This window comes from Nothobranchius furzeri, chromosome 7 (assembly GCF_043380555.1).
Source record: "Nothobranchius furzeri strain GRZ-AD chromosome 7, NfurGRZ-RIMD1, whole genome shotgun sequence".
NCBI classification, from domain to species: Eukaryota; Metazoa; Chordata; class Actinopteri; order Cyprinodontiformes; family Nothobranchiidae; genus Nothobranchius; species Nothobranchius furzeri.
Genome location: NC_091747.1, coordinates 35,583,700 through 35,705,595, shown reverse-complemented (window position 1 = coordinate 35,705,595; position 121,896 = coordinate 35,583,700). Strand labels below are relative to the sequence as shown.

General features: G+C 43.7%; 1 protein-coding gene and 1 long non-coding RNA gene across 2 annotated transcripts; one reads left to right on the top strand and one right to left on the bottom strand.

The window, feature by feature from the left end:
- Positions 1 to 626: 626 nt before the first annotated feature.
- Positions 627 to 25,925, bottom strand: snx7 (sorting nexin 7). Its single transcript, XM_015954815.3, has 9 exons — positions 25,655 to 25,925; positions 22,451 to 22,639; positions 21,649 to 21,759; positions 21,198 to 21,356; positions 12,369 to 12,567; positions 11,536 to 11,735; positions 4,967 to 5,053; positions 3,163 to 3,315; positions 627 to 1,290 (listed from the first exon to the last, which is right to left on the bottom strand). Exons 1-9 carry the CDS (start codon positions 25,736 to 25,738, stop codon positions 1,210 to 1,212), a joined length of 1,263 nt encoding a protein of 420 aa, XP_015810301.3. The 5' UTR covers positions 25,739 to 25,925; the 3' UTR covers positions 627 to 1,209.
- Positions 25,926 to 55,818: 29,893 nt separating this feature from the next.
- LOC107382607 (uncharacterized) lies at positions 55,819 to 65,592 on the top strand. Its single transcript, XR_008561159.2, has 4 exons — positions 55,819 to 58,085; positions 63,943 to 64,038; positions 64,129 to 64,218; positions 64,697 to 65,592. It is a non-coding gene; the product is annotated as an uncharacterized lncRNA (long non-coding RNA).
- The last annotated feature ends 56,304 nt before the right edge of the window (positions 65,593 to 121,896 follow it).

Below are 121,896 nucleotides of genomic sequence, written 5' to 3'. Positions count from 1 at the left end.
CGGAGGAACTGGTTGAACTGGCTGAGGACAGGGGAGTCTGGGCCTGCTGCCCCTGCGACCCAACCCCAGATAAGCAGAGGAAGATGGATGATTGCATATTCTCTAACCTTTACCCTGACATTTAGTAGGACACATCCAAAGTCCTCATTCATTCTAGGTCAGTGAATGTGTAAAGTCCTAGCAACTTTTCAACGACTTCCCAATAGCTTGGAGACCTTATTTCAGACAATAATCTCCCAGCTGGTGTGTACTATCCTGTTGGAAAGCCTGATTAGCCACCTTTACTACCAGCTAGGACGTATCGGTGGGATGAGCAGAGCCTGTTGGGTTCCTGTTCTTCAGCATCATCCCACAGGAGCAGTCTGAAATGCTCCCTGTAGCAGTGAGGAGACTACAGTAGGACAGACTTGAGAAACCTCTCCTCTCCAAGCCCCGCTTCCAAATAATCTGACCAATCAGCAGATTGAATGGCCTCACCTGGTTATTAGTGAAGCCTTGCTTCATTTGTACATTTTCATGTGAAAAGAAACCAAATCAGAGAAAAAACAAAAAAAAACTAAAGAAAATAAAACTCTGAGCTGATTCAGACCAGAGCCAGCTGGTCTAGTCTCCACACGTCTCTGCAGTCATGCTCAAGTCTCTTTATTACATAATCCTGAATTTGACCCAGCTGACATTAATATACACTGCAGGTATGGTTAGTTATGTGATCAGAAACGCCAGCTTGTTACAACTCCAAATGTTTCTCAGAACAAATGATTAAATAGAACAGAGAAGTCACGATGAGGGTAGAGAAGATCAGAACATCCATGATGAAAACACATTCCACAGTTTTAGTGTTTACATTTGATCAGCTTGACATGAGGAGAGGCTGAACCAGATCAGGTGTAGATCACACCTGACTGACAGCCAGAGGGTCTAACTCCTCCGTCAGAACTGATCAGATAAATAAAAACAACATTTTCTGAAACGTTCCAGCCATAAAGACCAGAGTACTGCATACAGGACAGCACAGCGCTGAATAATTAGATCAGGAATGACGATCAGAGGAATGATTCAGAGTCAGAAACAAACATCTTTGGTCAAAGAAAAGAAAAACACACAAAGTGTCCTTTTCTGTAACGGGACAGTGGTTCGGCCTCCAGGTCCCACGTGGACAGACCACAGGTTGACCCTGGTGTGGTTCTGAGAACCGGTCTTCTCCAGAGTTTAAGAGCCATGTTCCCAGTCCGTCTGCTCCACAGACTCTCCTCTCTGAGACAAGAGGAAGGACTCCCATACAGCCAGACACTGGAAGACACAAACGCACCATCATTATCGTCCCAGTCGTCCCAATTAAACCATCAAGATCATCGTCTCTAAACAACCCAGACCTGGGGCTGGTCAGTATCCTCTGCTTTCTCTTGAAAAAATGCCTCGTTACTATGGTTACACATCACAACAACGTAGCCGTTGAGAACCACCTCCAAACCAGAACTCACACATTAAGGCAACGACTTCAATCTGAGCAAAGAGGAGATCTCTCCAAACCAAAACGGCTTCTGCATCTTGTGCAGCTTAATTCTAGAAGATTAATTAGAAATGAGATTATTTCTTGAGTGAAACAAGGACGAACAACGGTGTTTATAGTGATGTACCCGTCTCCAGGAAACACACAAACTCATCAGCCTCTCCAGCTGTTGCTGTTTAGACTCAAATATGTACAGTGTGTGTGTGTGTGTGTGTGTGTGTGTGTGTGTGTACTGCTACAGACAAAACAAATCACTTCCTCATGGTGCAGGAGTGTTCTTGACAGAGAGGCAGTAAAAGAGTGTATCTGACAGATCTTGGTGTGTGAGTTCGGCTCGTTTCTGTCAGAACTCATCGAATACGTCTGACTTGCACCGAGCTAGCAGGGTTTAGAAGTAAAGCAGAGTCACGGCCTGCGAGGTCTCAGTTCAACAACAGATTGTTCTGATCTGATTCCTACCCTTCTCAGAAGGGTAGGAATCAGATCAGGATAGAGAAGAGGTCTCAGTGGTCCAGGAAACCAATCTGAGTCAGAACACACACTCCAGTTTAAACGAGGGAACCAGGAAGAAACACTCAAATGCTTCTGCTCCCGTTGCATGGTTCTGACTCAGGTCCAGTCTGTGGCGTTAGTGGACTGGTTCTCAGTCCTGGACATGAGGGGGTCTGGGTTAGAACCCTCTATGTCTCATCTCTGCTGTTGGAGGATGAAGTGGTTCTGTTCTTCAGCCCAGACCAGGAGGTCCTGGTTCTGACCCAGGGTCTGGTTCTGGAGCAGGTCACAGAATCTTCATTAAACTGCTTTAATGGATCCATTTAGCTCTGATGAACCTCCCTGTGAACGATTTTAATCAGGAACAGTTTATGAAAAGACATCAAATAAAAAAAAAAGATAATTGTATTTAATGCAAACAGCTGCGGCTCTGAGGAGAGCCCAGTGACCGTAACACACCAGCTGCTGCAGGAACCAGCTGATGATCCTGCAGGGTTCTGGGGACCGGTCCCTGAGAAGCTGAAGTCCTGCTCTCACACACACACACACACACACACACACACACACACACACACACACACACACACACACACACACACACACACACACACACACACACACACACACACACGTCCAACCCAACCAGGTGTCCCACACAGCATCCATTTATATCCAATGAAACAAGATCAAGTCCTATTACTAATATTACTGTCATCAGACTTTCATCTGCTTCCACAGGAGCAGCAGAAGAACCACCCTGAACCAGAACCGCAGTCAGATCATTTAACCTAAAGCTCTGCTGCCCTCTGCTGGCAGATCTAACGAAGAACAAATGTAGAAACACGTCTCTATTATATAACGGTACCCCCCCCCCCCCCCACACACACACACACACACACGGCTGCAGCTGGGATTCACACCTGCAACCTCTGCCAGGCACAATAAAGTAATCATTACTACAAGGTTTAACCTCCTATAGTTCCAAAGCTATGGCAGAGCCAAAGTCCATCTCACCACGACTGGGCCCAGAACCAGAACCACCTCCAGACTCTAAACTCAAACAGATTCACACTCATCTGTTTTTTTTTTCTGCTTATTGGTTGGTTTTCCACGATCACCTGACCTCTGAAGCCTTTCCTTGGTCGGAATCTCGTGCTTACCTTCTCATAGTATTCCACATTCCTGTCAGCTGCAGAGACGAAGGCTGACTTGAGGTCAGTTCTCATAACGTTCCTCCAGAGGGTCCAGTCCCCCCTCAGGGCGCTGTTGGCCTGCTCCACTCGGCCTGCCAGATCCTCCACCTCCTCCTGCAGCTGAGACACACACGCACACGCACGCACGCACGGACACACACACACACACACACACACACACACACACACACGCACGCACACACACACACACACACACGCACACACACATTAATATCTGAGAAGTGTATAGGATTTACAGAAAGTGTGCAATAATAGTTGAAAGTAAATCAGGCAGGTGCATAAATTTGGGCAACAAAAAAAGAAATGAACTCAACATTTAGTAGATCCTCCTTTTGCAGAATTCACAGCCTCTGAATCAGCAGAGTTGTATTTAAACAGTTATTGCACATTTTCTGTAAATCCCATGAACTTGTCAAACAGCACTGTGTGCGTCTTCTTTGTGATGTATTCAACAGTAATCTTTCATCCTAACAACAACAGTTTATACAGGAAAATCATGAAGAGTAACACAGCTGCCCAAAGTGTCACCTCCCGCTGTGCCTCACTAACATAAGACGACCAGACCCGGGGGGCTTGTTTGCTGATCATTAAGTAAAGTTCATGTTTTCAGGTGTGAAGGTAGAACGTTTGAGTCTTACAACACAACTAACCTGAAAAACACAAACAACAACAACACAGTGTTGGAACCGTGGGGTTCTTAGGAAAGAGAAATCTAATCTAGATGAGGTCTTCCTGCACCAGGATGTACAAGAGAAGGACCAACAGACACAAACTTCTTCTAATGAGGACGCTGATCTGGTCTGCACAGGGGCTGAGCTGAAAGAAAAATCTCGGCTTGATTACTGCAACAGCTCGTCTCTGAGTCGGGTCTGTCTGCAGCTGGAACTGGAAATGGTTCAGGAAAAAGAGAAACACTAACTCTGGCTTCCCTTAACTGGCTTTCATCCACTCGTGATTTAAATCTGGGTGTTTTTCTGCTGACCTGCAGCTCCCTCTCCCAGGTCAGCAGACCAGATGCTCTTTATGGGTCCACAGACACGATGATAGAAGGTCTAAACTCTGGAATGGTTCCTTCACTTCCTGTTTCTAAATCTTGATAACACAGATTTTACGCCCAGCCTTCCCAGTGCCTGCCTGTTTCATCCTTTGCTCTGAGCTCGTTCTCGTCTTGGCTTTTATGTACAGCTCCTTGGTCAGCTTGTTGTTCCAGTAGTGCTTTAGAAATAGACCGGAAATGGAACCCAACTCTTCTACTGGCCAAGACCAAAACCAGAACTTCCTTCCTCTTTAGAAAGTTTGTTCACATTAAAAACAAAGAAAGGAACAGAGATTTCTAATCATCTGGAAGGTCCAACACCTCCTCGCAACTACCTCCACGTCTTCAGATTCACGCTCCCGGTTCGGTTTGATCTTTCATTTTATCATTTGAACACTTCCTCTCCAGTTAAACATTTGGTCTGTTTGCTTTCAACACTATAAGCAAACTAAGATGCACATTTTCCGCCTGACGTTGGGTCCATGGTTCACACCAGCCCAAAGAAAACGGATTATCACATCAATAAAAACGGAGCTGATTGTTTCTCAGACAATCATCTGCTGATGTTTTAGACTAGCTCTTATCAGCGCGCTCAAGACAGGCAGAACAAAGGTATGCTTTGTCCTGCCTTTACCCCGATATAGAGCATCGGTATGTCTGATGTGTGTGTGAGCGTGTGTGAGTGTGTGTGTGTGTGTGTGTGTGCGAGCTCACTCCTTCTTGTTCGACTCTCCTCGACACCAAGGCCTCGTTCTTCACCTCATACTCGGCCTGGATGTTGTCTCTGCGTCTCATCACAGCCTAAAACCAACGAGTGAAATGGACGTTGTTTCATCAGAACAATCAGAGGATGCTCACTCAGATGCTGTAAAACCTCATTAATTACTGATTATGAATTACTAATTACTAATTATGAATTAGTAAAAACTATCCATAAAAATCTGAACATTTTAGTCCAACTACTCTGAGATCAGATGAGTTCTGATAAATATGTGGGGCGGTTGCTGTTCTCACACAGCGGACGTTTTAATCTTCTGGTGTTTGTTTGAAATTTCTTCCATGGAGGCGCCCCTCTTTACTTAGCGGCGCTTCTGAAACGATATGTCCCATCACGCTCTCTGTGCTCCTCTGATCAGGGCCTGCTAGTTGTCCCTTGTACTAGGTGTCAGACTCGTAGAGACCGGCCTTTATCATTTCTAGCGCTGTCACTCTGGAACCAGCTCCCACAGTCAGTTAAGGTTGGTTTATGCTTGACGCGTCCGCGAGGTCCGCACGGCTCTGCGCGGCAAAATTTCGTCATTTTAACAACCACGCCCCTCCACCGCGCGGTCCAAAAATTTCCGCAACGCGCACCTAGGAAAATTTCTAAGCACGCGGACGGTCGGACGCGGAAAAATATGGCGGACCGGCAAGAACTAGTATGGCAGAGGTTCGTAAACACAGACATTTGTATGATTCAGCTCTCAGAGATCACCGTGATCAACATGTTGTTAATAATTCTTGGAGAGAAATAGCTCGCACTGTCGGAAAAGTCGAGGACGCTGTTAAAAATGCTGGAATGCCATATTGTAAACAACAGTCATTTTTACTTCTACTATGGTGTAGTGTTGGATGCATGCTGTAGAGCTCCATGCTGCCCCCTACAGTTTGGGAGAATATTGGCTCACCGCAGAGACGAACCGCACGAACCATAAACGCTACAAGTTGTGAAGCGCGTTCCAGCCGCGAGCCACATCACCAAGCGGAAAGTAAATGCGTCAAGCATAAACCAAGCTTCAGGCAGTCTACTTCTTTGTTTGTCTTTAAGAGTCACCTGGAAACCCTTTTTTTCATTTAGCATTTCCTGAACATGCTTGAAGTTGGCTTACTTTTATGTAGTTTCGATTTTTTGCTTTTAAGTCTGTTGTTTCATGTTCAATGTTTTAATCTCTTGTATCATGATTGTATTTTATTCTTCAGCACATTGGCCTCCCGTAATGGGTGAGGAAGGCGCTATATGAATAAAGCCTTGATTGATTGGCACAGCAAAGCACCTGTGGACCTAACGCCGATAGGAGGAACAGGTTTAGTGTGTTGTGGATAAGGGGGAAGAAAGAGGTGGAGGCTTTGGTGGCCGAATCCCTGGAACCTTAAACAGGCATTAGGGACACTGACCGTCTCCTCTCTGGTGGAAGGAGCTGGAGCGTGTGGACCAACTAGATGTAGTAGGACTCAGCTCTACACATAGCATCAGCTCTGAGAGTCAGAACCCAACCTTTGTCAAGGACTTGGGTTGGACTTGAAGGGCGTGCTCTGAGAAGGAGACAGAGGGCCAGGATAGGCTTCCCCCTAAGACTCTACCCACTCAATCACACTGTTTACCGCAGGAACAGGGAGGGATCTGCCAACGTCCACTCCTGATGTTGCTGGGCAATGTTTAGAAGCTCTTTAATCCCACTGACACGTATTCCAATGAGGAACCAGAGCCGGGGGATCTAGGAATGGATCAACCTATCTCTATGCAAGCACCCACACCAGGGCTATTCAACTCCGGGCCTTGAGGGCCAGTACCCAGAACGTTTTAATGGTTTCTCTAGTCCAACACACTAGATTCAGTGGTTGAATCACCTGTGCAGCAACTCATCAGGCTCTGTAGAAGCCTGCTGATGTAACCTGGTGACTGAAATCAGGTGTGTTGAAGCAGGGTTAAAACCAAAATGTGCTGGATACCGGCCCTCGAGGCCCAAAATTGAATAGCCCTGATCTACAAAATGGTGGATCTCTGGAGGTTGACAAGGTCCATCCTGTGTGGGCAGCTATGGATGTCATCTGTCTTGACAGATACGTCTCTAACATTGCATGGACATCAGGGGTGGTGGTCCCTATTTTTAAGAAAGGGGGGAAGAGGGTAGGGCTGAACATTCAATCACTTTTGGACCAGGTAAGGTGTGGTTTTTGTAGCACTGATCCAGGGTCTGTTGTGTCAACTTTTCTAGACATCCAGAGTTCCCCCGAGTCACAGTGGAAGCAGCGAGGGGGAGGGGGGCACCGGAGCTGAGCCCAATAGTTGAGCTGACAGAGCTGCACGTTTTGGTTATTTTTCCTTACATGGCTCTACAAGAGCCATAATGATGGCTGTGGCTGTTGTCCCTCTCAGCGCCGTGGGTGAGCAGGGGACAGAGAGACGTCTCCAGCGGCGGATTAGAGTTTACCACGATAACACTAAAGGCTGATGTATACTTCTCAATCAGCTCGAGTCGCGGACTTTATTGGACTTGAAAGTCCAACTTATCTTCTTTTAAAAATGGTTTGAATATTTATGAGGGCACACTGTAATTCCAACAAGCATGTAAAACATGTCAGAGTTGGGTGTTAAGAGTGTCAGACGGCCCAGAAAACCACCCATGCAGCCAGCCTTGGTAAATAATGCAGGGAACACTCTGTATGCATTTTTGTTATTTAATACATCTGAAAGCTATTTTTACCTTCAGTTTTCCTTGCATTATTAGAGTAGAACAAGAAGAACATGTTTTTTTATAAAGTACCTCTAGATAAAAATCACAAGTTGCTTCACAAGCCCCTTGAAATAAATAAAGATTAAAAAAAGGTAATACTGCTTTTAAAGTTTTTATGTATTATTATTTTGTATTTTTAAATATTATATATATATATATATATATATATATATATATATATATATTATAGGGATGTAAGAAAATATTGATATGGCAGTGTATCGTGATATATTTTCCAGCAATATTATATCGATATTTAAAAGCCATGTATCTAATTTTTAGAAGAATTTACATTTGCATTTTTTTCTTTTGGTGCAATTCGAATGCTGACTGCTAGTTGGCAGCAGTGTGCATTGGGTTTTGTTTCCACCATTGTAATGTAAATCCCTTTGTTATGGTTCAGATACCTCACGTTAAACATGTTACGTATCAGTTTGGACTGTTTATTGAAATTCCCTACGATAAATTCAGTCAAAATAAAATTGCTAAGACTGTCTGACTGAATAAGGAGCCTAAGACTCCTCCCCTTCCGGTCGGCTCATGGGTCCCCGGAAGAATGAAAAAATGAATGCAAGTCAACGGGGCTAAAAACGACATTTTCTATTCCGCTTTGCCTTACTCCCTGGATCACATAAATGTTGTACTGCAATTTAAATGAAAACTACTGATAGGTGTTTTGACGGCACCAGTCACCTACTTTGACATTTATCAGCTTGTAAAAGTTCGTAATTAGCATGACTACGCACCAAAAATCGGCACATCGCATTTGTGACGTCACCACATAATCTCCTCTCCCCTAGCGTAGCTGCTACTTACCACATGACCAGATTTATGGTGGTTCTTTCCTCCTGTGGGACATTTGCTGACCTTACAGCCCTTTTGCCTCAGTTTTCTCTGTGTCTGGTTCAATGATGTCATTTTTGTGAAGCACATTTGTAGTCCTGGACTTATTTTCACACAAAACCTAAAATAGCGTTCCCACTGGTCGTAAATAAGCACGTTCTTGGTATCAAAATGCGTCTTTAAAATTAACGGACATCATATGTGAAACCCATGGCACAAAACAAGCGGAATTAGAAAATAGTGTTTTTAGCCCCGATGATTTGCATTCATTTTTTTCGTTCTTCCGGGGACCCGTGGTGCAGAAATAGATGGGCGTGACTTAGGTTCCCTATGAATCGCAATATATCACGATCTATTGCATCATCTCCCATTTATCATGACACGAACCGTATCGCCAGAATTTCACAATACACACCCCCTAGTATATTATTATTCTATTTTGTGAATATTGTTTACTCTAGAACCTTGATTTGAAATAAATTGTAAATTGAACTGAAATCACAATTTCTCCTAGAGAAATTGTGACTTAATCTTTTCCTAAACTCGTTCAGCCCTACCAGAGGGTGTTTCCTAACTACAGGGGATCACACACACCTCAGACTCCATAGAAAGTTCTCCTCCAAGGTACTAGAGAAGAGGTTCTGGTTGACAGGTGATGAAAGTGGGGCATGGAAGTTTGACCAACCAGTCTACAAATGTTTATGAATCTGGAGAAAGAGCATGACCACGCTTGCAGGAGAAACCTGTGGGGAACACTCGAGGAGTATGAGGTGGATGGCCCTCTGCTAGCAGCCATTTACTCCCTCTACCAAGAGAATCCAAATGTTTGCACAAATCACTGATGACTCAAAAACAATTATGCTTTATCCTAACAAAAATGACACTTTTAGATTTTCTGGAAAAATAACAAAACTGGTGATGCCAACATTCCCAAATTAAAAGCTCATCAGTGTCTGCTGAACATGTTGAGATTGCTGAACATGTTGAGATTTATGGTCCAAGTACTGAGGATAGACCTGACCTTAGAGAGACGAAATTAATCCAGCTCTTTTGGTATATTTATCTTTTAGGAGCAGGTATAAAATATTAAACAGGAGGAAGACATCATTTTGTGTTGAAAGAAACCAAACATCACAGCTATTGCTTACCTTCCATTAAAAGTCTAAAGTCAGAATTGTTACAGTGTGATAAGGTGATTCTTAAAAGTGCCATATTTTTATGACAGGATGTCATATTAAGAAGTGAACCCTGTAGATAATAAAGACTAGTAAGTTCCTGGAGAAACTCAGAGGTTTGTACCAAGTAGTGCGGAATATCCAACGACCACTTTACTGGTTCAGGCCTTTCTTAAACACATAAAAGACCAATATGTTAAAGCAGGGATTCCCAAAGTGTGGAGCGCGCACCCCCGGGGGAGCGCAAGCTGCCGCTAGGGGTGCGCGAGGTGAAAAGTGTAATGGCTACCATTAGCGTAGCCAGAAACTCATTTGTCGGTGGGCCTAAGAAAAAGTAAGTGGGCCCAATAAACGTAATTGAAAACAAGTATATTTTTGCGCGTGTGTGTCCTCCGCATGTGCCCTAGCTTCATAATAACAATGCGCCGAGCTTCAGCACTCTGGCCTGCGTGTATCATTCATCCATTCACACAACTGATGGTGATGAGCTACGTGTGGCAGGGGTGAGGAGTGAGCACCACCTCACCCCTGCCACGTGGACCTCAAGGGATAAACCATCAATCCTGCTCAATGGTCAACTTTCCTCGCGGGGTCACCCATAAAGACAGTGGGAGGGTTATATGAAGTTAGAATTTGGTCAAATCGGAACCTGACCAGAATCCCAATCTGTAATGCCCTGCTTTCTGGTCTTCCCAAAAAGAGCATCTCAGGTTTACAACTCCTACAAAATTCGGCAGCACGTGTCCTGATGAAGACCAGGAGACGGGAACACATTACACCGGTTTTAGAATCATTGCATTGGCTCCCTGTATGTTTCAGGATCAATTTTAAGGTTTTTCTAATGGTTTTTAAGTGTCTTAATGGTCTTGGGCCTTCTTATCTCTCAGAACTGCTTTTACCATATAAACCCTCATGGCCTCTGTGCTCCTCTGGAAGGAGTCTCCTGGTCATCCCTAAAGTCAGGACACACACTCACAGCGAGGCATTCTTCCAGTATTTTGGCCCTCGCCTCTGGAACGAGCTGCCAGAGGACCTCAGGGCCGCAGAGAATGTTCATGTTTTTAAGTCCAGGCTCAAGACCCATCTATTTAGGTTAGCTTTTATCTAATTATTTACTACAGTTTTATTTCTCGTTTTACATGATTATATTTTATTGCTTGCTTTGCATATTTCATATGATTATATTTTAGCACAGTTTCATTATTATTTTGCTGTCTATATGATTTTATTGATTGCTTATTTTCTTCCATTTGTCATTTATATTAGCTCTTTTATTTTCACATTTTTACTCATTTTAATCCAGTGTTTTCTCTGTGGGGGCCCTCTGCCCCGGGGGCGGTGGTCAACTTTAGCTTCCTGGGCGCTCTATAGGTAGTGTTTAAGTGGAGGTGGGAGTCTATGCTCCCCCTCCTCTGAGCGCCCTGACTTAGTTGCTGTGGAAGACCTGATGCTGCCGGGACAGACGGCTCCTCTGATGGCGTTTCTTTGCCTTACCTTACTTGGCTCATCTGGACTCAGGCGAATATAAATTTTTACGAGTGTGTGTGTGTGTGCATATGTCTGTTAATGTTTTTAAACTGTTATGGGAATTTGGGGTCATTTTGTAAAGCACTTTGAGTAGTACTTTGTTTGAAAAGCGCTTTATAAATAAAACCTGATAGATTGATTGAATCAGCAATCTGGACACATCTGTGGAGTGGTATCAGAGGTTCTGCTGCATCTTTTAACCTTCCTGAATAAACCCTGTCAGACTGGTGCCACCTGGACTCACCTTCAAAGTGTCGGCACAGAGGACATACTCATGCAGGGTGGGGAGCAGGACTTCAGACAGGTGCTGGATCTGATCCTCAGTTTCCTTACTGCATCGCTCTATGCAGTTGCCTACACCTTTCAATGGTTCTGCCAGCTCTTCTTCCAATTCTGCCCACTGGAGGTAGGAGGGGCTGTACTGCTTCAGTTCGTCCATATACTCTAGATGAGCAGATAGGCAGAGTGAACTGAGCCATGGGATGTTGTTGGATGTAGGAATTAAAAGCACATGTCAGCCAGTTCAACAGAAAACGTCTGGAGGTAGGCTAAAATGCTAGAATTCGCTAGAAGACCATCTCATAAATTTTCTCTGACTTTCAGAGTTTGAACTCAGTCTCCAGGTAAAGTTCAGGTTGAGTTACCAAACTCCTAATTCAGAAATGTTAACTTCCGAGAACAAATTGAACACACCATCTGTCTGTCCCTGTTTATTCACCACAACAGCCCAACTCCACCACACACCCTCTATACCAGAAAACTGGAGCTATAGAACTGTGTTGCTGTTCAAGATAAAGTAAAACATTCTTAAGGTATTCTTTCAAGATCTATAATACAAGGATGAAAACTGGTGAAGTGAACCTAATTCTTATTGAGCTCAGATGCTCTTATTTTGATGAGCTTTACTCCAGTGTGGTGCGTTTTAGTCTGAAGAGGAGAAATAAAATGTTTCCTCTTGAATAGTGTTCAATAACAGTAATCAAGAATAGTTTTAGAATCAAGCCACAAGAAAACATGACTCAGTTAAACAAGTGAAGACGTCTAGGAGAATGAGATCTCTGAGTTAGTTGCGTATACCTTTTTGTTCCTTGATGATCCTTTGGGTGACTTTGTCCACAGAGCAAATTTTAGTACTGAAGTGGTCGATGTACTCCTGCATGACAGTGAACTCCTCTGGCTTAGTCCTCAGTCCTCGCACCGAGATGGCCACAGCCCTCATCGTCTCCCCCATCCGGCTCAGAAAGCCTGGACCCTGTTTCTTGTAGGGACCTAAATCCTGCATGACAGCAGAAGAGCATCAACGCTAACCTGCCTCCAAAACATCAAACCTCTCAAAACGTACATTGGATAAAGGCAATGAATCAACTGGACGATGATGCTTCGTAAGGTACTTGGTCTGGGGATTCAATGGACATGTTTGGAAAGGGTTGAGTTAGAGTTTAAGGCTTCAACGTTGTCTTGTTTGGAATGGGCAGAGTCAGTGGCAGGTCCACTTGACCTCTTGTTTTTGATCATTGTCGTGTTGGAATATTAAAAATTACCCAATAAAATGATCTAAAATGTGACTAAATCTATTAGTTAAAGACAGAAGTAAAGAAAAATAAGTTCATTCTACTTACTTTATCTAAATAACACATAGAACCAGATTATAATGAGTAGAACATACTCAAAGCTACTAGTTTAGTACTGCTGGATTACCAAGTATATGTAATTAACAAACTGAACAATTGTACATGTTGGCCAGAGTGTCCGTTTACAGTTCTGTGCTGTGTTGGCTGCCATCTCTCACTCATTGCGCGTGAGAAACACATTTGAGCCTCTTCACATGCTCTCGCGTAACACCTCCAATTCGATGAAGAATCACCCACCACGCCTTATGGAGGCGACATGGTTAGAGTTAGGTTCTATAGGTAGCTTTTCACAGTGTACCGCTGCAGACAGGTACACATAATCAGTACGGTGGGAATTTATCTTTCATTTGTAGAGTTTAGTCATTTACCACCATCGTGGTTTTTCCGAACCTCACTTGATTATGAGTGTGCTACGTGCTAGCCTTTGGCATTAGATAATCTCGTAGTTTAACTCTCGATCCTAAACCATAATAGACCATTTCTACCTTTTATAATGGTTTTTGTCTTTGCTGGTTTCTCTATTTTCCACCACATCACCTAAATCACCATGTTGAGCACCAGTAGATTGTGTTCAGACTGTGGTGCAAATTTAACAAAGCCTCAAATCAGTCCACAAAGGATTAGAGGAATTTATTGAATCACACCATTCGAGGATCAGAGTCCAACCTTTTTGCACAACTATAAGTGCCCACCCCATATCTGGAAGGTTGCGGGTTTGAGCCCTGCACAATCTTTGGCAGCCGTGTCCTTGGGCGAGACAATTCTCCCTCCTCGTCTTCTGGTGGTGGTCGGAGGGAGCGGTGGTGCCTGTGCTCAGCAGGTTGGCCGGTGTCAGAGCACTTCAGGGCAGCTGTGGCTGCCATGTAGTTTATCAATACCAGTGTGTGAATGTGTGTGAATCAGTGAATGACTGTTAAGTTGTAAAGCACCTTGGGGGGTTGTAGGACTCTAAAAGGTGCTTGATATATAAAGTCCATTTATCATGTATTTAGAAAACAACTTTGTTTTCTACTTTATGCAACTCTGAATGAAAAATCCCCACGGTAAAGTAATCGGAGTTAATGAACATTAGGCTGAAGTGCACATTACCTCATTTAAACATGAGGTAAGTATTAATGTTTCCACTTCTACTGGTGCTCTAAGCTGTCAAAGGAATTCAAAGCCCCGGAAAAAGCATTTTAATCTTCTCGTGACCCTCCACTAGCCGAAGCAATTTGTTAAAGTAAGTATTCACAAAGTACTTCACATAGATTGAAACAAAATAAAACAAAGTCATAAAATCATAAATAGATTAACACCATAAAATCAAAATGCTCTCAAAAAAGAATTAGAGTTGCATCAGAAAAAAATAGTCATAAAATTATAAATTTTCATAAACAGATGAAAGATAAAAAAATTGAGCTAAAAATAAGAAAATAAAAGGGTTAGGTAAAAGCAGCTTTAAATAAAAGGGTAGCTGTTTTTTAAAAGTGTCCAGACTGTCAATGCTACATGAAGATAAAGGAAGATCACTCCAGAGTCGGGGTGCAACAGTCTGGAAGAAGCGATCACTGCGACTTTTGTATCTGGTCTTTGGAACTTCTACAAGGTTCTAGTGTGTAGACCTGAGGGCTCGGGTTGGAGCATAAGGCTTTAACAGTTCAGTAATATAGGGAGGACAGTGTTTCCCCTAGGAGTTGTTCCAGCTGTGGTGGTGGCGGTGGCGGGGGGGGGGGGGGGGGGGGGGGGGTGTAATTATGACATGTCTCATCTTTATGTTAATATTGTTTTATTTGATGCACTCCACTTTGAACTGCACAATCCAGCAACTGCTGCATTTTAATAACTAGTATTAAAGGTGAATACACCAATATTTGCACAAGAATAATTTCTGTTTTAAACTCTCAGTGACACACTTTGCAGGGGGGATTTGGCATTTAATTTTTCTTGGCGTCTAGAAAAACATCTCCTTCTGCCCCCCTTTATTGAAATTCCCTACGATAAATTCAGTCAAAATAAAATTGCTAAGCCCCCCTTTAACTTTCTGCCCCCTTTATTTTGGTCCAAGATCATTACTGGGCTGGCCCTGTTAAACACGTTCTACACCCCTGCTTAGTAGACTTAATGAAGTATTTTAAGCCAGTATAAAAATGACTGAAACACAAATTTACATATTTGGCATTATTGACCAATATCTTTGATTTATTTGTTAAGAACATCAAGATGCATTGCAGTGAACATTATAATTTTTATAGAACATTTTTCTAGTGCAGAGAGGAGACAACCCATAGAAGCACTGCTTTGATATCATTTCAGAGAAAAATAGAACAGGTCAGATGCACCTAATAAATAAAATTACTAACAAACTCAGGAATCTGTTTCTTTGCTTCATTGTTCTGGTGCTGAAAATATCACTAATGCGGATCAAAGGAGATACACAGATGAATGCACCTCTTATTTATTATTTGGAAATTAGTGGGTGTGGTTTACATCAATACATTATTTTAAATCTGAAATTGATATGGACTGATCAGAAGTTGTTTATTTATAAACAATTGTTTATTTGAAAACTATTTACAGAGCAGCCTCAGAACTGAGATTAAATATTTTTGATCACAATAGTAAAGGAACTATTACAGAACAAGTTTTTCAGTAAAATCAGAACATTAATATTTAAGGGCATGAATTAATGCATCTGAACTCATGCAGTAGGAACTAGGAAATATGAAATACTAGAACCAGACACAACTTTTTATTTTATTTTAATTTGATTAAACAGATTTTTTCCTAACGTTGTTGGCATTTTTCCCCACACAGAGTTAAACAAAACAATGTTGGTTAAGGTGTGTGTGTCTGAGAGAGAGAGAGGGAGAGAGAGTTAAAATCATTTTAAAAAACCCGACTGGAGCGGAGGCAGTGACCGACGCAGCACGAGCCGTTTTCAGCTCTGTCTTTTCAAATGCACCATGTATGTTGCAAAAAAAAATTACTTTAAATATTGAACTGAAAAAGAGGCGAGCTGAAGAAAACGTAGGGAGTACTGAAGAAACGTAAGAGACAGTGAAGCAAGCAGAGAGAGATACGTTACTCTGTGTGTGGGCGTGGATGCCTGGGCCGAGCTGACTGAGCTCCCGGCTGCAGAGTTTTGTGTGTAGGGAGGGGAGGGCGCTCTATGTGACTGGCCAATCACAGAGCATGAAGACAGTCAGTTACCCAAAGAGGATTTTCCTTCAGCACGATTACAAATATTCACGAGTTTTACACTCGTTTCATGCTCGTATTCATCAAAAATGCTTTATCCGTACGCTCATCCCTAGCTGCAACCACCCTGCCCTGCCTCCTCCTCCTTGCTGCCTGCCGGCTGTGATCACAAGCAACAACAGAGTAGTTACCGCTGCTTCTTTGGGAAACGGTGCAAAAAATAACAATAAAAAATATATTTAAAAAAATCAATAAAACTTGGGATCTTGTAGGCGTGACGGTGAGATTTCAGCCGTGGCAGGCCGCCACGGCTACGCCTATGTAAGGGAAGCACTGGAGGAGCTTGACCATGTAGAGCATTGAAAGTTGTAATCAGGATTCTAAAATGAACTCTAAAGTTAACGGGTAACCAGTGGAGAGACAAGTAATGTGTGCTCTTCTGTTTGCTCCAGTTAGGAGCCTCACTGCAGAGTTCTGGACCAACTGAAGGCGGTCAAGGGCTTTTTTGTTAAAACATGTGAAAAGTGTGTTACAGTGATCTAGACGGGAGGAGATAAAGGCATGGATAACCAATTCATGTTTTGAAACCAACCTTCGCAGGTTGGAGATATTTCTTAAATAATAAAAAGAGTTTCGGACCAAAGTTTTTGAGTGGCCTTCAAGAGACATTGATTGGTCAAAAGTAACACCCAAATTTCTTAAGTTCATCTTGACGGCAGAAGAAAAACGACCAGTGTTGGGAGTAATGCGGTACAGAAGTAATTAATTACTGTAATGCATTGCTTTTTGCTGTAATGTGGTAATGTAAGGCATTACAGGGAAAGAAAATGGTAATATTTACTCGGTACAATTGTCAGTAACGCAGTAATTACAATGTATTTTAAACCCAGAATCAAGATATGTTTCTTAAAAATTCAAATTGCGGGAAACCCGAAGAAAGATCCAGTATATGCATATATTACGTCATTTATGGACTCAGCTTTGCGGGCAGAGAGGACACCGCGGTAACGGCTCAACTACTCCAGCTGCGTCCTCCACGCGGCCGCTGCAACATTCACAAAATCGCTCCACTAAAACAAAATAGTTCACCTGCGATCGTTCATATCAGCGCATATTCTCTGTTATTCTGTACTTTTCTGACGTGCTTTGCCTCATCTGAGTTAATCTGGGCCCCGGTGATTTTAACTCATTACTGCTGGAGCGCCGCGCATGTGAAGATCCCTCTGGCTGATCGTTAGAAAGTAGGAAATCTAGGAAACAGTTTTTTCTGGAAGATGGAGAAAACATGCAGCATGCAGGAAGGTTAGAGAGAGAAAGGGCAGGAAATTATTCAAATAAAATCAAGAAATCAAACAAAGTGCTTGAAAAGAAAAAAAGTAGGTAGATTTATCCCCAATACCCATTTTTACCAGTGAAAAGCAATAATATATAAGCATTTAATATTTATACATGTGATAGAATCAGATCACCCCAGAAGCCAGTCCCACATCCAGGGCCGTATCAAGGCATTTGGGGACCAAGGCAAATATAGGCTTGGAGCCCCCACCACCTTACTCTCTGCTCAGTTAATCTAAGATGGCAGCGTGCTGAGAGTACAGATTGTTGTTTCATTTATGTCATAAACAATCCTTCTAAAGAACTGTTTTTAACAGCAATCCTAGCTCAGACACAACATCACCTTCCACCGGATGTGTCATGAGTTCACCAGGCATCAGATTACCAAACTCATATTGAAGTTGTTTTGTTGAAAGTAACTTAGAGTAATGCAAAAGTAGTGTAATACCTTACATTTTAAAATCAGTAATATTGTAATGTAATGAATTACTTTAAAATGAGGGTAACAAGTAATAAATAATGTATTACAGTTTTGAAGTAACTTGCCCAACACTGAAAACGACCAAGTTTTAGACTAATCAGGGGAACCATGCTCTGAGGGGCAATGATCAGACATTCAATCTTTTCAAAGTTTAACTGAAGGAAGTTTTCTTCTAGCCAGCTGGTGATAGCTGATAGACACTCTTGTAATTCAGACAGTTTGTAGAACTCAGAATCCTTAAAGGAGCAGTACAGCTGAATATCATCTGCATATAGGCGATAAGAGACATTATGAAAAGAATCAAGTATCTGTCCAAGAGGGTGTATGTACAGTAGAAACAACAGTGGACTCAAAACAGAGCCTTGAGGTACCCACAGTGATGTCACTGGAAACTTTAAGCAAAGCTGTTTCTGTTGAATGCTTTTTACGAAAACTGTTGTGTAGTTCCAGAAAAGTAATCAATTGATCTGCCACAACCTTTTCCAATATTTTAGAGATAAAGGGTAATTTAGAAATGGGTCTGTAATTTTTAGGCTGAGATGAGTCCAAACTTGTTTTTTTAAGGATAGGTTCATTAACTGCATGTTTGAAAACAGATGGTAAAGAACCAGATTGTAGGGATAAATTAATGAAATCTACAATGCATGGGCCAGTTTGGTCAAACATCCTGATTAACAAGGTAGTAGGAATAAAATCAGCAGGGCATGAGGTTGGGTTCATGTGTTTCTGAATGAGGCAAATGTCCTGGAAATCTACAGGAGTAAAGACAGACCATGATTGAGAGGGACAGGGTTGGATGGGGGGTAGGAAGTAGATGGGGGTGAAAAACTTGCCCTGATATTTCTGATTTTATTCTCAAAGAATGCTAGAAAGTTGTTACAGTCAGACCTTGAGTAAACTGGCATAAGAGGGGCGTGAGGTGAAACAATCTGGTTTATGGTGTCAAACTGGACTTTAGAGTTATTTTTGTTTACAGCAATCAGGTGAACAAAGTAAGTGGCCCTGGAAGTTTTCACCATCTCATTCAGAGATAATATCAGTTCTTGTGCAGCCTGTGACTTTCTAATCTAGTTTACTTCCAACGTCTCTCGGCTCTGCGGCATGTCCTTCTGAGACTGTAAATATTTTGATTAATCCAGGGACGTTTTCTCTTGCTAGAAAAAGTAACATGCTTAACAGGAGCTACTTTATCTAAGATGCTGCAGCATTGTTTATCCAATGACTGGATGAACAAGCTTGGATCATCACCCTGAACTGAGCTGCTGTCAAATAATCTAGAAAACCCATCCACTGCTGACTGACTAATGATACGTCTCTTTGATTTTAGGTCGTGAGGGACAGATTCAACATTAGATAAGACATTAAAAAAAATGCTGCGGTTATGAGTGTGCTATTTGGCTTGGTGTGGCTTGCTTGAACACATTTTATTTGGTTAAAATAGTTTTAAGTCTACTTGAAAATGAAGACAAATCCAACATCTGGGGACTTCCTGATCCAGGTTCTCTTGAATTTAAAAACTACAATCTGGAGTTTTCCGCCTTTCAGAATTTATGTAAAACAGATTTTCTTACCCTGTACTGCGGTATAACCCCAAAATTCCACTACCTCCACTCCGGCACGAGCTCCGCAGCAAAATCGGTCCCGTTGTAGTCAATCAGATCTGTTCCACTACTGCGGCAGTGCGCCACAGTGCGCCGCCCGCCGTTCCCCCATCCGGCAAAAATAGGATTGATTCTATTTTTGCCGGACGCCGGAGCACCTCCGCAGTCAATGGGCAGAAATCACAACCGCCCAACAGGAACGGGAGCAAGCACAGCTTCCGTTTTTCACAATAAATCGATAAACAAAAAGCGCTTTTTGTTTCATATGCACAGGTTTAACAACTTTTAACAACTATCAATGGCAGCTGAGCTTTAAATGCACAAAAATAAGCCATAAATACAGTTTCCACTATCAAAGTAGTCACACTTTGTTGATCCAAACACTGCTGATCTCTCAACACAAATGATGGGCAGATTGAACAGTTCATTTCGATGCTCCTCCCACACAACGGGTGTTTGGATCTAACTTCTGCGTTTATTGCTCGGACTGTATTGCAAGATCTCGAAAATCCCGCGCATGCTTGTTTGCCCACCTCAGGTCTCCGCACCGGTACCAGTAAAAATCAAGTTTGGAAGAGAGCGGCTGCGGAAGGCGGGGGCGGACTGGAGCGGAGGTAGTGGAATTTAGGGGTAACGTAGGTAATAGGTCAATTTTATTCATTTTGTTGTTAAGCCCATCTCGCAGAGCCCCATGCAATTTGAACAGCGCACCACTCAGCATTAGCCAATAGCGTTAGACATCCGCTTATGTCACAGAGTGGGCAATAACACTTGTGGGCGTACCAAGACATATGCAGGGTTGGCGACCTGCAAGCAAGTCTTTAACATTTTTAAATAAATAAATAAATAAATATTTATTAATTAGTTATTATAATGATATGAATAACAACATGAGAAAAATAATTGTTAAACAGTGTGTTTTAACAATAAAAAACGGTGTGGGAAACGGTGGCACAGGAGTTAAGTGCTCGCCCTGTAATCGGAAGGTTGCAGGCTCGAGCCCCACTCAGTCAGTCGCTGTGTCCTTGGGCAAGACACTTAACCCACGTTGCCTGCTGGTGGTGGTCAGAGGGACCGGTGGCGCCAGTGCTTGGCAGCCTCGCCTCAGTCAGTGCGCCCCAGGGCAGCTGTGGCTACATCGTAGCTCATCCCCACCAGTGTGTGAATGTGTGAATGACTGATTGTGTTGTAAAGCACCTTGGGGGGTTCCAGGACTCTAGAAGGCACTATATCAAATACAGACCATAGACCATTTAGTTCTGTTGGCTGGCTAGAGATGCTTGGACTGTAAATATGGAAGTGGGGGGAACAGCTGGTTCACACGCTGGTGGGGATGAGCTACCATGTAGCCACAGCTGTCCTGGGGCGACTGACAGAGGCGAGGCTGCCAAGTACAGGTGCCACCAGTCCCTCCAACCATCAGCAGGCAACGTGTGTTAAGTGTCTTGCCCAAGGACACAACAGCAGCATTCTCTATCTGGAGCTAGGATTTAACCTACAACCTTCTGAGTGGACAACCCACTCTCCCTCCTGAGCTACTGCTGCGGTTCTCCCCATTTTACCCCCACTGCACTGGCTGCCTGTTCAGCTTTCTCAGTCTGCTGAGCTTTTAGAACTAAAATATTTCAAAGTAAAACCTAAAAAAAAAAAGATTAAACCTAGACATGAGAACACACACCTGAGCGGTGAGGAAAGCTTTGAAGTGCTGGCTGTAGGACAGGACAGGATGCTCACAGATCTTGTTGAGGAAGCGGTGCAGGGCTTTCCTCCGGGTCTCGATGAAGTCATCGTTGAAACGCTCCACCATGCCTTTCATCACAAACTTCTCTGGGAGAGGCTGAAGCCAAACAAACACTTCAGTACAAAGCATCTAATGTTATTGTTTTACAGGAAGTGCTGGTCCCCAACATGAGACTCCTCTGACTGAAAAAGCTTGGTGTTCAGGTCTGGCCTGTTCTGACGAACATGTACTTATGCTACATATGCACATTTACACACGGCAGATCCTCCCAGGCTCAGAGGATCAGACCTTTGGTCTCCTGAAGCTTTACTTCCAGTGCCCTCTCTGATTTTACGCTGCCAAGTCATGACACTTGTTCTGCGGTGTGGTGCAGATGTGTGGTACCTACATGAACAATCAGTGTTGGGTAGTTCTCCTCCAGCCGGCTTCGGAGCCACACAAAGTCCTGGTAGCGCCGATGTACTTCATATTCGCTGGAGTCAAATTCACTCCGGCTAGTCTGGAGAAACATCAAACACCTGTTTCACTTCTTAGTGTTCATCCACCCTGAACCATCCAGGTGCTTCACTGGCAGGAGATTCCATCAGCCGGTGTGTTTTTAGAGGGCAGTTCTAGGATCTGACCTTTAGGGCGGCTTAGTCCCCAGTGAGCAGCCATCAGCAGCTCTTGGAAGGAACAAGGGGTGGCCATGTTTATTCCAGCTTTAGATCTTTTCAAACAGGCTAAAGTTTTCATACCATAGCTGGTTCAATACAGAGTGATGGGATGATGAAGACTCAAAAACAGACCAAACGCATTAACTCAACCATGTCAAAGTACCCCGGTCCTGCAGAACTGAGAGCAAATTCAGTAAAATCATTAAATGTTGTGTCTACTGCTGCTAATTAGGATGTTTTCATGTAAAATAGGATCTGGTGTACAGAACTGAGTCTGCACAAGCCACAGAATTACTAAACATTCAAAAATAAAAACAGCATGGCCACCTTGTGTTTAGTCTGAACTCTGAACTGATTTCACGTTCAATGGTAATAGAAAACTAAAATGCTTTTGCTGTTTAATGCTGACGTTTCAGCGTCTGACGCTTGGTAAAGCAGGTGATCATCTGAGGATCACTTCGCCTCAGATGTCAGAAAACCAAAACAAGTCAAGGAAGTGCTGAAGCACCACTGGTTGGTTCTGCTCAGACTGACCTTGGTCACCACTCTGTACGTGATGAAGGTCTCGATAGCAGTGATGTGGCTCTCTGGGTTGTCGACACAGACAAAGATGTCTTTAGTTTTGACATCCTGGTGATCCTCCTCATCCTCTTCCAGTTGGTACTGGTTGACCATTGATCCAGGAGAGTTGGGCATGGTGCCTCCATCAGCCAGGGTGGTGTTCTGGATGGAAATGAAAGTAGAAGCTACTGTAGAGCAGGAGAAGCCACAGAATCTGGTAAAATCCAGAGATGACCCAACAAAACGGAGTTACTGAACAAGACGGACATATTTCACACTTTAGAATGAAAGGTGTGTGTGTGTGTGTGTGTGTGTGTGTGTGTGTGTGTGTGTGTGTGTGTGTGTGTGTGTGTGTGTGTGTGTGTGTGTGTGTGTGTGTGTGTGTGTGTGTGTGTGTGTGTGTGTGTGTGTGTGTGTGTGTGTGTGTGTGTGTGTGTGTGTGTGTGTGTGTGTGATGACACGTTGGTACAGTGAGTTGAGGTGAAGGTCTGCTACGGACTTCCATCATGAAACCCTTTACAATTAAAACCAGAATTTCCATCTTTGGTTTGATAGAACAACTTCTCAGTAAGTTTTCTCTGAGTGAAACCTACCAGAACCACAAGAACACGTGTTTGGACCTTAGACAACTGGTTTGGACTTGGAAAACTACTATCTGACTGGAACAAAGAGGCTAGCATTAGCCTCAGTTAACAGTTTCACATGAAAACCCATCAGCAGAAGAGACGTGGACGTGGGTTTATTAAAGACTTTAGCAGAAGGAAATGTGTGTGTATGCGCACGCGCACACACACACACACACACACACACACACACACACACACACACACACACACACACACACACACACACACACACACACACTCAGAACTTCCTGAACTGGACATTAAAGCAAACGGACTCATCAAAAACCCTGTAGATGTGTTGTTGTCATATTCAAATTATAATGCTTATGCAAACATCAGAGCTGAAAACCTGCTGAGTTCACAGATATTCGACACTCGTCCTCTTCATCGTGAGGCTGTAAACACAGCTATGTCTGCAGCGTTAGCACAGAATCACCGTGACCGGAGCCAAACTTGACCAAAACCAGACACCTTTACACCAAGTGTTTTGGTCAGGGCTGAAGCAACAGGAATGTTTACCTACCAGAGCAGCCAGGGGCAGCAGATTAAGCTGGAGTTCAGGTTTCAACACCCAGCTTCTGCAGCTAAAGGTCTGACTGCAACACAAGTCCAAACCCAGCTCCTCTGTTCCACTGAGCAAGAGGAAAGAATTCCACCATCATTAGCTGCAGCTGCCTTCTGACACACCAGCGAAGACTGAACATGAGGCGAAAAACCTTAAACAGTTCAGTTTACTCTGAAGACTCTTTATCAGCTAAATAAGAACAGAGTGTGTGGATCAGACCAACAAGCTGTAAAGTAAACAGATCCTCAAACCCAGGTCCTCCAGGGCCAACATCCAGCATGTTCTGGAGGTGTCTGTGGTCCACCACAGCTGTTCGACAGCACCTCAGCTACAGAAACCATCTAGCTAGCCTGCTAGATGGTGCCTGATCTCCTTTCTCCTCTCGCTCTCACGCCCTTGTTCACATTAATGCACACAGTTGATAGAGCTGCAATCAGACCTGTAGCTTCTGTTGTAAAAATGTGTTTTGTTCTCATATTATGTGATTATAATGCTAGCCTGGTAAGCCATCTGATTTTAGCGACTGCAACGAGTCTTCTACATTTATACGCTGGTTTAAAACACGATATCCAATAAAATATCTATGTCGTGTTAGTGCCACCTACTGGTGGTGCTGAGTAAAGTGCTCTGGGGTTCGCATGCCTTGTTTGAGCAGATGACTGAGACACAGAGGCTGCTGGAGACCGAAAGCTGGAAAACCATCTAAGGACAAAATAAAGTGTGAATAACAAGAAAAACGGAACATGTTGCCTGCGGTTGCTCTGAAAGGCTCACATTTAGGCTTGTGTACTTATTAGAGTATTATTATTTTTCTACTTTATTTTTAAATTTCAAAATTGACTATCTTCTGTAAAACTTGGAGAAGGTACTGAATGATTGTTTTGGAATAATGGTCATTTTTCAACTGTTCATATTTAAGTATTTTTTTCCACCAGCTGCCATTGGGCTACTCCTTTAAATGGGAAATTGTGGCTTCCCTTTTTACCAATAGGACGAGGCAGAAACGCTAGTCCATTTCTGTTTATGCTAATGTTTCGGTATGCTGGTGTGTTTTCATATTGTTCTATACTTGAGTTGTCTCTGCGGATGAGCATTTGATTGATTCCATCTTTGTTCTGTCAGGATTGTGTTTTATAGCAATCCTGTAAACACACACACACACACACACACACACACACACACACAAGATAAAAGAAAGGAAACCCCGTGTGTGTGTAAAGTTAAAGGCTGTTTAAATCTGGACTTTAATCCAGAAAACCACCTGACATTTTGATTTGATCAATCTGCGTTAACAGATCACCGCTGAGGATAAAAGCAGAGGAAAACATTAAACATCACCTGCCTAAGTACTCTACAGCAGGTTAGATGTGAACACAAACCTCCTGCAAATGTTTTATTCACTGCATCTGTAAATTCTCACAACCAGTTCTTCAATTATTTGCGCTTTTAGTCAGAAATGCTGCCATAACCTCTGTAATCAGTTTAAAATGTGAGGAATGGAGCTGTAACCATCCATCAGCTGTAGGACACACCGGTCCCGGTTCGGTTCTGAAGGCCTCAACACCATCTCCCATTCATCTCCGCCCCTCGTTATAAATGTAGATTCACTCACTTTAAAAAGCAAGCCAACATCTTCGGACAGAACTGACGAAATCAGCTCACCAGGGTGAGCCGAACTGACGACAGAACCACTTGTTTTAGTATAAATAAAGAATCTGATTAAAGTTTTTAGGTCCTGCCAACTGATCCCCCAATCACTCCGAATCTGAACGGAGTTTGGCGGAAAGCTGAATACTCTGGAGTCAGCACGGACAAGACTTTTATTTTGAAGAGTCGCCTGATTCTAGACGTTCTGAGGGAATGCTAAGTTTCTGTTTTTTAAGTCGTTATGTGTTAAGTTAAAAGTTACAGAGAGATGAGGCTAAAGAGCAACCAGAGCAAACCAGACTGAGGGAGTTTATTCGGTTTAAAGGAGCTCCGCTTTACCTTACTGTAAACCTCCAGGTCTTCGTCCTCGTCCAAGTCCAACATGTGGTCTGAGATGTCCGCAGGGACCGTGTGTCCACTCATAACACTGTCCAACTTTTACAAATCAGCTGTCTACTCCGAGTCAAACTTCCTGCACAAGTTTTGTGAGACAAACACAAGAGGTTTGGTGGAACAGCACTTCCTGCAGGGTCTTTCAAAATAAAAACATCTGGTCTGCCTAAGGAGTTTCCTCAGATCTCAAACTGCTAAACGCTCACGAACACTGATCTGAAATATAGTATTATATTATAATGTATTTGAAACAAGAAACTCGCTGATAGCTGAATATGACATATCTGATGTTTGGAATTAGTTCTTTTTCACTAGGTGCTCATTTTCATTAGACCACTCATCATCATCATCATCATCATCATCATCATCATCATCATCATCATCATCATCACCACTGATGGGGGGGGGGGGGGGCACACTTGCCTGATGACAAGTGGTAGACCATTCCACACTCTAGGGCAACTAGGTTGAAACCGGGTCCAACTAACAAACACTGATCAGCCAATCACAAAGGCAGCATGGGAAGATGATGGCACCGAAGCCCCTGTAGATGAAGAGATCACCTACTGACAAAGTATGGAAAACAAACAAGAGAACCTTGAAATCTATCCTAAAACAAACATGAAGACAAGGAAGGTCAGTCAAGATGGTGTGACCTGTTTAGTTCCAGTCCAAAATTTCACTGCCAAGTGAAGCACCTGTTGCTTATCTGCAGGTGTCACACACAGTAGTCCTGGTGTGATGTTATGAAGTATGGACTCCATCTGATTACCTTTAGCAAGGTGATGGGAGGTGAAAAAAAAACATGACACATATTGAGCCTGTCAGACAGGTAGTGTTTTCTTTAACATTTAGGTCAACTTGGTCATTTTAATTGAATAAAGTTAGGTCGCAAACCAGTTATTCCTGGGGCCAATGAACAGGGATTTTATATTTTCTGACAATTAGTTTTGGGCTTTTTTCAGGGATTTAGTAAAGAAGAGAAAACACGAGCAGCCATTTCTGTTCTCATGTGACTTATTACAGGGAAAATAACATGAAATCTCTAATGCAGATTTGACTGGTTGCTAGAAACTAGTCAGTAATAAAACAAATTTCAGTGATTCGCCAACCCAGTATCCGAAATTATTTATGCTTTTATTTGGAAAATAAATATACCAGACTTCCGGTTACACACCATTTTTGCTTTAGATTCAGGACCGAACGGAAATGCGGAAGAGACCGATTCAACCGTCTGAGACGCACTGGCGCAAGAATCTGGCCTCAGTCTGGGACAGAGGTAAAACTGTCAGGGAGGTTTGAAATAAAAGTAAATGCAATCCCAGATGCCAGATGTTCCAATGTTAACATGATGTGTGTGGAAAGGCCTCGTATTTAAAAGCACGGATGTCGGAGGTCCAGAGTAAAACCTTAAATTTACCAGAAAAATAAGATCTTTAACTGATAGATAAATGTTTGTTTCCAAAAGTAGTGCTGCATTCAGGGACAATCAATGGGGCCATGGCTTCAAAGGAAGAATCTGAACATGAACGTGTGCAAAGATAACACGAACAACACACAATGAGGAATTATTAAGTTAATAAAGTGGGTGGCTTATTTCAAAAGTAAGAAATGTTCTTTAAAAGTTGTGTTTTATTAGAAATGTGAGTGAGTTAAACTTCACAAAAGAGTTTAACAGTGGGTCGTGTTTATCTGACAGGGACTCGTAATGTGTCTAGTTTTCAGTCCGCATCACACATTTAAAGGGTTATTCCTGGAGCCTTACCTTCAGTCCTTGGAGTGATGTGAGCAGATCTCCTTTATAATTCCATAATGGTTAAGTGCTATCCTCCAGTAGGTGATTCTATACATTTAAGTAATGCATGTTGTTACAGGATTTGTCAAACTGGTATGTGATTGGAAGCTCTGTGTGAGTAGAGCGGGCATGATTTGTGCATGAGATGAACATCAGGATGGGCATGGAAAAACGGCATTCGCTGAGGGCGGGGGAGAGTGTGAGTAGATGATAATGATAAATGACCCGCACTTGTATAGCGCTTCTCAGAGTAAGGACTCCAAAGCGCTTTACACTACAGTGTATCATTCATCCATTCACACACACATCCACACACTGATGGTAATGAGATATGATGTAGCCACAGCTGCCCTGGAGCGCACTGACAGAGGCGAGGCTGTCGAGCACAGGCGCCACCGGTCCCTCCGACCACCACCAGCAGGCAAGGTGGGTTAAGTGTCTTGCCCAGCACACAACAGCAGAATTCTCTGTCCAGAGCCGGGATCGAACCTACAACTTTCCGATTACTGGAACCACTCAACCTGTTGAGCTACTGCTGCCCCTAAAGACATAGCTAGAAGGAAGCGGTAGTGACCAGAAAACAGTTTGTAAAAGTTGGTTAATGTGCGGTTCATAAATAAACCTGAAGGCTTCAGCAAACTCCATGTGTCTCAGTATGTCACCATTCAGCAACTTGTAGAACAGAAAGGGGGGTTAACCCCGAAGAGGACAACTTTGGCCCTGGAGGTATTCTCCCCTGTGTCTTCCGACCACGGTCAGGCGACTGAAACAGGAATGGTTAACACTGGCGACCACGAAGGGACTCTTTCATGCTGAAAACTCATGGTGAGCTGTAAGGAAAAACTGTGAAGTGGCTAATAATAAAGCCGAGTGACTGTGTATTAGCTCCTTGCTAAGCTAATTATCGATGGCTGCCTCTCGCCACCCCCGTGATTATGGACTTGAAACTAATTATTCCAACCCATTTATGTCGTTGAGCATTGTCTCTGAGGACACTGAGTGCAGTAAGGAAGTTACTAAAGTTAGAACTATGGCAACATGTGGACATTCAAACCCTTTTCTGTGCGGTGAAAGTTGTGTTAGCACACAAGCTAAAGGAGAGGAGTTGCTTGCATTGCTCAGCAGCCCCGCTAAGCCACAGTTCCTCCACACAAACCCCTTTGTTGAGGTCAAATGTCAACATGACGCGCGGGAGGGGAGTACGAGCAACAATATATATGATTATTCGGCACCTACTCTGCCAATGAAAGTGCATCATCCAGACTCAAACCCATTTTCTGCTGCTCACATGGCACGTATTGTACAAAGCACTCCGGCTCCATTAAACCCAGTAGTAGGTACACTTGTGCAGCATTCACCTCCTCTTGACCTGAATGAAGCTATAAGCTATGGACTTGAATGGAGTCAGTCCTTTTCTAAACCAAGTAGAACCCACTGGATGTCTCACAAGCCCATCTGATTGTGAAGAGGAAAGTGATCATAGAGAGAGGGTCCCCACTTTACGTCCAGGGCAATATGATGGCACCACACCATGGAAGGAATTTCTGCAGAGATTTGAAAGCTGTGCTGAAGCTAACTACTGGTCAGAAAAACCTAGGACAACTCCGTTGAAATTCTGCCTGGTTGGAGCAGCAGGAGCCATTATTCACAGTAATCCTCATTCATCTAAATGGGACTACTGCTGCCAGATGGACAAACTGGAAACTGCATATGGTCCCTCTTCTGAACATGTAGCTGCAGTAGCAGTTGAACTAAGGCAGCGACTGCGCAAACCTAGTGAAGCTTTGCATGTCTTCAGAGATGACATTTATGGAAAAGTGGCTGTAGCTTATGGTGACCGAGCAGAAGCAGAACAAGACTCTATAGCTGTGGAAGTATTAACAAATGGTCTGGGTGATGCAGAAATGGTGCAAAAACTGATAGAGAAACGACCAGCCACACTTGCTCGTGCATACGAGATTGTGCACCATCATGAAACCACCAAGAGAGCTGCATTTTATGTCACAAGTGCCATGCAGCTAAGAGCCCGGAACTCCGCTGAACGTTGGCCTCGAGCTGCTGTTGTCAGAGAAAAGGATAGGAATGTGAGTTCTATGGATGATACACCTGCAGCTAATCCTCCACCTAACTGCCCTGTTCCACGCTTTCCACACCAAACAATCACAACCACACTAAGAGAGGTGGAGTTTGCTGCCACAACTGTCATGGTTGGGGCCATATACGGAGACAGTGGCCCTCTCCTCACCAGACCACCAAGGCTTTAACAGTTGGCAGCACCACCCGTGACGGCCCAGAGGCCACTATGCGACCACCTTAAGAGCCAAAGCCAAGAAATGACCATCCACATGTGCCTCTACGAGCTGGAGGTGTCTGCTGTTTTGGACAGTGGCACCCAGAGGAGTGTGCTGCCGTTACATTACTACAATGCTATTCATCCTGACATGAGACCTCCACTGCAGCCTTCAGTTGTGGAGACTTTGCTTGGCATAGGACCTGGAGATGTGCCTGTGCTCGGTGAGGCCCAGATACCTGTTAATATTAGCAGCCACGAAGTGGATTTCCTAGTAGCAGATATTGCAGGAGATGAGGTGTTGCTGGGTCACCGTTTCCTCACTGAAGCTGCAGCTCGTCTTGATTTTGGCAAACACCGCATTGTTCTCTTCGGCGAGGAAGTGCCTTGTTATCACGCTGAAGCTACACCTAAGTCACATGCGGTGAGGATGGCCAGAACTGTGGTGGTCGAACCGGGGAAGGAGTATATGGTGAGAGGCACTGTGCATTCAGGTGCAGCAGTTCACGGAGACATGATATTAAGTCCTACGAAGGGGTTTGTGGAGAGACATAAAGTGCTGGTAGCTCGAGTTCTGGTCAATGCACGGCCTTCTGGAGCTGTTCCTGTTCAACCCCAGCAGTAAAGTTGTAACTGTGAAAGAAGGGTCTATTGCGGGGCTACTCCAGCCAACTGCAGCCATACCACAACCCAAACCTCACCCGGCGGTGGATTTGCTAGCCAGTCAGCCCGTTGTTCCTGCGCACTTGCAAGAGTTCTATGACCAGAGCTCTGCTGGCCTAAATGACCATGAACAGCTCCAACTTAAATGTTTGCTTTGTGACTATGGACATGTGTTTTCTACAGGTCCTGCTGACTTGGGCTGGACAAGCCTCGTTCCGCACGACATCATAACCCATCCTGGTGCACCAGTCAAACAGCACCCACGAAGGATGGCAGGAGAAAAACAACAACATGCTGACCAGAAGATCCATGACAGCCTGCATGGAGGCCTTGCTCAACGCAGCCACAGCAGCTGGGTTTCACCCATCGTTATGGTCCGCAAGAAGGATGGAACATACCATCTTTGTATAGACTATAGGGCCCTAAATGATCTCACAATAACTGATGCCTACCCCCTACCTCACATCCAGGATACGCTGGAAACTCTCTCAGCTGCCAAGTGGTTTAGCACATTAGATCTAGCTTCAGGTTACTGGCAGGTTGAGCGGACACCCCGAGCACGCCATGCAGCCGCTTTCTGTACCAGGACAGGCCTTTTTGAGTGGAATGGCATGCCGTTTGGAAAGTGGGAAATCTGCCTGGCTTACCTGGACAATATCATTGTGCTGGCCAGGGACGTGTCGGAGATGCTGCAGCAGCTTGGCCAGGTATTTAACAAAGTTCAATAGGCTAACTTAAAGCTAAAACTATCATGTCCCTGGGAAGGTGTTTAACCCACGACATGAAGAACCATCACAGGACAAAGGCAGAAAGTTCAAACAATGATTTATTAAACCTAACTAAAAGTGTCCTGGAGATATCCAAGTCTGAAGTAGTCGGCAAGAGTCTTGAAGCCAGCAGGGAGGGCAGACGGTGTGACGCGGTGTGTCCAGGAGAGGGAGCCAGATGATGGCGGCAGAGAGCAAGTGGAGCAGGAGGAGAGGCGAACCTTGAGAGTGTAATCCAGGCGGGTTATGGTGACTTCCAGGTAGGTACATCCATCAATGGTTCAGCGATTCCAAGTATCCTGAAGATGAAACAAACTTGAGTCCAAACGCCAGAATCCAAGCACAAAAAACCAGATAAATCCAAAAACTGCGACAGCACGAATGTCTGAGCAGAGACCAAGCAAACCCTAAGAACAGAGTGGCAAGATTCTACCGTGAGTAGTTAATCATCCAGCGATGTGAAGTGGTTCCCTCTCCTCTTAAATAGAGCTCTGCTGCGGTTGATTTGAGGATCTGCAGCTGCCGCTGATCGGTAATGCTCCCCAGCTGGTGAGTGCCCTCTCCTGGAATGAAGATCTCACAAAGATGTTGTAGAGAAGAAGGAGTACTCACCCCGTCACACAACAAAAATCTGCTAAGTGCTGTTTATTTCGCCACCAGGTAGTTTATCTTGGCTACCTGGTGTCCGAGCATGGTGTTGCCACAGATCCAAGCAAAGTTCAAAAGGTCCAAATGTGGCCCACACCTGTTTCCATTCAGGAGGTCATATGCTTCATCGGCCTAGCCTCATACTATCGCAGGTTTGTGAAAGACTTTGCTTCTATTGCTGAGCCCTTACATAACTTAACCCAGAAAAAGGTCCATTTCCAGTGGCATGGGGAACACCAAGCAGCTTTTGACAAATTAAAGCAGTGCCTAACTTCAGCTTCTGTTCTTGGATACCCACTGGACCACGGTGAAATGTTGCTGGATACAGATGTGAGTGACGCAGGCATCGGCGCCGTACTATCACAGATGCAGCAGGGCATGGAACGAGTGCTGGCCTATGGCAGTCGCAAGTTGGCGAAAACAGAACAAAATTATTCCACAACAAGGCATGAATTTCTGGCCATTGTGGACTTCACTTGCCATTTTCGACAGTATCTCCTGGGGCGGCCCTTTAAGGTGAACACCGACCATGGCAGCCTGCGTTGGCTTACAAAGATGAAAGAACCCGAAGGACAGTTGGCTCGCTGGCTCGAGAAGCTTGCTGAATATGACTTTGAGATTGTTCACCGCCCAGGCCGGGTGCACACAAATGCTGATAGTCATTCCAGAAGACCTTTCCGCCTTTCCTGCCCATGCAAAGTGCAAAACACCCTTGATGCATTTGGCAGTCATGCGTCATCAGGCAGTCCAGTGTAACTTGAACTCTGACAGAATCTTTCTGTTGCTGAGGCTGGTGGGGATAGAAGGGCGACCGGCTGACACAACAGCATGTTCAGTTGGGGTAAGTCAAAGCACTCATACACCTGACATGAATATTCTAGATCAAGACACTGCCACCCATACAGACACGACACATCAGAACATTCTCACTGATTCACATGTTGAGAAGCTAACTGAAAGGATACATGTGGTTAAAACCCCTGTTACTGCTTCTTTGTTTCATGGTTGGACCATGGGGGAGCTGAGCCAAGCCCAGGACGTTGATGTAGCTATTGCACCCATACGCGCCTGGATGTCACGGTCTGCCTTTATCAGCAGGTGAGGTAACCTGGCAGTCAGCTGTTTGTGTTGCAGGTGGGCGTGGCACGAGCTCCAGCTGATCCTGATTTCGCTAATCAGAGGGCCAGGGGATTTAAGGTGCAGTGTGACACAACTCCAGCGCCGGTTGATACTCTCACCAGGGTAGCTTCTAGCCCAGTACATTACCTGATCTTCCAACGAACTTGTTCTATGAGATCCTGTATACTCTTGTTTGTAGTATCGCGCCTCACATCCTCTAACCACGCCTGGAGTTGTTTTCCTCGTCCCGTCGCTCAGGATCCTCTGGCCTCCACTCTCCATCGCTCTGCCTGCCTGCCTGCCAACCTACACCCTGGACTCACACAACCTTCTCCTGTCCACCTCCTCTACAACCATCGGACCTGCCGCCTCTCCTCCACTGAACTGCACCCAGTCCACCACCGCTAAGAACTGGTTTAAGACTGTAAGAACAATTCAAACACCAAACTTATTATTCTCTTGGTTCTCTGGTTCCGCCTCGTATTCACGATTGTTTATTCTTTCGTTTTAGATTTCCGGTCTGTTCCTGTTCCTGCTTTTTTGGAGCAGTGCCCTTAGTTTTTCCTCGGCTTCATTTAATAAAATATTTTACTGTTTTACTTACCTGGTTTTCACGTGTGGTTCTTCATGTCCTGGCTTAAGCACCTTGCCCACAACGTGACACTGGCTGGAGGCCAGTATTGAATGCCCCCCATGGACTGCTGTATCACCCTGCAGCCCAGCCACTAAAACATATTGGACTCAGTGGGAAAAAGCTCTATTTGAGAGATGGGGTGTTGCTACGCTACTTCTACTGCCTTGATGACACCCAGTTCTACCTGCAAATCATGCTGCCATGCAAGCTATGACCAGAGGTAGTGAGCCAGAGGCATGAATAGCCGGTGGGTGGACATTTTGGTGTGGAGCGGACCTTGGCCTGGTTACTAACCAGGTATTACTGCTATCACATGAGAGAGGATGTTGGTCTCTGGTGTCGCACTTGTACCAGTTGTGCGTCCAGAGCCAGACCTCCAAAGAAGCCACAAGCCCCGATGGGAACTGTCAGGGTTGGGGCCCCGATAGAGCGCATCACACTGGACATTATGGGAACACTGAATGAGACTGAGCGCAAACATCATTATGTGCTTGTAATACAAGACTAGTTTACAAAGTAGACGGAGGTGTTTCCCATACCAGATGAGCGAGCTGTGACGGTTGCCAAGGTAGTTGCATCTGAGTGGGTGTGCCGCTATGGAATATTACGGAATACCTCAAGCTCTGCACAGTGACCAGGGACTCAATTTTGAATCTGAGGTGTTCCAGGGGATGTGTAGGCTGTTTGGCATTGACAAGCCTCACACAACACCATTCAGGCTTCAATGGGATGGCCAGGTTGAGAGATTTAATGCCACCCTCCAAAAGATTTTGGCTTCCACAGCTGACCGCTGTCACTGGGACTGGGACATGACGATTCCGTATGCTGTTATGGCTTACAGAGCAACCAAGCACAGTGCTACAGGTTTTCCTCCAAACTTCATGATGTTTGGGCGAGAAGTAAGTGAACCACTGGACCTTGTTGCAGGTCTGCCTCCAGATCCAGACGACCAACCTTCAGCTCCAGAATATGTGCAACAGATGCATGAAAGGCTGGAGCTGGCTCACCAAATCACCAGAGAGGCACTGGGTGTCAGTCACACGTGCTAAAAGACAATGCAACAAAAACTGCTGTCACACACAGTTCAAGATTGGAGATCTTGTGTGGTTCCTCGTCAAAGGGACACATCATGTGAAGAACCAAGTAAAAAAGTTCCTTCCATCCTATGAAGGGCCGTTCTTCATCCTGGGGCATTTGGATGACCTAGTTTTCCGGATCCAGAAGAACCCACGGTCCAAAGTGAAAGTCATCCATCATGACCAGCTAAAGCATTACCGCTGTCAAGAACCCCTGGAAAACTCATGGATCCTGGACCAAGCTCAACAGTGGACACCCACAGAGGTCCTACCTCCAGCTTTAGAGGAAGATCCAGCTGACTGTGAGCTGGGTCTACGCAGCCTATTCGCCACAGTTATCAGTGATGGCCCAAGCATGTCTCATCTATCAGTCCCTGAGGCAGCTGACCCAAACCTGGTGGTGTCTCTTCCATCATCCCCTTTCCATGTAGACCATGACAATGGTGGGGGTGTGGTGGGTGAGCTGCACCATATGGGCCAGCAAGTACCACAGCCAAGGTGTCAGTGGAGAGCGCCAACTCGCTATGGTGAATGGGTCACCTAGTTGGTTAGTTGGTTAGTTTATTTGTTCAGCAAAACAAAAAAATAAATAAAACTTGTTGGAGAACCGATCAGTTGGTTACATGCACTTATTGGGTTGAATTTGTTGTTTTTGAAATGGTAAAGGTCCATTTTGTTATTGTCAGTTGCTACACGATAATTACCATTGTGTAATTCCTAGTGTGTTATTTCAAAAAAGGGGGGAAAAAGTGCCGTTGTAATGCTAATGTTTTTTTGTTTGTTTTTTTTTTTTTGCACATGGACATGCACTTAAAGAGCTAATTCCTCACTTTGATACTTGGTTTTGACATTGGTACCTCATTTATGCATTGATGGTTGACACTGTAACGTGAGGAAATATGGGTTTTCTGGCACAATGGTGGTGCTGGACTCAGCTGGGTCAAAGCTGGGTCATTGAGAACTTTCACCCACAGATTAAGACCTGAACGCCAGCGAGTCTGGGAGGAAACCATAACATCTGCCACCTGCGGTACCAGAAGAAGGAGTTCTCATGGACAAGTAGTCATAACAAATCAAAACATAAAGTTTAAACTTCTTTTTCTTGATTTTAATGTTAAAGTAACCATTATCAATTTGCTCATTATAAATGTGTTTAATCAAATGAATGGTTCTTATGCTTTGGGGTAATTATAATGGATTAATGAATCCACACTTAAGTAGATAATGTTGAGAATGTTTGGTACTGACCTTCACACACACCCACACACATCTTCCCACAGTAAACTCCAGACACATTTGATGACGCACATGTTTGCTTTGAGAAGAGAAAGGCTTTTGGTAAGTTTCAGTTTTTATGATATCAGTTCGTGTTGGACAACGAAAGAGAACAGACCTGAAAACCAAAGGGGGGGCAGAGCCTGTTGGCTCGTTCTTCCCCCCTTTCGCGCTGTTTCTGTCAGCCAGACAGAATAACTGAATCGCAACCTCTAACGCAGACTCATTGCCGAGTCTTTTGAGTTCTGAGTGAATTAACTTAAGAAAGCGCGTCGACAAAACGCTTTACCATCAACGTGTACCGAGGGCAACTCTGGACCGGTTCCGTTCGACACCTACGTCTTCCCTGTCAGCCATTGAGTGTCATCTGGATGAACCACAACATCCTCTACGGCCCGGATCCGAAAGAGGGTCCACAAGAGTTCGGTGAGACAGCACACGGTGTTTAGCGTTTGGATGCATTTTTTCCAACTAAACCTAAGTTTATTCAAACCATCACTTTTCACTCAGACACCTGTTTCTTCCTGAAGCAAAATCAGATGCACACACGCATCCATCTCACATCATATCACTCTCACAACTCACAACATTCTCAATCTTCATAAATTCACCAGAAGGTCTATTTGAGCAAGAACCGCATATCAACTGTTAAAGATTGTCCCACAAAGTTGCCAATGTGATTGTTATTTCCTGTTTGTCAATTTTCAAAATCATTAGTTTAATTTGAAGAATTAAAACTTTTAATCGTCAAACTGGTTTCCTCATTGAACTGAAACACAGACACTCAGATATTATCGGCAGTTTATCGATGAAAACAACCTTTGAGTCTTCTGAACAATATAAAATTTGGTTATTGATTTATTAAAATTTAATATTCCGAATTAATACGTAGCATGGTTCCTCTTTCATAAAAGAGCATAAAACACAACGCTACATTAATGGTGAGCCAAGCCAGTTTCGTCTAGATTAATGGCGAGCGTATCCAGACTTCTATATCTGCGATTTATCTGATTCCGAACATCTAAAAGCTACAAACAACGCTTTTCTCTGTGTTTCACTTTGATGTCAGAGAGGATTATAAGACACCTTTCGTCAAACATTTTGACAGGTCTATTGTTCTTTGACCTTTCATTCCTATTGTTCATTTGACCCTTGACCTTGCCCCCCCTTCCTATCATTAATCAAATGGACAGGTGTATTGTTCAATCTTTGCCCGCCCTTCCGTATCATTAATCAAATGGACATGTGTATTGTTGAGCGTCCAGATGGCTTAGACCCCCCACGCCGCATCATCAATGGCGTATTGTTGAACGTGTCCAGATGGTCTAGACCCCCCACGCCGCATCATCAATGGCGTATTGTTGAGCGTCCATGATATCCCACGTCATAGGCTAATGTGTGTAATGGTGTGTGGTTTCTTTTTTGTGATAGCCCATCGGTTCCCACAGCCCCTCCCTTCTGAGTGTAATCCTATTGTGTTTAACTCTTTAAAAGCTCAGATCTGTCCGAATGGTGAAAAGCCGAGCTCTAAGAAAAAATGATGAACCACGAGGAGCTGAATGAAGCACCAGGCCGCGCTGAAGAAGTGTCTACTACATCAGACGCTTCAACTTCAACTCAAAAAGTGAAAGAAGAGAGCGTGGATATACCGCTGTCAAAAACCATGCTTTGTGAAAAATCCATCGCTATACATCAGATGCCGGCTGGAATTGGTGCCCCCCGCAAATCTACATTTTACATCTGCAGAGTGCAGGTTCCTCCTTTCGGCGGTAAAGAGATCTTGGAGCAAATATGGCAGTTGGAACCTTATGGCTATAGCGGTAGTTTTGGATACCGGTTCAGCTACGACACTAAGGAACTGTGTTTAATCCAAGATGTGGCTGAGGGCGAACCTCTTAAATCCTATTTATCAAACTCACCAGCGGTTCTCTCCTACAACGATTGGGCTGTGCTCAGGCTGGCTGTTCCACGCAAGGTGCACAGAGATGATCCTGAGAGACCTCGTCCGCCAGTCAATCGCAGCGGGCCGCAAGCTCTTCCAACGTTGGATGAAATCCAGAACGCTGTGACAGCATTCAGCGCTTCATGGGAGGGGGAAGAGGATGCTGATGGAGAGTGGATGTTCAAGGCCTCGGTCCGTGTGAGAGGATTTGAGCTCTTTTTTGTGCTGGAGAATGTGCATTCTGTATGCGGAATTTACCGCCTTCTACAGGTTGTACCTTTCGAAGCCTGGTGTGAAAAAATAAATGAAGTGGAGGATCGTATTACTTCATTTTTTCGTACCAGCCGCTGTTGGAACGACATTCTGACAGTGCGAAAAAAGCTGGAGTTCTAAGACCTGCCTTAGGAGGAGGAGGAGGAGGTTGCATCATCATACCACGCCCCCCATCCAGCACTAGTTATAAAGAGCTTACAGTTAGAAACCATTTCATCCAGACGATCTAAGCATCAGCATGACGGGGTTCTACAATCAGACGACCCTTAAAGACCTTTGGAGCCCACCACCGAGCTGGGTACTAACGGATTCATCACCACCGAGATACAACACCAGTCCGAGGTCCAGATCGCTACCATCACCACCACCGCCGAGATACAACGGCAGTCCGAGGCCCGCATCGGCCCCATCGTGTTTTCCAGAGGATAACCTACCACGACTCCCCACCATCATGGAGGTTCCGGAGAACGTACCATTCAGGCCCTGGGTCGATGGGGCTGATCCACCTTTGGTGACATCAAACCCTGAGCCGCCGCCAGGTCATGAGGAGGAGGAGGATGTGCAACCCCTCGACATCCAGAGCACCGATGAGGAGCCTCACCGTCTGCCTGACTGGGTGTTTTCAGAAGACAAAGTAGACCGTGTGAAAATGGGTCTTCTTCACTTGGTCAACATGGCGATCAAAGCTCACTTACCAACCATCTGCCACGGATGCAAGATCGATCACCCCAGTCAACGGCAACACGAATGTCTTTACGTAGCTGAAAATGAATTATTTTACGATTTTCACTTTACGGACATTATTCGCAGGGTTTTAACACCTAAACTGATTCCGGCTCTTCAAAGTTTTCTCAGTCTGCACGGCTTCCAGCCTCTGGACACTGAGATTCTGTTCACCATGGCTGTGACGCAGCTGCACGGATTCAGGGCTGTGATGCCCATTCACAAAGACATTTTTCCAGTGTACGATCGCCTGTCCAAAGCTGACCTGGACGCGCTGTCCGGGGTGGTGATGGAGTGAGCGAGCTGCGGAGGGGCTCTTCTACAACTTTATTATTATATTTGACGACAGTATGATTAGATTTTAGCTCTGACGGTAGCGTCATTAGATTTTAGTTCTGATTAGACTGTGTGATTTTATTCATTATATTTGACGACTGTTTTTAGTTCTGACTAGTGTTTAGATTATATTTGACGGCTGTTTTTTACGGTATGATTTTATTCATTATATTTGACGACTGCTGTTTTTTACAGTATGATTAGACTGTGTGATTATATTTGATGACTGCTGTTTTTTACAGTATGATTAGATTGTGTGTACAATTTATGAAATAAAAAGAACTAATGAAAACAAATGTGCATCATTTTTGCCAACCATTCATCAGAGATGGAGGAGGTGATGAAAAAGGTTTATTTTACACCAGAACATCAGGGTAGTTACGGTGGTGTGGAAAGGTTTAGAACCGGTTTACAACAAGATATTGGGGAGAAAGTTTCATCGGATAAGGCTCGCGATTTTCTCTCAGAACAAGACGCCTATACACTTCACAAACCTGCAAGAGTTCATTTTCCGAGAAATAAGGTTTTTGTCTCAGGGCCGCTAAAACAGTTTCAAGCTGACTTATGCGACATGCAGGCCTTGTCAAAATCAAACGACGGCTTCAATTACCTATTAACCGTCATAGATGTATTTTCAAAGAAAGCCTATGTACGAGCCCTGAAAAACAAATCGGGGAAAGATGTTACAGAAGCTTTTGCTTCAGTTTTGAAAGACAGCGGTGTCCCTAAAAAATTGCAAACGGATTCCGGTAAAGAATTTTTTAATAAGAAATTTGAAGCCCTCATGAAGAAACATGAAATTGTGCATTTTGCCACAGCCAGCAGCGTAAAGGCCAGCGTTGTGGAGAGATTTAACAGGACTCTAAAAGGTAGAATGTGGAGATATTTCACAGCCAAAAACACCCATCGCTACATAGATGTAATTCAAGATTTGGTGAAAGGTTATAATCATAGCTACCACACTTCTATCAAAATGGCCCCCTTTGAAGTTAACACGGAAAATCAATGGCGAGTGTTTCGCAACCTTTACGGGACCACCGCACCGAAGCCTGCAAAGAAAATGAAGTTTAACAGGGGTGACGTTGTGAGAATTTCCAAACTCAGAGGTGTTTTTGATAAAAAATATGAGCAGAGTTTCACGCACGAGCTGTTCACAGTAGACCAGTGTCTTCATCGAGCACCGCCGGTTTATAAACTCAAAGATTTTGATGGGGAAAAAATTGAAGGGTCATTTTATGAACCCGAATTGCAGAAAGTAAACTTATCGACCGAACGATCCTTCCACGTTGAAAAAATTTTAAAGCGCAGAACTTACAGAGGCCAGAAGCAAGTGTTTGTTAAATGGCTTGGATGGCCTCAAAAATTTTCCAGTTGGATTAAAGCCTCAGACCTGCACGACGTTTAAAAAACAGATACAATAAAAAAATGGATCTGAGACAAGAGGAGGGTTTTTATATCACATTGCCCTCTAACGCCAGTAACGAGGTGTTTAAAAATAACACGATTGCCAGTTACAGAACCGATCTAGCCCGTCACATCAATCTCAATGGCAGGTGGCAAGTGGGACTGTCTGAAATCACTTACGTACACTCGTGGTTTAATTTACCGAACGATCGTGCGTTTGTTGAATGGCGACGAGTGAAAGAACCTAAGAAAATCAACAGAGCTCCGATTACTCCCGGATATTATAAAGCTATCCAAACACTTAGAATGGAATGTGAGACTGCTATGAGAAAGATTGATCCTGATTTCTATCTCATTCACAGATTCCCCGACCCCATTCTCAAATATCAGATCGGTGATGAAATAGAATTTAGATTTTTAGCGCCTCTGGCCTATCTGTTAGGTTTCAACGCGGGTGAGTGGTTGACGCCTGAAGGTACTTCAGGCTTCGATGAACCTATCAAATCGGCGCCTCACCCACCCGATTTAACAGGCGGTCTATATCAATTTTACTGCTACACGGATGTCGTGACCGAGCAGTTGGTCGGGGACGTCTTTGCGCCTTTATTACGTACGGTGAAAGTTGAAGGGACCTTCGGTCACACGGTCACTCATGTGTTTAATCCTGTGGATTACATCAGCGTTTCTACGAATCATATAGAAAGCATTCATATCGAAATAAAATCTGATCAGAATGAGCCGATTCACTTCTTATACGGAAAAACAACGGTGAGGCTTCATTTCAGGCCCGCACATCAGAGAAATACAATAATATAACGCTCGTGAAACAGGGCGAGAGAGTCAGTTACACTCGTACGTCTTGCAGACATGATTTATCACCTGCAGAGAAACGATCCCAACCGTTTTATCAATTATTACGTCACTCAGGCCGGTCATGGTTTACCAGGTTTTAGCGGTGTTCCTTATATGTACGGACGTGGCTTTGGATCGATATTTTCAAGACTGTTTCGATTCATATCACCTTTTGTTAAAAAAGGATTTGCTCTGGCTAAACCGCATCTCAAAAAGGCCGCTACAGGAATCATGTCAGATGTGTTGACGAGAGCCGTCGGTAAAATCAATGACCCTAATGCCCAAGAGGGGTCAGGCCTCATGGTTCTGTCGAGGCGTGTTCGCAAAAGACCCCCCGGCAGGCGTTTAAAGACATCTACATCACGAAGCGACCGACGCATCAAACCTCCAGTTACAAAACGCAAGCAAAAGAGGAAGAAGTCTCGCCAGACGGGCTCTGATATTTTTTAATCATGTCACTGCTCCACAGCAAATCGTCAGAATGTACGCTGAGTGAACTGGATCTCTTCACCGTACCCATGACTCAGTTGTCTATCGAAGATAAGATCTACAGCGAAATTTTACCCATAGCGGCCCTGACGGACGGCGGGCCTGTAGAATTTTTTGTCCCCGGAGATGGAGAAAAATATTTGGATTTAAACGACACTCTTCTATTTTTGCGGGTGAAAATTACAAACGATGACGGCAGCCCGCTAGATGATGGTGCTGCCACCGGTCTGATTAATTACCCGTTAAACACGATTTTCTCACAATGTGACGTGGTTCTCGGCGATCGTCTGATTTCACAGTCCAGCGCCACGCACCCCTACAGAGCGATCATCGAAACCCTGCTGAACTTTTCTGAAGCGAGTTTGAATTCCCAATTCAGCGCGGGATTGTTCTTCAAAGACACCGCAGGCGCGCACGATTCCACCGTTGTAATTAACGGACGCAATTTAGGCCTTAATCAACGAGCGACTTTTACAGAAAACTCCAGAGAAGTGGATCTGATAGGACCCCTGCATTCTGATATATTTTTCTGTGAAAGACTTCTTTTAAATTCCGTCGATCTCAGAATTAAACTGACACGCGCGTGTGATGCGTTTTGTCTGATGGGGGCGCGTGATTCCACCTACAAGCTGAAACTCCTGGGTGCATCGCTTTTTGTGAAGAAAGTTAATATTTCACCCGCCGTACGTTTGGGTCACGAGTCTGCTTTACTAAAAGCAAACGCCATGTACCCGCTCTCACGCGTGACCGTCAAAACTTATTCCATTCCACAAAATTCGAGGATATGTAATCTGGAGAACCTCTTTCTCGGCGCCATTCCTAAATATATCGTTTTAGGATTAGTGGATCACGAAGCTTACACAGGACGTCGAGATCTTTCGCCTTTTAATTTTCGCCACATGAATGTGGAATATCTGGCGTTGTCCAGAGACGGAAAACAGATTCCATCGAAAGCCTTTCAACCTACTTTTTACCAGGGAACATCGGTCAGAGAATTTTATAATCTGTTTACAGCCACTTCAAGACAATTGAAAGATTTGCCTCTATCGATTAATAGGTTGGAATATCAACAGGGGTATACACTCTTTGCCTTTAATCTGAACACAGCGGATGACTCGGAGGCGCTTTCAACCGTTTCCACCGGCAACCTGAGGATGGAGATGCGCTTTGGAGAACCTCTGAGAGCCACGGCTACACTCATTGTGTATGCGTGTTACGACTCCATTCTGGAGATAAACTCAAAGAGAGAGGTATTGGTGGATTATTATTAATGGATAATCACGAATTGGACGGGATATTATCGAACCTGCTGGGAGATTATTTTGGTGGCGTGTACGCGTCTGATCAGCTGTCTACCGTCCCAAAAAACATTCGACTACCGGCCTACTTTGTGGTAAACACTCATCCTGTCCATTTACCCGGTGAACACTGGTTGGCGCTAGCTGTGGAACAAAATGGCCTCGGGACATTTTTTGACTCTTACGGTCTATCGCCTGAATTTAAATATTACCCTGAAAACATCCTGAATTTTCTAACAGAACGTTGTTCACGAATACAATATCAGGATCGTCAGCTACAGAGTTTTGCATCCGACCGTTGTGGCCAGCATTGTGTTTTTTTCCTGTGTCATAAGGCTTGTGGACTTTCTCTGAAACAAATTATGTCTAAATATCATAAAAATGTAGATAAAAATGATGCTATGGTTTATCATTTTGTTAAAAAATTTTCAAATTGCATCAAACGTCATGATGTTTACTACACACAGGTGAATTGTACTCTTGAAATGTTTAAAGAATGTCACGGACTGTGAAATTTGTTTTGAATAAAGTTTTATTGAACAAACAAGAGAGTTAAGGTGTAAAGCTGATCCATTTCTTCAAAGTGGGGACATCGCTCCAGCTTGGTGATAAAATGATATTTCTCCTCGGTTTTTTCTTTTTTTTCTTCAAAACGTCTTCAGAATCCGGAAGTACAACCCCTCCGTTCCTGAGTTGCGTAATCTGACGTTTCGCTAGCGGATTGGACACGATAGATAAGGGTACATTTTTTTCTACTAGAGTTTTTAGGAAAGGAGTCCAACCCGTCGGTTCTGATTGTGTATGTTTTTTTAACGGGTTGCTGATGCTTTTAATCAAGTCAAGGATGTGTGATCCTTTCTGCACATCGCCTTTATATTTAAATTCCCCCGTCGGAGTCCAGTTTAATCGTGTCATTTTCAGCAGGTACTCGGCGTTTTTTCTTCCGCGTACAGGAAGATTCTGTAGCGTTTCATTAATGAGTGTGTCAGCTGCTGTTTCTACAGCTGACGTAGGCTCAGCCGTCACAGTGGGCGGTTCAGTGGGAGGTGCACTTTCGTGTAGACCGGCTCTCATCAACTTCAGATAACGCTGTAACAGCGCATTGTATTTTTTAATTTTCTCATACGGCGTTAATCCCGTCTCCTGCATAATTAATTTCATTTCAGAGTCAAGATTCTCTTCAGCCACGTCCCGTATCGTAGGTTTAACAAGCTGACGTAATTGTTGGGGGGTCACCATAAACATTTTTTGAGAAGCCATCGTTTATTTCCTTATTAAGCCACCTATCAGTTCACCGATCAGAGGCGCAGCGGCTGCTAAGAGTATGGGTAGAAATCCGCCTTTCTGACCGACTAAAAGCTTCTTTTTTTTAAAAAGGCTAGTTTTGTTATGAGTCAACTGTCTGAGCAATTCTTTGCTTTTAGACAACTTTCGAAATTGTCGCGGCGATAGACGTATATTTCCTTTGATCACGTTTAAAGCTATTTCGCATAAAGCCTTCAGAACGTCATCGGAGCACCCTTTTAAAAACTCCTGACGTTTGCGAGGTTTCATACGTGACAAAGCACGTAGAATCTTGGCGTTGCGTTTTATACGGGCTGACATGGCTCTGTTTTAGACAAATACACCGCGGTGAGTTGATCCGGAAGTAAACCCGTACGGAGACGGAAAGAGTCTGGCGTTTCCGCTTTTAAATCCACAATTAAATAACCGTACGGTTCTGACGTAGCGTCTTGAAAACTCTCCATGAAATATCTTTTTTGGTTAGGATATATTTGATTTGCTAAAACATTAATTTGCAATTTGTCTCGAGGGTTTTTAAACAAAATCAAATAATTGGTGTTTAAGCTGATGGAACGACTATGTTTTCCTTGATGAAAAACATTTTGAGTGATTAAAATGACGCTCATATTTCTGTGATGTCTCAGCTGGGTAAATAATTTTAGCACTCCAGGATGGCTGGACGTTTGAGACATCATGTCATCCAAGATCACCAAGTGGTTTTGACCCGATGGAAATAAATCATCATCCTCGAATGAAAGCGGGAGACCTTGAACGAATCGAATACTTTTATTACAAAGATCATCATACATAGGTTGATAAGATGTAAAAAACCACACAATGTTTTTTGGCATTTCAGTTAAACATTGCATACAATTTTCCAAAATACTTTTTACAAAAAAGGTTTTTCCACAGCCTGACGGACCAGCAATTTGTACACTGAATGGAGACTTTAGTCTAGCGTCAAAATCAGTTTCCATTTTTAATACCCAAATGGTTCTGTACAGCCGTCAGCAAATAACCTCCGCTTATCAAAAATCACACGAAACCTTTTCACAAATGAAACATTCGCGAGAGTGAGACCTTTTTTATCCCTCTTGATGACATCCTGTTGAGTTTGCAAAAATCTTCCCCTTTCTCCAGCCACGTACCCCTCAACCAGCAGCGCTAAGCTGTCAAAATTGATGTGATCAGATGAAATGAATGACTGTGTGATACCCTTAGCCTTTATCACCACCTGCTGGCGGTCCCGGGTTTTGTAAGCATACGTTTTTGGACCGGCTGATGAAAATTCCGTGATGGAATCACCTCCAAGTTCGTCAGTTAGATCCCCCAGCAGCGGTCCTGTTGGTAAAACACACTCATTCTCTTTGACAGAATAAATTATAGAATCTGTATCGTAATAAATGACGCGATTTCCCAGTTTGTTCAACGCATTTAATAATTTCAATCTGGCATAAGTTGTGGTGAATGCAGCTATAAAAATGTTGTTGCTTCTGCCAGGAGTCGTTAGGCATTTTTCTGCCAAACTGTGTTGCACCAGAACAGCTCCTGAAGTGAGAAAACTGAAGAATTTAACATTGTATCTCCCTGAAAACAGAATGTCAAAAAATTCATCAGGTTTTTGAACAAATGTGGTTTGTACAAGATCATCTCTTTGGCCAAACTTTCCCCAGAGTGAATTGAGACATAATTTTGAAATGGCACGCTTAGCAGGATTGTGCTGAATCTTGGACGCATCTAATAGTATTCCCTGACGAAGTTGGTAGTCCTGAATGTATTTTCTTTTCGACTCATCATCAATCAATCCTTCAGGAAAACCAGACGCTTGTTGTTTCTGCTTCAAAAACGTGTTAATGTAACCCGCGAACACATCTTTACTGCTTTTCTCAAAATCCCAGACTTCAATAATTTTCACCAGACTGTAACCTGAATCCAAAGCGTAATTGAGCTCTACACTCACCCAAACGCCCGTCAAAGCACGTTGAGACGCGCTGTGTGAACAAGAATCAGATTGATTATTCATTTCAGCGCATGTGCGACACAGTGTAAAAACGAGTTTACCTTTGGATGTTTTAAAAGGCAGAACAGGGAAAAACAGTTTTCTGGGTGGCAAAACGACAGCTTTAATCAAGCCAAAATAGTGACTCGGATCTCTGAAATTTTTAACATGAATTTTGGGATGGCCTATGGGGTAAGCCTGTGTGGCATTTACATAAGGGTACAGGCTCGTAAAATCCACATAGTGGATTTTTTCACCGCTCTGAGCAGAATGCCTCAGCCGAACCGGACAAGTTCTGCCACCATACAGGGCTTCACGAGGTAAAAGAGGAGCGGGCGGGGGGTCAAATCTTGAGACAAACTGTTTCACGTCCGGATCAGTTTTTACCATCTCCTGCCAATCATGTTCCCAAATGACATTCATTTTTAATCGATGCACAGTTTCCAACGACTGAAGCTTTTCGACGGTTTTGTCATAAATTTCACCAAAAGTGATTTTTCTCAGAGGACATATGGATGACTGTAAGAAACATTTTGGACAGCCGTGGAAAAAACAACCCATATACTCAAACCCTTGTTCGACGCCTGAAATCACAGCATATCCGTCGAGATAAAAATCTCCCACTTTATACTCCCCCAAAGGCGTTAAAGCGTGTTGAATGTCTACATTTTGACTGTGTGAAACCCATTCCAACCACACGATGCTTGAACTTGAAAATGGTTTTTGTTGCGGTCGATAACCGAGCGGACAAGGAATGGCCAATGTGTCTGGTTTTAGGAATTTTGATCTAAACACGCGCATGCAAGCTGAAGCGATCGTGACAGATTTCAGCGGGTCGATACCTGTTTCATTAAAAAACTCCTCTCTGAAAATACCGCATGCTTTACGCAGAATTTCCACATCGTTTCTACAATAAAACACGGCCTCCTTTCTGAAATCAAACAGCTGCTGTTTAGACACATCGGTGTACCATTCTAAAAATATTTTTTTATGCTCCGGAGACATTTGTTCAAACCCATAATGGTTGACATCTGGGTAAGGTCCTTTATAATTCAGATGTTCAAGCGAAGAAAATCTGTGAGGAAAATAACCTTTAGTTTTATCTGTAAAGCCCAAAGCAGCTGGAAGGTTGGCTAATTTCATCATGAGAAAACTTAAGGAATCAATGAATCTCAACCCGAAATCTGGATCGTGAAAACTCAGGATTTTACAGCCTTGCATGAGTATATTTTTGGGAACAATTTTTAATTGACACATAGCGCTCAGAATTATATAAGCATCAAATCCACGCGCATTGTGTGCAACAAATGTATAATTGCTGAATTTAGGACGACGCATCTGCATAATAAAATCTTTAATGCAATCTAAACCAAATTTCTCCCAAACGTCGCCTGAATCGGATTTTGCACAGATTAAAAAAGGTGTATGCACACCGTTCTGATCCGTAAACGTTTCAGTGTCGTAATAAATAACCTTTTCCGTTAAACCGTCATCTTTTTTTTCAAGCTGAATAAAGCAGCGATGATCGTCCGTGACCACCGACTGTTTGCAAACGATGCATTTGGTCGCTGAGCAAACGTGCTGTGAACCATTTCCACCCATGGCGATGTAATAAGTTTGTTTACAAATGGTGCATTTTTTAAACATTTCGCAAGGAGAAACTAACCTGTTTGCTTGAGGCCTGAAAACAGGTGTTTTGTGAGTTTGAAAACATATTACATTTTGGCATATTCGATTACAATCAGAACATGTGATGAGAGACGTTTCTGTTCGTTTGCATAAATCGGTATTACACACGCGACAGAACCATTTACAGTGATGTCCGTTTATGTTATTATAAGCGGAAAAGCACCATGAACAAAAATATTTGGCTCCTAAGAAACCTTTAATATTTTTTATGCCGTAATAATGTTGATTGAGTAGCAAAATGAACAACGGATTTGTTCGATCGCTAAAATCTGTTTCAAATTTAGAAATGATTCTGTCGGATCTGTAAAAAATGATTATTTTTCTTTGAACAATATTTTCAAATTGAATCACGTCGCTAAATGAAACGATTGATTGCTCCTGAAGCCCTGCCTGTTGATGAATATTTTTAGCCACATTCATTAATTCTGTATCTCTCGCTGAGGGATTTAACAGGCCGGCTATGCTTAGCGCAAAACACAACGGCTGATTGGCCTCTGGAGGACAAATGAGATGGTTTCGTTTTTTATTGACTAATTCGTGATCCAGAATGGTTTCGATTTTTCGTTTTCCGCCGCCGGACGGGTTATTTATCACTTGCAGTCTGAAATTAAATTCGTTGTCAGCCTCTAATGCTTCATTTGATTGGACTAACAGATCCAGTAAATACTGAAGCTGATTTAACATATTTGATCCGTCATAATTAAAATTAACATGGTGTGTCGTGTGTAAAGTATTAATTTCAAACTGGACTCTATCGTTGGGACGCGCGATCTGGCTTCCTCTTTCAGCAAACCTGTTTAATATTTCCATCAGATTAATATAAAACTCGGCTGGGTCGTTGATTGCTTGAAAAGACACTCTCTCTCTAATTTCACGCTGGTTAAAAGCTGCGTTTACGCTCCCTCCGATCTGCCGGTGTTCTATTTGTCTCAAAATTTCGTTTATTGCTTCTGATGAAGGCTCATCTGAATTTGCTAGAATTTGATCGATCTCGTTTACGTGCTGCTGGTGTTCTATTTGTCTCAATATTTCGTTTATTGCTTCTGATGAAGGCGAATCTGAATTTGCTAGAATTTGATCGACCTCGTTTGAAACGGCTTGGGATGCTAAGATCTCACTATCTGAAGCTAATTCATCTACTTCACTCAGTCCGCTTAAATCAAACCAGTCATTTAACACCAAATTATCGGCCTCATCTGAGGGATTTTGGCTGGCTAAAATTCGATCTAACAAATCTACATTTAATTCACCATCTACTTCAATCAAATCTGAAAGGTCGTCAAACCAATTTTCACTCATGATACAAAAGACATTAATAACCTACTAAAAATGAAGAAAAAATCTGCGTCCTCCTTTTACAGAGCCAGCACTTGTTGGACCACTTCGACCAGGCCTGAGTTGACCTGCAGCAATAAGTAGGCCATTTTCATCCTGTTTAATCTCTGAAGTGGTGAAAGACGGATGTTTTTCTTTTTCTTCAGTCGTTTTTCTGATGAAAAAAATAAATAAAAATAAATAAAATGAACGAGCTTTTAATAAATTATATATAAAATTTAACTTACTCTGTACAGGTGCAGGAGGTGGTGCGTTCTCTTCCTCTTCATCTGAAAGGATAAAAAACATCTTTTTTACTTCAAATTTAATATACTATGCGGAGCTTTTTGTGAAACAGCTTACCGGCTGGCTGCTCAGGACCACGTTCAGCAGTTTCAGAGTCGCTGTCGGATTGTTCTGAAAGAATAAAAATAATGAAAAAATATGAACGAATCATCTTTGAAGTAAATAACCACCTTTTTATATATCTCTTACCCTGTGCAGGAGAAGGGGGAGGAGGAGGAGGAGGAGGAGATGGAGGAGGTGTGGGCGGAGATATTGAAGCGGCAGTCGAATGTTGTTCTGAAAGGATAAAAAAACAACGGTAAATGTGTACGAGTCATCTTTGACTTATTAATCAGTTGTTTTTTTATCGTTACCATCCGTCCGCGCATGAGAAGGGGCTGGAGGTGGTGGGGGCTGAGATATTGGGGGTGCGTAGGCCGTCGGACGTTGCTCTGAAGAATAAAAACGATAAATATGAACGACACATCTCTGACTTATTAATCGCTATTTTGTAATCACTTACCAGCTTCGAGGATCGTCTGCGGCGTGACGGTCCTGTAACGAACAGCTTTCACGCTCGCATTCCCGTGTGATCTGACGGTATGGCTGGGCTGATACGAATGTAAGACGGTTCGGCTGGTGGATGGAGGCGTGGTTGGGTAAAAGTTATCACTTCCGGGGTAAGGTTGAACCCCCTCCTTTTCTGTAAAATGAGATATTTCTCAGTTGAAGAAAAGAACGTTACGTATATATTTATAAAATCCACTCACTCAGATTCTCGACCGCGCGATTAATTTTAGACAAATCATCCAGGGGGACCGGTACCGGAGTTTTACAAGTTAATTCCTCAATAGGAATTTCTTCCCACTCGCCGTCCGATATGACAATAGCGTCTGAAAATAAAGATGTTAAACCAGAAAGAGAAAAAAAGATTTGCGTCTTGAGTTAAAAACTTACCCGTCATCTTAGCTTGTTACACCTCAAATCACGACTCCGAAAATGCGCTTTTACATTTTATACAGCTGTTTAAAAAATCATGAATAGAAAACGGTTGCGATTGGTCGAAAAAAAATGTTTATAAACAATACAGAGTCATTTGCTTTGTTGTATAGGTAGACAAATGTATGAATGGTTGTTTAGAGTTGTGTGTGTGTGTGTGTGTGTGTGTGTGTGTGTGTGTGTGTGTGTGTGTGTGTGTGTGTGTGTGTGTGCTCGTATCCATTGCTTCATCAAAACTCCCTGGAGCAGAAATAAAGAAACCTTTACGATCCAAAAAATAATACCGGACATTTCTTCCTGAAATCTCATCATGTCTCAATTCGAACGTTGTTTTTAGCAGAGGAAGGTTATATTCAAAACACGTATCCATCGCTTCTTCTTCTTATTCTTATTCTTTGCTCATGTTTTGGTTAAAATGTAGCAGCTCTTTCAATCGTGTGTAAATCCGTTTACGGCATGCATGTGCCTTAGTTTAACTATTCTGGGAGGTATGTCATTAAAGGTTTGACCAGAGGTACGTCTGCTCTGAGACTTTACTAATCCACCCCTCCCAGAAAACAAACCTCATAAACAGCTTTTTATTTATTTCAGCTGTTATAGGTCCTACAAAATGGATCAAATCTTTTCTCTGAGGCAGGAAGCAATGTGTGTGTGTGTGTGTGTGTGTGTGTGTGTGTGTGTGTGTGTGTGTGTGTGTGTGTGTGTGTGTGTGTGTGTGTGTGTGTGTGTGTGTGTGTGTGTGTGTGTGTGTGTGTGTGTGTGTGTGTGACAGTGAAAACAAAATGTGACACTAAAGGCAGGAGGCGATGGTTAAGCTTTCACCTAAATAGCTCTTTGAAACAATAGCAAGTCATTTGCTTTTGTGAATTGTTACCATGCCGACTTGTTTAGAATGAACCAGAACTTTGTTTTTAAAACTTTCCCGCCACTCTTTCAATTCAGCCCACCTGCAAAAAAAAAGTAAGTAATTTGCTTTTTGTGTGTTGTTTCTGTGACGATTTGGTTCAGCCAGATCTTTGTTTTAAAACTTACCGCCACCTGCAGAACAAAAAGGAAGTAATTTGCTTTGTCAGAAGTCGCTGGCCGTGCAAAATTGTTTAGAATGAACTTTAAAAAAAAAGCTCAACAGATCTTAAAAAGCATCACGCTGAGGTAAGGATCAACTTTTGTTCTTATAGGCTTGAGAATGCATGGTGGTTTACAACAGGACCCTAAATGGTTTAGGATGGTAAACCATTGCTTTGTGAAGTGATAGAAATGTTTGAATGGTTTAGTCAAAGACAAATGTTTGAATGTAATCCCTTTACTTCTTAGAGAAGTGTGTGTGTGTGTGTGTGTGTGTGTGTGTGTGTGTGTGTGTGTGTGTGTGTGTGTGTGTGTATGTGTGTGTGTGTGTGTGTGTGTGTGTGTGTGTGTGTGTGTGTGTGTGTGTGTGTGTGTGTGTGTGTGTGTGTGTGTGTGTGTGCTTACAGCCATTAATTTGATGTGCTGCTGGACAGAGAGTTTTACACAATAGTTTTAGTTCTGGTCAAAAAGTGTCAGTGAGCTGCATGTAAATAACACATTTAAACACAAAGTTTAAGACTGAACATACGAAATCCAACGTGAACATCTCAAAGAGAGTATTAATGACATAGACAAATGTGTCACTCTGAAGAGTTTGTGTGTGTTCAGCAAAAGGCTGCAAAAGTTCATGCATTGACTTCAGCTTCTGCCACTCACTCAAGAGCTAGCAGACCATACCATCTTGTCTGCTACTACAAAAACAGATTCTTTAACTTTGAGGAAACGTACAACCATTTCATAGGTACTTGACAGTGTGTGGGGCTGTCATTCACAACAGTTAGGCCGCACTCATCCACTGTCAGTGAGCCATGTCTGTTGGCACCTCTTCAGCGCGGCCTGGTGCTTCATTCAGCTCCTCGTGGTTCATCATTTTTTCTTAGAGCTCGGCTTTTCACCATTCGGACAGATCTGAGCTTTTAAAGAGTTAAACACAATAGGATTACACTCAGAAGGGAGGGGCTGTGGGAACCGATGGGCTATCACAAAAAAGAAACCACACACCATTACACACATTAGCCTATGACGTGGGATATCATGGACGCTCAACAATACGCCATTGATGATGCGGCGTGGGGGGTCTAGACCATCTGGACACGTTCAACAATACGCCATTGATGATGCGGCGTGGGGGGTCTAAGCCATCTGGACGCTCAACAATACACATGTCCACTTGATTAATGATACGGAAGGGGGGGCAAAGATTGAACAATACACCTGTCCATTTGATTAATGATAGGAAGGGGGGGCAAGGTCAAGGGTCAAATGAACAATAGGAATGAAAGGTCAAAGAACAATAGACCTGTCAAAATGTTTGACGAAAGGTGTCTTATAATCCTCTCTGATGTCTTATTTTGAAAAAAACGGAAATTGTTCCGCTGAAGTCACTCTTCCGGGAGACGTCCTGGTGGAAACTTGACGGGGAAGATCTCCGATCTCAAATTGCCCGCAAATTACAGACCTAACTTTGATTTATCCCATCTTCGCCTTCGGAGCGAACGTGTGAGTTGTGCTTTTGACTAAATTCTGTCCATTTTGACGCGCCGCCGCGTCTCTAACCTCTTCAGGTCGGAAAGTGACATTTCCGCTCTGAACTTGCTGGGTGAGCTACCGTGAGCAGCTTATCCTCAGTCCTAACATTAAAACTAAATTCTCCGAACCGAAACTAAATTCTCGGACACCTTTCGTCTCAGTGTGTTGACACTGTGGGCGAGCTATTGTGGAAAATATTTCCATTGCATTGGCGACTGATCACAGCCGAATCTAAACGGAATGCTCGGTGACACCTACCGTAGCTTGGATCGCTCGGTAAACGTCGTAAGGCGAAGCATGGCCATCACGCGTTACTGCATTCAGATTGCGTACGCTTTAAATGTTCGTTTTTATAAGCGGAGCGAGATGCCTGCTTGTTAATCGGGAAAATTTAAGTCTGGTCGCTACAGACAAAGGACGCTAGACCTAGCCGGAGAGCTAAGCTAGCGAGCCACAGTTGGACAAAAAGGGAACGCGTCCCGTTAAATTGTCAAACCATTTCTGACACAGTCAGTCTGTGTCCTCACAAAACCCGCATTGGCGGTGATTCTTGTAATTCGGTACGGTGTGTAGAATCTACATTTTGCTACGTTTGTCCGTCTGATACCAACACGGCAGCGTAGGGTTTATTATTTTTTTTATTTTTGTTTTGGACCGGTAAGGGTCGGCTTTCACAGCCTCCGTTGCTCGGTTCCATGCCTTTTTCTTCCATCTTGTGAAGTTGTGTGTATTCATTTCTCTATCAACAGCTCCTTGTTTTACCCTGTGTCATAAAGTTAAGTTGAGCTACGGACGGTCCTTGAGTGTGAGATTAATTAAGGATCTGTACCGGGCTCATACGTCGACTCAGAAGGTAAAAACGCGAGTTGCTCTGAACTTAATGAGAGATGGACGAGACACGACAAAATCTTTCTTGCACTGTTACACCTGATGTAAGGTTCTCTGACGTTCTGCTTCCAGAACATGCCAAGACGCAGGAGTCTGGTTACTGGCCGAGCCACGCTGGTCCCTCCACCCGCCCGAACGGGCCCGTTTTAGGCGGGTGCCGCCGGTCGGGCACGTTGGGGACTAGTGGCAGCGGTTCGGTGCCAGCTGCACTGGGTCGGAGGTGGTTCTGGTCTGCAATTCATGACGTGAATTCAAACAACATGCTGTTTACAGTCATAACGATTTTTCTTTACTTTTATTTCTTCCAGGGGGTCAAAAACCCACCATCAATATCAAGGTTTGAAATAAACAACACTTTCTCTGCTGCTTTTAAGCTGAATAAATCTCTTGAGCCTATGGTTAACCTCTCTGACAAACAGGTTGTGCTTAACCCTTTGGTTCCTGATGCTTCTTCTCTGTCATCCATGTTAGAGGCTGACCATCTCTCCAGCATGGGTGTGAAATCTTCAGGCTGTGACCCACCGCTTCAGTCAGAGGTCTGCTTTACTCGTCAGTCCGCCTCATGCACAAACCGGCTTCTTTATCGGGGCGTGATGGAAACGTCAGCCGCCGTGAAACACTTGTGGTCTCCGGACGGAGCTACCATGCCATTTAAGGGGTTTGTGCCCGGACATCTTGACCTGTATGTGAATGACCTTGTCACTTTTCAGTTTGTGACCTCTGCTAATACGGTGGCCAATTCCTTTCTCCTTTCACAGGGGTGTGACTTAGTCTCTGGCCTCTGTGTTCTATTTCCTGTGATTTCTCTTACAGGTGACCACGACGACGCAGAAAACCCTGCGGGTTCCAGTAGTCAAGTGGTCAGCGGCGATATTGAAGGTGGCTCGGTGGTTGCTGCGCACACCTCTCTCACGGGCTCGGGAACGCCACCCGGCCCGCGAGTAGTAGGTGCGTGCAGTGATGCTCTGCTCGGGGCCCCTCCTGACAAAAGGGGGGTGCCGAGTGGCACTGAGTTTTCCGTTGCGGACTTCAACCGGTTCGGGGGAACGCCTCCTCCGAGCGGGCGGGTCATTGCAGAAATCGACACTGACCTTCCACCAATTCAGCTGACAACATTGACCTCCGATCCGGAGTTAGGTGCTGCACCTTCTACGGGGCGGAGTTCTAGTCAGTCTGTAACTACTCTGGTTAAACCGGGTTTTTCTGATTCTGTGTGGGAACCTCCATCATTCTTGGGAATAAAGTATTCTTGGCTTCAGTTTTCAGGACAGACCATGTTCCTAAAGCTAGCATCATGTCTGTATCTGATTCTAAACATGGCTAGGTTTGCTTTGACACCCGTGACACAACCATCCTTGGATCACTCCTTTTCAGAACCTCCAAGTCCAACACCTCCAGGTCTTTGGACATCTGAACACCTACTCTTTCAGCACGATTCAGGTGACACTGTGCATCTTCTTGGTAGTAGGGCTTTTAAGAGCTTAAGAACTGTTCTTTGTTATGCTTCTCCTGTCTCACAGACACGGCATAAGTTTGAGAAACAAAAGGGGGGTGGGGAGCCTCCTCCTGCTTTGCGAGCATCATTTTCGCATTTCCAGTTCACTACCATTTCTGATCACAACAAAGTCGCCTCCGTTAAGCTGCAACCCAACTTTGAGCAGGTAAAATCAGGTTCTGATCTAACAGCTAAACCATCAGCTTCACTCGAGTTCCAAACGGGACCCTCAGGTAAATTCAAACAAGTTTCCCTGTGGGTTCGTAACACAAGATACAAACAGTTTGATTACCAAATCGCTTATGAGCCTGCTCCCACAGATACGTCCAAACTCGTGTCTCTGTGGGTCCGCAATACCAGATTCAAAACGCTTACTGAACAGCTCTATTCTGACCAACTCTATTCTGACCGGATTCTTTTCCACTAACTGGTGGACCGTTACAAATTCTCTCGTTTGTGGGATGAATTTTTAACAAATGTGATATCCTTTGAGTTTTTTTTTTTCAGGTTACCTGCCTCCAGCCAGGGTCCTGTTACTAACTCACATTTTTAGGGATTACTAACCTACTGATTTACATTTTTAGAACTGATTTACACCTCTATCTTTTCATAGTGCTTTGTGTAGCATGATTATATTTGATTACAAACTTAATTTTATTTTGTTACTATTTCCCTTAAAGGGCCACAAGCCAATTTGCCCTTCATTTTCATGATTATTTCTTTTATATATGTGCCTTTAATTAGTGCAGCCTGCTGAGTTTCACATATCAGTTAGGATTTACTTTCTTTTATTTGTGTTTTCACTGCATCACGTTTTTACATGACATAGCGAGCAGGGTGCAGAACATTTCTTCTTTAGATAATTCACAAAAGGCATCCACATTTTCCCAGAGGTACCCATAGATAGGTTTTGATTGATTTCTTTGATTTGCATCAAATGCTATCTATCGTGTGGGCTGTCTCACTTTGTCTCCTTCTCCGAGCTCGTATGGACTACATCCCATCAGAGGGGTCGTCTTCACCATCCTTCAACTGGTTTCCTGTCGCATGGGGCTTCGGTCGTGGTTCGAGATGGGTCGAGGTCTGCGCTGGACTTCGCCTGAGGAACACATCACCTGCCCAGCTCCGTGTGACACACGAGCTGCTTATCCTTTGAATACCTTTGCATTATTGCTGATGAAATTAACTGCTATTGAAATAGCTCTGCTTTCAAGATTCCCTAAGTGGATTACTTTACAATGATTGCAACAGTTTTGGCCTTAATCATCTGATCAGGATATACTCCCTTCTACACGAGACCTGTGGAGACGCTTCATCGTTCCTGCCTTCATCTGGGATGTCTACATTCACGAGTACATCACGTTATTGTGGTTGTGACGTCAGGTGGCCTCTGTTGACCACCATGTCGTCACAAAAAGGGGGGGGTCTGTAACGTGAGGAAATATGGGTTTTCTGGCACAGTGGTGGTGTTGGACGCAGCTGGGTCAAAGCTGGGTCATTGAGAACTTTCACCCACAGATTAAGACCTGAACGCCAGCGAGTCTGGGAGGAAACCATAACATCTGCCACCTGCGGTACCAGAAGAAGGAGTTCTCATGGACAAGTAGTCATAACAAATCAAAACATAAAGTTTAAACTTCTTTTTCTTGATTTTAATGTTAAAGTAACCATTATCAATTTGCTCATTATAAATGTGTTTAATCAAATGAATGGTTCTTATGCTTTGGGGTAATTATAATGGATTAATGAATCTACACTTAAGTAGATAATGTTAAGAATGTTTGGTACTGACCTTCACACACACCCACACACATCTTCCCACAGTAAACTCCAGACACATTTGATGACGCACATGTTTGCTTTGAGAAGAGAAAGGCTTTTGGTAAGTTTCAGTTTTTATGATATCAGTTCGTGTTGGACAACGAAAGAGAACAGACCTGAAAACCAAAGGGGGGGCAGAGCCTGTTGGCTCGTTCTTCCCCCCTTTCGCGCTGTTTCTGTCAGCCAGACAGAATAACTGAATCGCAACCTCTAACGCAGACTCATTGCCGAGTCTTTTGAGTTCTGAGTGAATTAACTTAAGAAAGCGCGTCGACAAAACGCTTTACCATCAACGTGTACCGAGGGCAACTCTGGACCGGTTCCGTTCGACACCTACGTCTTCCCTGTCAGCCGTTGAGTGTCATCTGGATGAACCACAACATCCTCTACGGCCCGGATCCGAAAGAGGGTCCACAAGAGTTCGGTGAGACAGCACACGGTGTTTAGCGTTTGGATGCATTTTTTCCAACTAAACCTAAGTTTATTCAAACCATCACTTTTCACTCAGACACCTGTTTCTTCCTGAAGCAAAATCAGATGCACACACGCATCCATCTCACATCATATCACTCTCACAACTCACAACATTCTCAATCTTCATAAATTCACCAGAAGGTCTATTTGAGCAAGAACCGCATATAAACTGTTAAAAGATTGTCCCACAAAGTTGCCAATGTGATTGTTATTTCCTGTTTGTCAATTTTCAAAATCATTAGTTTAATTTGAAGAATTAAAACTTTTAATCGTCAAACTGGTTTCCTCATTGAACTGAAACACAGACACACAGATATTATCGGCAGTTTATCGATGAAAACAACCTTTGAGTCTTCTGAACAATATAAAATTTGGTTATTGATTTATTAAAAATTAATATTCCGAATTAATACGTAGCATGGTTCCTCTTTCATAAAAGAGCATAAAACCACAATGCTACAACACTGAGTGTCTGTGTAGCAGGAGGAATTTGTGTTCCAGTTTGTGTATGCTGATGCTGGAGTGGAATTGGTGTTAATTACCGTCCAGAGTGGGGGTAGTGTTACAGGATTTGTCAAACTGGCTAAAATGTGATTGGAAGATCTGTGTGATTAGTGCGGGCATGATTTGTGCATGAGATGAACGTCAAGATGGGCGTGGAAAAACGGCATTTGCTGAGGGCGGGTGAAAGCGCGAGAGTGCTCTGGTGAGAGTGAGCAGACGTAGCTAGAAGGAAGCGATAGCGACCAGAAAACAGTCTGTTAAAGTTGGTTAATGTGCGGTTCAAAAATAAACCTGAAGGCTTCAGCAAACTCCATGTGTGTCCTGCAGTGTGTCACCACTAATTCAGCAACTTGTGAAACAGAAAGGGGGGTAAACCCCGAAGAGGACAACTTTGGCCCTGGAGGTATTCTCCCCTGTGTCTTCCAACCACGGTCAGGCAACTGAAACAGGAATGGTTAACAATGTTAATACCTATTAAAATGGTTTCTTTTTAATCATGTTTTCATTTTAACTTTTGTAAACTGGGAGCACAAACCATCCCTGACTTTTACTAAAAATCAGACTTGTGTGCACCGCTCATAAAATATGACTAAATCCAGCAAACATGACAGAAGAAAGTGTCCTACGTCCTGATCTTGGTGATGATCATGAACTCACATTTACTTTACAGACCAAGAAGCAATCCACCCATCAGACCCAGGGAGTCAGATACTTTTATTTTAGGGCAAACAGGCCAAAAAAAATTTTACATTCCACAATAAATTCATTCTCACTTCTTTCATTAAATAATGTGTTTAGACTTTTACCCCCCAGAAGCAAGAGTGGACAAGTGGATGGATGGAAGATTGATGACAAGATAAAAGCTTAAACCAAATACATTCTGGAATTTCTGATTCTTTCAAGTCTGACTTGAAAACCAAAACCTGTTTCGGTTCTCCTGTGAGAGTTTAGTTCTGATCTGAGAGCTCGTGCTGCTCAGGCAGCTCACCTGGAGCCTGTCGGGTAGGTGGAGGATATCCTCCTTTCCAGCCTCAGCTCCAACACAACCACCAAAAGATGGCAGCATCACACAGCATAAACAGTAAGCCTGAGCCTAAACCAGGCTCAACACACTTCATCATATATCAGGGTGAGAGTGACAGGAAGCACGAAGTAGATTTCCTCTTCATTTATGCCATCAAAGGTTTGAATTGCATTTGAACACAATGCCACAGCTGCTGTAGTTTTTAACATGATCGTTGATCATGAGGTAAAAAAAAAGAATGAAAAAATACAATAATGAAAAATACAATGTGGCAGGCAAACATGGCTTCAATTAATTTATATAAAATAAAAAAAAATGTTTTTCTCTGCAGAACCATCATCAGGACTGAAGTGTGTGATGACATGTCTGTCAGAACAAACATCACTTTGTGTGTTTGCTGTAATTGTTGTCATGTTGTTGTCATGTCGATAGGTTTATAAACAAATCCGGTCAGACAGAAAGTCTGCATCTGATGTGTAAAGTAGGACATTTGCTTTCATTTCCATATATTCAACATGTTTTGTGTGTGTGTGTGTGTGTGTGTGTGTGTGTGTGTGTGTGCTTGAGCGGTGTGTGTGTGTGCTTGTGCGGTTTGTGTGTGTGTGTGTGTGTGTGTGTGTGTGTGTGTGTGTGTGTATATTAGTGTGTGTGTGTCCATGTGCAGTGTGTGTGTGTGTGTGTTTGCGGTGTGTGTGTCCATGTGCAGTGCGTGTGTGTGTGTGTGTGTGTGTGCAATGTGCGTGTGGCAGTGTGTGGCTGTGCGTGTGTGTGTGCATGTGTGTGTCCGTGTGCGGTGTGTGTGTGTGTGAGTGTGTGTGTGTGTGTGTGTGTGTGTGCATGCGTGCGTGTTTGTGTGTGTGTCTGTGTGTGTGTGCAATGTGTGTGTGTTGTGTGTGGTTAATTGTGTGCAGTGTGTGTGTGTGTGCGCGCACACATGTGTGTGTGTGTGTCTGTGATACATATGCCATCAGTGTGTGTGGCTGTCCCCACCTTTGAGATTAGAGGCTGCTGTAACGCTACTACAAAGGTCAGGGTTTTTCAGTGGTCGGGATCTAGCTGCAGTCTGTTTAAAGGTCAGCGCTACCACACCATCATATTATCTTTCTGCCATTTCATAGCAGTTTGTCTCTGATTGATTTTTAAAAATAAAGCTGCACCACCTCCATGGCTTAGTTGCTTCTGTTTCACAGGAACGCTGTGCAGATGCAGGAGAAGCAAGGGGTGCGGGGTGGTCAGCCCGAGGTAATGGTGACGGGTGGTAGACCTGCTTCATGGTTACAGGAATCAGCTCCGTTTGTGAACAATGAAGGAGACCTGTAGCTGTTCCACCAACAGGTGGAGGTGTCATCTGATTGTTCATTAGAACTTTGACCTTGGAGGTAGACCCAGAACATCAGTGCACTCTTGTTTTCTCCTTGTTTTGTTCATTCTGGTGGAGAAGTTGAAAGGCAAGGCAAGGCAAATGTATTTATAGAGCTAATGAAAGCACTGTTTGTTCAAGTTACTTATTCTTAATACTTAAGGAATAAGTGACTTAAACAGAGCGCTTCTGTTTTTTCAGGTTATACGGAGTTAAACTATTTAAACCAAAGACAAAATATCTAATCAAAGTACAGCTACTCAGCACCCATGTGTGCCAAAAGGAACAGGGAATAGTGTAGTTTTCAGCAACCAGTTAAAACATGCTACAGTTGGTGCAGATCTGAGGGCTGTTGGTTCCACATAGATCATCATTTCACCATGTTTAGTTTTAGTTCTTTCCACCACCAGCTGGCCAGACCCGGCAGATCTAAGGCACCTTCCAGGATTATATACCTCAAACATATCAGAGATGTAACCAGGGCCCAGCCTATTTAATGACTTGTACACAAGTGCTTTGAAGTCAATTTCATACTGAACCGGAAGCTTATGCAAAGTTCTGAGAATGGATGTTATACGATCCTTTTTCAAAGTTCTGGTCAGTACTCTGGCAGCTGCAGTTTGAACAAGTTGGAGCTGTCTTATCAATATTTTAGGAATTCCGGTGAAAAGTGCGTTACAGTAATCAACCCTACAGGAGATAAAGGAATGTTTACATTTTTCAAAGTCTTGATGGGACATAAAATCACAGATTTTAGATTAGCTTTTTTAGATTTCAGAATGATCAATTTAAAGGGTGATTCAAAGCATGGGTGGAGACCAACTCCACCCACACTTCCTGATGAAAGTGCCTAAAGGAGGCGTTGCATGATTGACAGGAAGGAAGTGATTAAGCACATACTAAATTTGAAGTACGTTGCACTAAACTGCCAGAGTAATGATTACACGTGTCTACTGCACTAGTAGCTACTCTACAGGTTATCAGCACAACATTTGATTTAGGTGTTACTTGCTCTTTGATATGTAATATACAATTGAGATTGCCGTCCATCGTTACACCAAGACCTTTAACTGGTGTTGCTGTTCAGGGACGGCAGCTCAGGAGGTAGAGCAGGTTATCCGGTAATCAGAAAGTTGTAGGTTCAATCCCAGCTCCCACCAGAGAATGCTGCTGCTGCGTCCCTGGGCTTAACACACCTTGCTTGCTGGTGGTGGTCAGGGGTACCAGTAGCACCAGAGTTCGGCAGTCTCACCTATGTCAGTGCAGGCCAGGGCAGCTGTGGCTACGAGGTAGCTCATCATCTCCAACATGTGAATGTGTGTGCGACTGGGTGAATGACCTTGGGGGGGGGGGGGGGGGGGGGGGTCGTAGAACCCTAAGAATATGCTATACAAAAACAGGAAGATGCATTTTGATGCCAAGAAAGAGCTTATTTTCGAAGGGGAGGGGGGTTATTTTAGGTTTTGTGTGAAAATAAGTCCAGGACTACAAATGTGCTTCATGAAAGTGACGTCATCGAACCAGACACAAAGAAAAACTGAGAGAAAATGGCTGTAAGTTCAACAAACTTAAAATCCTTCCTTCAGGAGGAAAGAACCACCAAAAATCTGGCCATCTGGTAAGTAGCAGCTACGCTAGGGGAGAGGAGATTCTGTGGTGATGTCATATATGCAACATGCCGATGTCTAAGTTGTAGTCTTGCTAATTACAAACTTGGAGTTTGTTTCTCGCTGGGAGTTCGTCCAGCTTGACCTATAGCGACCGCATGTTAGATAGCAGCAGGCTGGGGAGCGGTGGTCAGTTCTTGCGAGCCTTTAGCCTAGCATGGAGCCTGTCTCGCTTACAGTGCCGTCTCTGAGGCGCTCCCCTCAGGTCTGCATACTCACTCGGGGTCATCGATTTGGAGCCTTCCTGGGGGTGAAGGCGATGGCTCTGATCTTGAACAATGAGTTGAAGCTTGGGCGGAATATGTCCAGAAAAGTCTGCACCGTGCGCAATGTTCAATACTTGCTGATTGGCAAAGGTAAAGCACATTTTGACTAAAGAGGATTTTAAAACTGTAATCCATGCTTTTATTACAACACGTCTGGATTACTGTAACTCTTTGTATCTTGGTATGAGCCAGTCCTCATTGTCTCAACTTCAGCGTGTGCAAAATGCTGCTGCTCGACTTTTAACCGGTACAGGGAGGAGTCAACACATCACTCCTGTTTTACCTTCACTGTACTGGCTGCTTGTCCATTTTAGGGTTAATTTTAAACTTCTTTTATTTGTTTTTAAGTCTTTAAACGGTCTTGCCCCACCCTATCTCTCTGAGCTATTGCACATTCACTCCTCCTCTCAGTCGCTCAGGTCTTGTCGCTCACTGTTTACATGCTTGTGCCATCCAGCATGGTGGACCCACGTGATTAGGTGACGTCGGTGCAAAGGGTCAATAGCATTAGCATCTGACCCGCTAACGCTAGCACAATATGCTAGGAAAGTTAGCACCCAGATTAATGTGGATTTGGTCAATTTTCGTGGAATAAAACGTGATCTGGAAATTCTGATCAACACCTTTTTTTAAACCAGATGATAACCTTCCACATATTGTAGCAGCAGAGAGCCCGTGTGTTATTCTACATGAGTGTGATGTAATCTTAGCATCCAGTAAATAACGTCCCATATCAGCTAAAATGCAGCGTGACAAAGTCATTAAAGTGTGTCAACACAGTGGATTTAATAGAGTTTTAAAGAACGATCTCTGAGTGAAGTGAGGTTAGGTTTTTGTCTCACTGCAGATATAAAAACTAACTCTGCATCAGTCAGACGCAGCGAAGCTCACTGACACTGGTCTGTATGAGCGTGAGCGTCGGAAAGCTGATAAAATCACCTGTAAATTAATTAAAACAAAAGTAAAAATGTTCCTTTGCTTTTTAGAGTCCACATCCAGAAGTCTGGAGCCGTGTTTCACTGACAGGCTGTCAGACTAACGCCCTGATGAGCTCAGCTGGGACAAACTGGTCTGATGTTTAGGTAAGTGAAGATCTGCTTCTCCAAGGCCTTGAGATGCTAGTAAAAAATAATTTAGCCAGCTTGCTAATGTTACTTTTCTTCTCCTCTAAGGAACACAGAACGCTCAGATGTTGGAGGTTCACGTCACCTACTGAGGAAGGAGACCCACCAGTAAAGAGACAGCTTCTGGTTTAGACCAAAGTGAGTGATGACACACCTCAGCCACCCTCATCATTAAGAACACCTCACCCCCTGAATCACTCCGTCTGATGACAGCAGAGTGATTTATTTGATGTTTTACTTGTTTAGTCTGTTTAGAAATTATTGAATACATTATTTTCTGTAAACAACCATCTGATCTGGACATGTACAGAATAACTTTCCCCAAGTTCAGCAGCAGCTGGCCTACAAAAACGGCTGCAGCATGTAGTAAGTCTGTCTGCGCTGCTCTCTAATGAGCTTCCTTTCATAAGGAATCATTTGTATAATTTTAGTGTCACTATTTTATTACATTTGTAGGAAAATATGAAGTCACTGCAGCAAAGTGAACTTGTAAACAAAGTAAAAGATGAACCAAAACAACACAAACATGACTATAAACATGAAAGCTAAAGAAACAACTTTCCTAAAGCTGCTTGTAAACAAAATACGTCATTAAAGTTATTGTCTATCATTGCAGAATATGGCGATGACATCATGGAACTGGTCTCTGGAAAAGTTTTCCCTGAACCAACTCCGTTTCTAGATGAGGTAGAGAAGATCTGCATCTCACCAACCCTCTGGTCTCAGAGACAACGGAGGTCTCCCACTGTTATCCAGGACCGGTTTGAAGCCCACATACTGCCCCTCCCTCATCATCAGGAAACATCAATCCGTATCCTGAGGACAACAGAAGACGGCAGGAGGACAGGAACTCTGAGACACCACCAGCACCGGGACCCAAAGCACCTGTGTGCACAACACCTGTTTAACTACCAAAGCATATTTATTATATTGTTCTACTTATTTGCTGTGAGGTTAATAGAAAATTTGTATATTAATGTAAACAAATTTTAAAAAATCACTGATTGTATGTTTTCTTTTAGATGTAATGGTCCAAACTCAGCCTTGTAGACATTTATTGCATCCTGTAGGTAAATACACAGAACAGGCTCAGATCCAGGATGACCCAGCATGCACTTCTTCCATTCTGGCTGTTAGGGATTGTATCAATAACTCAATGCCTACTGATGTTTTCACCTAACGTTATTTATTTAGAATGCAGGTCAGATTTAACTATATTTGTTAGCAAAGCAGACTGATCTTGGGAATTTCACTTCAGCACTGATGTCCACCTCTGTGTACACGTTAGAGAGAATTACCACTTTACAGCTAAACGCACATTTAATAAAGACATGGGCTACACATTGCAGACAATAAAAACATAAAGTTGTAAGCATTAGAATTATAATGATCACATTAAAGAACATTTGGAGAAATGTTTTTTGTCACTAGAATTTCAAACCTTTAAATCAAAATATAACTGCTTTTATCCATTTTCAGGCATTAAGACACCCAATATAAAATAAGATTACTTATAAAATATATTATTTTAATGGCGTTTTAATGAGCTCTATCATTTTTTTAAACTATTTTTGAACAGAAATAAATAAGCAAGCAGCATTCCTTGTGTGTGTGTTTGTGCACGTGCTTGCTCTCTTGTCCCTCCGTCGGCCGTGACGGGTGTGTGTGTGTGTGTGTGTGTGTGTGTGTGTGTGTGTGTGTGTGTGTGTGTGTGTGTGTGTGTGTGTGTGTGAGACTACTGACAAACGCATGAGAGAGTTGGCAGCCTTGAAACAGCTTGATGGACAACTCTCCCCACATGTTTTAAAAATGCAAATATAACATTTCTGCTACACTACATAATGATTTCTCTATTGACCCTTTGCACCGACGTCACCTAATCACGTGGGTCCACCATGGTGGATGGCAAAAGCATGTAAACAGTGAGCAACACGAGTACTAAACAAAGGGAAAAGTAGAGCCTGAAATTGTTTTTGCAATCAAAACAAAAACAAAACTCCTCCAGCATTCCTTCACCTAGTTCGTGCCCAGTTCAGTTATCAGAAGAAGTAGCGCATCTAGTGGGGGCTCATAGAGAGCGGTATGTTAACTAGCTTACCAACGTTAGCTTCCGTTCTCTCTGCAGCTGTTCACCAATGTAAAAATGTTGCTGACTTAGCCTGAATTCACCACTCTGGATTTATAACTTTATGTTGTAAACAGCGTTTCACTTTACACCAAAGCAGATTTTTTAAAAGTCCGGATCCCTACCAGCTTCTGCTGCTGGTGGTGTTACCGGGTGCAGCTGCTGCTCTCACACCGGAATGAGAAGATCTCTGAACGCCGACGCTCAGATAAACAAATAACGTAATTTCAACACATGTAATCATACATCAGAGCTTTAATATTGTTAATAATGTCTCGCTTTACACTACAGTGGACGACGCGCAGCCTCCGTGGTGAAATACCCATCCATCAAGATTATCAATAACTAGTATAAACACATCACGTTTATCCATGTCCCTGTCTTCCTCGTGAAATAAATTATCGTTAATCTTACCCGGTAAAAACATGTTCGCTGCAAATCTGAGGGCTGCTAGTCCACTTGATTGATCGCTGCAGTTCACCTCCATACTCAGTCTCCATCTAAGTTATTAAAAGGAAAAAAACGAGTTGAGTTTACGTCCTTGTCTCTTAGTGCAGCCAACAACGCAGCAAGCTAAAACCATTTTACTTGTCGTCAAATCAACTAAATAAAAGCGATAAAAGGCTACAAACTGGCTTGTTTTGACTGCCTTCACTGGAGTTTCTATGGGTGTAAACAGTCTTTTTGCCATCCATCATGGCGAAGGGGGCGGTCACATGGGTGGCGTGCCGTCACGTGCAAAGGGTCAATAGAACTACAAAGTCCGACTGGGGGAGGAGAGTAGGTCTGCACTGTGGAGGGGGGAGGAGTTTGCAGCTCCTTTTCCAGATTTAAAGGGACAGTACCCAAAAAACAGCCATTCTCAGACTATTCTAAGAACATGGGTAGATGAGGGGGCTGTAGAGCAACAATAATGATGAAATCAGACCAAAGAACTGCAGTTCCACTGTATTTGGACCCCAACTGAATGACTTAGATGTAAAAAGGAATAATTTAAAAGCAAGTTATGTCTCCTTTAAGGCTCACTGCAGAAATAACAACGTAGAGCATCAACAGTCAAATGCAGCTACATTACTCACCAACACTCGTCTGTATGAGTGTGACAGTCAGAAGGCTGAGCCAATAACCTGTAAAATATTTAAGGTCACCATGCCTGATCACCTTGTCTCTGTGCTAGACCACAGCAGGTTCTGCCCAGCAGCCGATACATATAATAAAAAAACAATAAATATATGAAGAAACAAGTCATATAATAAATCTCACAACTGCCTTGGAAATAAGGAGAACATCTCTCTTTTATATTATTTATTATCAAAGCCATAAAAAAGCATTCGGGTCTCTTTCTGTGAAAGTCACTGAGCCCAGAACCAGGGATCGCTTTATAGTCCAACAGACACATGTAGACAAAAGTACAAGAACTGCCCCCTCTTTGGCCCTTTGACACTTGTATTTGAGTACTTCTGGTATAGAGGGTCTGAGAATAGAATAGAACTGAACAGTCGTTCAAGAACTTGTTCATTTTTTCGTGAACTGAACTTGTTTGTATTTTGCTGGACGAATGTCAAAGTGAATGCGTTCATTTCGGCACATGCGAGAGGGTTTGTGAACGCGTTTTTTCGCCGTCCAAGCTGCAGATCTCCATGGAGCTAAAGTCTAGAAGTAGAACTCGTGAATGCGGCCACCATAGGCAGTAGCGGTTGGTGCGGCATCTACTCTTCTCTGCCTATGCTGTGTGGAAGACGGACGTCATGGAAAATATACAAGTATACATAACATCGATTTTAGATGCACACTTAAAAGTTAATCGTGTAAAATAAACATGTTTTCACCACAGCTACTATTGTAATTACACAGAGTTACTATTGTAATTACACGGAGCTACTATTGTAATCACACGGAGCTGCTATTGTAATTACACAGAGCTACTATTGTAATCAAACGGAGCTGCTATTGTAATTACACGGAGCTGCTATTGTAATTACACGGAGCTACTATTGTAATTACACGGAGCTGCTTTTTTAATCGCATGGAGCTGCTATTGTAATTACACGGAGCTACTATTGTAATCACACGGAGCTGCTACTGTAATTACACGGAGCTACTATTGTAACTACACGGAGCTGCTATTTTAATCACACGGAGCTGCTTTTGTAATTACACGGAGCTACTATTTTAATCACACGGAGCTGCTTTTGTAATTACACTGAGCTACTATTGTAATTACACGGAGCTACTATTTTAATCACACGGAGCTGCTTTTGTAATTACACTGAGCTACTATTGTAATTACACGGAGCTACTATTGTAATTACACGGAGCTACTATTGTAATTACACGGAGCTGCTATTTTAATCGCATGGAGCTGCTATTGTAACTACACGGAGCTACTATTGTAATCACACGGAGCTGCTTTTGTAATTACACGGAGCTACTATTGTAATTACACCGAGCTACTATTGTAATTACATGGAGCTAGTATTGTAATTACATGGAGCTACTATTGTAATTACACAGAGCTACTATTGTAATCACACGGAGCTGCTACTGTAATCACACGGAGCTACTATTGTAATCACATAGAGCTGCTTTTGAACCTCAAGGTTGAATTAAAAATCATTGTTTCACTTTGGGGGGTGTTCCATTTCATTATTTCTACTCTGAAGTTAAACTTTCCGAGTTTGGAATTAACTGGAATGAAATGGGGGGAAAATCGGATCTGAAAATACTAGTCATAGAATCGCACCGGTAACATTTAACTATTTGTTTGTTTATTTATTTGCTTTCGTTTTTACTGAATACCTTGGGGCTGATTGTTGCTCTTCATGACTGAAGCTCTATAACTTTTTCTTTAGGCAAACAAACCAGAAAATTCACAGAATTTGAGAAGTTCCTTAATTTAAAGATATTTAAATGTTTTGCACCTTGAGGTACGTCCTTGTTTCCTACCTCAGCCTGGTTCTTCCTGTTTTAATGAAAGCCATTCAAACTGTCTTTACTCATGTAGAATACACACACACACACACACACACACACACGTATGTATTAAAAACGAATTATGAACTAGTTCGTTTTGGGAACAGTGTACTTAATTAAAAAGTGTTTTAATGATGAACTAAAAATGTACTAGTTCCTTTTAAAATGTATGAACTGAACTTTGAACTTTTTTCCTTTTTGAAACAAACTTTCCCAACACTGCCTGGGGGTCTGTCCAGCTCCTATACCCCAGATCCTCCCTTAGCGTTGCCTCAGGGTCCCACTTGTACAGGATCATGTCCCACAACTCAAAGCCTTGCCAGGGCCTTTGCCTGCCCACTGACTTGCAATCTTCTTGCTGCTTATCTTCCTGAACACCTGAATACCCTCCTCCCCAGACCTAAACTTGTTTGTTTATTTGTTTATTTAAGGATCCCTATTAGTCTTCACCATAGTGAAGACTATTCTTCCTGGGGTCCGCATCATTAAAAATCATTTACAATAGTACATGTGCAGTGTAAGAAAAAGAACATACACAACATTTAAACAAGCATATCCATTAATAAGAAAATTCAGCAAAGATGAAAACCATTCAAATAAGAAAATATACCCCCCCCCCCCCCCCCCCCCCCAAGGCCAGTTAATAACTATAGAAAACTAATTAAAAAACCCACATCGGTCATTTAGTTTTAAATTGTTATGTATGACCAAAGTCTTAAGATTTTTTTTAATCTGCCATGATCATTTATTAATGCCACTCCTGGAGGCAGGATATTCCAATATGAAACTGCTCTGTAACTGACCGTTCTCTTGAGGGCATTAGTTTTTGGCAATTGAAGGGTAAAGGCTACTTGGGAGGCTTTCCTTGTGTTAAAACCATGTCTCTTACATGTCGGTAGCTACTGTGTGAACAAACTAAAAGGTTTATGTGATATCCAAGTTTTCTGCAAAGAGAGAATCAGGCTACAGGCTAGTCTGTCATTTACCTTCATCCAGGACAACCTGTGATGCATCCAGTTGATATTGGCTCTATAAGGACAACCGAGAGCTAGCCTTGCAGCTCTATTCTGAGCTGTCTGTAGTTTATCCAAGTCCGTTTTAGCTGCACTGGACCAGACAACTGGACAGTAATCCAGATGACACAAAAACCAATGACTGTGAAACAAGTTTTCTGGTTTCTGTCGGCATATAATGAACATTGCTCCTAATTACAGAAATGTTCCCACTCACTTTATTCACAGTTTTGTCAATATGTTTAGTCCATGACGTTGCTTGATCTAGTGTTATGCCCAGCAGTTTGGTCTCTTTTACTTGTTCAATTTGTTGTCCTTCCAAAGAAATGTGCAGCTTCTGGTGTTCTTGTATAGAGTTCCTGGAGCCCAATAGCATCCACTTGGCTTTCAGCACATTCAGTTTTAGCCTGTTCCCCACCACCCACTCAGAAATGGACCATGGTTCCTTCTGCAACATAACATCGACCTGATCTAAACTAGAAGCCGAAACAGACATGGTCGTATCATCGGCATATACAGTCATATGTGCTTCACTGCTTGCAAAAGACATGTCATTGACAAAAATACTGTATAACAGAGGACCCAAACAACTCCCTTGGGGAATCCCACACAAAAGATCGACAGTGTGCGATAGGCAACCATTTTATACAACACACTGTTTCCTATTAGACAAGTAAGTACACATAAACTTAATAGCAGAGTTTTTAAAACCATTTGCTGATTATTTCATTAATAAAAGGTCATGATCCACAAGATCAAAAGCTGCACTAAAATCCAGAAACACTGCTCCTAACAATCGCGTCCTATCAATTTGTCTCAACCATTCATCAGTGTGGGCAGTCAGAGCTGTGCTGCTAGAATAGCCTTCTCTATAAGCATGCTGAACATCAGAATAAATACTATTCACATGAAAATAATGTTGAATTTGTTTAAATACAACTCCTTCCATCAATTTACCTAGAACTGGTAAGATACTAATTGGCCTACTATTTTCCCCTGTCAACGGTTCTTTTGTATTTTTAGACAAAGGTAGAACTTTTGAGATTTTCCACATATCAGGATATAGAAATTCATCAAAACATAAATTAAAAATATGGCATAGAGGCTTGACTAAAAATTTTGCTACAATCTTTAAAAGTCTTCCATCCATGTTTTCAATTCCACAAGGTTTGTTACCATTTATGTTTAGCAACAATTTTTCCATTTCATCCTCCTCTACATGTTTAAACATAAAATGGCAGTCTTTCTCATACGTTATTTTATTGTTAATTATAGATTTTGCCAGTTCACATACTCGAGGCATATCATCCTGAATTACTCTCATGAACAAACTAAACACTCCTCTCACTCAGCGCCGAGTTTACTCAGCTATTTGCCGACGTTGAAGCCCAGAAACAGAGATTTTAACCGCTCAGTAATGTGTTCATGACTGAAAGAGAAAGTTTTCCAACTAACTTCCACACAGCTGATATAACTCCAGCGAGCAGCGTCACGCTCAAATCAGCTGCTGTAGTTTTTATTTGTCCTCCCCGACACACAATGACGTGGTCAAGCTGCTCAGACATGTTCATCAGCACAAACCTATGTGAGCACCTGTTGTCATTTAATGCTGTCATTATTATGATGAAGATGAACAAAACAACAGGAGTCTCCTCCTCAGCTGAGAGCCCAACCCCATGATGCAGGTATCTGGCTGGAACAGGTGAGCATCACAGTAAACCAGTGGAACAAACTGAGCTTTAAATATGTTGGTTTTATGCTCTTTTTCTGCTCCAAAACATGAAAGTTAACAGGTGAGATGTTGCATTTTCATTTAAGATGCAATTATATTTTTATTTTGTTGTTGGCCCATGAGAAAATATTTAACCTACAGTAAACAGGAAGTGGAAAGGCTGCAGATAGATGAATAGAATAGAAAATCCCTTTATTGTTCCTCAGTGGGGAAAGCTAGATGTCACAGCAGCGATGACACTTATTACAGGAGAAAAAGGAGAATAAAAAATAAGAAAAATGAATAAACAAGAAAACATAAATCCTGAATAGATTTAAAAAATGCTGATTATACCACAAGTAATGAATACCACTGATGTGTTTTATTTAAAACTGACTTGCTCGTGTGTAATTTGGTCATTCCACATTCAGTGTTAATGCAGAAATAAGTTTGTTTCCTAATTAAAAGGTTCAAAATTGCATATATGTTGATAAAGAAAATATGCAAATTTCTTGTGAAATTTTCAAAAAATATTATGTTTGGCCCGCGACTTCGCCCCAGATTTTCATATCGGCCCAGTGTGAATTTGAGTTTGACACCCCTGCTCTAGAGGAAGTATACAGTCCTCTCTGGATGAGGACCCCTCAGGAGGAGCTGGAGTTTTTGACTCCCACATAGAAAATTCTGAATAAAAACACTAACTTCTTTTGTTCTGCGGAGATGAATAATTGCTGGTTTCACCCTGACCTTGATCTGTTGCAGTGAGACCTAAACAATAAACTGGATTACCATGGAAACAGCAGAGGTTAGACGTGATGCACAGCCACCACTAGGGGGAGATATTGTTATCCCAATGGAGGTGTCAGCTGGTTGATTGTTACAAATGCCTTTTATACTTAGAAACCTAATAAAAGTGGTTATTTCCATGTCTCTTATGGGTTTTACATGGCCACTACTGAAAGTGCATCTGCAGTGGTTTAGACTAACATCAACATGTAAATAAGCAGGGCAGAAAACCCTCAGCATGGGAGATCTCAGCTCGGTCTAAACCTGCTAAAACTCACTTATCACTGGAGAGGGGCTCAGGATGGGGAGCCCGGCTCAGCCAGCAGCAGAGACATCAGATCAGCCATTCTCCAGGCCTCCCCCAACAAGGGCCTGCGTAGATCAGTGGCAACAAACTGCACTTACACACTGTTGCAGCCATTAGCCGACGGAGGGCTGAGTGGTTTCTCGCTAAGGCAGAGGGGAGAAAAATCAAAGGAAAAAGAAAACATTTAGAGCTGCTGTTTGCCCCACTAAATCCTAAATGACTAAAGTAGAAAAGCATTACTGACAATTATGGTACAACTTGTGTGTTTGTCAGTTTCCTGCGTTGTTCCCCTCCTCTCGCCTCCATCCCTCCTCTCTCGGTAATGCCAAATGAATTGCTCTTGTTCAGGAAATTGCCACTAACAGTGGCAGGCAGCTACAAACGTATTCCACTCAGATGGAGAGAGAGGGATAGTCGCAGATGCAGCGGAGGAAAAAAATGGGAACGTGGCCACCTGGATGAATTCAGGGACTGAACAATTAAAAATCAATTTACCGTCAAAAGCTTTGCCTTCTAATTAGGACCACATGCAGGCCAGAGGGGGTTTTCTGTTAAAGGGCACTGTTCCACGCACACACACACACACACACACACACACACACACACACACACACACACACACACACACACACACACACACACACACACACACACACACACACACACACACACACACACACACACACACACACACACACACACACACACACACACACTCGTTTTTGTCCACATAATAATAATCCAAGTGTGCACGCTGTTCAGACGGAATATCACAATGGAACTAAATGGATCTGCCAACGTGTGCAAGCAATTATTTAGATTCCCAACAGGTGTGCAGTGTTTGGGCTAATCTTTGTTTCATTAGGCAGATCCCAGGCGGAACAAACAGTTTATCCAAATAATAATAAGAAATTAAGAGGAGGGGCTTACAATCGTAACATGTCACTTTTACAAATATCACTTTCATTTACCGTTTACACACAGGTAAACTTTCTAATTTACACAACACATGTTTTGTAATTATAAAAAGACAAATTCAACCTGGTCACACCAAAACATCTTCCTCGTCACTTCCTTGTCCAGACACCTTGTCTCTTTTTCTTTTTGTATTTTTCCCTGCACAAAGTGGCAAGGATCATCAAGGAAGTGTTTGTTTTTGCTGAAACAAAAATGCCTCTGTAATACTTTTTATGTTTATATCAAATAAAACCTTGTTTTTTTTTTCCTACGTGCCATTCATTCTTCTTCTGCCTCCAGCCCCATGAATCCCTGTGTGTCCTCCTAAAACTACAGAAAGCCTCAAGGACAGCAGACACCAATAACATCACAACAACCTCCTCTCCCCCTGGAGTTTCTTCTCTGGAACAGCTCCAGATTACAAGAGCTTAAACTTGAATATGAAACTTGAAATCTAAACGGAACAGATTTGGAGCTCATTTATGCTCAACATTATGAGCACACACTCTAATGGAGCCTTATTTCTGTACTCTGTGTTCTCTTCTTGCATGATTTTGTCTGTTACCAGAGAGCTTGCTGACAAAATGCAGCTCACTCAGCCATTCCAATAGATATTGTGGGGTCAGTGTGAGACCAGCAAGAAATTGAAAGACGCCAGAAATGGCAGAAGATTTTATGAGGCTGTGTAAGCGTGTATTATAAAAACTTTCATGATTTATGCTTATCTGGGGCTAATGACTCAAAGAAGAGCTGGGACGAGACCGGACACGAATTGGATATGCATTCATATATAGCAAAGGAGAACTGGAGAGTTGTAAGAGACAGTGTCCTGTCCAAGGGGGAAACTCCGCCTGCCAAAAGTGAGGGCTGGATCCAGGATGGAGCAAGTTCCCACTGACTCCCACATTAAAAATGCTAACTTCACAGCAGAAGTAAACACGTTTACAACCTGGTTAAAATAGATTTAACAGGTGAAGTTTAGTGTCACGGTGACGCATTGAGGAGCACTTCAACAACAACAGCCCACAGGTGTGGCAAGGACTAAAGGTTGTGGCTGACTGCAGGAAATCCAGCCAGCAGATCAAGGAGGGTCCCTCTCTCTCTCTGGCACCTTGAACAGGTTCTTCTCAAGATTTGACACCTCTGGTGGCAGAGGACCAGCTGCTCCCCACCAAATGGAGCAGCAGCATGAGCCTGTTTGGATCAAAGACAGCCTCCCAGCAGGTATGGATAAAACTCAGTTTGCCTACAGGAAGAACTGGTCCACTGAAGATACAGTTTCTATAATGCTGCACACAGCCCTGGAACACCTGCAGCATTCTAACACATCTAGGATGCTATTCGTGGACTTCAGCTCAGCATTTAATACAATCATCACGGACAAGCTGCTAATGAACCTCCACAACCTGGGCTTCTCAACCGCAATGTGTCGCTGGATCTCACCATGTGGTGAGACTTGGAAACTGTACATCATCCAAGCTGGTTCTGAATACTGGCACTCCTCAAGGCTATGTGCTTGGCCCAATCCTTGGGTCTCATAACAAACAATGATGAGACCCTCTGGGGTTGCCCAATCCTGGTCCGGGAGGGCTGGCATCCAGCACATTTTAGTAGTTTCTTTCCTCCAACATGCTTGATTCAGTGGTTAAATCACCTGTGCAGCATTTCACCATGCTTTACAGAAGCCTGTGAATCCCCTGCTGACTGAAATCAGGTGTGCTGAAACAGGTTAAAACTAAAAAATGCTGCCCTCCAGGACCAGGACTGGGCAACCCTGCTCTACAGAGACGAGATCCAATACCTGACTCAGTGGAGTCTGTCTAACAAACTGCTGCTCCACGTTAGCAAGTCCAAAGAGATCATCATAGACTACAGGAGGATGAACTGGACAGATCTTCCTTCTCTGATCATTCAGGGGGAGAAGTTTGAGTGTGTGGACAACATCAGGTTCCTGGGCATCCACATCACCTTGAACTTAACCTGGTCACAGCACATCTTATCTTTGGTGAAGAAGACCCAACAAAGGATGCTTTTCTTGAGGAAACTCAAGCGAGCGGGCCTCTTCCTCCAGCTTCTCCAGAACTTCTTCACAGCCAGGATTGAGAGCATTCTCTCCCTTAACACGGTTGTGTGGTGCAGAAGCTGCACTGTCCAGAACAGGAAGGACTTAGCCCGAGTAGTGAAAATCGCCCAGCGGCTCGTGGGGAGCCCACTGCCAAATCTGGACTCAATATACACTGTAAGACTGACAAGGAAAGCCAAACACCTCCTAATGCTGCAGGAGGGCTGCCACCCCAGGCCAGCTGCAACATAGCCTTTATTGCTTTTCTCCACTCACAGTTGATTATTTTATGTTCATGCTGCTACTGTAACCAACCTCATTTACGTTGAACCCTCCGAATGCAATGAGCGGAGCGCAGTTCTATCTTTACCGTGTACAACTTTCAATTATTATTATTGTTTTCATTGCTTTTTGATTTGATTTTTTATCTGGTTTTTACTTTATAATTTATTCTAGTTTTTATCTCATTTTATTCTACTGTAGTTGTATCTGCAGGCTGAGAGATGCCAACAAAATTGTATTGTGTCCACACATAATGCCAATAAAATATTCTTATTCGTGACAACTCTGAGGGGGTACATTTTTGTAACTCATGTAAGTAATTTAAGTGTAAGTAAAGGTTGAAATCATGAATCCTTAAGCTTGTGTTCTTTTATTTAATGGGTAGCAGAAGAGCAGTCAGTGCTAGCGCCTTTCTTCTGCTTGCTCCAGGGAAGGTCTCAGCCTTGGCCTCACAGTAAAAGCATTACAGCTAGAAGGCGGAGGGTAGCAAAGGTTTCTGGCTAAAAGCACCCGTCAACCTCTATTAGCTTCAGTTAGCTCAGTTAGCTCGTCGCTACATTGGCTCAGAGTTTGATTGGTGTCAATCATCTGGCCCCACCATCACAGCCTCGCTATGAGCTTCATTTTTGTATATTCCAAGAGCTATGAGACGCATGACACAGCCAAGATGGCGGTGGTGGGAACCCCATTCTGCTCCAATTCAGCTCTTCAGAAACCTACCGGTCAATGGTTCTGTCTGAACTCTACATTACCCTCTAGTGGTTTTATGGTGTAACCATCACAGCAATGTAAAGCTCTCAGGGGAGTATGTGGAAAGGTATGGTGACATAGCCGTTTCTGATTATGAAATGAGGTTAAGTTGACCATTACCAGATCACTCATCTACAGTTAGTGTGCTCCATGTAAATGCAAACATCTACATAGTTTGTTTGTCTGCAGACATGTTGGTGAAATATACTGATGCTCCGGTTGGAACAAATGACAGCAACAGCATTGGATCTTCCATTTAAATATAACTGGGAAGTTATTGTTGTTGCGCTTTAGGCAAAGTTTTAAACTTGCTTTTTTGACATTTTCAAAGTTTTTTTTTCTTGTCCCATTTTACTCAATAGGTTTGTTTCAAACTCAGCGGGTAATGTGACTCATGGATGTCCATGATGGCGTTCTCAAGCAAAATTATGCAAAGTTACAAGTTTAAGGTGGGCTCACCGACGATGGAGGAACCATCATTGCTCAGAGGACATATGTGTTTTGGATGACACATGTTGGATGATGACTATCCTGTAGCTCAGAATGGTCACCTAGGAGTTTTTGACTGAGAAATTAAAAGAGTCATAGGTTTCCTTTTTTTTTTTTTTTTACCGTGTCCTGTCTGGCTGTGAAGCAAACAGAATTGATGTCTGAATGCTGGTAACAAGCCTTACAGATTTACTCTCAGGTGGAGCATCAAAGTGTCTGCTTTTAATGTCACGCCTGATACTTAAAACTTTATTGTTATTGTATTTGAATGCTTTGTAATTCCGACCAGACATGGAGACAGAGGTGAAAGAGAAAGGAAAAGACAAAAGGTGGGGAGAGAGGGGGGAAGGGGGGGGGGGGGGGGTCCCAAAAATAAACAATAATGAACAAGAGTCTGCTTCTAGACCTGCAGAAAGAGACAAGAAAAAAAAAGCAAAAAAAAAGGGACACAACAACAATACAAGATCACGCTATCACTGCGTCAACTTGATGAAGAAATATATAATCAAAATTGTTTAACTGAACAGTCACACGATAATAAATCACAGTGCATTAAGTGCCCACCATAGTCTTAAGACCCGTGTTGAACGTGCCCAAGCCCATACTTTTGAGAGCACCTGTGTGTGTACACGCGCTTGTTTATGTAAGGTTTCTCTATAAAAGCGTCCAATAGAGAGTGTGAGGGACCACAGATCCGCCCCCCCCCAAAGATGCGTAGGAGACGGGGGGAGCTCCAAGTCCCAGAGATCCAGGCGCTGCCTCAGAACACAGGAACCCCATGGAGACTGCAACCAGAAAGGCCCCCGCCCCCCTCGAGAGGCACAGAGGATCGCCCCGGGGGGCCACAACCAGCAGTTGGCAGAGTCCCAGGAGACATCAGCGGCAAGCCCTCAGGCCCGCCCGCAGCCTCCCACCCCCTAGCCGGCCGAGCCCGGGACCCAGCGACCCGGGACCCAGGCGCGACCACCCCCGCTGGGGACCCAGCAGAGCGCAGGGACCCAGACCCCACCAGGCCGCCACCGGGATTGATCAGGCAGACGCCAAAAATCTTAAACCCCCTGACCCGGGAGCAACGAACACTCAGGCAGACCAAGGCACCACACCCCACACCAGGTGTGGCAGGGGGAGGGGAGACGAAGATCTATATCATCAAAAGAAGTCCCAGGAGAGGGGAGGAGTCAAAGGCCCCACCTGACATATACAGTCATACACAAACACAGTCACACACTCCCTCCCTCATGCTCACACATGCACATACAACCCAAGACTTACAAAATGCACGCCAGACACCCACTCATGCTCCCCATACACACCCTATTCACTCTGGTCCCAGTACTGCTGCACATTGGGGTACAACCATCACCGGTTACCAGAGTTTGACCCTTTCTGCTGGGGTGCTGATTAGCAGGCTCCCCCGCCCAACGCTGAGCACAGCAACCCACCACCCCAGACCCCAACCAGATGGCCAGATCTCCCTCCTAGCCTCCAGCCCAGGAAACCAAGTAACAACAGAGGTGTGCTAAGACCCCTATTCTCCCTCCACCTGCTCCAATATAGTGTTGTGTGTTAATGAGGTGTATTTCATGGCTGTGGTGAGTGGGCAGTGTGGGCATTGTCTGGCCTATGCCAGCTGATGCCACCGCACCACCCCACTTGCACCCACAGCCCTCAATGTCTAAGTGCAGTTTAAAATTGGATGTGGGCACCGGCACTCGGGAGGAGGCTGAGAAATCCCCCTGCCAAGTGCCGTTGAATGTGCTCACTCCCAAGGCCCTAAGTGTGTGTTTGCGTGGAATGTCGTCGGTGGAGTCATAGGTTTCCTTCCAGAAATAATACTAAACCTGATCCTGTGTCCATCAAACTGATGATGGTAGCTTCCAGACTCACATCTAAAATGCTTGAGTCTAGTTCCAAAAACTCAACATCGCAGCTTCTTTAAACATCAAAGAGTTGCACTTTTCTAGTGAAGGTGAAGACAATTGGTCTATGTTCACAGTTTATGGTCTACATGTGTGGTGGAGAGACACTGTTCTGGATGAGGGTGATGAACACTCCAGACCCAGATGCCACATGGATGTTGGGTGCTTAAGGTCCTTTGATATCAGTTTGTCCTCTCAGGGAACATGTGGCACTAGAGCATTTAACATCAAGTATGTACCTGAAAGAGCATCAACGTTCTCAGACTAAATGAAATAATGAAGCAGAATGATAGAGAACTTCTAAATCCCAGATGACTGTACATTAGAGTGCAACACAGCAGCAGGGGGTTTAGGATAGTGATTCCTCCATCATGTAATGTCCCAAAGGCCATGTATTTTATCAAAATTGATCAGAAGTTAACTTACTAACTTACAGGCCATACTCATGCGGTCAGACCACGCTGACTTCGTGGTGCAGATATGGAATCTATGATCTTGACCCATATCCATAACTAATCCTGTGTGATATCACACAGGACATCATATTTTACCGCATAAAGTCTATTTTTTACCACAATCTGACATCGGTTACAATCTGTTAAATTTGCCGCCAGTGTGTGGCAGTAATGAGCCACTGATCTACCAGTGGAGCCATAGAAGAAGAAATGAGCCAATAAGTGCCCTCGGTTTTCACGATGTAACACGTTACTGACGCGCATCTTGCTGTGAGAGATGGCAGAACAAGAAGAAATACGGAAGAAAAATAGAAGCGACAAAACTGAAGAGAAACCCCGGACAAAAACCTCACGAGTATGGGAGCACTTCACACTAGATGCCATGAAAAGACGAGTGACCTGCAAAATATGCAAAAACCATCTAGCATGGCACGGAAGCACGGCGTCCCTAAGTGAACATTTGAGACGAAAACATGTGGGGGCTGATGCAGCAGAGGAAAGTCCGGTAAATCTGGTAAGTAACAGAAAATAAACAAGCTAACGCAGATCAAATATGGGAGCTGAATTCGTTATAGTGGATGTTAAACATGTTTTTCTTGCCGCGTCAGTCTACGGTGTTCTACTTCTGATTGACTAAATGCAATCGTGAATCTCCTCCGTGTTGTGTATCATGCGCTTGCCAAATTTAGCACGTCTGTTTATAAGAATGTTCTTGTTAAGAGAAAAACGGCACAAACCCATAACTATGTTCCTCATTCAAAAAAGGACAACTCCGCGGAGAAAAATATACAGACGAGCTGTGTCCAGGTGAATATAACGCAGCGTAGTTGTACACTTTCAATTTTTAAATACAGGAGAAATTCAGAAAGTCATTTTTTTTACTATTAAAAGGCTGTTTTACTGTCTAACGCTGTAAAACGCCTCACAACACATTTTTGTCAAAATAACTGATGACTGTATATTGTTAATTAATTCAAATAATGTAATATTGATTTAGTGTTGTAGTGTGTGTGCTGCTTTATTTTATATGTGTACTTATTTCAGTCTATTTGTGTTTCTTATGCAGAAAAAAACAAGCAACGATGGACAACTACATGGGGAACAAGACACTCACCCCCCAGCAATGCATACCACTTACAAACTCTATTCTAGATTCTACATTATTTTTTATGGAATTTACCTCTTATATTTTGATGCCAAAAAATTATTCTGGACTGATATTTTGCACTGTTTAGCTCATTTTACACCACTGACTGTGTTCATGTGCAATAAAATAGACTGCAGTCAACTGCACAATTCTCTTATGTTTTCCTTTTTCTTAACTGAAATGTATTCATCACTTGTATAGGTTAAATAGCTAAACAATAACAAACCGATTAATCGATTAATCGAAAAAATAATCGACAGATTAATCGATTATGAAAATAATCGTTAGTTGCAGCCCTAGAACCAGCTTTTCCATTTATGGGAATTTTCATCTTTTTTCTGTTTTTAGTTTTGTTTATTACAAACCGTAGTTATTCTTCCTTCATATTGACAATCTTGGGGCGTTCTGTTTTTTTTAGCCTCCTGTCCACAACAGTCACTTCCATTATCTGTAAAACTTGCGTTGGGTCCCAATGACCTCATAAGACCTCAGTGCCATTGCTCTGTTGCAATCATCAAATATACTCTCAATCCTAAATACAATATTGGGACCTGGCTATGTGTAGCTGCTAGTCCTGCCCACAACAGCCTCACAACTACTCATTCCCTGAAGATTAGCATTCAGCGGGACCTCAGTCCTGATGCAAGGCTTTGGACTAAAGATGTTGTAGATCAGAGATAAAATATATCAATGCATATTAAAGATGCCTTGCTTTGTTGAACCCTGAGGTGTCTTAGTTTATATCTACACTGATACATGCCCATTTTCTATGCTTAAAAAATCCACAACAAGAGCAGATATGTCAGATTTTGGCTATTCCTACTTTGTCCTGGGAAATGTGAAAAGGAGACAGCTGGCCGATGACCTTCTGATTTCAGTACAGGTCGAAATCCCCTCTGGAAGTAATTAAGTCTGACGACTTACCACCAGCTTCTACAATCACAACAGAGTTCTGCATGAACAAATGTTGCTTGATAAGACTGCACAGCACAGCTCAGTGCTTCCAAACAAATAATCTATTTTTATTTATTCATCTGTCAAAAAAAAACAGATGACTTTAATAAAGAGGATGAGTTTACGACTATTTAATGAGTAAAAGTCATAAAGGTATAATGATTCCTAAACCCAACAATATTAAACTCACAAATGGCTCCGCAAACCTTCCATCCTTTTACTTCTTTTCTGTAATGAGTCATGTTTTTCACCTCACTGTTGAGTTTTTACCCTTTGTGTGTTCCGTCCTTTAGTCTGTATTCTGAATTCAACATTTATTTCAATGACCTCTCATTGGTGTAGCCATGTGCCATTACTGCTTAAATCTTACTGTTTTTATGATTTCCTCTAGCCAGACGTTTCATTTTAGACTCTGGTCACCGGTGTCTCCAATGCCACACTCTACTAGACCAGTTACCATAATTAGTTGCCAAGTTGTGGAGGGAAGGTGAGGGAGGAAGAGCGGATCCTTCAGGCAGGTAAATCAACCCAGGCCAGCAGCAGACATTTGGTTCCTTTTAATGGTCAGGAGTGCAGACACAACAGGGTAGACAGATGTGAACATAAACTGACATGTAACGATTACGAACCGACAAAACCACAAGCAACACACAAGGCTTATATACACACTGGGATGGGTAATCAGGTAACAAGAGGCAGGTGGACACAATTAAGGAAAAACTCAAGGCACAGGGGAGCAATAATGTGACATTAGTATCTCAACAGTTATGACACTGAGGGTTCGAAACATGAACCAGGGTGTAACCAATGTACAACATTCTGCTTTAGCCGAGGTCTGTTTCCTGCTAACCATCACCTAGTTAGCCTAAATGGCCAGTATTCGTATTGTGCCTTCTTAGGGTTGTACAACCCCCGAAGACGCTTCGCAACACAATCAGTCATTCACCCATTCACACACACATTCACACCCTGGTGAGGATGAACTACAATGTAGCTACAGCTGCCCTGGGGCACACTGACAGAGTCGAGGATGCTGAGCACTGGCGCCACCGGTCCCTCCGACCACCACAAGTTAAGTGTCTTGCCCAAGGACACAACAACAGTATTCTCTGGTCAGAGTGGGGATCTAACCTGCAACCTTCCGATTACTGGACAACCCGCTCTACCTCCTGAGCTACTGCGGTCTAAAGCCCTGACTGCTCTATTAACTGCCTTTTAAAGTCATCATGTTTATGTTTATTTATTTGGCAGACGCTTTTATACAAAGCAAGGTACACATTTTTTAAAGACTACTTTTTAAAGTAGTGAAAAAGGCCAGACTGATCCTGACAGATTTAGTTCACACAGTGAGTTCAGGTTTCTGCCACCTCGCCTGGATGCTGAGGAACTCTTTTATCCCTGCAGTGGTGAGATTTTGAAGAGCAAATCAACTTTTTTTTTGCGATAAACTATATAAATGAGTGTCTGATCATGCTGTAGACATGTGTAGTCAATAATTTGACACTTTAATGCATCTTAGTTAAAATTTAAATATTCAGTGTAAAACTGTCAATGTTGTGCCGTTGTCAGGTAAAAACTCTGCACTAAATTTGAATTTAAATCTGCCACCACTATTGGCTAAGTGGTACATAATGACGTTAGTTGGTACATTATGATGTCACAATGCTGTTGTGAGCCTGTGTGTGTGTATTTGTTAGCGGCTCCGCCGTCTCAGTCTTCCTTTTCAAACATGAAGTGGGAGGGGAGTAATTCTCTGGTAGTACACTCTTGCACTTTAAATATTTTTTGTAGACTGCATGTTGTTTTAGTGTTGAAGTGTTTATAAACAACACTTTGTGAAACCAGTTTTTCCAGGGGATAATAATTACACCTAGTGCTTCAGGAGGGCTGCTTTCTACTGATATGCAGAATTTTACCTCTCAGCATACCAGAACCTTTGTTATACTGTTATGAACCGGGGTGAGTGCTCCTCTCAACAACCTATCTTTGAATGTGTTGCGGGAGGGGGAGTTTTCCAACTGTACCTGGTCAGCAATTAGCGAGCCTCCTACATAAGGTGGATAGAGAACACAGCTCGACACTGGATGATTGCTACAGCTTGGTAGTTTCCAGCCCTCGATGTGTCTTCTAGGTTTTTGAGACTCTAGTGTTTTTGTACTCGTGATTGTGGATTTTTTTGTGATTACCTGCCTTCAGGTATTTTCCCGATGCCTCAGGATACTGCTACACCCCAGGATTCGTCACTCGTGCTCCACAGGATTCCCGTACTCTGCTCAGACACGTTCTCCGTTCACCCTGACTGACCCGCTCTCCGCTCGCCTCACGCTCCCTCTCCTAGACCCCCTCACTTGGATACACCCCGGCTCTCACCCTGCCCCCCTCACACCAGTGTTTCCCCCAACTCCCAGTAAGTCTTTTCTCTGCACCATCCTAGTTAAGACTTACCTCCCAGGACTCACCTGTGTTTGCTCTCCCCTCTCCAGATGCTGTGCTCCCGTTCCCAATCCCACTGGACTTCCCAGTGTGCCTTCAGTCGTCCCCCCCCCCCCCCCCCCTCTTTCCCCTTTAAAATAAATATATTATTTTTCCCTCATTCGGTGTTCTGTTATGATTCTGCATGTCTTGGGTTAGACTCATTCCCAAAACCATGACAACTGTGTGTATGGTGCACGTCCAGGCATTTATCAAAATCAATTCATTTCAAAGTCCTGCACTATCCCTAATCACCAACAAAGAGGTGCTTTGCTTTCCAATTTGATCAACACCCCTCCATGTAAAATGAAAGTGATGGTGTAAATGTTTATGAAATACTGTAATTACCTGAATCTCTGTGATACTTAAGAGAATAACGTTGTATGGCAGCAACTTTAGCTCCTCTCAGATTAGCTCACACTAGTTGTTAGCCTGAATTAACCTTGAGCATAGTGCAACGGTAAGGTCATCATTCTTGTGTCCCTCTCAGGGAGAACGGCTCTGGGTCAGTTGCTTTTGTCATTAAATATGCTACCACTAGGGTGTGTTTTCAGATAATATGGGATCTCGTTTCATACCTATGCGGGTGACTGGCAGATTGATACCAGTGAGTAGTGGCACTCACTCTCAGGATTTGTTAGACTACCTTAAAGATGTTCAGGCAACAAACTTTGCCAAACTGAATGAGAGGAAGACTGAGATCATTGCTTTAGGGTCATCTTCTGCACTGCTTAACCAACAAACAGCCTTGGAGGTCTTTCTTCCTAGTGTCCCACAGTTAGGAATTTGGGGGTTGTTTTTACTCAAGTAACACCTGTGCAGATCAGATCAGTGTTGATCAGTGATGTAGTAGGGTTAAGGCTTATGTTCCTCTTGACTTATTCACAACTTTTATTGATGTTATGATCTCTTCACATCTGAACCATGGACGTAATTTTTGGGGGGGACAGGGGGGACATGTCCCCCCCACTTTTTCCAAAGTCAAGTTTTGACCCCTGCAATTTTTACCATCCAAAAACAATATTACGCTATATTAAATTGACACTGGTTGAGCTCTAGGACCAAGGGGAAAACAACTGTTTGTGTTGAAGCCGGTTTCCCATTAGAGCATACTGTCAAGATCCCCCCCCCCCCCCCCCCCCGTGTCCCCCCCACTTCTAAAGTGAAAATTACGTCCTTGATCTGAACTACTGTAATGCGTTATACATTGGCTTGCCACAGTCTGCTCTAGGTCCCTTAAAGAGTGTCCAGAATGCTGCAGTTTGCCTTCTGATGGGGAGAAGAAAGTATGATCACAGTACCCCTGTAATGGCTAATATTCACTGGCTTCCTATGTTCAGGATTGATTTTAAGAAAATACTGTTGTTTTTTTTTTTTATGGGTTGGCCTTCTCATATCTGTGCAATCTTATTCAACTCAGTCCCATCTGGGACGCTGAGATCAGCTGACCCAGACCCGGCGCCAGAGGACTTCACCTGGAGGGGCAGTGGGTTTTTCGGGGGGGGGGGGGGGGGGGGGGTAGTATTTGTTTTTATCAACCCCTTTGCATGTTTATAATCTGTCCGGTGGACGTTACATACATATACTTCCGGGTCAAATCCGCCGTTTTGCGTCACCAACTTGTTCTACATAACTAACTGAACAGCTAAGATTCTTCATTGTTTAATTTTGATTATGTATGCCAATTAAAGATGCAATCAAAACTCAAGACAAAGTAACCAATTTTACTGAACCTCTTAGAAAAATACTTGCAACTCACTGTTCTTAGCTGTTCCTGCACACCACAGAATCACCATCTCAAAACAATCCTTACGTCCAGTTAATGCTCTCAATCTCCAATAACGTACTTAGTCCACAAGTCTTCTTCCAAATCCTGCCCTGTAGCTTGATACCTTAGTAAATTCTTCTTTTTGTACGTATTTCTCATAATGTTTACATCACGAATACTAGTTAGCATCAGGTTAGCATGCTACTTCTTGGCTGCGTGCTTCTTCTTCTTCTGGGTAAACATTGACTTGGTGTGTTACCGCTACCAGCTGGTAAGAAGTGTAACCTAGTCTTCTAAACAAGATTTAGAAAATCTAGAGTGTTTTCTTTCTAAAAAGAGAACAGACAACCCTGTATTTATGATGGTTCAAAAACAGTTTCAACTTTAATATGCATTTTAAAACATTTGAATCAAAAGGACAGCAGACACCCCTGAATTCAAAATGGTAACAAAGAGTTTGATGAGGAATGAGAACTAAACTGTCTGCAGGGGAAACAGTATGCTGCATCTGTTTTCACTGAATACTCCAACCATGTTCTATTTTGGTACCATGATGAAGAAAAACTGTGTTTTTTCCCAGAGAAAAGTCGAACTGGATAATTTTCCAGGCGCACCTGATTAGGCTTATCCACCCCGAGGTCATCTGAACAGCGATTTATGTTGGTGCTGCTGCCACTCGGTGGCGCATTTGCCTGCTGAGACTGTGCTGGAGACACGGAGAGAGGAGGAACAGAAGCGCTTGTAGCTGCAACTTCTGGCTGCACTGGCCTTTTTGATGATGCGTCATCCCTGCTTGTGCTAGCATTGTTTTTCTGTTTGCTAAACCAAGCTCTGATATCCATTTTAGCAAGCTACTGTACCAAAGCGTCTTCCTCTACTGCATCTAAAACTGTCGATTAGTAACCTAGTGCGCCCTCTGTTGATCGTCTTGAGCCAATACATTTGCATGAGGTGTTGTAATCTCTCCTGGGTGGGCCAGATCGGCAAATGGGCGGGCCGGGCCCGCCCAAGCCCGGCCTCGACGCCGGGCCTGAGTTGACCTCTATCTGCCCGTGACACGCAGATAAGAGTTAAAATCTAAGGGTGCTAGAGCCTTCTCTGTAATGGCACCTGTCCTGTAGAACATCTCGCCCCTTGAGGTGAAGACAGGTGATACCATGATCTCTTTCAAAGTACATCTGCATTTGTCTGCTTTGACATTTCACTGATAACCAACAGGTTGCAGGCTTGTCTTTTTCTTTAAACCTTTTTCTGTAATCTTTTATTGTTTTGTCATTTGTTTTTATGTTTTTTGTCTTATCTGCCTGTGATTTTAGTCTCTTGCAATGCTTTTGTCATGTATTGTATTATTTTCAAGGCTTGTACTTTCTCTATGTGCAGCACTTTGGGGCAACGGCCATTTAAATGTTGACCTGACTTGACTCTACCTACATTGACAAAAATGTTGTAGAACTTTATGTAAATTAGGTCTATTGACCATGAATTCCAAAAATAAGCGTAAAACTTGGATCCTTGACCCGCTCACCACTACTGAAGCCACTGGTACTCTCACCCTCCGTTTGAAGTTATTGTAATTTTCTTTTGAAACAACTCAGTGCCTATGCACTCTGTGTTGAGTTCTCCTTTGAAACACCTAAAAACCTGAGTTAATATCTTACTTCAGGTGGTTTAAGGGTCTAGCCAGTATCACATGATTGCAGCATAAGTGGATCCTGCAGCTTTCCATCTGCTCACATTAGCTTTGCACCTTTAGATCTTCAGCTGTTTTGATTGCTGTACATCAAAGTCGAATTTAAAACACCCAGATTGAAAGTCATGTAATGCTGCCTGCAGTGCAGCAGCAGCCCAGCAGAGCACTCATCAAGTGGTTAGGATAGGATACCTTTGGACTTCATTAGGTTTGTGTTTGCTTCATTGTATGAAATTGAGGAATACAGCTGTTGTTGAATGTTTTTTGTGTCATTACAGTAGAAAACATGTGTCCTCAAGGGGTGACCAGGGGTGGCCATGGCCAAGGACAACAACACTATGCTCTTTATAAGAAGGGCAAAAGTTGCCTCCACCTCCTGAGGAGGCTGAGTTCCTTCTGAGTTATTTCCCATCAGCTAAAAATCCTTTTATCACTCTGCTGTGATCTGTTGGAGTGCAGGAAGCTCTGACCGAGACAGAAAGAGATTGAACAAGCTAGTTAAAATAGGTAGCTTGGTTCTGGGCTACCCTATGGATTCTGTTGAGAAGAAGTGTGAAAGGAAGATGCTGGGGAAGATGACCTCCATCTTGGAAAACTGCTCCCACCTTTGAGATGCAAACCAGAGCACTATCATAGGAAGTAAGAGAAAGAGTGTATGCTACTGGCATTATCCTGTCACGCTAACATCAGTGCTTTATTCAGTACTTGTGCACTTGTGCAATACCCTGATGCACATTTGTATGCCTGTGACTTTTATGCTGCTTCTTCTTGGAAACTCAAACCTATATTTTCAATCATTTTTATTGCTAAAGGTTACAGTAAAAGCCTAATGCCCCTGTGCATTTACTTGTAATATTTAGTCCTCTTTCTCTAATTGTGTGATGTCTTAACAAATGCATTTACCCACATCACAATTTATTCTATTCTATTCTATTCTATTGTATTCTATTCTATTCTAAAATCCAGACTATAAATGAATACCAGAGAGATCCATGCTGGTCAGTATTTTTCCTTTTTTTCGTCCTTTTTTATGCATGTTTTATTCGACCATTTTTCAGGGCTCCTGGGACATTTTAAGCTCCACCAATTTTTTTTATGCCTTACTGAGGCTCAATCAGTTATTGAATGCTGTTTTCTGTGTGTCGTCTGCATGCGGGTCAAAAAGCATGATCCAAACAAGACACGATTATAATGAATCAAACAGACATGCATGTCACACATGAAGTGTTTTACTTCATCACAGCTCAGTAACTCTTCTGAGCTTTTTCATCTGTTCTTTGCAACATTTATATAGTAAAAGAGTAAAAGCTAAACCGTTTCGGCTTCATGGTGCAGTTCACACTCCAGATTTACCCCCAAGAGCTGCGGATGGACCTAAGGACACCTGGTCTGAGGCGAAAGCTAAAAAACCTCAAGCTGAAGCGACTCCACCGGCATGGCCAGTGATGCCGACCCATCTGAGATGATGGGATGGTCTATTAGCAGAGAAGGGAGACACAGCCCTTCCCGATAGTGGCCTCAGTGGGCCGGCACACAGGAGATAAAACAGCTTCTGAGACTGCTGGAATTTTAAGGTGAGTTTTTTCATTTGGCTCCAATGAACTGTTTGGTTCCACTTCACTGTTTCCCATGAGCTCAGTGGGCAACAGAGCAACTAGAATGACTAAATGATCCGCAGAAACTTCAGGGAGAGATAGTGGCGACTGCAACTCACCCAGACGAGGTCTCTCCCAGAAATCACTCTCGTCTGAGCTATAAGCATTTAAATAGCTCTGATAACAATGGCTGGGTTTTAATGATGGAAGTGTGCCCCACTGGAATCAAACAGGGTAGGTTAGTCCCACAGTTAAATGTTGTGATCACACTCTAATCCTACCTCCCAATCATTTATTCTTGACTTGTTGCTTGTTACAGCGTTTACTGAGAGTCAGAATGAGTCGTGATCCTGTTTGGTCCGATACTATAATTCTACAGGTCAGACACTGAAAACCTACTACTGTAAAGGTCACTCAGAACCAAGAAGACCTTTCACATTTACAACAAGAAACTACTTCAGCTGTCATGTTGGTTGTGTAGTGTTCATGAAGCGTAGTATGCAACAATTAGCCGCATTCTGGTGCATGAGTGTTTCCACCGGCAGGGGCGTGTCCAGGGAGTGGCCTGGGGTAGCACATGCCACCCTTGGAATCTGACTGGTCACTCCAGGTGCCACCTCACTGAGTCCCATTTAAATTGACATTCCATTGTCCATAAATTGCTTGGGGTTAAAAAAAAACAAAAAAAAAAAACCAAGACGGCAGTGTGCACCTTTAACACTGGTTTCTAGCTCCAGGCTACAGAACATTTCTGCAATATTGTAATAGTTATTATTTCCTTTGTTTTCTTGGCAGAATTTGACTAATTGTCTCTGTCCCAGTCCCACTCCAGAACTGGTTACCACAAAACAGCAAGAAGAAGAAGAAGAAGAAGAAGAAGGTGGCCATGGCACATTGTGGAACTCAAATTCACTACAAAGACAAGAAAAAAAAGTGTAACTATTGGTGCCACCCATGCATAAAGAAGTACCACACATGGGCCACCTCATTTTAAAATGCCTGGCCACGCCACTGTGGTCATGAAGCATCTCATCTTGGACGTGGTCCAGACGAGCAGGGAAGCATATGCTTCAAATCTGTTTTGTACTCACTAAGCTTCCAGAATACATCAAGCTCAGCAGCTGGGATCGAGCCAGACAGCAAGTCAAACATGAAAGCAGTGCAAAGCATCTGGAAACTTTCAAAATTAAAGTCACATGCAGATTTCCAGTTATTTAAATAGTAAAAAAAAAAAAAAATTTAAAAAAAGCTGTCACCTGTGAAACTTCTGTGGTAAACAGAACAGAAGAAAAAAAACGCAAAGCTTTTTGAATAAATGCTGCCGTCTTTCTCCTTGGTTGTTAGCGCATGATCTTCCAATTCTCCAGTCATTCCGTGATCTGATGGGACCTGCTGTGTGGAACGCCTTGCTGCCATTTTCCTGGTTGGAAGGGAAATTGCAGGTAAAACGTGTCTATTACGTGCCGCTCTGCTTACGCATCAGTGGAAAAGCTGGATTTGTTTTTCTTTGACTGTTTTTAGACTAAATCATCAAGACAGGTTAAAACACGATGATGGCTTTCAGCTTTAGGACGTTACCAGTTAAAGTGGGTCAGAAACCCCAGTAGAGCTGCTGGTAGTCTGTTTTCAGCTGACTTCACAAACATCATCTTCTTTAGCGTGCAATACATCCTAGTTGTGCATGTGCGATCAACATGACGCAGCCACTACTTTTGAAAAGATTTTTCTGACCCAAGAGAGAGGCAAACCATAGAAAAGTTGGGTTTGGTGTCCTTACCTAAACCTGTCCTGTAGGACAGTTTACAGGTCAGACTGGAGGAATAGAAGACACTTGCAAACAGATTCTGCCCTACTACCTTATATGAGCTGGTAATAATTCTCAGTATTAGCAAGTACTCAACAGTGAAACTTGTAAAAATGTCATATTGGTATTTGGTTATGTGATGACACACTTCCAAGTGAACAGCCTACTCTGTCCACCAGAAACCATGATTGTGAAAAAAAGTCGACCGAACAAACAAGCCTGATGCTTTTCTACTCTTGGCTATCTGTAGCCTGGCAAGCCAGACTAAATAAATGTATTATTTAAACTTACAAACTTTGCAAAGCAAGAATTTGGTCTAGTTCACTATAGGCTTTCTGGGTCTAAAAAGCATAATAAGTAGAAGCAGCTACACACACACACACACACACACACACACACACACACACACACACACACACACACACACACACACACACACACACACACACACACACACACACACACAGTAACAAGCAACCTGATCGTTCTCATGTAGCACGAGGCACTTCCTGGTCAGAAATTAGAGTGTGGACAGCAGGCTAATGATCAATAGGCAGACCCACTGAGAGACACCACTGGGGCTCATTAGAAGCTACATGTGGCCTCTCTCTCTCTCTCTCTCTCTCTCTCTCTCTCTCTCTCTCTCTCACACACACACACACACACACACACACACACACACACACACACACACACACACACACACACACACACACACACATCCCTGGGGAAACACTCAGAGAAGACTGATCCGATTTAATAAATAAAAACTGGGAGTAAACACTGATGTGGCTTTGCTGCTGGTTAAAATTCATTCAGTGGGAGTGTATTCCTGTCACGAGTGGAGGCTATGATACGCGTACTTCTAACAGCTGTAGGTAAAGGTCATATATGCGGTGGAGTAAAGCAATTTGGAAAAGAGGAGGAAGTTATTTTTGGCCAAACTCAATATTGAGTTTAACTCACAGCTTCCTTCAGTTTATTCTTCAAATATTTCTTGTCTCATGACACACACAAAGGTGGTCTATTTACACTCATGGGTGGCATTTGTGTTTTAATTTGACTTTGTTTATGTAAAGGGGTTATATGATAGAAAATCCACTTTCTATAGCTTTTTACTATTTGATATTGTCATGAGAAATACCTCTAAACCAGGGGTGTCAAACTCAAACTCACACGGGGCCGAAATGAAACTCTGGGACGGAGTCGAGGGCCAAACTTAATATTTTTTGAAAAAGTGACGGCAAATTTGCACGTTTTCTTTATCAACATGTATGCAATTTTGAACCTTTAAATTTGGAAACAAACTTATTACTGCATTAACACTGAATGTGGAATAACCAAATTACACACGAGCAAGTCAGTTACAAATAAAACACATCAGTGGTATTCATTACTTGTGGTATATTCAGCATTTTTAAAATCTATTCAGGATTTATGTTTTCTTGTTTATTCATTTTTCTTATTTTTATTCTCCTTTTTTTCTCCTGTAATACGTGTCATCGCTGCTGTGACGTCTAGCTTTCCCCACTGAGGAACAATAAAGGGATTTTCTATTCTATTCATCTATCTGCAGCCTTTCCACTTCCTGTTTACTGTAGGTTAAATCTTTTCTCACGTGCCAACAACAAAATAAAAATATCATTTTATCTTAAATGAAAATGCAACATCTCACCTGTTAACTTTCATGTTTTGGAGCAGAAAAAGAGCATAAAACCAACATATTTAAAGCTCAGTTTGCTCCACTGGTTTACTGTGATGCTCACCTGTTCCAGCCAGATACCTGCATCATGGGGTTGATCTGAGCTGAGGAGGAGACTCCTGTTGTTTTGTTCATCTTCATCATAATAATGACAGCATTAGATGACAACAGGTGCTCACATAGGTTTGTGCTGATGAACATGTCTGAGCAGCTTGACCACGTTGTTGTGTGTCGGGGAGGAAACACGACAGCAACCACAGAGTCGTGCTGGTTTGAGCGTGTGGCTGCTCGCTGGAGTTATATCAGCTCTGTCTGGAAGTTAGTTTGAAAACTTTCTCTTTCAGTCGTGAACACATTACTGAGCAGCTAGAATCTCCGTTTCTGGGCTTCAACGTCAGAAAACAGCTGAGTGAAGTTGGCGCTGAGTGAGAGGAGTGTAGTTTGTCCGAGACAGCGGAGCTGCAGACACCCAACTACAGTGTTGCCAGATCCAAAATCCCACAATATCGTACAGAGAGGCTTAAATTATCGTTTTTCAGTACAAATTATCGTACATTATAAATTTGATAATAACGTTCTATAAACGACTTCTCACTCCAATAAAATATAACAAAGAAGGTGTTTTATATTGCCCTGTTTAAATAAACATCTTTAAAACCAGTAATATAATGCTTTTAAACGTGCAGAGTGTGTCGGCACCACTCCAACCTCCACGCATTGACACAGTATGCACATTTGCGCAGTCCTATTTATTCCATTTCTACATAGGTAAAAGCACGCGACAAAACCTCACAGCAGTGGAAAAACTGACCCAATAAATGACACAGCAGCCTACTCACCTAGTTGCTGATCTCGATCTCCTCATCTGATTCACTGTCTGTCGCAGCAGAATGCCTTTAATCACCTGTACTAAGTGGTCTGTGCTTCTCATTGCAATGTTGTGCTGGGCTAAAAAGCCACATAGCTTGATTTCAGCGTTTTTCACATCATTTTCAAACTTCTCTTTTTCATTAGTTTGGAGGAGACATTTATAAACCTGTAAGCACTGAGGTGAAATCTGACTTCAGAACAGTTTAAAATTATGTAACTGACTTGGGAAAGCCACAGCAAAAGACGGTGTTACGAGATGCAATGTGAAATTATCGTACATTTGAGGATTTTTGAAACTATTGATCGTACATCGTACAGAGCCCAAAATTATGGTACAAATACGATAATTATCGTACATCTGGCAACACTGCCCAACTAGCTCTGACTGCCTCGGCTCTGAAAAAACACAAAGGAGGGGGCGCGTCTGCTCCGCGCTGGCGCCGCAAAGCATCATGGGAGTTGTAGTCTTTGCGGTAAAATCGGCCAGCGGGACAGTTTTAATATATTTTTGATATTTATCTCGCGGGCCACATAAAAATGCTCCGCGGGCCGCATCTGGCCCGCGGGCCTTGACTCTGACATATGTGCTCTAAACCCTTTGGCTGCAGTGATGCCGTTTTCTGCCTCAACTTCATTATTTTTTATTTAAGTTCTTGCGCGCATCCAAGAGAAAGTAGCCCAAGTGCATCATCAGGCATTTCTCCTCCTCCTGACGCTAGACTTGGCTCCTCTCCCTCCCCTGGAAATCACTAACTCCCACTTTCTCTGAGTTGCGGGTGTCAACGGTTGATTTGATGCTGCAGTTGAGAATGTGACCCTCATGTCACAGATGACTGATTTAAACCTCCACCGGTACCAGAGTGGACATTCTGACACGACTTCTGCATTGGGGACAAAGCACCACCATAAAAACCTTGTGTTCTGTCCCCAAAGACGCATGTAATGACCTGCACAGGATATGTGCGTTAGGCGATAATCATGACTTGTAACGGACTTGATAGCCCAGTGGTTACGGTAACTTACTGGCATGCTTTTGCGCCAGTCGCAGCAGTAACTTTTTTTCTTCTTTAGCTACACTTGCCAGTATTAACTTTCAACCCTTTATTGGTAAACTGTTAACATCCCTCCGTCCCACCCACAGGAGTTCATTTACTTCCTGTTGAGTCTGTCAGTCTAGGCCATTTCTAGACATCTGCTGGATGTGCAAACCAGGTCCATTATTTGGACGTCTGAAGATGACGTGCAGTGGCCGTCATGAAAAAGATAGATGTTCAGAAAAATCTTGGAATGGATGTCGCTGCGACGTCACCTTGCACAGTGGGATCTTACCTTCGATACACGATTTACAGAATGCAGCTATCTTGAACAAAAACAATCTTTTTTATCCAAAAGGGTCCAATAAAAGTATTCCAGTGAAATAATTTGTCCACAACAAGTCTCATGTCCACAGTCCGACATGTGCTGCTGAAAGAATCCCAATATTCCTTCAAATACAACAATTTTTCATCATGTTTTGTTCATAACGGTCGTTAGCTTCCCTGTGTTTGCTCTAAATATTTACACACCCAAACTTGATGGCTAAGCTTTTGACTGAAATCTGACTTGTTCCAGTAGGTGATGGTTTACCTTCTCCACTAATGTAAACTTTTTTACTGTTGGCCGATGACTGAAAAGTCCCTCCCTCTATGGCAATGTTTGTCTTCGACCCTATCACAAAGCAGTTTGTTGGGGAGTAAAACATCAAATAGCCAATAAAATTCTGAAAAGGACGACATCTAGCCTGTGAGGCTCGGGTCTACCAAATAAAAGTAAAGCCTGGACCTTATCTCGTAAAAACATCTGCCAAATACTCATTTTTAGGTTTATTAATGTAAATTTTGGTGTAGGACAAGGAAAGACGTCAGGCTATTGACACATAATGTTTTCCAGTCCATATTTCATTACTGATGTTATTTTAAAGGCATTTATTTAAAAAAATTAATAATATAACATTTAATATTTTTCTGTGCATTAAAGCTCATATGACTCAATGACCGTATCACTTACATACATACTTATGAGTGTTGTGGGGAAAAACACCTACCATACCATACCATACCATACCACTTTATTTGTAGAGCGCTTTCAACGCAGCATTACACCCGACCAAAGCGCTGCACATGAAAACAAATAATGAAAAACACAAGCTAAAATAGTCATGTATATCATATGAAGTAAAAAAGATAAAAGAGTTAAAACACACACACACACACACACACACACACGCACGCGCACGCGTGCACACACACGCACACACACACACACACACAAACACAAACACATGCACACGCACGCACACACACACACACACACACACACACACACACACACACACACACACACACACACACACACACACACACACACAAATTTAAAATCAAACAAACAAGGTGGAAAAACTAAGGATGAGTTAATGCTTTGGAGCGGGGGTCTGCAACCCGTGGCTTCCATCCATCTGATGCGGCTCTCTGTGCTTGTAAAATAATGAATGGATATTTAAATAAAATGCTTTATATTTTACTGCATTAATTTTAGATCTGTATGCCAATTCTATGTAAAGATTGTCTGCGTAAACCTGAACAGTTCCAACCCGGTCTTACTGTGAGACCGGGTTGACGCGTCACGCTTGTGCGTAATCATATCGGCGCATTCTGAGCTGATGAGGATGTGAGATTCTGGGATTCTCTTCAGACAGGCTCCTGGATGTGTTGCCACATTGGAGACAGGAACAAGCACCATTCAGCCAAAGTTTCATAATCAGGGAACATTTTCTAAGTGACAAGTCTCGCTTCAGTCGAAGGAATCTTCCTGCATGAGCTCTGGTTCTGCGACGTGCTCCAAGCCCCTTTCCACATCTTCAGCTCGCTGTGGACCTTATGTAGTACACGCTGACAGTGAGCTGCGCTGAGCAGTGTCCAGCTCAGATGTTCAGATGGGAATCTTTTCTTGAGCGATTTAGCTAAATCTGTGATGTGCGAAACGAATAAAGTGTCAGTTCGTCTGCATGCGTCGGGGTAATTCTTTCTATTCTTTCTCCGTCAAAATAAACGGTCAAATACGGGAACTATCCGGTCAACACAAGCCCTGCTTTTAACTGTTCTGTTTTCTTGTGAAAATTGTTGCAAAGAAATATAATTTAACTTGATTAACACCAGCGCCAGGAGCACTGTGCCGTTATCTCCGTCACTGTAAATGAGGGAAAAATAAAATGATCGGATCCTTTTCTGACCTTCCCCACCTACAAAGTTTAATTACAGCAATCAAACGTGACAGAGCCTGAATTTGTATTCTGAACAGTCGAAATATGTTTTAAAAAGAAACGTATGACAAAAGTGGGACCTGCTCAGTAAAACCACCAACAGGGTGAAAAATATCAAAATATTGTAGGCAGAGACGGGCTACAACTTCTGGATCCACTTTATATAAATCGTTTTATTGATTATCTTTTTATGAAAGATAACTTTGACGTACACGAGCGACTGGTACTGGCTGCTGTCACCTGTTGTGAGCAGCGCTCTGCTGTCTGAGGGTAGGCCCCGCCCACAACGCCGCGGCTGCTGCGGCTCCCAGTGTTTTCTTTACTGTGGAAAACGGGTAATAATGGCTCTTTGATGGGAACAGGTAGCCAACTCCTGCTTTAGAGTGTGGAAGTTGAAGGCCAGGGAGAAGTAGTGGATTTTCATGTGTGATTGATAAACGGCAATAAAGGGTGCTTGCCTAACCTGAAGTGGTAATGAGTTCCACAATTTTGGGGCACAGACAGAAAAAGCCCTTTCCCCGTGGGTCTTCAAACGTGCCTTAGGGACAGTTAGAAGGAGCTGGTCTTCAGACCTAAGAGCACGAGGAGGGTGGTAGTAATGGAGGAGTTCACACAGATATGGAGGTTGAACTGTTGGACTGTTGAAAGATTTGAATGCTAGAATCAGAATTTAGAAATTTATCCTGAACTGAACGGGCAACCACTGGAGGGATTTGAGTGGGTGTAATGTGCTGTCTTCTGTTTGCTCCAGTCAGGAACCTTGCCGCTGAATTCTGGACAAGCTGAAGTCTAAACAGAGCAGCTTTACTGATGCCGTGCAAGCAGGAGCTGGACTAATCAAGCCGAGAAGTGATGAAGGCGTGAATCACAGATTGTAGAAGATGGACGCTCAGGATGGGCTTTAGTTTAGAAATTTGCCTGAGGTGGTAAAAGCTGGACCTGACTGTGCTATGGATCTGAGCATCCATCTTCAGAACAGGGTCTATTTTAATTCCAAGGTTGGATATAGCAGAAGTGACATTAGGAGACAGATAGTGGAGGTCAGGTTGCTGGGTTGCTCTAACATTGCCAGGACCAAAAACGATTACCTCTGTTTTAGAGTCATTCAGATGGAGGAAGTTATCAGCCAGCCATTGCTTGACATCCTGAAGACAATCAAACAGAGGTTTAGTGGAGTTAGTGGGTTTAAATGAAGAATAGATTTGACTGTCGTCTGCATATACTGTAGATGGTATGAAACAGCATGCTGTCTGAAAATGGCTCCCAAGGGCAGAATATAGAGGCAGAACATTAACGGGCCGAGGATAGAGCCTTGTGGAACCCCCCAGGGAAGGGAGAGTAATTGGGGTGAATAGTCATCCAGCATGACCCTGAGGGACCTGTTCGAAAAGTAAGATCTAAACCAGTCTAGGGCCGAACATGAGATGCCAGCCCAAGTGTGTAGTCTAGAGATCAAGATGTTATGACTGATAGTATCAGCGGCTGCAGATAGATCCAGAAGTACCAGAACCACATGGAACCCTGAATCTAAGACCAGAAAGATGTCATTAAACACACAAAAAAGAGCAGTTTCAGTGCTATACTGTTGTCTAAACCCAGACTGAAAAATGTCTGTAACTTGATGGTCATTAAGATGTAGTTCTGTTTATGCATTACTTTCTCAAGTACCTTAGATAAAAATGGTAACTTGGAAATTGGTGGGAGATTAGAGAAATTAGCGGGATCAAGACCAGGGGTCTCATTTATCAACCATTGCATAGAATCCTTACTAAAACCATACTTAAGTGCAGCAAAAAATTTTTACTTATGCCAAGTAGGTTTGTGATCTATCAGGCATGGAGTACGCATAGCTGCACGCAATCTCCGCTTCATAAATCGGAAACTAACGAGAAAGTTTCTCAGCTGCATTTTAGTCACATCCCACCCTCACCACGCCCACTTACTGCCATAAATAGTCAATGTAAAGTGTGTTGTGGATCTCATGCATATACATAAGCCGCTGTTGCAGCGCTCCACCAATGACGATGGCGACCGTAGATCAAGGCAGATCAAGGAAGCGCAATTTCACAGAAGCAGATAGGTACCTGTGGGTGAGGTGGAGAAATCAAAGGAAGTGCTTTTGCAAAACAAATGAGAGAAAATCCATGGAGTGGCACAATGTTGCTGAAGCCATCAATGTTGTGAATTCTTCAGAGAGATCTGTGGCGGATATAAAAAAAATGGTCCAATCGAGATTCAAACCCCAGACTCCCGGGTGAAAGTCACGCGCGTTAACCAGTCAGCCTAACGGGGATCTCCCCTGTACAAGTAGCCAGGGCACATGTTCAATCGGGTCATAGTGACAGGACACACAATGCCACAGATGCATGACATTCTCTCTCAATCTGTACCCCTGCTGATATTCTGCATTCCATATTCTGCGCTTCAGGCTGTGTGTGTGCGCGCACATGTATGTACGCACGCGTGTGTGTGCGTGCGGGGGTTTTGTTCTGTGTGAAAACGAATCAGTACAAGTAATAATGCTGCAGGATTTCTAAGGAGCTTTGAAAGAAAAGCATCTGGACTTCTTTGAGTTGCTTGAAGACGTTTCACCTGTCATCCGAGAGGCTTCTTCAGTTCTAAGGTCAAATGGTGGAGAGTCCCAGATTCAAACCCAGTGGGAGTTTCCCCCCGAAGAGGGAACAAAAGACCCCCTGATGATCTTCTACATAAACACATGAGCCAAGGTGTGAGGGTGGGTGTGGGTCCTATTCAGCCAGAGTTTCGGGTGAGCTCATTGTGAAGCCTGGCCCCACCGTATCATGTGAATTCCCGAGGTCAGATGGCCCAGGATATGCGTGGGTGTTGAGGCATCTGGGAAGGGATCTCAAAACTGGATTATAGATGGCAGACAGTTGGTGTCGTAAACCACTGCCTCTGTTCAAAGATGATTGCTCACAGTGGACATAAATGGCTTCCTTTACTCCTCTTTCAAACCATCTGTCCTCTCTGTCCAAAATGTGAACGTTGGCATCCTCGAAAGAGTGACCTTTGTCCTTTAGATGCAAATGAACTGCTGAGTCCTGTCCCGTGGAGGTGGCTCTTCTATGTTGTGCCATGCACTTGTGAAGTGGCTGTAGAGGTCTGGGCATTCCTCGCTGCACTGTACAGCATACACCACATCATTCAGTTTGTGTTTAGGAGTTTTGTCTTTTGGGTGAACCAGTTTCTGTCTGAGTGTGTTGCTGGGTCTAGATACACTGGTATGTCGTGTTTGGAGAAAACCCTCCTGAGTTTCTCTGATACACCGGCTAAATTGGGAATGACAAGGTTGTTGCGTCTATCTTTCTTATCCTCCCTTGCTGGTGTCTGGTCTTCTTTTCTGTGCATCTTTGCTGACTTTATAAACGCCCAATTAGGATAGCCATATGTTTCAAGGGATTCCTTTATATGTGTGTGTTCCTTCTTTTTCCCTTCCGGCTTAGAGGGAACATGTTTCGCCCGGTGGTGTAGGGTCTTGATTACTCCAAGTTTGTGTTCCAGAGGGTGATGTGAGTTGAAGAGGAGATACTGGTCCGTGTGTGTGGGCTTCCGGTACACTTCAACGTTGAGGTTGCCATTTTCTTCAAAGTGCACAGCGCAGTCCAGGAAAGGCAAGCAGTTGTCCTTTATGTTTTCCCTGGTGAACTTGATGTTTTTGTCCACGGCATTGATGTGCGTAGTGAAGGATTCCACTTCTTGTGTTTTGATTTTGACCCAGGTGTCATCCACATATCTGGATGGTGTGGTGTGGGAACACACCACATCAAGAACTCCACCGACTTCACTGACAAGGTCCAGAAACTTACCCTGGATCCAGAAGAAACAATGGTGTCCTTTGACGTAGTCTCCCTCTTCACTTGCATACCCACTACGGAGGCAGTGGAGACTGTCAGAAAACGACTACAAGAAGACAGCACCTTGGAGGACAGGACCAACTTCACACCCGATCAGATTTGCACACTGTTAGACCTCTGCCTCACCACTACATATTTCAAATACAACGAAGGTTTCTACAGACAAAAACATGGCTGCGCCATGGGCTCCCCCGTGTCACCTATTGTAGCCAACCTTTACATGGAGGAAGTGGAAAGAAAGGCTCTTGGCTCTTTTAAAGGGAGAGCACCCAGCCACTGGTACAGGGTTAGAAATCTTTCAATATAAAAGTTTTATTCCCAACTGATCTGGCGTTGATCAGCATGAAGCGAGTCTGCGGGAGAGTCAGTGATGGAGAAGCGCCTTTCCAGGCGAATCTCGTTACGTGCCGTAGGTTGTCGGGGTTTTCTCCTTGTTGACGCCGATGGTAAAACGAGGAGCGGGGAGGCGATCTGGAGAAGTTCGCAGGAACAACAGGAACCAGGCACCTTCTTATAGCATCCCATAAACTCAGAAAGCGCCGCTCAATGCCCCACATGCAGAATTTGGATGTGACCAGGCGACCTCCACGTTTTCCACGCCGGCGATGACGCTTCCCTATCCGTGGAGGGCGAGGTAAGCGACACTGACAGGCTGGTATTTCAGCCAGAAATGAGCGGGTTGAATCACTTTGTTCCCAAGCAAAGAGAGATATGCTCATAGTTGATCGGATTTGTACAAGAGTATGTCTATCATAGATCAAGAGTGAGTTTATGTTAACACACAAACAGAGAAGAATCATAAATAAAAACTTTGTTACAAGAGGAGATGAACGGCATGCCTGCCATGCTGGTGCCATCTTGTCACTTCCCTCAACCATGCCTCTAATCCAAATGGTTTAAGAACAGCTTTAATTAAATTCAGGTGCTTTTTCTAAAGGCTCATGGGCTGACATGGCAGGAATGTTTTTATTTAACCTTTATTCAACTCCTCCTTGAACCGTCACCTTATCATGGTGGAGGAGTTTGAGTGCCCTAATGATCCTAGGAGCTTTGTTGTCTGGGGCACTTTGTGCCCCTGGTAGGGTCTCCCATGACAATTTGGTCTTAGGTGAAGGGTGAGACAATGAACGGTTCAGAAGATCTTTCATGGATGAACTATCAAGAAGTCTGAGTACCCGGCCCGGAGGGTTACCGGGGTCCCACCCTGGAGCCAGGCCTGGGGTTGAGGCCCGTGAGCGAGCCCCTGTTGGCCGGGCTTTCGCCCATGGGGCCCGGCCTGGCCCAGCCTGAACCGGATACATGGACTCATCCAACTGTGGACCCACCACCCGCAGGAGGAACATGAAGGGTCTGGTGCTGAGTGGATCGGATGGCAGACTGAGGTGGGGGCCTTGGCGGTCCGATCCCCAGACAAGGAAACTGGTTTTTGGGACGTGGAACGTCACCTCGCTGGCGGGGAAGGAGCAGGAGCTTGTGGCAGAGGTTGAGTGGTAACGGCTAGATATAGTCAGACTCACCTTGACACATAGCATTGGCTCTGGAACCCAAGTCCTTGAGAGGGGTTGGACACTCTCCTTTGCTGGAATTGCTCCGGGTGAGAGGCGGAGGCCTGGGGTTGGCTTTTTGTTAGCCCCAAGACTCTCTGCCTGTGTGTTGGGGTTTACCCCTGGGGACGAGAGGGTAGCTTCCCTGTGCCTTCGGGTCGGGGAACGGGTCCTGACGGTTGTTTGTGCTTATGGGCCAAATATCAGTTCAGAGTACCCACCCTTTTTGGAGTCCCTGGGACGAGTGCTAGATAGTTCTCCATCAGGGGACTCCATTTTGCTGCTGGGGGTCTTCAATGCTCACGTGGGCAATGACAGCATGACCTGGAGGGGTGTGATTGGGAGGAACGGCCTGCCTGATCTGAACTTGAATGGTGTTTCGTCATTGGACTTCTGTGCAAGCCGCAGTTTGGCCATAACGAACACCATTTTTGAACATAAGGATGCCCATCGATATACTTGCTACCAGGGCAGCCTAGGTCGCAGGTCAATGATAGACTTTGTAGTCATATCATTTGACCTGCGGCCGTATGTTTTGGACACCAGAGTGAAGAGAGGAGTGGAGCTGTCAACTGATCACCACCTGGTGGTAAGTCCTGATCAGATGGCAGGGGAAGATGCCGCGTAGACCTGGCAGACCCAAACGCATAGTGAGGGTCGGCTGGGAATGCCTGGCAGAAGAACCTATCAAGACGGTTTTCAACTCCCACCTCCGGCAGAGCTTTGACCGTGTCCCGAGAGCAGTGGGGGACATTGACTCTGTGTGGGCATTGTTCCACTCTGCGATTGTTGAGGCGGCTGTTGCTAGCTGTGGTCGCAAGGTGGCCGGTGCCAGTCGTGGTGGCAACCCCCGTACCTGCTGGTGGACACCAGAGGTTCGGGAAGCCGTCAGGCTGAAGAAGGAGGCCTACAGGGTGTGAATGGTCTGTAGGTCTCTGGAGACAGCAGACAGGTACCGGATAGCCAAGCGGGGTGCAGCAGTGGCAGTTGCCGAGGTAAAATCTCGGGCGTGGGAGGATTTTGGTGAGGCCATGGAGAAAGACTATCAATCAGCTCCAAATAGGTTCTGGCAAACTGTCCGGCGCCTCAGGAGAGGGAGGCAGCAACCTGTTCACATTGTTTACAGTGGGGATAGGGAGCTGCTGACGTCAAATGGGACTATAGTCGGACGGTGGAAGGGATAATTTGAGGAGCTCCTGAATCCCACGTACGCGCATTTCGAGGAGGAACCAGAGCCGGGAAACCTGGGGCTGGACTGTCCAATCTCGAGGGCAGAAGTTGCTGAGGTAGTCAAACAGCTACACAGCGGCGGAGCACTGGGGGTGGATAAGATTCGTCCTGGGTATCTCAAGGCTATGGATGTTGTAGGGCTGTCGTGGGTGACACGTCTCTTCAACATTGCATGGTCATCGGGGGCAGTTCCTGTGGAGTGGTAGCCTGGGGTGGTGGTCCCCATCTTTAAGAAGGGTGACCTGAGGGTGTGTTCCAACTACAGGGGGATCACACTCCTCAGCCTCCCTGGAAAGGTCTACTCCAAAGTACTGGAGAGGAGGGTCCGATCGATATTTGAATCTCAGATTGAGGAGGAGCAATGTGGTTTTCGTCCTGGCCGTGGAACTGTGGACCAGCTCTATACCCTTGCAAGGGTGATGGAGGGGGCATGGGAGTTTGCCCAACCAATCCACATGTGTTTTGTTGATTTGGAGAAGGCTTATGATCATGTCCCCAGGGGCACCCTGTGGGGGACACTCCAGGAGTATGGGGTGGGTGGCTTTCTGTTAAGGGCCATTCCATCCCTTTACCAGAGGAGCGTGAGTTTGGTCCACATTGCCGGTAGTAAGTCGAACGCGTTCCCCGATGAGAGTTGGACTCTGCCAGGGCTGCCCTGTGTCACCGGTTCTGTTCATTACCTTTATGGGCACAATTTCTAGATGCAGCCGTGGTGTGAAGTGTGTCGAGTTTGGTGGCAGAAGAATCTCCGCTCTGCTTTTCGCGGATGATGTGGTCCTTCTAGCTTCATCCAGCTCTGACCTTCAGCTCTTGCTGGTTAGGTTCGTGGCCGAGTGTGAAGCGGCTGGGATGAGGATCAGCACCTCCAAATCTGAGACCATGGTTCTCGACCGGAAAAGGGTGGCTTGCCAACTCCGGGTCGGGAGAGAGGTCCTACCTCAAGTGGAGGAGTTTAAGTATCTTGGGGTCTTGTTCACGAGTCAGGGTAGGAGGGATCGGGAGATTGACAGGAGGATTGGTTCGGCGTCGGCAGTGATGCGGACGCTGAGCTGATCTGTCGTGGTGAAGAGGGAGCTGAGCCAGAAAGCCAGCCTCTCGATTTACCGGTCGATCTACGTCCCAATCCTCACCTATGGTCATGAGCTTTGGGTAATGACCGAAAGAACAAGATCTTGGATACAAGCGGTCGAAATGAGTTTCCTCCGTAGGGTGGCCGGGCTCAGCCTTAGAGATAGGGCGAGGAGCTCAGACATTCGGGAGGGACTCGGAGTAGAACCACTGCTCCTCCGGATCGAGAGGAGTCAGTTGAGGTGGTTTGGGCATCTGGTCAGGATGCCTCCGGGACGCCTCCCTGGGGAGGAGTTTCGGGCATTCCCTGCTGGCAGGAGGCCCCCGGGTCGACCCAGGACACGTTGGAGAGGCTACATCTCCAATCTGGTCTGGGAACGCCTTAGGGTCCTGCCAGAAGAGCTGGTGGAGTTGGCCGGGGAGAGGACGGTCTGGAGCTCCTTAGTTGGGATGCTGCCCCCGCGACGCGGACCCAGATAAGCAGAGGAAGACAATGACGACTTTATTCAACCAGATGAGTCGATTAAGAACTCATTCTCATTTACAACGATGATCTGACCAAGAGTAAGTAGCAACAGACACATAGTTAGCTTTACATCAAAGATAAAAATATTAAAGATCAAAATAAGATAAAAACATTTAGACAAAAAGACAAAGGACTGTTCTCATATATAATATGTACAAGCAATTAAAACAGACATAAAACTATCTTTAAGTACTCAGAAGCACATTGATCAAAAACTATTGATAATTAATTATTGAAAGTAAATAATTGAATGTAGGTAGTGAACTGCAGTGATTTTTACAGCTCATTCCAGTCATTGGGAGCAGCAAACTGCAATCAGGAGAGGCCAATGGAGGTATGAACTTTGGGAATAGCCATGTATTAACCATAGAGATTAAGTTACTGGAACATAAATTGTGCTGGTTGTTGGAAGTGATGAGTAATGAGCGAAGATATGACGGTGTTCTACCAATGACTGTTTTGTATATGAACTGATACCAATGTAAGGTCCTGCATGAATGGAGTGATGGCCAGTTAAGAGTGAGTACAGATCACAGCGATGAGAAGTGAAAGGGGCACCGTGAAACAGATTTCTGAGTGATAAATGACATTGAGTTTATGAAGAAGTTTTTGGAAGCAGTTCTATCAATGATGTCACCGTAGTCAAAGATAGGAAAGATTCTCATTTTGACCAAGGTTTATTTTGCAGAATGAGTAAAGGATAACCTGTTGTGGTATAGAAACCCAATTCTTGACTTGGAATGGTTATAAGGACACAATTTTATTTATTTATTTTTTACTTTCTTTGTTTATTTAGTCAGTTTGAATCCATGTGAGGTGAGCAGAGTAAATCCACTGCAATACTGCTTGGAAATGACCAAATTCAAAAATCTTTAGACACAAAACATTTTGCAGAAAATAATCAGAAAAACTAAAATATAAAAAAATGATAACCACATCAGCTGGCTAAATAAATTACTGCCGTCAAAACCAGTGTCAGGACATGGCAAAACAAAATGAAAGGCAGACACTTTAACCACCGGACCCAAAAATGCAGCTGGCTTGCCGAAGATGCCGTTGTAAGCACATTTTGCCAGAGCGGGCGTGGGCGGAGCTTCAATCAAACTGACCATTTGTTTTCCATGTATAGATTCAGGGTGAAAACAATAACTCGTATTTAAGATAAAATGTCATCTCAATAGTGCCAACGGTAATATTTCATCATATACTTACCTACCTTTGATCTAACAGGTTCATAATAGCATCCTCCTTTAAAATGTATCATTAGTTTACTTACTGAAAGCTTCAGATATGCTACGTTTTTATCTAAAATGTATTTATTTCACAACCAACGCATCTCATTCTGCTCCTCCATCAACCCAGCCTGATGAGTTAATGTGAAATGAAGAACCTCTTCTGCTGAAGTGTATATTTAGCAACGGTACTATATGGCCTGTTTTTGATACAGTGCATTTGAGTCATGAAACCCCCGTGCTACTACTACTACTAGTACTACTGCTACTACTACTACTGATGCTGCTGCTGCTGCTGCTCCATGTATAAATGATATAATACCGCATGGAACGTATTATATGTATTTAACTGCCATCTTTTTCAGAGAGGCTCTGATGCAGTTCAGGTGAAAACAGGAGTGTCTATAATCCTCAACCTCTACGTCCTCTCTCACAATGAAACAGGGGGTTGTTATCCTGCATCCTCTAACATCTTAAAGGATCTCATTTGTTTTTCTTTTCACATTAAGGATGAGATGATTGTTGCCTCATCCTTCCACAGAGTGGTCCAGCAGGTCTCTGACTGCTGGAGACATACAGAAGGGCAGAGGAGGTGAAGGTAACACCAGTATCTCCTGGTGTAGATAAAACAATAATGATCCATGACTGAGATGCAAGAAAACATGGCTGAGGTATGACAGGTGAAGGGAGGATAGAGGATCTGTTTGGCTGAAGGAAGAAGAGGAGGACTCTTGACTGAACCTGGTAAGGTCATTGACTATAATCAGGCTGATTCTCCTGCTTGAAGCCAGTGATTTTTTTTATCTTTGTCCACATATCTCATGATCTCCAGTCTCCTGTCTTGATTGTAATACGCTTTTGTAAACTCCCCAAAGATTCTCTATATCCATACCTAAAGTTTTTTTTGCTTTTTCTGACCTCACTGTTGTGGTGGGGATAATGTCAGTTTCATGCCCAGTCACGCCATTGATGTCATCTCCATGTGGCTCACAGGGTGCATCCCAGTCTGAAACCTCTAAACATTCCTACAGGTTGTCTTCAGCTTCCTGTCATAATTCCATTGACACTCGTACGGTGACAGGTTGCCTCTTAACAAAATGTTTGTGAACAGAGCAGAGGAGGACAAGATGCACCAATCGCCGCCAATACATTGGGGTGTTGTGTCTGTAGCTTAGCAACAACTGAGCTGATATCAAATGGAGTCTGCTGCAGCCGGTGGTGGTATGTATATTGTTTCCATGACAACACTGGTGAATTCCCTCTGTAAATAATATGGATGAAATCTTACAGCTAGCAATTCAACGTCTGGGCTGCAGAGAAAATGCATCACAATGGAGTGTCCTGGATTACACCATCTGCTGTGGAGTAGTGCTGGTAATCCACATCTTTAGCTTGTTCCACTCATCCCTGAAATCTCTGCCTGCTAGCATTGTCCCAAAGCTGGACAGAGAGATGTAGGAGTCTGAGATATGATCCTGCAGCCATTTCTCAGCAAAACACATGGTACTGCAATCCTAGTATTCAGGTTGGGTCCTTATCGGCATGTCAAGCTTTTCCATCTTACTTGCAAGAGATCTGACCTTTTCCATAACAATCAATGGAATTGATGCTTTAATTTTCTTCCATTCTGCCCCTAACCCTAACCCTAACCATTGAGAAGGGCTGATGGTTTATCCTTTGAGGTCCACAAGACAGGGGTGTAATGATTCAACAGTTACATCTTAGGTATGAACCATAAAATGTGAGATTCCATATAATTATGAAATATCAATCTGATGGATCTTGGAATATTACTTTAACCAGAAGATTGGAACTTTTTATTGCAGGTATTAGATAACACTTCGTATTAACCAAGAGTCAAAGAGAGATAGAGACCAAGTTTAAAAGTTTAAGAAGATTTATTTCTAAACAAATTAAAACAAGGCTAACTAACTCTAAACACTCTGTGTGATGAATGGATCTAGTTGTGAATGAGGCAAGATGGTGGTGTGATGGAATGTTGTTATCAGAACTCTCGTTTTTGGAGAAGCGTTAGTTCTGTGTGGGAGAGAATGGTTTGCTCTAAACTACATTCGGAGTTTAAAAAACACATTCAGACGCTACCTTGTCGTCTACATACCCTTGCGGAGATCTCCATGGTATATCCAGAATGCCAGGTCCTCGGACCCCCCTTTTGGTACCGAAACCGATAAAACAGCATTTGGTACGACAGACTGGTCTTTGGAATGCCTCCAGGTGAGCGACAGGTGGTTTACAGAATCAGCAGGGACCCAGTCGGGTCGGTGAGTTCAGCTCTTAGTCTGAAGGACGTTGCGTTCAGATGCCGCTCGCAACAGCTTTGTTATTCAGCTTGTCAAGGTTCTTGTTGTTAAAAAGTGACGAGTGGCCGGCTCGAAACTCTAGAACGTTAAACTGAGTTAAGGGGAACGTGGGAATTTGTTTTATAATCCAGATGTTTTTATTTATGGTCGAATCAGGCTTTGACAACAAAAGGGGATGGTGTACACACACACAAAGCCATGCCACACGTCAGAACGAAAGCTCTGATTGGATGAGACAAAAGGAATGTGTCATGTGACTTAATATTACGTGGATCAGTATGTCTAGTGTAAATATTTAAAGTTATATTACTTATTATATTCTATCATAGGATTATAATATCAAGTAATTAATATTTTCATTTCACAGATTGATTGAACATTGCTTCACATCATTATTTGCACTAATAGATGTTATTTAATTATTTATTTAATAGTTCTTCTGATTCTAAAAGAGTTCTTAATTTAAGAGTTCTTCTTTTCTTCTCTTAAGCTGTAGGGGGAGGCAAATAGCTAGTTAAACAGTCTAGATGCCAAGGCATCACAAGCCTTGAGCAATATCAAGGAGAGGACCTTTAGGTGGAAAAACAGTCTATGTAGAGAAGATGTTCTTACATTTAATTAGAAACCATATAATGTGAAATATCATGAAATATGAGATATCACCTTAATGGATCTTTGAGTAAATTTAACCAGAAGATCGGATCTTTTTATTGAAGGGATTGAGCAACACTTCTTATCAACTCCAAGAAAGAGAGAGAGTCAGGTTTCAAAAAGTTAAACGATTTATTTCTAAACAAATTAAACAAGACTAACTTTAAACACTATGTGATGATGAACTAAGGTGGAGTAAGACTGAGGATGGTGTGTGTGTGAAATATATTCAGAACCAGCAAATCTGGAGAGACCATTAGTTCTTATGGAAGTGAAATGGTGTTTCGCTCTAAGCTTTTGGCTGGAGATTATAACACAAAATGAGATTCTGTCGGTCTACGTAGCCCAACAGAAGTCCCCGTTTAGATCAGGAGGTGCCGAGGTCCAGCTTGGACCTTGTCTGGAACTGAAGCCTGTAGCAAAGCCGCATTTGTCGACCAGTCCCATCTTGAGATATCGTGCATCGCATCCTGCTTCGGCGGTGGTCCCGGAGGACGCATTGCATCCTGCTCTGGCGGTGGTCCCGGAGGACGCATCGCATCCTGCTTCGGCGGTGGTCCAAAAGGACGCATCGCATCCTGCTCTGTTGGTGGTCCCAGAGGACGCATCGCATCCTGGTTTGGCGGTGGTCCCGGAGGACGCATCGCATCCTGCTTCGGCGGTGGTCCAAAAGGACGCATCGCATCCTGCTCTGGTGGTGGTCCCAGAGGACGCATCGCATCCTGGTTTGGCGGTGGTCCCAGAGGACGCAATGTATCCTGCTTCGGCGGTGGTCCCGGAGGACGCATCGCATCCTGCTCTGTTCTGTCATGACTCCCATCCTTCATCCTCCTCTGCCTCCTCATTTCACCTTCCTTCAGCTCACCTGGTCCCTTCACCAAGCTCCTGACAAGCCCTGTTTCCCTGGCAACCACAATCAACTCCGTTCTTCTCACCTGTTCCTGTCATCAGCTTCATCCACTTCACCTGCTCCTGACTCCTCAGCTCATCTCACACACCTGCTTCCCCTGCTATAAAAGAACCATCCTGCTATCCAGTCTCTGCCAGATTATTGAAAACTTCGTGCCAGTAAATTCTCCCTCCATCCACCCTGCCTGATCTCTGCCTCCAGACCTTGTTTTTCTTCTGACCCCTGCCTTGTACTCTGCCTGCCATTTTGACCTTCGCCTGTCTCCAACTCTGTCTCCATCCTCGCCCATCTGGTAACTCCACCAAAAATAAAGACGTTTTTTTATATACTTTCATTGTGTTTGGCGTCTTCATGGGTTCTTCCTAGTTCAGCTCATGACATTTAATCCAACTTGTCATTAGGTTCTTTCGGCTTTAAGAGGAAGTTACGGATTGGCTACCCCGACAACTTCGCTAGAACGCTTTGAACTCAGTTGAGGGGAACGTGGGAGTTTGTTTTACAATCTAGATGTTTTGATTTATGGTCGAATCAGGCTTTGACAACAAAAGGGGATGGTGTAAACACACACAAAGCCACGCCACGTGTCAGCACGAAAGCTCTGATTGGATGAGATAAAAGGAATGTGTCATGTGACTTAACATTACGTGGATCAGTATGTCTAGTGTAAATATTTAAAGTTTTATTACTTATTATATTCTATCATACGATTATAATATCAAGTAATTAATATTTTCATTTCACAGATTGATTGAACATTGCTTCACATCATTATTTGGACTAACAGACGTTATTTAATTATTTATTTAATAGTTCTTCTGATTCTAAAAGAGTTCTTAATTTAAGAGTTCTTCTTGTCTTCTCTTAAGCTGTAGGGGGAGGCAAATAGCTAGTTAAACAGTCTAGATGCCAAGGCATCGCAGGCCTTGAGCAATATCAAGGAGATAGGTGGAAAAACAGTCTCTTCCTGACGCTACAGGGGTGAGGGATGAGCACCTCCTCACCCCGTCACATGGACCTTAAGGGATAAAACATTAGCCCTGCTCACAGGGTTAAACATGTCCTGTTTTTATGGTTATCCATCCCAACAAGCTGCCTAAAAGTAGAGATAAAACAGCCATTTTCCCCCAAGCAACATGGCATTCGTCCTTCTGCCTCCTGTTCAGCCTCTGACTCGAGCATCTACTGTACAGTAGCCTGAAGTGTGTCACCTTTTGTTGTCCTTCCTGGAAAAAATCCTGGAGGGTGGAAATAGAATGAACACACAAGTGCCATACAACTCTAATTCTGTGGAATGAGATGGTTGTACCAGGTCTGGGGTGGCAGTGGCTGCTGGCAGGTAGTAGCAGCACTGTAGATGCTGAAGGACTAAATATTTTAGAATGAACCATTTTGATGACCACAAAGATTGCACATTTACATTTGTAAAAAGACTGTTCAGTATCTGGTGTAGGGTGGCAGAAGCTGCCTCTGCAGATGCTGGCTCTGGTGTAGCAGCTGGATGGAAAAACATTTCAGAATAAAACACAAGTTATAAAAATACCTTTATCAGTAGCATAAAGTGTTATACACTAACTTATTGATTCAGTGGTAAATATCTGGGATGCAGTCCAGTCTGGACTGTGTTAATAATCAAACCCTATCTGTGCATGTACCACAAAAGGAGTTAACAGATTAGTAATGTAAAAATTGGAATACACGAGAACAAACGTGATCATGAAAATTGTATTAATAAATAAATTTTAAATGATCTAGGAATTGAAAATAAAAGAAAATTGCATTTGGATTAATCTTAACAGTTAGCAGATCTAACCGCTCTTCACTGTTATGAAGCTAGACATCACAGACCTTCAGAAACCCACAGCATGACATCATCAAAGCCAACCAAGTCTGCATGATACGTTTAGACATGAATTATATCAATGCACACACACACACACTCTCAAAACAGAACTTGGATAACTTGAAACAGAAAACCTAGGGTGAGGAGACAAAAATGAACCTCCCTAAATGCCGTCAAAGTTATAACAGGAAGTGGGCCCAGAGGTGGAGGTAGAGGTGGATGATTGACAGGCCGAGGTGGAGGCTGTGGGTTACCGTGAGGTGGTGGAGGTGGAGCCGGCGGGGCAGCATTATTCGGAACACCCCCCCCCAGGCATAATTCCCCGGAATTATGCATCAGCGTAACTAAAAACACGGGTGGATCAGGCCCGATTACGGGATTTTAGCTTTTGGGTTACAATTGTGGGTTTAGAGCATGCTCTACTAACATATACACTAAGCAATGAACACAAATAAAGAGACAAAATAAAACACTTTCACTCCCTTTTGAAGGTGAAACAATCTTATAGCAAAAGCTTTTAGTAAGAATCAGACTTGGTTGTGGGATGAGATAAGGAGGGAGAAGAGAGAGGCCTATTCCTCGCTTCAACAAAACCCAGTAAACAGATTTTAAACTTTAGAAAGTACTGAATTATTATGAAGTGTTTTGATTTGATTAGGCACCTGGCTGGCTCGCCCTATACAGTGTTGGGAGTAATGACGTTTAAGTATAACGACGTTCTTTTTTAGGTAACGGAATAATCTAATTAATTACTTTTCCCACTGTTGCAACGCCGTTACCGTTACTGGGGACGGAAGGTTGTGCGTTACTATGTGCTTGTCGAACGTTAAGCAACAGTGTGAGGCTTTCTGACTGCCACACTTCAGCTGCAGCCAGGGAGAGAGAGGTGTCGGTAACGCACTTACAAACACGATGATGATTGGCCGGGTGGGCGGAGACCCTCACGGTCTCAGTCACTGCATGCTGTAGACACAACAGAGCAGTGATGGGAATAACGCCGTTTAAAATAACCGCATTACTAAAAAAAAATGTTTTTTCAGTAACGAGCAATCTAATGAATTATCGTCAGGTGTTTTCATACAAGCGCATCACAAACGAGGAAGATGTGATGAATAGTCTACGGCTGCAGGTGTGGATCTGCAGCCGTGCCCTTCTTAGCGTGACAGCGGGACATCACGAAGGTCCGCTCACCTGTTCACCGCTCAGACGTTCTGATCTTCTACCTTCCTAGATCATCCAGCTGTAACCTGTTTCTGATCATGTCTTTAGTCCTGCTGTGACACTGATGCATCAGTCTCAGACGTCATGGAGCTCAGGTGTTATTAGATGTACATGTGTGTCTTTACCACCCAGCTTCAGCTCTTCTGGTTGGGTCTGACCCAGGTTAGTAAATGTAAGTCCTCCATCAGGCTTGTGCCTCTTCTAGTGTCATTTTAAAGGATTGTATGTATTTATTTAACCGTTACTAGATTAGCAGCAACAGAAATGCTACTAAAAACACACAATTATGTGAAGCTGGAAAAATTAAAATACTGTGCAAAATTACATTTATTTCTGTAATTTAACAAGACTGAGAGACCATTTAAAGGCTCGGGAACCTTTACAGGTGTTTCTATTTGTAATTTTAAATTTTAGCTGATTGGGGTCTTGTTAAATATCACACAGTGACCTTTTAATAGTCTAGATTAGTGTAATGTTCCTGTTAGTAGTTCCTCCTGTTAAGTGCTTATTTATTTAAATTATTCAGGTTTATAAAAAACATTTTGACATACATTTTATTATGTTCCAGTCATTAGTCATTTACATTTCACTATTGTAGTAATTTATAGTAAATTAATTAAGTTTAATTAAGAGGGGAACCCATTTTTCTTGCATGCTTTCGTGAAAAAATTAAGTAAGTAGTTATTTTTCTTGGTAATTAGTTACTTTTATAACTTGGTAAGTAACTGAGTTACTTTTTTGACAAAGTAATCAGTAACTATAACTAATTACTTTTTAAAAGTAACGTTCCCAACACTGGCCATATATGTAACTTGATGGATATGGTTACACATAATAAATGATCAATAAGATGTGATATTCCATTTAAATATGAATTATCAATCCGATTGGTCTTTAAATATTTGATAGAATAGAATAGAATAGAATAGAATAGAATAGAATAGAATATGCTTTATTGATCCCACAGTAGGGAAATTCACTTGTTACAGCAGCACAAACACTTAAGAGAATAATTTGAAAAAAAATAATAACAAAGGTACATGTATGTACACATTGGCAGTAAGCTAGTATTGTGACCTTTGACCACTAAAAACCACAAATAAAAAGGAAAAAAAAAACTTGGGTTCCAAAACTATGCAGCATTTTGCAAGTGACACAAACACACAATGTAAATCTGGTAATGAATGAGTATTGAACACATAGTGAATATTGCATAGGTGTAATTGTGTACCTGGATAATTCCAATACAGCTTAAACTGAGGAGTTATACACTCTTACTGCAGAGGGGATGAATGACCTACGGTAGCGTTCTATTTTACAATTGGATGTCTTACTCTGTCTTAGTCTGCCTTTGATTTACCGTATATCCTCCAATACAGGCCCAGGCCTGTATTTGACTCAAGCTCATCAAGCTCCGGCCTTTATTGGAAGGAGGACCAGAATTAGAGGCAGGCCTCAATTTCTATTTGAGCAAAATGAACTAATGGTTCGCTGGAGTTTTTGACAATTAAAATTACGCCCACATTTTCAAAGTTAAACACATTTCTTTTAAGAACGGTAATTTCTGCTTCAGCCCTCTCCCCCCTCCCCCTGCGCAGCGGCCGCAAACTCACTGATGCGCCTGCAGCCTCTCAGAGTTGCTGCTGCTCTAAACATTAAAATAATTATTTCATTTTCTGTTCCTCACTTCTGATTACCTTCAATGGTGTCTGTTTGTTGCAACCACCAGGTACAAAAACGAACTTGTTTTTATCTGACTATTTTTCTGTCCTGCCTGTTTATTATCTTCCTGCATCTCCTCTCAATCCTAAAGAAAAACTGCTACCTGGGTTCATATATATTCACCTTATGAGTTAACTTTTAACTGCAGTTCTAAAAGATCTACCGACCGCAAAAACAGCGGAGTGCTCGCCGGCCACATCAGTGAGATGCGTCACCGAGGACAAAACAGGTGATGCGCCCCGATCCACAGCAGCGAAACGCATCAGGCACAAATAAAATAATAAAAGACAGAAAACATAAAAGGAAATGAGCCGACATGAAGGATCGCGTGTTAAATTAGTTTTTGAGGTGGTGACATCTAATTTGATAATGTTACTGAGGACGCAGATGTCTGGAGCATGTCAACAATCAGAGCTTTGCATGCGCAAGCTGGTTAAGGTTAGGATGGGGGTGAGGGGAAGGTTAAATTGCAAGAGGGTAAACGTCACAATTTGGTTAAATGTCAGTTTTATGGCGAGTGTCAGTACCGACGCTCTGGTACAGCGCGTTGCCTCCTGACGCGCAGGAGCTTGTCACCTGCTGACAGCAGGCTGCTGTCTTTTCCAAGGACTGCATCTTGCCGGTTATTATCACGTGACAGCGACTAGTCGATGACAGGCATAAAAAGTCACTACAGAGCGGTGAAGTTGACTAGTGACTAGTTCATACAACCCCTGCTACTGCTCCCCAGAGTGTTCTGCAGCATATTCAGCACGTTCTCTTTGAACTTGATATCAAATTTTCGCCTCCTCTTCGTCTCCGTACGGTTATAGTTACCCTCGCGGTCTATCACTAGCAAATCAAAAGTGAGACGGATGACACAACCCCCCCACCCCCCCCACCCCCCGTACTTGCTTGTTACCACATTCCACCCGGCCACAATAAAAATGGCCATTATTCACCTCCGCCGACTCAGACACCGGCCAAAATATGATACCCGGCAGTTAATTAAATACAGGCTAATATTAGTGTCATGTTGTGTGGTAGATGCCTAACCCACGACATACAGAATCAGTCCACAGAGTCAAAGATCGCAAACAATAATTTATTAGAAAAGGAGAACAGAAGGAGCTGCTAGGAAGTCTAGCAGTATTCGGCAGAGAAGCGAGGTTCGGGTGTGGAGAATCCTGGAGGAACAGGGAGAGTTAGGTCTGGCACTCGGAAATCTGAATGTTGGATCTGATGGAACTTACAGGTTGGAGGTGAGACCTCGTGAGAGAGGGAGGAGGGACCGGTCTGGGGAGGGCAGGAGGCTTACTGGAGGCTGATGAGCTTGGAGTCCAAATGAGGAGGGAGCTGAGCATGAAGGGTAATGGTGATCCAGGAGGGAGGGTGGGCAGCCTGGAGTGGGAAGACCAGAGGAGGACGCTGAGAGACGAGTGGACAGTGAAGAAACCAGGTTGGTAGCAGCAAACGAGGTGAACTGATAGGTGATATCTGCAGGAGGCAAAACAAGCAGTCAAAAACACAGAGATCTCAAAAATCAAAAATCCATAACCCAGAAATTCTCAAAATCAAAGCTTAGTTTGGATTTGGCTGTTAGGAGAAATACCCAAGTTGAGTTAATCATCCAGCGAAGTGAAGGCGTCTCTCAGGAGCTTAAATATCCCTGGCCAGCTAATCAGCAGATTACCTGCAGCCTCCCAACTTCCAGGCACGCCCACCTGCAGAGGAGAGATGAGACTCTACACCAATTAGTGTGTGAAAAAAAACCCAGACCGTGACAGTACCCCCCCCTCAAGGGACGCCACCCGGCGTCCTGGCAGAGGAGGAGGAGGCGGAGGAGGAGGCAGACCGGGCAGCCTCAAAATCCCTAATGAGGGAGGGGTCGTCAATCCAGGACCCCGGGACCCATTGCCTGTGCTCGGGCCCATAGCCCTCCCATTCCACCAGATACTGGAGACCTCGGCCACGACGCCTAACGTCCAGGAGGCGCCGGACCCGAAAACCGAGACCCCCATCAGCCAACCGAACCGGAGGAGGAGGAGCAGGAGGAGGGCAAAGGGGACTGGAGGAGACAGGCTTCAGGAGGGATACATGAAAAACCGGATGTACCTTCATATGAGGGGGAAGCTCCAAACGGACAGACGAGGGATTGATGATTGAGGAGATGGTGAAGGGGCCGATGAACTTGGGGGACAATTTCTTGCAGTGGCCCTTCAACGCAATATCCCGGGTCGACAGCCAGACGCGCTGACCAGGCACATAGACTGGAGCCGGCCTCCGGTGACGGTCGGCCAAACGCCGGTTACGGTCAGCAGTCCTTTGCAGGGCCTTCTGCGTGGCTGACCAGGTACGCTTTGCACTCCTGAGGAACTGGGGAATGGAGATGACTGAGGAGGGAAACTCAGAAGGGAACAGGCAGGGCTGAAAACCAAGGGAGACCTCGAAAGGAGACAACCCGGTAGAAGAGGAGACATGTGAGTTATGGGCGTATTCGATCCAGGGTAGTTCTAAACTCCAGCGGGAGGGGTTGGAGGAACATAAACAACGGAGCATGGCACCTAGTTCCTGATTCATCCTCTCACACTGGCCATTAGATTGAGGATGAAATCCGGAGGTGAGGGCGACCTTGGCCCCGAGACAGGCGGCAAAATCCTTCCAGACTCGAGAAATGAACTGGGGACCTCGATCAGAGAGTATTTCGAACGGAATGCCATGTAACCTAAAAACGTGTTTCACCAAAAGTGCAGCTGATTCTGCAGCTGAAGGGAGGGCCTTTAAGGGGATGAGATGGCAAGCCTTAGAAAAACGGTCAACTACTGTCATGATTACTGAGAAGCCACGAGAAGGAGACAGGCCAGTTACAAAATCCATGGCGATGTGGGACCATGGTCTAGACGGAACGTGTAATGGGTTGAGTAAGCCAGAGGGTGATTGATTACTGGTCTTATTGCGGGCACAGGTCTGGCAGGCGGCAATGTACTCCTTAGTGTCCTTAAACATAGTTGGCCACCAAAAAGTCCGTCTGATCAATGCTACCGTACGACTAACCCCAGGATGGACAGAAAACCTAGCTGTATGCCCCCAGTGGATTACCTTGCTTCTGACCAAAGGGGGAACAAATAATGTGTTTGGGGGTACCTTGCTTGGGCCCGGAGTGGTCTTGAGGGCCTCAAGTACTTGGTCTCGGACCTCCCAGGTTACGGACCCAATGACACAGTCAGGAGGGAGAATGGATGCTGGTTCTGGATTGGAGTCAGCCGAAAACTGTCGGGATAGGGCGTCCGGTTTGATGTTCTTAGTGCCTGGTCTGTAAGAGAGGACAAAATGGAACCGTGAAAAGAACAAGGACCACCTAGACTGTCTGGGATTCAACCTCTTTGCCTCCTTCAAATAGGCGAGGTTTTTGTGGTCTGTCCATATGATGATGGGGTGCTCAGCTCCCTCCAACCAGTGCCTCCACTCCTCCAGGGCGAGTTTCATGGCCAGGAGCTCCCGGTCCCCCACATCATAGTTTCTCTCGGCTGGGGAGAGGCGCCAGGAAAAAAAAGCACAGGGGTGGAGACGGTGGTCTGAGGGAGAAACCTGGGATAGGACGGCACCCACACCTGTATCCGATGCATCCACCTCGAGTGTGAATTGCCGAGAGGGATCTGGTCGGGTAAGAACCGGTGCTTGAGTAAACTTGTCTTTGAGTGCAGAGAAGGCACTCTCGGCTGTGGAATCCCAAACAAAAGGTCTCTTGATGGAGGTTAACCGAGTCAGCGGACTGGCAATCTGGCTGTAGCCCTTAATGAAACATCTGTAGAAATTTGCAAAACCCAGAAATCTTTGCAGCTCCTTACGAGTTGTGGGTGTTGGCCAGCTCTGTACCGCTTGGACCTTCTCAGGATCTGGTCCCAGTCTCCCACTCTCCAGAACAAAACCCAGGAACTTCACACTCGGGACATGGAATTCACACTTCTCCGCTTTCACGTAGAGGCGATTTTCCAAAAGGCGGTGGAGAACAGCACGGACATGTTTGGAATGCTCTTCAGGTGTCCTCGAAAAAAAATCAAGATATCATCAAGATACACAGTAACAAACTTGTTCACAAAATCAGCCAAAACCGAGTTCACCAAAGACTGAAAAACAGCTGGGGCATTGGTGAGCCCAAACGGCATTACCAAATACTCAAAATGTCCCACTGGTGTCTTAAATGCCGTCTTCCATTCATCACCCTCCTTTATTCGGACGAGGTGGTATGCGTTCCTCAGGTCGAGTTTGGTGAAGATGGAGGCATCTTGTACAGGCTCAAAGGTTGACGATAACAAAGGTAATGGATATTTGTTTCTTACTGTTATCTGGTTGAGTCCTCGATAGTCGATACATGGTCGGAGAGTGCCATCCTTCTTTGTAACAAAGAAGAACCCCGCTCCCAGAGGGGATGTAGACGGTCGGATTATGCCAGCTGAGAGTGATTCTGAGATGTATTTTTCCATACACTCACGTTCTGGTCTTGAGATGTTGTAGAGACGGCTAGATGGAAGAGGAGCTCCAGGAAACAAGTCTATAGCACAATCAAAAGGCCTATGGGGGGGGTAAGGAGGAAGCTTTATCCTTTGAAAATACCTGCAGTAGGTCGAAATATTCCTTGGGGACACCAGTGAGATCGGGAGGTGGTTGTTCAGGGGTTCTGCACTCAGAGCGGATCTGAGCTGTGCCCAGACAGGAAACGTGACATTGGTTGCTCCATTCCTCCACCCTGTTAGACACCAAGTTGATGCGGGGATTGTGGAGACTTAACCAGGGATGCCCCAATACGATTTCTGACTGGTGACATGGAAAAACAAAAAAGGTCAGTGATTCATGATGATTGCCAGAGATCGAGAGGTTAACCGGAACAGTTTTATGGGTTATAGAGGTTAGGAAGCTGCCATCTAAAGAAACAACCCTCGTTGGGGCCTCGAGTGGAATAGTGGTTATGCCGAGCCGATCAACTAGTAGTTGGTCTAATAGGTTCTGTTCACATCCAGAGTCAATCAGGGCTCGGGTGGATATTGAGGTTTTACTGAAGGTTAAAAAACAGTCTAAAGCACACCGAGACTTCATGAGTGCAGATGAACCGCCCACCAGTATCCTAGGTTCTACTGGTGGGCTCTGGAGTTTAAAGTCTTGGGACAGTCAGACACGAAATGGCCAGCTAGGCCACAGTACAAACAAAGACCAGATCTCATTCTTTTATCTCGTTCCTCCTGGCTTAGTCTAGCCCGGCCCAACTGCATGGGTTCGCTGGGGAGAGAGGATGGTGCTGGTTGGGCCGCCCTGGACTGAGTATGGGTCTGAAGATGAAAAAACGAATTGTTACCTTTATGACGGTCATTCAGTCTCCTCTCGATCCGGTTGCAGAGCATTATCAAGTCCTCCAGGTTTGTGGGTTCCTGGCAGAAAGCCAGCTGGTCTTGGAGGCGCTCGTTTAAGGCTTGTGAAAACGCCCCTTTTAATGAATCCTCGTCGAGAGTGGAAGCCGATGCCAGGGTCCTAAACTCGATGGCGAAGTCAGCCACTGATTGCTTGCCTTGGCGGAGGTTCCAGAGCCGTTTTGCTAGCTCTGAGGCGGGCTCGGATTTGTCAAATGTCAAGTTAAACTCGGATAAAAACTCAGTAAATGGGCCCGCAAGGAAGTTCGGAGAGCGGCTCTTGGCTTCTGCCCACCTGAGGGCCTTGCCGCGCAGTAATCCGACAATGTAGGAAATCTTGGCTGCGTCGGTTGCAAAAGATTCCGGGGAGCGTTGGAAAGCCAAGTTACACTGGAGGAGGAAACCTCTACAAACGTTTCGATCCCCGTCGAACGTCTCGGGGGGAGGAGACAAGGCAACCCGGAAGTTGGGCGGGATGGATGGTGCCGAGGTAACGGGTCCGGGCGGACTCGGAGCAGGAGGAGCAGAGGGTTCCGGATTGGTGAGCTGTTCACTTAATTGTTTAACCATCGCACCCAACTGAAACAGAGTCTGGTTAGCGTCTGACAGTTGTTTGGTGAGGGAATGAAGGGCTAAACTGTGTTGTGATAAGGTTTCGGTGATAACAGGTGGAACTGATTCGGTACTGAGGTTAGGATTCTGGCTGGATGATTCTGTCATGTTGTGTGGTAGATGCCTAACCCACGACATACAGAATCAGTCCACAGAGTCAAAGAAGATCGCAAACAATAATTTATTAGAAAAGGAGAACAGAAGGAGCTGCTAGGAAGTCTAGCAGTATTCGGCAGAGAAGCGAGGTTCGGGTGTGGAGAATCCTGGAGGAACAGGGAGAGTTAGGTCTGGCACTCGGAAATCTGAATGTTGGATCTGATGGAACTTACAGGTTGGAGGTGAGACCTCGTGAGAGAGGGAGGAGGGACCGGTCTGGGGAGGGCAGGAGGCTTACTGGAGGCTGATGAGCTTGGAGTCCAAATGAGGAGGGAGCTGAGCATGAAGGGTAATGGTGATCCAGGAGGGAGGGTGGGCAGCCTGGAGTGGGAAGACCAGAGGAGGACGCTGAGAGACGAGTGGACAGTGAAGAAACCAGGTTGGTAGCAGCAAACGAG

Bases quoted from the DNA above. Each gene is read 5' to 3' on its own strand.
- snx7 (XM_015954815.3), bottom strand. From the start codon at position 25,738: ATGAGTGGACACACGGTCCCTGCGGACATCTCAGACCACATGTTGGAC. The intron at 12,568-21,197 runs GTGTGTGTTCTC...GCTGTCATGCAG, and splicing joins AAGCTTTCCTCACCGCTCAG to GATTTAGGTCCCTACAAGAA. The intron at 3,316-4,966 runs GTGAGCTCGCAC...TGTGTGTCTCAG, and splicing joins GGAGAGTCGAACAAGAAGGA to CTGCAGGAGGAGGTGGAGGA.